The 113,098-nt window shown below is 41.6% G+C and overlaps 4 protein-coding genes and 1 long non-coding RNA gene across 12 annotated transcripts; 3 read left to right on the forward strand and 2 right to left on the reverse strand.

The window, feature by feature from the left end:
- Positions 1–16,508: 16,508 nt before the first annotated feature.
- Positions 16,509–48,573, reverse strand: CMC2 (C-X9-C motif containing 2). 2 transcript variants are annotated; one of them, XM_073226642.1, is made up of 5 exons: positions 48,419–48,573; positions 26,081–26,196; positions 22,027–22,098; positions 19,251–19,370; positions 16,509–16,612 (listed from the first exon to the last, which is right to left on the reverse strand). In XM_073226642.1, the coding sequence occupies exons 2-5, from the start codon at positions 26,159–26,161 to the stop codon at positions 16,526–16,528; spliced, it is 360 nt and encodes a 119-aa protein (XP_073082743.1). In that variant the 5' UTR covers positions 26,162–26,196; positions 48,419–48,573; the 3' UTR covers positions 16,509–16,525. The 2 variants fall into 2 exon arrangements, with proteins under 2 accessions (XP_073082743.1, XP_073082744.1); XM_073226643.1 differs by lacking the exon at positions 19,251–19,370 and having other exon boundaries at positions 48,419–48,570.
- A 158-nt stretch (positions 48,574–48,731) lies between these two features.
- CENPN (centromere protein N) lies at positions 48,732–68,067 on the forward strand. 4 transcript variants are annotated; one of them, XM_073226638.1, is made up of 11 exons: positions 48,732–48,876; positions 52,306–52,486; positions 53,753–53,798; positions 55,865–55,924; positions 56,222–56,298; positions 61,434–61,610; positions 63,097–63,198; positions 64,445–64,508; positions 65,532–65,644; positions 67,613–67,739; positions 67,966–68,067. In XM_073226638.1, the coding sequence occupies exons 2-11, from the start codon at positions 52,316–52,318 to the stop codon at positions 68,046–68,048; spliced, it is 1,020 nt and encodes a 339-aa protein (XP_073082739.1). In that variant the 5' UTR covers positions 48,732–48,876; positions 52,306–52,315; the 3' UTR covers positions 68,049–68,067. The 4 variants fall into 4 exon arrangements, with proteins under 4 accessions (XP_073082739.1, XP_073082740.1, XP_073082741.1 ...); XM_073226639.1 differs by having other exon boundaries at positions 48,745–48,876; positions 52,283–52,486; XM_073226640.1 differs by lacking the exon at positions 48,732–48,876 and adding an exon at positions 49,075–49,200.
- Positions 68,068–71,162: 3,095 nt separating this feature from the next.
- Positions 71,163–85,401, forward strand: ATMIN (ATM interactor). Of its 2 annotated transcripts, XM_036993772.2 has the most exons (5): positions 71,375–71,512; positions 74,249–75,888; positions 77,674–77,799; positions 78,581–78,780; positions 79,409–85,401. In XM_036993772.2, exons 4-5 carry the CDS (start codon positions 78,587–78,589, stop codon positions 81,219–81,221), a joined length of 2,007 nt encoding a protein of 668 aa, XP_036849667.2. In that variant the 5' UTR covers positions 71,375–71,512; positions 74,249–75,888; positions 77,674–77,799; positions 78,581–78,586; the 3' UTR covers positions 81,222–85,401. The 2 variants fall into 2 exon arrangements, with proteins under 2 accessions (XP_036849665.2, XP_036849667.2); XM_036993770.2 differs by lacking the exon at positions 74,249–75,888 and having other exon boundaries at positions 71,163–71,512.
- A 3,871-nt stretch (positions 85,402–89,272) lies between these two features.
- Positions 89,273–106,362, reverse strand: C17H16orf46 (chromosome 17 C16orf46 homolog). Of its 2 annotated transcripts, XM_036993746.2 has the most exons (5): positions 106,224–106,361; positions 97,325–97,394; positions 96,324–96,502; positions 95,741–95,988; positions 89,273–91,936 (listed from the first exon to the last, which is right to left on the reverse strand). In XM_036993746.2, the coding sequence occupies exons 4-5, from the start codon at positions 95,948–95,950 to the stop codon at positions 90,962–90,964; spliced, it is 1,185 nt and encodes a 394-aa protein (XP_036849641.2). In that variant the 5' UTR covers positions 95,951–95,988; positions 96,324–96,502; positions 97,325–97,394; positions 106,224–106,361; the 3' UTR covers positions 89,273–90,961. The 2 variants fall into 2 exon arrangements, with proteins under 2 accessions (XP_036849641.2, XP_017514829.3); XM_017659340.3 differs by lacking the exon at positions 97,325–97,394 and having other exon boundaries at positions 106,224–106,362.
- Positions 97,699–105,315, forward strand: LOC118967522 (uncharacterized). 2 transcript variants are annotated; one of them, XR_005054625.2, is made up of 4 exons: positions 97,699–98,562; positions 99,916–99,968; positions 101,059–101,247; positions 103,934–105,315. It is a non-coding gene; the product is annotated as an uncharacterized lncRNA (long non-coding RNA). The 2 variants fall into 2 exon arrangements; XR_012126530.1 differs by lacking the exon at positions 101,059–101,247.
- Positions 106,363–113,098: the final 6,736 nt, after the last annotated feature.

Consider the following 113,098-nt stretch of genomic DNA (forward strand, 5'->3'; position numbering starts at 1 on the left):
TATGACAGCTATGGAGGCGTAACGCAGAGGCTCCTTCCTACGCGCAGAGCACACTGGACCTGGCAGTGGAGGCAGGCGCTACAGCCAGGAAGCAGGAAAGAGCTCTTTCCATCCAGAGGTGCACGTGCCGCTTCCTTACACCACCACCATTGCTTCAGGTGTTCTGCAGCTCCAAAGAGTAGAGCTTCTAGGCACTAGAGGGCAAAACCCACACAAAGTTATTTTTCCATAGGAATCACTAGAAATATGAAACATCAAAAAAAATTTGTACAAACAAAAATTCAAACTCCAGAAAGAGGGCTAAGTGAAACTGAAATCACCTATCTTCAAGATAAAGATTTCAACATAAAAATCATAAATGTGCTTTCAGAGCTACAGAAACATATTCAAGATCTCAGGGAGGACTTCAACAAAGAGAGACAAACTTTAAAAAATGCAATATCTGAAATGAAACACAATGAAGGATTTAAAAGTAGATTAGATGAGGTAGAGGAAACGGTAAATGAAATAGAATTCAGAGAACAGGAAATCGAAGAAGTTGAGGAACAGAGAGAAAAAAGGATCTCTAGGAATGAAAGTAATAAAGGAACTGTGCAACCAATCCAAAAGGAATATTCACATTACAGGGGTACCAGAAGAAGAAGAAGAGAGAAAAAGGGATACAAAGTCTCTTTCAGGAAAGAAAATTGCTGAAAACTACCCCAGTCTGAGGAAGGAAACAGTCTCTCAGGTCATGGAAGTGCAGGGATCTCACAACACAAGGGACCCTAGGAAGACAACACCAAGACATAAATTAATTAAAATGGCAAAGATCAAGGACAAGGAGAGAGTATTAAAAGCCACCAGAAAGAAAAAGATCACGTATAAAGTATAAAGGAAAGCCCATTAGGCTATCATCAGACTTCTCAGCAGAAACCTTACAAGCCAGAAGGGAGTGGCATGATATATTCAATGCAATGAAACAGAAGGGTACCCAACCAAGAATACTCTGTCCGGCAAGATTATCATTTAAATGTGAAGCAGGGATTAAACAATTTCCAGATAAGCAAAAGTTGAGGGAATTTACCACCCACGAACCATCTCTACAGTGTATCTTAAAGGGATTGCTCTAGATAGAAGAGCTTCTAAGGCTAAATAGCTGTCACCAGAGAAAACAAAACCAAAGTAAAGGAAGCAGACCTATTAATTACTAAGCAAATGCAAAATTAAATCAACTACCCAAGAAGTCAGTCAAGGGATACACGAAGTGTACAGAATATGACACCTAATGTATAAAAAGTGGAGGAGGAAGAAAAAGAAAAAGGGAAGGGAAAAAAGAACCTTTAGATTGTGTTTGAAATAGCATAATAAGGGAGTTAAGTTAGACTGTTAGACAGTGAAGAAGCTGCCCTTAAACCTTTGGTAAACAAAAATCTAAAGCCTACAATGGCAATAAGTACATATCTATCGATAATCACCCTAAATGTAAACAGACTGAAGGCACCAATCAAAAGACATAGAGTCACTGAATGAATAAAAAAACAAGACCCATGTATATGCTGCCTACAAGAGACTCACCTCAAACCCAAAGACATGCACAGACTAAAAATGAAGGGATGGAAAAAGAGATTTCATGCAAAGAATAGGGAGAGAAAAGCAGGAGTAGCAGGACTTACATCAGACAAAATAGACTTCAAGACAAAGAAAGTAACAAGAGACAAAGAAGGACATTACATATGATAAAGGGCTCAGTCCAACAAGAGGACATAACCATTATAAACATCTATGCACCCAACATAGGAGCACCTACATATGTGAAACAAATACTAACAGAATTAAAGGGGAAAATACAATGCATTGCATGCATTTTAGGAGACTTCAACACACCACTCACTCCTAAGGACAGATCAACCAGACAGAAAATAAGTAAGGAGTCAGAGGCCCTGAACAATGCATTAGAACAGATGGACCTAACAGACATTGACAGAACACTCCACCCAAAAGCAGCAGAGTGCACATTCTTCTCAGGTGTACACGGAACATTTTCCAGAATAGATCACATACTAGCCCACAAAGAGACCCTCAATAAATTAAAAAGCTTGAAATTGTGCCAACCAGCTTCTCAGACCACAAACGTATGAAACTAGAAATAAATTATGCCAAGAAAACAAAAATCTCACAAATACATGGAGGCTTAACAACATGCTCCTAAATAATCAATGGATATATGTCCAAATAAAAACAGAGATCGAGCAATATATTGAGACAAATGAAAACAACAACTCAATACCACCAAACCTGTGGGATGCTGCGAAGGCAGTTCTAAGCAGAAAGTATATTGTAATACAGGCTTACCTCAAGAAAGAAGAACAATCCCAAATGAACAGTCTATATTCACAATTAATGAAACTAGAAAAAGAACAGTGAGGCCCAAAGTCAGTAGAAGGTAGGACATAATAAAGATCAGAGCAGAAATAAATACAATTGAGAATAATAAAATAATAGAAAGAATCAATGAAACCAGGAGCTGGTTCTTCAAGAAAATAAACAAAATAGATAAGCCCCTAGCCAGACTCATCAAGAAAAAATGACAGTGTACACACATAAACAGAATCAGAAGTGAGAAAGGAAAAATCATTATGGACAGCACAGATACTCAAAGAGTTATTAGAGAATACTATGAAAAATTATATGCTAACAAATTGGATAACCTATTAGAAATGGACTATTTTCTAGAAAAATACAACCTTCCAAGACTGACCCAGGAAGAAACGGACAATCTGAACAGACCAATTACCAGCAATGAAATTGAACTGGTAATCAAAAAACTACCTAAGAACAAAAGCCCTGGAACAGATGGCTCCATCACTGAATTTTATCAAACATTTAGAGAAGACCTAATACCCATCTTCCTTAAAGTTTTCCAAAAAGTAGAAGAGGAGGGAATACTTCCAAACTCATTCTATGAGGCCAGCATCACTGTAATATCAAAACCAGACAAAGAAACCACAAAAGAAGAAAATTGCAGACCAATATCCCTGATGAACATAGATGCAAATATCCTCAACAAAATGTTAGCAAACTGAATACAAAAATACATCAAAAAGATCATCCATCATGACCATCCATCCATCACATCATCCATCACATCAACAAAAAGGACAAAAATTACATGATCATCTCAACAGATACTAAGAAAGCATCTGACAAACTTCAATATCCAATCATGATAAAAACTTTCAAAAAAATGGGTACAGAGGGCAAATACCTCAACATAATAAAGGCCATATATGACAAACCCAAAGCCAGCATCATACATGATAGCAAAAAGCTGAAAGCTTTTCCTCTAAGATCAGGAACAAGACAAGGATGCCCACTCTCCCCACTTTTATTCAACATAGTACTGGAAATCCTAGACACAGCAATCAGACAACACAAAGAGAGAAAAGATGTCCAAATTGGTAAGGAAGAAGTCAAACTCTCACTATTTGCAGATGAAATGATGTTGTACATAAAAACACTAAAGAATCCACCAAAAACTACTAAAACTAATAACTGAACTCAGCAAAGTTGCAGGATATAAAATCAACACACAGAAATCTGTTGCATTCCCATATACTAATGATGAACAAGCAGAAAGAGAAATCAGGAAAACAATGCCATTTACAATTGCATCAAAAAGAAAAAAATACCTAAGAATAAACCTAACCACGGAGGTGAAAGAACTATACCCTGAAAACTACGAGACACTCGTGAGAGAAATTAAAGAAGACACCAATAATGGAAATACCTCCCATGCTCATGGATAGGAAGAATTACTATTGTCAAAATGACCATCCTAAAGTAATCTACAGATTCAATGCAATCCCTATCAAAATACCAACAGCATTCTACAATGAAATAGAATAGTTCTAAAATTCATATGGAAACAGAAAAGAATAGCCAAAGCAATCCTGAGAAAGAACGACAAAGCTGGGTCATTATGCTCCCTGACTTCAAGCTCTACTACAAAGCCACGGTAATCAAAACTATTTGGTACTGGCACAAGAACAGACCCATAGATCAATGGAATAGAATAGAGAGCTGAGATAAAGCCCACACATATGTGGCCAATTAATATATGATAAAGGAGCCATGGTTTTACAATGGTGTGAAATGACAGTCTCTTCAACAATTGGTGTTGGTAAAACTGGAGGGCTACCTGTAAGACAATGAACATGGATTATTGTCTAATTCCCTACACAAAAGTAAACTTGAAATGGATCAAAGACCTGAATTTAAGTCATGAAACCATAAAACTCATAGAAGAAAACACAGGCAAAAAACTCTTTAATATTAACACAAGCAGTTTTTTTCTGAACACATCTCCTCGGGCAAGGGAAACAAAAGCAAAAATGAATGAATCAGACTACATCAAACTAAAAAGCTTCTGTACAGCAAAGGACACCATCAGCAGAACAAAAAGGATTCCTACAATATGGAAGAATATATTCGTAAACAACTTATCCGATTAACATCCAAAATACATAAAGAGCTCACACACCCAAAAAACAAATAATCCAATTAAAAAATAGGGGGAGGATCTGAACAGACACTTATCCAAAGAAGAAATTCAGATGGCCAACAGGCACATGAAAAGATGCTCCACCTCGCTAATCATCAGGGAAATGCAAATTAAACCACAATGAGATATTCCTCACACCAGTTAGGATGGCCAACATCCAAAAGACAAGAAACAACAAATGCTGGAGAGGATGCAGAGAAAAGAGAACCCTCTTACACTGTTGGTGGGAATGTAAATTAGTTCAACCATTGTGGAAAGCAATATGGAGGTTCCTCAAAAACTAAAAATAGAAAACCCATTTGACCCAGTAATCCCACTCCTAGGAACTTACCCGAAGAAAACAAGATCCCTCATTCAAAAAGACACATGCACCCGTGTTTATCGTGCACTATTTACAATAGTTGAGATATGGAAACAATCTAAATGTCCATCAGTAGATGAATGAATAAAGAAGATGTGGAACATATATACAATGTAATATTATTCAGTAATAAGAAGAAAACAAATCCTACCATTTGCAGCAACAGGGCTGGAGCTAGAGGGTATTATGCTCAGTGAAATAAGCCAGACAGAGAAAGACAACTACATGATTTCACTCATTTGTGGAGTATAACAAAACAAAACTGAAGGAACAAAACAGCAGCAGCCTCACAGTCTCCCAGAAGGGACTAGCAGTTACCAAAGGGAAGGGGTCGGGGAGCGTGCATGCATGGGGAGGGAGGGAGACGGGGATTATGAGGCATTATAATTAGCACACACAATTAGGTAGCCACAGGCAAGGCAGTACAGCATGGAGAAGACAAGTAATGATTCTGTAGCATCTTACTACACTGATAGGCAGTGACTGCAATGGGGGGTGGGGGGCTTGATAACATGGGTGAATGTTGAAACCATAATGTTGGTCATGTAAAACCTTCATAAGAATGTATATCAATAGTAACTAAAAAAAGATACAGGAGAACATATTTCAAACTAATGTTTGAAGGTACAATTGAGCTCATAAAAATACTAAAGAAAATCCTTGGGGGTTGAAAACAAAAAATGAGCGCATCAGCAGACACTGTGCATCCTGAGTAACCTAGAAACTGAGGTTTTCATTCACACACTGTTAAAGGATGGAAACCCCTGGGTCTTTATGAGGAGTGGTATGGAAAATAAGAACACCACATGGTGCCAGGATTACCCAAAGAGTATCCTCTCTAAGGAAAGGTAACCAGAAACTTCATTCATCAGCAGGAGACAGGAGTAAGAAGCCTGACTCATCTTGGGCTGTGAACAGGAAAAAAAAAAAAAACTTTCACCTAGAATTCATAACTATAAGTCTTCCCTAACCTAAACTTGAGCAATTTTCATTACTCAAGAGGTCCAGGAATTTTCAAACCACAAAATTAGCACAAAAGGTAACTCTAAGTCAGAAATACCTCTGGGGTGCCCAGCAGAGGCGAACAGAGGACCCCTCAGTAGATATACCCTCAAGTTATACTGCCCAAAGCCCAATTAAATAAACGTACTAAATACATGCCAACAATAAAGAAATTAAAAACACCCAAGGAAACAATCTACAAGGAGGAAGAGACAGAAAACAAACAAGTATTAGATAGCAAAAACTCTGAATAATAGAACTATTAGATAAAAACAATTAAAAGGAACTTTAAAAACAAAACATAAAAGAAAAATTGAAAATATTAAAAAATATATTTATGAATATTGTATGAATATAAAAATACAGAATGGGTCAATTTGAAAATGAACCAAATAGAAATTCTAGAAAGGGAAATTTATAGTCACTGAAATTAAAAACTTGATGGCTTGCTTAACATCAGAGAAGACACAGCAGAAGAGACACTGAATTGGAAAATAGATTTCAGAAAATTACCAAGAAGGAGGTGCAGAGAGGTAAAGTGACTGATAGCAAATTTGAGAAAGTTTAAGAGATGTAGAAGAGAATAAGAAAGCCCACCACATGGCTCTAAAAGTAGAAAATAATGATAATGAAGAAAACAATTTAAAAAATGGCAATTGAGAATTTTTCAAAGAAAAACATGAATCATCATATTCAGGAAACAGCCAAAATCTGAAACAAGATCTTAAAAATCCACATCAAAACAAATCATAGTGAAATTATGGAGTATCAAAGACGAAGAGATCTTAAAGTTACCAAAGAAAAGACGGATAAACCTTCAAAGGAGCAACAACTAGGCTACAAATGTCTCAACAATAAGCCAGAAGACAAGAAAATTTCTTTGAAATGATGAGAAAATGATTACCTAGAATTCTATAGCAGCTCAAATATCATACAAAGGGAGGACAAAATTAAGAGATTCTCCAACAAACCCCGAAAGAGTTTACAATTAATGCACCTTGACTAAAGAACTTCTAAGTTAATTTTTCAGAAACAAAATAATTAAACCAAGAAGTGAGATACAAGATGGAACGATGCGCAACTTGCAGCGAACCTGAACACATATTGAATTTATAGACAATCACTACTCTAAGGGGTTAAAATTTAAAAATAAAGATTCTCTGAAATAGAAAATAACAATAAGGCTTAAGAAGGGACTGAAAAGTACATTCTACTCAGGAGGATGACTGAGATAGTGATTCCGGCCTCTGTTAAATCAAGTATGCACATCAAAAAGTTAATGATGGGAGGAAGTTCTGTTAAGATGATTGTGGCTATGGAACCAAGTATTTTGGATCTTCCCAAACCCCCACATAAGAACAGAGAAACTAGACAACATAACAAAAAATGTGAAGAATACAGCAAAACTAGGTAGAAAGGTAACATACAAACCCCAAAATACAAGTGAAGACAAATCAAGAGCTACAAGACCTGTGAGGTCCGGCATCTCCGTGGAAGCAAGCAGAGGAGCAATGGGACATCTGGAACACCCCGTACTGGAGACACCAACAGATACTCACTAAGAAGCCTGACAGCCTGAGACCAGCAGTTGAAATGGGGAGTTTTGCCCACTTCAATAGTGGGTGAGGAAAAGGGGCCCACGGGTGTAAAAAAGCTGGAACCTCTATGAACTCGAAAAACCCACGCCGTAAGGTTCATCAGAGCTCACCTCAGATACCCTCCTGGGGAGGAACTGGGGGAAACAATATAAGTTGGTCAGAATAAGGAGAGCAGAGACTAAGAAAAATGATGGTCCAGGTAAAAGAAGAGGAAAACAAAGCCAAGAAATCTCAGGAAGTAAGCAGCTCTATTCTTTTTAATATAACACAAAAGCAATAGAAAAGGGAGCTCTGTAAAGTCAGAAAAATGATCTGAATCGACACTCCTAGCTCCAAGATCTGAAACTATAAGGGCACAAACTGTTATTGACATGCACAACCCCAGGGAATGCCGTTTGCATGAGACTTTCCTGAAGAATCTGGAGAACGAGCTTCAGACAACTAAAATGACTAGAGATATTAATGTAAGACTAGTGATGAGCATTAAAGATATGATTCACACAAAGTAAATGAAAAAGGAAAGAATGTAGCATGTAATGGCAGAAAGGCATTTACTACATGGTACTAAAAAAACCTACACACCTATTGGGAGGGATGAAGAAACTTTAAGGACAAAGCTTCTCAAAGCCACAGTACAGAGTGGGTAACAAAAATGTGTTCTCTAAACGACAATCAGCAGGAAAATGCACAAACTGTGCTATAGTCATACCATGGAATAGTAGCTAAATGATTAAGGAAAAAACTTCAGCACAATATTTTGTGTAAAAAGTAAGCTAACGAAAGCTACACACATGACAACATCTAAGGAAAATGTTTAGACATACAAAATAATACAGTTTATGGATACATATATATCAAAGTCAAGAGTCACTACCTCTGATAATTAGGAAGCTACCTGCAAGAAAAGAGGAAAACTGCAACAAAAATTGCAGGCCCGATAGCCGCCGTGTGTCTGCTTATGATCCACACCAGCAAAATGGACACCTTATACCCTGCCTCTCTCCCAATTTAAATCAATTCAGATTCAAGCTGCACTGATTAATGGATACTAATTCATATCTGAAAGCCTAACTATGAAGTTATCTGAGAAAATACTGTGTTTAGTTTTCCGATTTCAGCAGTATGGGGAGGCATGTGGAACTGAGGTTGAGCAAGTCTATCTACCACAAAAGGAACTTCTTAGCCAGGCATAGGTGTCTTCCAAAAACCTACTGCAAACATGTTATTTATTAGTGAAATGTTAGGGTTTAATGTCAGTAACAAGAAAAGTCTAATTACTTCTATTGAAGACTGTACGAGATGCCCTAACTGCAATTTAAAAAAAAAAAGTAAGCCACTGAACTAATAGGAAACTTCAGCAAGCTTTCTGGGTATAAGATCAATATAAGGAAATAAATTGCATTCCTATATACCAGTAAAATAGGATATGTAATTTTTAAAGTACCACTTAGGAACAAATCTAGCAAAAGATGCATAAGATTGTTATTTTCCAATTATTCAAAAAATTTTTTTAAATATGTCAGAATAAATTGAGAGATACACTATGTTCATAGACAGAAAAACTTAGTATCATTAAGACATGTTAATTAAATGTCTTTTAACTATTTGAGTTATAATTTAGAAACTTCTGGTAAAGTTGAAGGTGCTTAACATACAGCTCAACAATTAAAATCCCAGGTTTATACCCAAGAGACACTCTGACAGATTGCACAAGACTAATTAAAGCATTTTAATAATAGCAAAAATGTGTTATCTAAATGACAATCAGCAGGAAAATGCATAAACAAACCGTGCCTATAATCATACCATGGAATAGTAGCTAAATGATTAAGGAAAAAACTTCAGCACAATATTTTGTGTAAAAAGTAAGCTAACGAAAGCTACACACATGACAACATCTAAGGAAAATGTTTAGACATACAAAATAATACAGTTTATGGATACGTATATATCAAAGTCAAGAGTCACTACCTCTGATAAAGGAAAAAGGGAACGGGACTGGGAAAGATGCACAGTAGGTTTCACTTACATTTGTAATATATTATTTCAAAACAACCTGAAACAAATATGGCAAAATATTAAAATTAATAAAGCTAAATAGTGGTTACAGGTGTGTTCATATAGCCTGTATACTTTTCTGTAAACCCAAAATATTTCCTTGACAAAAAGAATGGCAATATTGGCATAATAAAGGTCATTCCTGGGGATGTGGCACTCTCGCTGTCATGTCAGAGGTGGCACATACTGAGCTGCTTTCTTCCATTAGTGAGAAGAGCTCAACCGACTCACTCTCCCACCCTCCCTCTCTCTACTATCAGTCCTGTTCTCAGCCTCCTGTCTTCCTGTGGGACCAGCTGCCAGCAACGTCGGACTTGAACTTAGAGAAAAGAAACCGCCGACGGGCCTCCAGCCTGGGCTGCCTGCGCCATCTCTAATGCCCGAAAGGCAGGACACTGGTAATGACCAAGCATCCCTTTGCCTTCCCTTGCACTCCCCACTACGGTCACCTCTCCCTCAGGGACCTCACTGGGGGCATAGGCATGACTACGGATTGGGGAGGGATAGGTAGATCTGAAGTCCTGAATATGATACTTAAAGGGCATCAATTTCCACCTCAGAGTGTAGTGGAAAAAGGCAGCTCACTTGGGGATTGGACACTTGCTCTATTGCTAAGCACAGAATGAGCTCTAGTATGTCCACCTGGCAGGCCCCATTAGTTCTTATTCAGTCTCAGAAAGCTAACTCTGTGCTTTGAGCTAAAAACTCCATGGAGATTAACATGATTTTAAACTCCATTTACAAAGGGTCAGAAATAGCTCAACTTTCTACCCTGACTCAAGTAAAATCGTGTAGTGCTTCTTGCAGTAAAGCATTAATAAATTTGTCATGACCACAGCATGAAGGCTCACAGCACTCTGCAAAATTACATTTCCCAGGAACACTTTGGCCTGAGCTCTTCAACATCAAGACAGTCCTTTGTGGCCTAAAGGCACTGGAATTTGATACTGAATGAGATAAACCTATTACTTCGTGTCCTGCACAGACCCTACAATGTCTTCCCAGTGCACTCAAAAGGAAAGTCAAACTCCTTACCAGGACATAGGTGGTCCTTCCTGACATGAGCCCTTACCTGTCCATGTCTGGCTTGTTCCTCACTTATCACCAGTATTCAGTGCAGCACCAGGGGCTTGATAAAGACAAGAGGACATAGGACCTCTGCTCGTTCCCACCCCATCTCCCTCCAGCCTCTCAGGCTTCTACTTCAAGTGGCAATAAAACAAACTAAAAAACAAAAACAAAAACAAACAAAAAAGAAACCACAGAAATCTCCAGGAGCAAAGTGTGATTGCTCTAGGGAGGAGAAAACTCTTTTAAGATTTCCCCAGAGGGCTCGGGAAGACTGGGGAAGTCGGTAAGACTGGAGACCTGAACCAAGTCACGATGTGAGAACACAGAGATGCAGACAGCCAAGCGCAGGGGCGCGCATCAGGCCATCATAGCACAGGTGGGTCTCATTCCCTTCCCAATCCACCTGGCATATGGTTATGACTGTCTACAAAATTACTTGCCTCTAGAGACTGAACCTAGGGGTTCTGGACTACGCTGCTCTGTTAAGAAGACACAACAGTCCTGATTTAGTGTGCACCTTAGGTTACACGCACTTTCAAGTGACAAGATGCTCAAGGTGTGAAAAGTGACAATCATTGGGCAATCAATGGACTCGCTTATTTTGTTTTTGGAATGTAGTTGATATACAGTATTATTTTGGTTTCTGACGTGCTTCATAGTCACTTGATAATTATGTCCATTACTATATGCTCAGCACAGTAAGTGCAGTTATCCTGTCACTATATGAAGACATTACAATATTATTGGCTATATTCCCTATGGTGTACTTCCATTCCTGTGACTAATCTATTCTCTAATTTTAAGTTTGTATGACCTTATTTCCCCTTCACCTGTTTTACCCATCCCCCACTCTTATGGTAACCAAGTCTGGTATCAGTATGTATGGGCCCATTTCTTTTTTGTTTTTATGATTCCACATATAAGTGAAATCTCATGGTATTTATCTTTCTCTGATTTATACCCTCTAGGTCCACCCATGTTGTTGCAAATGACAAGATTTCCTTTTTTTATGGCTGAGTGATATTCCTTATATACATATGCACACCTTATTTCTCCATTCATCTACTGATCGGCGCTTGGGTTGCTTCCATACCTTGGCTATTGTAAATAATGCTGCAATAAACACAGGTATGTATGTATCTTTTCAAATTAGTGATTTTGCTTTCTTTGGGTAAATTCTCAGAAGTGGAATTGCTGGGTCATATGGTATTTCTATTTTTAGTTTTTTGAGGAACCTCCATATTGTTTGCCACAGTGGCTGCACCAATCAGCTCCCTGATTTCAAGCTATACTACAGAGCTCAGTGATTAAAACTGTATGGCACTAGCACAAGAACAGACACACAGACCAATAGAACAGAAGAGAGAGCCCAGAAATAAACCCACGCATATATAGTTGATTATATAGGACAAAGGAGCTATGAATATACAAGGGGAAAAAGACAGCCTCTTCAATAATTGTGTTGGGAAAACTGGACAGCTACATGTACGAGAATGAATCTAGATCACTGTCTGACACCACACACACAAGTAAACTCTAAATGGGCTGAAGACCTAAATGTAAGATAAGAAACCATAAAACTCTGGGAGGAAAACTCAGGCAAGAATTTCATGGACATCAGCATGAGTAATTTTTTTCTGGATACACGTCCTTAGGCAAGGGAGAGAGAAGCAAAAACAAGTGGGGCTACATCCAAACAGCGAACAAACCATCAACAAAAGAAAAGGCAACCTACTCCATGGGAGACTCTATTTGCAAATGATATTGAGGAGCTAATATCCAAAATATAAAGAACTCATACAGCTCAACACCAAGACTGATTCCTTGGGGTTCCTTCTGCAAAGCAGCAGTGTGCTTTGGGGGGCTGAAGTGAGCTGGTACCAGCTTGGGAGAGTCTACTGTGTGCACTTCTTCCCAACTCCACCTTCAGCAATGTCAGCTTGGGAGCTTGAAATCTGCCACGGCAGGTGTATTTATAGCACAGAAAATGGCAAATGCTACAGAGCAGTGTGTTTTATTTATTTACTTATTTCTTCTGAGAGCCAGTTACTAAACATTTACCTGCATATCACTGGATATTGGTGACCATGTCGTTGTGTGTCTAAGATTTTGGTCCTCAGAGAGCAGAAATAGAGCCTGTGTTCTTAATTCTTCGTAGGGCAAACAGCAGTGCATCCTGCACAAACAGGCATTTATGGCTCTCTGAAAGGCATATTTTACATTTTCTATAGTGCTTCAAGTTTTGTTTCTAATTCGTTTTCTAGGAAAAAAAACTATCACTGCCAGCATGGGCCCATTTCTGCATCCTACAAGATTTCACTCCATAAACGCATTCCTCCCTCTTTTCTGGCATTCTTTTCAACATATACCCATTCTAAAGTATCACTCACATCTTCTTTTGACTTTATAAGACCCTCTCTTGACCCTACCCTGTCCTTCCCTCCAGAGCCAAACTTTTTCAAATGTGCTTACATACTCGGTTCAACCCCCTCTACCACGCCAAAGGCTAAGGTCACAGAGGACACAGGAACTAAACCAACTGGCCCTTCAGGCCTTACTCTGATCCCACGACACTCCCTCCTCTAGGACCCCCAGGCACCCGTGGCACCATCCTCTACAGTCTGCTCTCTCGCTCTATGCCCACTCCTTCTCCATATATGGGGCTGCCTCTCCTGTCCCGAAATATTGATGTGAATACATAGAAGGCCCATCCAACTGTCAGCTCTAGGGAGTCAAGTGGCACTAGGGTGTACAGAAAGATGACTTTTATTGTAAAACTTCTAAATTGTTTGAATGCTCCATAAAAAAAAAATATGCTTATATAATTCAAAATATCAAGTGACCCCAAAGTTTCATTCTGCTCTAAAACACAACTCTCTTGCTCCACGATCAACATCGGCCCACAGAGCATCAGCTACTGTCCGCATGCTACTGTCTCCCAATTCTGTGCTAGAGCAGGTGACTAACAGGCTCCAGATCTGAACACTCAGAAACCTAAAAGCCGCCTCCACCCAGGCTCTGCCATACTCACCCCAAACTCCGCCCTTCACACCACACCCCTCCTGGGCTCCCTGCCCTTGCCCTAGGGCACCGTCAGCACCAGACTCCATTCAAATGTCTGAGACCTCCTAGGCTCTCCTTAACCCCACACCGCATCAGTGATGCCAATTCCACGCCCAAATTCCTCTCAGATCTTCACCCCTCTTCACCTCCATGCCACTTCTCGAATTCAGCTCATGTGTCACCTAAGTTAGGGCAAAAACGGAACTGGCACCTCTGGGTATAATCTCTCTTCCCCTCCAATTTACCTCCCAACTATAACCAGAAAAATCTCACTGAAATACAAATGTAAACATATCACCCTTCCAACTAAGGCCCCTCCACAAATTCCTTGTCACCGTATTAAAATCTCCAACTGATTCCTACAGCATTGAAGAAAAAATCCCAACAGAATTCAGAGCTGTTTCTGAGCTTCTGCCGTCAATAGTTCTCATATTCTAGTCATGCTCAACTTGAAGCTCTCCAAAATATATTCCTTTTTCACTCCATTTGTCAAAGGTCCCCTTCACTAAGTAGCCTTCTTGGGATAGCTCCTTCCTGAAGGCTGGGCATGGATGCCCCTACTATGTTTTCTCTAACAACTTCCTAATTGTGGCACTACTACACTATTATAATATCCACCTGTCAGTTTACTACAAGCTCCCAATGCCAAATTTTTCATTTCTGTACCTGTACTGCCTGACACTTGGGGAGAGGGGAGAGGGACTGAATAAATATTCATGAATCTCCATCTTGAACGAGACCTCAGAATTAATTGCTTCTTCCTCCACCCTTTCGTCAGTTGTTATCCTCTGTAACCACCTTGCTAAATGAATGTCCAGCCTCTTCAACACCTACGGCGATGGGGAAATCACTTACAGAACGCTGACACCACCAAGCCTCAGGCCGGGTATGTACACAGAACTCACTAGAAGGAGCTCACAGCACAGCCAGTTGACATGTTATCTGACAAGGTCTCGGCTGTGACCCTGGCTGGCACCTGCTGACTTCCAGATTGTCGTCACAGGTCTCAAAAACACCCAGCAGAAAGAGCACTGGCGGAATGACTGCTAGAAATGAGTCTGGGAACAAAATCTCTGTACCAGCAGAGGACATGCTGCCCTAAGGCTAATGCCCAGGAGGTAGCTGGCACCCAGGGGGGTGGGGGGGCACATTCAACCACATGGGGAAGCAAAGTCAGCAAAGACTCATATCTTAACCAGATGCAATTTTATCGATGTTAAACATTATGTTTAAACTTTTAGAAAGCAGCTCTTTAAAAACAATTACGTTGAACATTTTCATATAGGGAACACAGCTGGGACTTCCCCAAACTCTTTTTGCCCTAGCTTGTGTCTCCAATGTTTCAGCTCCAGAACCACCACAAAGGAAAGTCTTTTGGGACCATTTTGCCTTGATTCCAGGAGCGTTCTTTTATTGCGAGAGGTAAGTCACCTGACTGTTAACGGGTTGTAGGCAAAGGGAAGAAACATGTTAGAAGTCAGGTGTGTTGGTAGAGGAGAGGGTACTACTAAAAAAGCTCTGCCCAGCAAATGTTCAGAATCCAGGGTTTTTCCATATTTCTCCATGTCTCATTTTCTCATGGGTGACTTTCCATTCAAGGGATTCCAGAGACCAAAGGAGATATGATTCTTTCAGTTGTCAACCAAGAGTCTTGAGGTCTTCTCTGGGCCAAGGCATCCAGTGACAATAGGCAGGCATCCCTGGGAGATACTGTGGGCTCAGTTCCAAACCACCATAGTAAGGCGAATACTGCAATAAAGCAAGTCACATCAATCTTTTGGTTTCCCAGTACATATGAAAGTTATTGTTTACACTGCAGTTTATTCAGTGTGCCATGCATATCTAAAAAACAGTGTACACACCTTAATTTAAGAACACTTTATTGCTAAAAAATGCTAACCATCAACTGAGCTTTCAGTGAGTTATAATCTGCTGGTGGAAGGTCTTGCCTCCATGTTGCTGCAGCCTCTCCATCAGCACTGCTGCTTCACCTTGCACTTGAATGTTATGGAAACGGCTTCTTTCCTCAACTCTCAGGAACCAACCTCTGCTAGCTTCCAACTTCTCTTCAGTAGCTTCCTCACCTCTCTCAGCCTCCACAGAATTGAAGAAAGTTAGGGCCTTACTCTGGTTTCAAGGGAATGCTGTGGCTATCTAGCCCATTAAAGGCTTCTCCATATTGGCAATAAGGCTGTTTCATTTTCTTCACACATCCATGTGCTCACTGGGACAGCACTTTTAATTTCCTTCAAGAACTTTTCCTCTGCATTAACTTGGCAAATGGTTTGGCATAAGAAACTTAGCTTTTGGCCTATCTTGGCTTTCAGCATGCCTTTCCTCACTAAGTTTAATCATTTCTAGCTTTTGATTTAAAGTGAGAGACGTGTGACTCTTCCTTTCACCCGGACACTTAGAGGATATTGAAGGGCTTTTAACTGGACTAATTTTGGTATTATTATGTCTCAGAAATTAGGACGGCCAGAGAAGAAGGAGAGAGAAGGGGAAAGGCTGGTCAGTGGAACAGACACAAACATTTATCAGTTAAAATCACTGTTTTATATCGGCACAGTTCCTGGCACCCCAAAACAATTACGACAGTGACATCAAAGATCACTAATAAGAGATCGCCTTAACAAGTATAATATAAAGAAAAGGTTTAAATAATGCAAGAATTACCAAAATGTGGCACAAACATGAACAAATGCTGCTGGGAAAATGGCACCAATGGACTTGCTTGCACAAGGTTGCCACAAACCTTCAGTTTGTAAAGAACACGGTATCTGCAAAGCACAATAAACAAAATGCAACAAAACGAGGTATGTCTTTAATTTATTTTTCAGATTCCTCTGCAGGATTAAAAAGTCTCTTTCTCATCGCACTGCCATGCTCCCTGCTCTTGGTCCTCTTTTCAATGTACTGGAAGAAAAAAGGAAGGGGAGAGAAAAGAGACAGCAGGTTATTTCATCATTTATACCAGTTAGGTTAAAGTTGGGTTTTTTTTATTTGAAAAATAAAAATGTTTTTGCCAACAAAATTCTTATTTGTCTTTTATTTCGTGGAATCTAAGAGGAACAATGCTATCTAGCACAATTTCATTCACACAACATAGCACCTATACCCTAACCTGTACACAGGTATTTACTGAATTTATTTCCTCCCAATATCTGAACTCAGAAAATATTTAAAAGGGTCGAGTTTTGTGCCTATTCTCCAGGAGCTCACAATCTATCAAGTCCTCCAACTTCTGCTTGAACACTTCTAGATATGAGGTGCTCATTACCTTAAGAGGTGGCCTACTTAATAATTGGACACTTCTACTTGCCCTTAAGTTTTTTATGTTGAATTCAGTGTTTCCCTACAAATTCTCCTACTGCCCTCTATTTCTTCTTGCGTACTATAATTTTCCAATTACCTGATTACAGAAAACCCACTTTTTCAGGCTGAATATCATTGGTTTCTACAACTGTTCACAGAACATGGCTTCTGCTTTCTAATATACTATAAATCGCTTTTTATAAAGCACTTCAATGCTTTATATCACAAAATCAATGACCCTCACAAAAAAATATCACAATCAGAATCACAGTGCTCCTGACATGGTCTCACAGATGCGGACCACAAGGGGCATATGAGTTCTTATGACCTAGACACACTCATTTCCGTAAATACTTTTAAAAGAGTAACTGGCTCTTAGCAACCATATTATCCTATTCATTCATATGGAAACTTAGTCAGCTGAATTTCCGGGATGTTTTCATCATGAACAGTCACCAAACCTGACTCTCCCCAAATCCTGTATGTCTGTAGTCAGTAGGATCTAAATGCAGTCTTCACCTTGGAGGTTTTCAGCCTAGTATTCTGATCTGGCCAGTAGATTACAAGTAACAGGAAATACAGAACCTGGCACTTAGAAAAAGCACTTGTTTAAAACAGAGAAACTTGACTGTGTCTTTATATGTATGTGTTTACAGACTTATATACACAAATACAGATACTTAAAGGTGAATCAAGGATTCCCAGGCAAAGGGGAAAGAAAAAGTAAAAGTGAATTGAAGCTGAAAAAACAGTGTATGTGAACAGGTGAACATCAACACTGTTTAGAAGCCAGAGATACGCAAGGCGGCCACAGAAACGAAAGAGGGGTGGTAGAGAGCTAACCAGGGACTTCACAGGATCCCCTGAGACAATGGTGTGGAGATTCATGACTTTGAGTCACTTTATCTTCTGGTCCAATAAGCTCAAATAGGAAGAGCTGGGTCAGAGAGTCCTCAAAAAGTTTTCTAGGTTTAAAGTTTTGAGTGAAGGGTTCTAATGCATATTCCGGAATAGCAGTTGCTCAGCTTTTCTTTCCTTCTTCATCAAAGGTCCACTTCAAATTGCAGATGAAACACCAGATCCCTTTAACAAAAATCATCCCTTTTATCTGTCATACATTAATTTTCCTCTTAAAATTGTTGGGGGAAAGGGTATTTCATTGCCTTAAAAATTATTCAAAAGAAACAAAAAGCCACCATTCCAGAATATGGAGAGATACCTGCTCTGAGAAAAATATTTGATTTTATTTTCAATAAAAATATTGAACTGATCCTTAATCATATAAATTGCACTACCTCCAGCAATCTGGGCAGCAGAGGGTCTGAGGGTAAGTCTTCAGAAGATAATACTTTATAGGAGACCAAAAATACAGGCCACAGAGTAAATTAAGACATAGTCTCCATTAAAATATCTGTTAAGATATCACCAAAGGGAATCAAGATGGCCCCTAAATTAAAAAAAAGGAAAAAAAAGGATGACTATGTTGTTATTCCCCAAACTTCACCAACAATGCAGATGGAATGGAAGGTCAATTAACCAAAAGCCAAACCAAACAAAACAATTAAAAGGGATAAAAGAGGATGCTGCAAAAACAGTATTAGTGATTATTTCAATAAAAAGAACAAAAACAGAAAGGCAGCAGCAAAAGAGGCCCCATAGAATTGGTGAGACCCTTCGTATAGTTAAAAGCTTCAAGCAATGAAGTACTTCTTATAGTTAAAAGCTTCAAGGAATGAAATACTCATATGACACTGGGAGGAAATGGCAGAGATGACAGCATTAGAAGCAAGAAATGGTAAACTAGAAAGCATTAAAAGCAGAGAGGAAATAAATGAGCACAGTTCAGAAGATTGAGGATGAAAGAACAAACAGAAGCATCTCTAAATCAGTTAATGAAGCAACATAAAACCACAGAGAGATAAAACTAACTGTAAATCAATGATTAATGCATGCTTTAAATATCCTTAATTTTGATCACTTAAAGGGTGTCAGATGATTGGCTATGGATGTACACTTTTCTGATAATATTCCTTTCTCTTAAAAAAAAAAAAAGCAGTTCCTGTGTAGTGACCTCCAATGAGTTCTACACAATGGTATAAAGGGCATATCAAAGTGTGGGCAAAGGGTCTGTTTGTGTTTTTTACAGAGGATCAAAGCCTAATTTGGCTACCCAGAAAATGAACTAAGATACGATATGAAGAAGAACTTCCAACATCAGCACTCTCTGGAAGAGTCATACCGGAAGATGATCATCAAAAAACCTCAACAAAGATCCAGGCGATGCTGCAGTTGTAGCTGCATTCATCCCACCGGTTCCTGGACTTGCCATTGGAATGAAGAAGGAGATATCTAAGCTGGCCTGTGCATACAGTAAAACAACAAGTTTGACTGGATCTATACTGTTGGAACTCAACCAAGAATTAGGAGAAGTGCAAGTTGTAGCGCTCCAAAATCTTACAAATACAGACTATCTACTGTTAAAAGAACATATGGGATGTGAACAGTTCCCAGGAATGGGGTGTTTTAATTTGTCTGATTTCTCTCAGACTGTTCAAGTACAGTTGGACAATATCCATTATATCATAGACAAATTTTCACAAATGAGTAGGGTGCCTAACTGGTTTTCTTGGCTTCACTGGAGATGGCTGGTAATTATAGATCTGCTTTGGTTATGTAACTGCATTCCTATTATGTTAATGTGTGGCACAATTTAATTAGTAGTTTAAAACCTATACATGCTTAAGTTACTCTACAAGAAGATATGTCAAAGAAATAACCAATCTTCCCATGTTTTCCTCCGTCTGCTATCTCTATAGCTTTTCTTCTTCCTTCTTAATCACAACCCTTAAATAGAATTCATGCCTCATATCGAATTCACCGAGTATCATAATTCCTCCAAGTGGTAAAGATACCTCGAGACAAGTGCTGGGCATAGAAGCCACAGGGCATAAATCTGCAAAGAAGTAAAAAGCTAACCTTTTCAAACAATATTGCTTCTCTCTCACTTACCAACTGTACATTTCCCTGTATGGCCCCGGAAGATGACTGGTTAGCCAGAGACGGGTAAGATTCCTCAAGGGAGGAACAACCTAAGACAGGCACAGTTGCAGGGGGGCCATCAGGTGAGAAATTGGGGATCAACAGAGGTGAGGCTTAGAACCTCACCCCCCCCTGTTTTGAGAGAAATCTTCTGCATCTGTGGATGTTTTATTGCCCTTATCTAGCTTGGATTAACACATAGTCTACAGGCACACACCTGATCATCTACATTTGCTCTCTTACAACACTAAACTATGTTTTCTACCTTTATCTTGCATCTACCTACCACTTCAGCATTTTATTAAAAAAAAAAAAAATAATAATAATAATAATAAAGGGAGAAACGTGGGATTCACATATAAATCAAGTATAAAAATCAAACAAATATTCATATTTGACCTGATTATTTATAGTTCATAATGAATGATCAAAACCGAAAGTTTTTGTGATGACTGCCCTGTACTATTCACCATGTAAGAACTTATTCACTATGTAAGAATTCGTTCACCATGTAAGAACTTGTTCGTTATGCTTCAGAAGATTGGAGACTGTTGAGAATTAGGCTGGGGGTGGATTAATGATTGTGCATTGAGCACTGAGTCCCCTATACAGAATTTTATTGTTGTTAACAACCATTTGATCAATAAATATGAGAGATGCCCTCTCAAAAAAAAAAAAAAAAAAACTACAGAGAGGACTTAGAAATAAGTCAAGGAGAAAATGTGAAATTTATATGAAAATAAACTCAGACAAAATAAGAAAAACATCTACAATATTCTGCCAAATAGTCACTAACAGCTCAGGAACACGTGGGAAGAAAATTTCATGACAATCTAATCACCAAACCAATGGCACAATTATTGAACTATAAAGAGAAAAAAATCTAAACCTAGGAAAAAAGCTATCTCACACAACCAAAAGCTTGTGAGAAATAAACAGCTATGCCAAATAATATCATACGGGTTTTTCTTTCCCATAGTCTTATGAAAACAGGACCAAAGCCCCAGGTTTAGTTTCCATATAAACTAGCCTTATCTCATGAAGGAAAAACTCTCTTCAAAAATCAGTTTAAAACCCTTACACACATACACGCTTGTGCTCACAAAGAAAATTATCTTCCTTAAGTCAAAACCACAGAAAGTTCTTCAAACAGTAAAGACATTGGAAAGGGTTTCTAGGAAGACAAAAAAAAAACCCTAAGTGAAAAATACAAAAAAGGACAGATTCAAATATTGTACCTAATACCTTTCAATATGAAGCTGAAAGGGAAAAAATGTTCAAAAGTACAGAAAGAGAAAGAAAACTGGAAAACAGATTCTTAGTAGCTATCTATTTTTAATGGTTCTGGACATAAAACTTCTGATGTAGAGAACAGAAATGGAATTTTCTTTTCAAAATTTAAAATGCTCTCTGCTTGATAAGCAGTATCTGTAAAAAAGACAATAGAGTAGTAGGTACTTTGGCTATTTGCCCAAGTCGAAGTCATACCTAAACCTGGGCTCAGGAAATGAGTCTTCCCAAATAAGTCAAACTAGATCCCTATGGCTTGAACATACCATAGTTATAAAGAAATTCGAAATTTTAAAGCTGGTAAGAGCCTAAGCGTAGCTTCCCCAGGTTATGTAAGGAAAACTGAGGCCAACAGTTTTAGGTACCTGCTACAGCTAATAGCTGACTGACATTAATCTTTCTACTGAACAGAGATTCAATTTCTCATCAAAGTTCAACCAGAGGAGTTACAGTGATTATAATAAGGAAGTTGTTTCATTTTATGTGCATGCAAAATAATGGTAATGTCTGAAACTGTCCCCAGAAGAAGCTTTCATTTCTCCTCTTGGTTTTAGGGGAGGACATATAAATATAACATCATTTTTCTCTGTCATACTAAAATCTGGGAAAAAATCTAATAATATATAATATTGTTCCAAAATATTTTGTTCTTTTGTTCAACCATTTCAGCTAACATTTTTTCTTACCTCATTCTTCAAGCATTTTCTCATCTCCCGATCTAGATCATTGCAATGACCAAAAAATTTCAGAAAGCTGTGCTAAAAGGAAGAAAAGAGGTAAAATATTTCATCCCATAATATGCTAAGGTCTCTGGCACATAGAGGTACTTATTCCTATAGAACTGGGTTTAATGTGTTACCTTATTAATAGGCAAATAATTTAATCACAAGTTTAAAACATAAAAATAAACAGGCTTCTCCAAGCCTTCCTACAAAGGAGGGATGAATGTTCTGTAAGTAGAAATGGAAAATAAAAAAACTTGTTTGGTAATAGGGAAGCCATTTAACCTGCCAAAAGCCCACAATGAAAGAGTGCAAACAATTTTATTTCCAAAATACCCCTTTCTTTGAGGGCATGTTAAAGTCACAGCACAGCCCATCCTCTATCACAGGAAGTGATATCAAAGTGCAGGACAACCACACTAGCATGGCCAGTAACTTCCTTCAAGAGCACTCTGTCCCGTAGAAGAGTTACTTAATAAATGGGTGTCAAAGCCATTTTCTCATTTGCCTCCATTCAAAATGTCATCAAAATACATCAGAAACACATTAACACTATTATTAGATAGTCTATATGGGCCATATAAATAAGCCACTAATTCACAATATCAGGAGATCTATTTCTGAAGTTCAAAGTCTGCTTTGTTTGAAAAGCAAAAATTAAAGTGTCTTAAGTGGTTTCAAGTCCTATGACTATTCTCATGGCAAAAACTGTGTGTGCTCCAAAGCAGATAAGATGAAGACCGAAGTCAAGAATGCGAATCTTGGTAGGGCTTCATTAGTGCATTTGCACACCCTGATTTTTAAGGGTGGTCAGAAAGCACGTCTTATAATGACATGCCATAAACGCTGAACTTGTACTTGTAATAATAAGCACATCTCTTCTTTTTCTAATTAAGGCTTTCATGGAAACCAGACAACACATAATTAGTAAGCTATGCCTCATGCTATTTCTTTTTTTTTCTGCCACTTTATATGTACTTTTCTGGCCACATCAAATAAATTGTCAGTTTTTCTGGCAAGCATTTCAGGTAGACTAAAATCTCCTACTGGTTACCCAATGACCTTTTCAGGATAAATATTTCCTGGGTATTTTTCTTAAACTACACCCTTGACAACAAACAAACAGGGACCATGAGTTTTCACACATGTTCTCGTCAAGGGAAATTAACAGAAAGGATTAAACTTTTAGAATACAAGGTGGCATTTCATAGTTTAGTTTATACTTATTTATATCATCCCATATACATATATATTTTTAAATCCAAGATAAAAACTAATTTGTATTTTGCTTTCACCTCAACATTAGGCACAAATGAGAATTACACTCTTGTGACTTTATATGCAAACAGACCCAAAATGCCCCAGTGAAACTGATAAAAGAAATGCCAGTGGACTGCAATTCTCCTGCATAAGCCTCTAGTGCCTGATGTCTGTTTCTTGAGAACCAAATTGGCTGACAATTGAGTGAAAAAATGAATCAACTAATCCAAGTCTTGACGGCAATGTCCCAGGCACGAAGGATACAGTAGCAAGCAAGATGGACCTGGGCCCTACTCTCACAGAGGGAATAGTGAAGTGGTTATTATAAAGCAGTGATTCTCAAAGTGTAGTCCAGGGACACCCAGGAGCTCCCAAGACCTTCCCTGGGTACACACAAAGTAAAAACTATTTCCCCAATAATCTAAGATCTCATTTGTTTCGCTCACTTTCATCCCTTCACAGGGATACAGTAAAATTTTCCAAAGTATAATCTCACCACAGATTGAAAATGGAGACAGATATGAGAACCCAGTATATTCTATGAAGCCGGACATTAAAAAGACTGTCAAAAATGCAAAAGCAATGTCACTCTTCACCTGTAATGGGCTTATTATTGTATTTTTAAGTAATTTAATACTTAAAAATTTCTCAGTTTTAAATTCTAATTCAGTAAATACTGGCAGATATAGCCCACAGGAACAAAAGCTCTTGGGGTCCTCAATAATTGTTGAGGATAAAGGATCCCTGAGACCAAAAAGGGGTGAGAACAGCGGCCATAAGGTAGGAAATGTTTTATGTATGATATTATTGGAGTACAGAGTGACTATACCAAGAGAATCCAGGTCAGGAAAGGAGAAAAGGAAGATGACATGACATATTAGGCTGAATAAAACCTGCAGGGTAAAACCTGGGCTAGCAGCTCGAAGTGGAGACAGCGAAGAAGGTTCTAAGTTAAGCAAAGGAACCAGCAAGTACAAAGGATTAGAAGGGAGAAAAATGCTCCAGTACAACTGAAGAAAAGAACATGCAGGAACAGGCGGGAGGAGGACGGAGCTGAAGGAGAGTGGTAAGCCCCAGAGGTAAGAAGAAGACATGACGGCCTTGAAACACAAAGTAAAAAATGTCTATTTTATTCTCTAGACAAAAGGAGCCATTAAAAGGGAACAACTATTAAACTTATGTTTAGAGATCACTCTAGATGCAATATGGGAAGTAAATAAGGACAGAGAGGAAGACAAACTGGTCATGGGACTAGGTTGGCCCCGGTAAGATAACACTGGAATTAACTGGAAAATTGAGAACAGACATATAAATCGGTAGGACAGAGTAGAGAGTCCAGAATTAGAACCCATCACACCTGGTCCAACTGTGACAAAGGCATCCAGGTCACTTAGTGGGGAAAGGATAGCCTCTTGAACAAATGGTGTTGGCATAACCGAGTATCCAGAGGCAAAGTAAGAAACCTTGACTCACACCTCACACCATACACAAAAATTCAATGAAATGAATCACAGGCCTAAATGCTAGAAAACTTCAGAAGAAAAAACAGGAGAAAATCTTTGCAACCAAGAAATACACAAAGACCCTTAGACCATGAAAAACACAAACAGTAAAAGAAAAAACTGGTATATTAGACTTCATCAAACCTACAAACTGCTCTTTGAAACACATCCTTAGGAAAATGAAGAAGGATGCCACAGACTAGGAGAAAACATTCACAATACACTTATCAGAAAAAGACTTGTTATGCCAAATAATAAAAAGAATCCTTATAACGAGTAAGACAAACAACCCAACTTTTAAATACAGGCAAAAAACTTTATGTGAATGGCCAAGAAGTACATGAAAAGATGCTCAAAATCACTCACCATCAGGGAAATATAATTCAAAATCAAATAAGACACTGCTACACACTCATAAAATGGCTAAAGTTAAAAAGACTTAACATTAATTCTTGATCTACATGTACGGTAAAAACAGTTTGCCTAAAGTATATTGTCATCAATACCTGACTTCACAGGCCATGGTTATTACTACCTTACTTTAAGTCTTAAAATTTTACTCATTTAAATGATATTTACTATTACTGTAATTTGATATATCTATAGTTTATGAATATTATGAAGAAAGTAATATATCATGCAAAGTTAAAAACAAATACTCCTTATAACTGTATCATGAATCAAATATAAAAAAAAGGTAAATATTTGATATCTGTAAAAATATCAGCTTAATTTAATAAATTCCCAAAATGGGTTTCTTTTCTATTTTGATTTTAACCATGGAATTTATTTCCATTCCACAGTATTAAATAAACCTGTCAAATTAGGCCCATCATAATTTAAATCTATTTAATATCTAATTATAAAAATGTTTCAATTTCCTTTAAACACAGAATTGCAAACAGCAAGAAAGAGAAAATTCTTAGAATAATTCCATTATGATTGGAAGAGTCAGAGCAGAACATAATTTTGTTCTAGCAACCCCATAGTTAGAAAAGGGAAAGTATTTTATTTAAGAACATGGATTCTAACCTTTATATATTATTTCAGAAGTTCCCTAACAAATGATTATTCTCGATTTTTACTAATCATGAAAGGAGATGGTTTCTGAAAAATCACAAGCATCACGTGCAAGATTAGCTTAGACCCATTACTGAGATACTACTATTCCCTTCCATTAATGGAGAGAACACTTAACATCAGTGTGTGGTGCTAAGGGTTGTTGTTGCTTTATGGTCATTTTTCTGAACTCTTACATTTTTGTGACATTCCTTAAGCAAGTTAATCAAGACGTTGCATTCTTCAGTGTGCAAGTGTGGAGATAAGTCAGGATGCATCTTTAGGAGAAGGAGATGGAGCACAGCAGAGCAACCTGTGGATACAAGAGTGTCTTGAATATGTGTGACTACATATTTGTTAATGCAACCTAAAACAGTTTTAAGTAAGAACCTGCATTGACCTTTATCAGAAAAGGTTGAATTTATTAGGCAGACTATTAAACTTGAGCCTCTGCTTCCTTATCCTATGATTTAACAGATTTAACAAGTTACGAGGAGTTGTTTAGAGAACCTGAACTTCCAGAAAAAAGCAGGACCCCTCAAAAGACCCAATCCTGGAAATAGGGCTCAAGCAGAAACAGCATGTCTATATATTAATAAGCCTAACCTCAGTTATTTTCCCCACATTACAACAAATTTTGTTCAGGTGAAGTTCTACCAGTTAAGAGAATTAGCTTATGAATCCTTTTAAAATGTATATCCCCCTCTGAGAGGGTTAAGAGCCATTAGCCAGGCTCGCATTAGTATGAATATGGACTGCCTTTTTCCTAACATCTTACAGAAAATCTAACTAAACAATGAAGATAAACAAAAAACAGATGTGAAAATTATTTTCAAACTTAACAGATACACCCCGTAGGGTAAATGGCAGTTTTCACCCAGAAATTCCAGAATTTCCCACCTGGCCTTAGTCCATTACATCCCAATGGATGTTTACCATGGCACAGCCTCCCGTCCACCCAGAGCAAGGGACAGAGAGAAAACGGGCATTTCCTCCTTCCCTCTGCTCCTGGTATGTAATCAGTCTGGTGTTTGCCAGTCACTAGGGACCCGCCCATCGAGTTCCTCCTGGAAGGGGCAGGCAGGGAAAGGGAGCAGGCACCGTGGCTGGAGGGGATGGACAGTTTCAGGCCTGGCCAGCAAACCCGAGCAAGCTGTAAGAAAGAAACCCCTTTAACCCAACCTGCCTTTCCCCTTGCCTTACTTCATTTTCACCAGATTCATGAGGAACTTGTCCCAGGCCATGAACCCTCTTCCTCCCAGAGCTACATACCCCAAAATGCAAGTATTACAATGAAAAGAAGGAGCTGAAATCCCTAAAATTAAGTTTAAGGTTAATTCACAGTAGAAAATTATCATCCAAGGTCAAAGGAAAAACATTATTTTGAAGTGTCTGCTACTGTTATGTAGCACCATTCACCTACTTTTTTTTAACCTATTCTTTTTAAACTCAGAAAAGATTAACAAAGGAAAGAACCAATTTATTGCTTTAATCTTTTAAAAGTTTCAAGGAAGAAAACAGGAGAAAATAATGAACTTTGGTGGCATAGAGTTCTCAGATACATCAAAAGCACAACCCATAAAAGAAAAAATTGGTAAAATATCATCAAAATTAAGAACTTTCCCACTTCAGAAAACATCACTAAGAAAATGAAAAGATAAGCCACATTTTGGGTGATAATTATGTGCTAATGTAGCTTTATCAATTGTAATAAGCCTATCAATCTGGTGGGGGATGTCGACAGTGGGGGAAGCTGTGCATGTGTGGGGACAGGGGACATACTATCTGCTGTTTTGCTCTGAACCCAAAACTATCCTAAAAAATAAAATCTACTGCAAGCTACAGATCAGAAAAAAATTTTTGCAACTCATACATGGTAAAGGACTTTTATATACAATATAAAGAATGCTTACAAACAATCCAATGTTTAAAATGGACCCCCAAAATGGGCAAAAGATTTGAATAGATATTTCACTGGAAATGATATAGGAATGGTTAATTACGCACATGAAAAAATGCTGAACACCATTAGTAATTAGGGAAATGCAAATTAAAAAAACAATGAGCTACTGCTGCATATCTGTTAGAATAGCTATAATCAAAAAGTCAGACAATACCAAGCATTGGTTACAATGTGGAGAAAAATGGAGCTCATGGGTTGCTACTGGGAATGTAAAATAGTACAGACATTTAGGAAAACAACTTGGCACTGTCTTAAGTTAACACAAACTTACCATATGATCTGGAAATTGCACTCCTAAGAACCTACCCAAAAGAAATGAAAACACATCCACGCAAGCTATGTCTGATAACGTTTATAGCATTATTCATAACAGCCAATACAGGAAACAATACAAATGACCAATAACCAGGTAACTAGATAAACACGTGGCATATCTGTACAATGGAGTAAGACTCAGCAATTTGAAGGAATGAACTGATAAATGCACCAACATGGATGAACCTCAAAAGCACTAAGGAAAATGAAAGAAGCAGATTCAAAAGACTACAGTGTATGATTCCATTTATATACAATGTCTAGAAATGGCAAATTTGTAGAGACAGAAAGCTGATAGTTTATTGCCTAGGCCTGAAGGTGAGAGTGAGGATAAATTTGCAAATTTTGGGTGATGAAAATTTTCTAAAATAGGATTGTGGTAATGGTTGCACAATTATGGAAGTTTACCAAAATCATCCACTTACAATGGCTAAATTTTATGGTATGTAAATTATAGCTCAATAAAGTTGTTTAAGGGGATTAATGGATTAAAGATGGTGGCACAGGAAGGCAAGATGGAAACCTCCTCCTAAAAACACATAAGAGGAAAATACAGCAAATGCAACTAGACCTGAAAACACCTGAGGACTGTAGAACAGACCCCCCTACACCTAAGGAACAAGAGAGGACCACACAGGAAAGGACCAGAAAGCACAGCAGAGACATCTAATACAAAGGAAGAAACACAGAATTCCTGACAAAATGAGCAGGCAGAAGAATTTGATCCAAACAAAACTACAAGACAGAACCCCAGAAAGAGGGCTAAATGCAAGAGATCACCAATCTTGTTGATAAAGATTTCCAAATAAAAGTCAAATATGCTCACGGATTTACAGAAAAGTATTCAAGATCTCAGGCAAGACTTCAACAGAGATAGGAAACCTGAGAAAGAGCCACTCAGAACTGAAGAATACAGTATCTGAAATGAAAAATACAATGGAGGGATTTAAAAGTAGATTAGATCATGTAAAGGAGACAGAAATGAAACAGAAATTAGAGAACAGAAAAACAAAGAAGCTGAGGAACAGAGAGAAAAAAAGGATCTCTAGGAATGAAAGAATGATGAGAGCTATGTGACCAATCCAAGTAAAACAATAGTCACATAATAGGGGTAATAGAAGAAGAGAGAAAAAGGGATGGAAAGCCTCTTTAAGGAAATAACTGTTGAAAACTTCCCCAATATGGGGAAAGAAAAAGACACTCAGGTCATGGAAGCATAGAGATCTCCTAACAAAAGGAACCCAAGGAAGACAACATCAAGACATATAATAATTAAAATGGCAAAGATCAAAGACAAGGAGAATGTGTTGAAAGCAGCCAGAAAGAGAAAAAAAGATTACTTATAAAGGAATTCCCATCAGGCTACCAGCTGACTTCTTAACAGAAACTCTACAGGCCAGAAGGAGTGGCATGATGTATTTAATGTACTGAAACAGAAGGACCTCCACAAAGAATCCTCTACCTGGCAAGATTATCATTTAAATTTGAAGCAGGTATTAAACAATTTACAGATAAACAACAGTTGGAAGAATTCACCACCACTAAGCCAGTCTTACAAGATACGTTACAGGAACTGCTATAGATGGAAATGACCCTAAGGCTAAACCACCAGTGAAAACAAACCACAGCAAAGGTAGCAGACCAATTAATTACCAAGTAAGTACAAAATTAAAACAAAACAAAAGAAGCAATAACAACTATATAGAAAATTAGTCAAGGGATACACAAAAAGTGCAGATTATGACACCCCATATGAAAAATGTGGAGGAGGAGGAGGAAGAAGAAAAAAAAAGATTGTGTTTGAAATAGAGTAATCAGAAATTTGAGATAGATTATTGTATTGTATAGTAAAGAAGCTATCCTTGAACTTGTGGTAACCACAAAACTAAAGCCTACAACAAATACACACACACAAAAATAAATATATTAGAAAAAGAGAAATCCAATTTCAACACTAAAGAAAACCACCAACAACAAGAGTATAAGGAAGAAGGAAAGGAACAGAGAGGAGATATGAAAAACAGCCAGAAAACAATAAAATGGCAATAAGTACATATCTATTAATAATCACCTTAAATGTAAATGGACTGGATGCACCAATCAAAAGACACAGAGTGGCATAATGGATAAAAAAATAAAGACCCATCTATAAGCTACCTACAAGAGACTCATTTCTGACCCAAACACATACACAGACTAAAAGTAAAAGGATGGAAAAATATCTTTCATGCAAATAACAAGGAGAAAAAAGCAGGAACAGCAGTACTTATATCAAACAAAATAGATTTCAAAACAAAATAACAAGAGACAAAGAAAGACATTACGTAATGATAAAGGGGTCAGTCCAACAAGAGGATATCACAATTATAAAAATCTATGAACCCAATATAGGAGCACCTAAATATGTAAAACAAAGTAACAGAATTAAAACAGGAAATAGACTCCAACACATTCATCTTAGGAGACTTTTAACGCACAACTCACACCGACAGATCAACCAGACAGAAAGTAAGTAAGGAAACAGAGGCACTGAACAATACATTAGGTCAAATGGACTTAACAGATGTCTGTAGAACACTCCAACCAAAAGCAGAAGGATATACATTTTCTCAAGTGTATACGGAATGTTCTCCAGAATAATAGATCACCTACTATGCCAAAGAAAAGCACCAATAAATTCAGAAAGATTGAAATTATATCAAGCAGCTTCTCAGACCACACAGTATGACACTAGAAATAAAATATGCAAAGAAAACAAAGACTTACAAACACATGGAGGCTAAACAACATGCTTCTAAATAATTAATGGATCAATGAACAAATTAAAGCAGAAATCAAGCACTACATGGAGACAAATGAAAACAAAAACACAACAGCCCAAAATCTGTGGGATGCAGCAAAGGCAGTTCTAAGAGCAAAGTATATAGCAATACAGGCTTACCTCAAGAAACAAAAACAATCTCAAATTAACAGTCTAAAGTCACAATTAAAGAAACTAGAAAAAGAACAAATGAAACCCCAAAGTTAGTAGAAAGAGGGACATAATAAAGATCGGAGCAGAAATAAATAAAATAGAGAAGAATAAAACAATAGAAAAAAAATCAATGAAACCAGGAGTTGGTTCTTTGAGAAAATAAACAAAATAGATAAACCCTTAGCCAGACCTATCAAGAAAAAAAAAGAGAGTGTACACACATAAACAGGATCAGAAACAAAGAAGGAAAAGTCACAACAGATGCCATAGAAATACAAAGAATCATTAGAGAATATCTGTGAAAAATTATATGCCAGTAAATTGGACAACTTGGAAGAAATGGACAGTTTCCTAGAAAAATACAATCTTCCAAGACTGACCCAGAAAGAAACAGTAAATCTGGAGCAGACCAATTACCAGAAATGAAATCATACTGGTAATCAAAAAACAAAATTCACAGTCCAGACAGCTTCACAGCTGAACTCTACTCAACATTTAAAGAAGAGCTAATACCCATCCTTCTAAAAGCATTCAAAAAAGTAGAAGAGGGAGTACTTCCAAAATTCTATGAGGCCAGCATCACTCTAATACCAAAACCAGACAAAGATACCATAAAAAAATGAAAATTACAGACCAATATCCCTAATGAACAAAGATGTAAAAATACTCAACAAAATATTAGCAAACCGTATTCAAAAGTACATGAAAAAGATCATCCATCATGACCAAGAGGGATTTATTCCAGCAATGCAAGGATGGTAACATATTAGTAAACCAATCAATATCACATACCATATTAACAAAAAGAAGGATAAGAACCACATGATCATCTCAATTCAACATCTATTCATGATAAAAACTTTTAACAAAATGGGTAGAGGGAGGGTATATACTTCAACACAATAAAGGCCATATACAATAAACCCACAGCCAACATCATAATAGGGAAAAGCTGAAAGCTTTTCCTCTAAGATTGGGAACAAGACAAGGATACCAACTCTTACCACATTCATTCAACATAACATAGTACTGAAGATCCTACCCACAGCAATCGGTCAACACAAAGAGATAAAAGGTGTCCAAATTGGTAAGAAAGAAGTTAAACTCTATTTGCAGATAACATATTATACACAAAAAACCCTAAAGAATCCACCAAAAAACTATTGAAACTAATACCTGAATTCAGGAAAGTTGCAGGATTCAAAAGTAATAATACAGAAATCTGTTGCATTCCTATATACTAACAACAAACGAACAGAAAGAGAAATCAGGAAAACAACTCCACTTACAATTGCAGTGAAAAGAATAAAATACCCAGGAATAAACCTAACCAAGGAGGTGAAAGACCTGAAAACTACAAGACACTCAAGAGAGAAATTAAAGAAGACACCAAAAAATGGAAATCTATCTAGTGCTTATGTATAGGAAGGATTAATATTGTGAAAATGGCCATCCTGCCCAATGGAATTTACAGATTCAGTGCAATCCCTATCAAAATACCAACAGCATTCTTCAACAAACTAGAACAAATAGTTCTAAAATTCATATGGAACTACAAAAGAATATAGCCAAAGCAATGATGAGAAGGAAGAACAAAGCTGGGGGGATTATGCTCCCCAACTTCAAGCTCTACTACAAAGCCACAATAACCAAAACAATTTAGCACTGGTACAAGAACAGACCCATAGATCAATGGAACAGAACAGAGGGCCCAAATATAAACCCAGACATATATGGTCAATTACTATATGATAAAGGAGCCATGAATATACACTGGGGAAAAGACAGCCTGTTCAACAACTGATATTGGCAAAACTGGACAGCTACATGCAAGAGAATGAAACTGAATTATTGTCTAACTCCACACATAAAAGTAAACTTGAAATGGATCAAAGACCTGAATGTAAGTCATGAAACCATGAAACTCTGAGAAGAAAACATAGGCAAAAATCTCTTGAACATAAGCAAGTTTTTCGTGGACACATCTCCTTAGGCAAGGGAAACAGGAGAAATAAAAAATGAACAAGTGGAACTACTGTACAGCGAAGGACACCATCAGTAGAATAAAGAGGCATCCTACAGTATGGGAGAATATATTCATACATGACTCATTCGATAAGGGGTTAACAACCAAAATATATGAAGAATTCATATACCTCAACACCCAATAAACAAATAACCCAATCAAAAAATGTGCAGAGGATTGAAACAGACACTTCTCCAAAGAAGAATTACAAATGGCCAACAGGCTCATGAAAAGATGCCCATATCACTAGTCATCAGGGAAATGCAAATTAAACCACAATGAGGTATTACCTCATACCAGTTAGAATGGCCACTATACAAAAGACAGGAAACAACAAATGGTGGCAAGGATGTGGAGAAATAGGAACCTTCCTACACTGCTGGTGGGAATGTAAATTAGTTCAACCACTGTGGAAAGCAATTTGGAGGTTCCTCAAAAAACTAAAAATAGAAATACATTTGACCCAGTAATTCTACTCCTAGGAATTTACCCAAAGAAAAGAAAATCCCTGATTCGAAAAGGCATATGCGCCCCTATGTTTACTGCCACATTATTTGCAATAGTCAAAATATGGAAGCAACCTAAGTGTCCATCAATGGATGAATGGATATAGAAGATGTGGTACATATACACAATGGAATATTATTCAGTCATAAAAAGAAAAGAAATCCTGCCATTTGCAACAACATGGATGGATCTAGAAGGTATTATGGTCAGTGAAATAAGCCACACAGAGAAAGACAAATATTATATGATTTCCCTTATTGGTGGAATATAAAAACAAAGCAAAACAATTTTACTACAGTGATTCGCAGTGACTATAACCAGTATTGGGGGGGACTTGATAATAAGGGTGAATGTAGTAACCACATTGTTTTTCTTGTGAAACCTTCATAAGCGTGTATATCAATGATACCTTAATAAAAAAAGAAAGAAAAACAGAAGGAACAAAACAGCATTAGACTCATAGACACTGAGAAGTGACTAGTGGTTACCAAGAGAGAGGGAAGTGCGTGGGGTTGGGGGTAGGGGGACTGTGATGTACATATGATAGTAGAAAGTTTTTTAAAAATAGAAATAAAGCTGTTTAAAAAAGAAGTTCTGAGAAATTCAAACAGCCCATCCACCTATTCCCAATAAATAAAATACTCAAAACTGTCTAAATAATTAATTCCAGAAAATTATAGTATACCTAGTGTTTCAGATTTCAATTATTAAATACCAGTAGATCAATGTTCTACTGACTACTAAACATACACACACACACACACACACACACACACACACACATACATACCACAGCTGAAGCTCACAAATCATGCTGTCTGCCATTGTGCCCAGCTAAGTATTTGAAACTGGAACTGGAAATCCAGCAAAGTTGAAGTTTTGTTTGCCTGCCTCCAACTACAAAGTCTTTTTGATGATATAAACTTTTTGGCTCAGACAATGAAGTCTCACACAGTCCAGTAACTTAAGTCATCGGATAGTGTACCAATATCACATACCGACATCTATGTGTAGCACTGGTTACCTGGTTTCTGCCTCACATATTTTTACTGATGGAAGATGTACACTGGTTCAGTCACCTAGAAAATTTCTTTAACATTTTCTTTTATAAATATATTTAACAAAATGTTTTTGCATTTTTCTATCAAGCAGCCCTCAGATTTGTGCTTGCATAGTTCAGAATCAAGCTTATGATGTACTGAAAGGACCTCTTTAATTGGGAAAATAAATACCTGAGAAGACACTTGACTGCTGAGATAAATACCTATATGCACACTGTGTATATAAACATAAATGCAATCATGATATAGATTTTTCCTCCCTATGTAACAAAAGTGTACTTCAAATATGAGTGTTACTGTAGATCCCCGAGCAAGGTACTAGTAAGTCTTCTCTTCTATTTACTTATCCTAGATGACTAAGCCAACATAGAAAATGGTTTCATATAGTTTCCTTTTTTTATTCTTCTGGATTAAAAAAGGCTTCCACTTAACCTAAAGCTCTAAACACTTACCTATCGTTCATCTAACAAACTCCTTGCTGTACCAATCATTCCCCTTTCCTCTGCCCTATCTTTTCAGTTAGGTACACACCCTCTGCCTATGCTCGCTGTCACACACCCTGCGTCATCTGGCTTTGCCTAACTGTTGGTGCACACACAGAGGTACTGCTCTACTCACACAAAACCTAACTATAAAACAATGGCACCGTTCTTAGAACACATTTTAACAAGTGCTGATACTTTCCAGTAGTCACCTTTAAAAGCCAATTCTAACAACATTATTATAACTCAAAGTAATTTTTTATGAGTGTAATAAAAGCTATATATTGCATATTCCTATTTTTTAAATTTCTTCAAAGTCAGAAGAATATATCTACATTATTAGTGTAGAAAATCTGTTGAGCACTTACCATGTGCTAAACACAAGTCTTAACAATCCTCCCAGTAACTGAAGGACATAGGTTCTTTTTAAAATTTAGTTGAACCACAAAAAATTGCCTTTTTATAGTTCAAAACGTGCATTACTCACATTTTCATAGCTAAACTAAGCCCCAGGTCACAGAGTTAAGTGGCAGAGTTAATACCCAACGTAATCTCTCACTATGACAGATTCTTCTCATGCGCAAAAAAAGACATGCCTTCCCAGTAGTTTGTGAACGATATAAATTCATATACAACTATTTCTCTGGTTGGCTACAAGTTCAATAAGCACTAATTCTAGGCCTAGGTTCCAAAAATTTAGTGTAATATTATCCTGTGTTACTGGAAATAGGGGGTCTGCCTACATGAGGAAAAAGAACAGTACTGTGTCCCCGATCACCGATCAGGTCCAAGAATATGGACAATCTGCATACTCCTGGGGGGAGCACTCCGGACCGAGATGGCCTTGACTCTCTGTTTAAACAAGAAGCCATTAATGAAACTGGGAATACTTACCAAGGCACGGAAGCCTGCAACAGAAGAGACTGATAAAAGGAACTACATAGTTAAGTAGGATGAGCAATGGATTTGAAGGGAACAGATGTGGATCTGGAGGGAAAAGTTGTGGACTCATCTATTCACAAGTTGTTATCACTTTGGTTACTTAATCTGAGAAACAGTTAGCCCTTGACCCGTATCTCTGTGTTGTCCTGAGGTTTAAAATAACTTACGCGAGAGTGTCTGCAGATGTCATCCTCACCACTCACTGTGCCCAAGTATTATTTGTATGTTTGAAATGCTCTGCCACATGAAGGAAAAGACTGAACTGATTTTACTCTGAGTTGCTTCTGAGGACAGGACTGGAAACCAATGGGTGGAAGTTGGAGGCAGAAGGCATCTCCATGGAGTCGTCCGACAATGAGAGGCTGCTACGTCAAGTTCTCTGCTAACTGTCCTAATGTGCCCAAAAGAGACTGCTTACATCAGTTCAGGTTGTCACAGAGGACATTCTTGCACTGCATCTTCTCAAATATTAGGTCACAATGAAATGACTTTAATTTCCAAAAATAAAATCCACACTCAAAAGATAAACTTGCAGGAAACAATTTAAAAAGGGTAGTGCCAAGGTAATTATGAACATGAGCCACACTGTTAAAACAGAAGTGAAGGAAAAGTGTGTTTGTGATTAAGACTTTGTGCATGGGTGTTTGCAGCAAAAAAGGGATAAATTCTATTCCAACTGTTATTGTTTAGGTAAATGCAAAGCTTCAGTCCCACCTTTATACTGGCATTTAGAAAACATCAAAAGGGTCACAATTACAACACTTCCCTCCCCATGCCTAACCCAGCTGCTTCTTTAAGTATGCACACATTGTTACCAACACAGTCCACCGAAGCTCTTCAAAATGTTCAGCTGTGTTGCAACACCATACATGTTGCTAGAGGGTAGTATGCTCAGTGAAATAAGTCCGCTGCAGAAAAAGACAAGTACCAAATGATTTCACTCATTTGTGAAGTGTAACAACAAAGCAAAACTGAAGGAACAAAACAGCAGCAGACTCACAGCCTCCAAGAAAGGACTAGCGGTTACCAAAGGAAAGGGGGTGGGGAGGGGTTTGGGAAGGGAGGGTGAAGGGGATTAAGGGGCGTTATGATTAGCTCACAGAATGTAGGGGGGTCACGGGGAAGGCAGTAGGGCACAGAGAAGGCAAGTAATGACTCTATAGCATCTTACTATGCTGATGGACAGTCAGTGACTGCAATGGGGTTGGGGGTAGGACTTGATAATATGGGTGAATGTTGAAACCATAATGTTGCTCATGTGAAACCTTCATAAGATTGTATATCAATGATGCCTTAATTTAAAAAAAAATGTTCAGCTGTGACAACCTGATGTATTGATAATTGGTTAACAGGTCCCAGAAGAGCAATTTTAACTTCACTTGGGGGCAAGCTGGGAGGGTAGAAGCAATAGGGTGCTCTAGTTAAAGATATAAACATTATTGCCTTATTTTTTTTACTCCTTCACCTCACTCTACCAAGGCTCTGAGATGCAATTTTCCTAATGAGTATTTTGATAGATTTCAACCACCAGGTGGCGCAGTTTTGGAAAATAAATAAACCAAGAGTAAGTAATAGATTAACTCTAGTAAAGAAAAGGGAATAAGTATTCTAATAACACACTTCAGCAAATCTGTCATCACAAGGAGGAAACCCTTTATTTTAATGCCACTTGGATATTCTGGATAAAGGCTGTGCTGTTGTGTGGCTGCACCAGAAAGAAATTTATACTACAGCTGCAATTTTTAATGTCATTTTAAAGCAAACAAAAAACACGTTGGGAAAAGTCTCTTGTTCAGAGTGTGAAAAAAAATATGTAAATATTTAATGCTTTGTAAAACATATGTCTTATTTTAAAAGCCCACATTTCAGAAAGCATTGGAATTTGTTAAATTAACATTTCCCCCTCTATTTCAGACTATGCACTACATTCAGCAGAGGTTACTGACCTAGCAGGGGACCACCTGCCCTTTTCATTTCTACTTATCATAGTTGCAAAGTGACCAAACCTCAACAGATGCCACTGAGAGAGTGACTACTGCTCCCAGAGTAGAGATCACACCCCACAGCTGGGAGAAGGATTAACTGTAGGACTCTTACTTCCAACACAGTCTCTGAAGGAATGCACCAAGTTTTCCCTGAACGTTTATCACCACTTACTAGGTGCTGAGCATTCTGCCAATCACATGAATTTCAGAGCAAAAAAACTACACCTCAAAGAACGCACAGGCTAGTGAGGGAGTGTTCTTGTATATAAATGCACATAGTAAATGCTCAATAAATGTTTGCCGAGTGTCAAATTTAGGATTATCACAGACTTGAGAATCGGTTCAGACCCCAACATAGTTTTAAAAAGGATGAAATGCAGCTCATTTTAAATCAACTAAAAAAAAGCACAAGTCTGTGTTATAGAAGATACAAAGGACTGTATCTGATACACAACAGAATTACTTTGCCAGAGCAAATTTTCCTATGCATTTAAGTTTTTAATGAAACATTACAGGACTCGAATTTAATGAACACTCTTCGTAACGCACCTACTATGAAACTACAAGCACGGTAAGTTTTCAAAACAATAAAAGGGGTCTGAATGTCTTACTTTCCTTGAGAAATGTACTGAGGCAGATTATACTGGATCCGCAGATCACATGATGAATTGTTAACAAACTTTCCCTGCACCTGAGATGCACCCTAACAGGCCCCCATCTTCTACGTGCAAATTCTAAACTCCATATAACTATATAAACAATAACAACCAGACAATTTAATGAGTTTTCACTGTGTGAAACACCGTGTTAAAGGCTTCCCTTTTCACAATCGATGAAATGGGTTATACCCACTTCACAGGCTTGAGGAAGCCGAGGCTCCGCGCAGGTAAGAGCCCGGCTCGCCCAAGGTCACAAGGCCCGTGAGCAGCGGCACAGATGGTGGCGGAGAGTAAAAGGTCTAAGCCAAACCCTGCTATCAGCCACCAGCACGTCCTCAGCAAATGCCAGGGGATGAGGGGCTAGGACGCACCTCCAGCCACCCCGGAAATATCCCCGGCAGGGTGGGCAGCCACTGGGGCCGGAGCCGCAAGAGTCGCTGGGAGGACCGGCTGAAAGGGCAAGCTCCTGGATACTACCTCAGCCAATCAGGAACCAGACCCTATTTGAGCCAATCAGGACCCGGATCCTATTTGAGCCAATCAGGACCTGGATCCTATTTTGGCCAATCGGGACCCGGATCCTATTTTCAGTCAATCAGAGCTTGGTCTCTCTCTCTCCCCTCCAGTTAGCAAGAAGTATACCCACCTCCCCTAGACCCTGCCAATTGACCAGAGCCAGGACCTATCACCCTACCAACTACTCCCAAGCCCAGCCAATCAGCCAGAGCCACGACCCTCACCCCACAAACTGCCCTAGAAACCCATAAAACCTTTGTGTTTCCTGAAACTGGCTCTCTCTCTGGCACCTGGCCACTGCTTTGGCGAGTGTGAGATTGAGCTCGAGCTGGCTCGAATAAAGGCTCTTTGCTTTTGCATCCGTGTTGGCTCCCTGGTGGTCTCCTGGGATTTGCGACTTTGGGCATAACATTTTGGGGGCTCATCTGGGATCCCAGAGACCCCCAGGACTCCCAACCTGGAGGGCCCAGTGCCAGCTGGTGAGTGCACTCAGTTATTTGTCTGTCCTTGTCTACCTGTGTCCCACTCTGTCTTTATCTGTGTCTCACTGTTTTTGTTCGAACAAGCCTGTATAAGCCTGTAGGAGCTCCAATCTGTATCTGGGTCGGCATTGACTTGGGCGGACGCGCTGGCGGGTTGCCAACCAGGGGTCTTGGGAGATGTCCCTTGCCCCCGTCTGGAGGACGAGGTCCTCATCTGTGAGGAAAGTCAGCTGCCGCTGCAGTCCAACAGTCCCTCAACTTACTTTCAGTTTTGCCTCCGCGGCCATAGCAGATTCTTCTCTGTAGGCGCCTGTTTGTTGGCTACTGTGTTTATCTTCGTCTTGTTGTTGACGGAAGAAATGGGACAGACGCAGACGACTCCTTTATCTCTCATGACAGACCATTTTTCAGATGTTAGGGAGAGAGCTCACAATTTGAGCATGGATGTTAGGAAAGGAAAATTTCGTGTTTTCTGCACCTCTGAGTGGCCGTCCTTTAACTTTGGATGGCCGCCGGAGGGAACTTTTAATCTAACCACTCTTTTACAGATGAAAGGTGTTATCTTCAGGAAAGGAGCCCAGGGCCACCGTCCAGGCCAAATTCCCTACATCTTAGTCTGGCAGGACCTAATTGAAAACCCTCCCTCATGGCTTAAACCTTTCCTTCCATCCAGGGCAGACCCCACGCCCAAAGTCTTGGCCCTACAAAGTCCGGTCCCAAAGTCTCGGAGAGACTCAGGACCTAAAGAAACCAAACCATCCCTCTACCCAGTCCTGCAGGACACCAGCTCAGAGGAGCTGATCTTTCCACCAACCTATCAGCCCCTCCCAACTGCCCCCCGGTGGAGCCAGCAGAACCAGATGGAGGGGAACCAGTTCCAGAAGAACCGGTTCCTGTTCCTGAAGGAGGAGCGCCTGCACACAGGCCTGCGGCAGGGACGCAGGGCCGGGTCCATCAAGCGGCCCTCAGTCAGGGACCCGCTGACTCAACTGTCCTTCCCTGTGTGCCGCAGGGCCCCCTGATGAAATAGGAGAACGGCCAATGCACTATTGGCCGTTCTCCACTAGCGACCTCTATAACTGGAGAACTCAGTATGCTAAGTTCTCAGAAAACCCCAAATATCTTATTAACCTCTTAGACACTGTTCTTTTTACCCATCAGCCCACTTGAGATGATTGTCAACAGCTCTTACAGGTTCTTTTTACCACTGAAGAGAGAGAAAGGATCCAGGTAGAAGCCCAGAAGTCAGTTCTGGGTGACAATAGACAGCCCACCCAGAACCCGGACCTCATAAATGCTGCCTTTCCCCTCTCTCGTCCAAACTGGGACTACAATTCAGCAGAAGGTAAGGAGAGACTCCGGGTCTATCGCCAGACTCTGTTGGCAGGTCTGCATGAAAGCCCACCAATTTGGCTAAGGTATATAATGTTCAACAAGGCAGGGACGAAAGCCCAGCGGCATTTCTAGAGAAGATCATAGAGGCCTTTAGACAGTACACCCCCATGGATCCTGAAGTTCCAGAGAATAGAGCCACTACAGTTATGGCTTTCGTCAACCAAGCCACTCCAGACATAAAGAAAAATTTACAGAGAGTAGAGAGATTAGGAGAAAGGAGTCTGCAGGACCTGGTAGTAGTGGCAGAAAGAGTTTTTAATAATCGAGAGAGCCCGGAAGAACTACAGACAAGAATAAGCGACTGCCAAACTCGAAACTTGGCCAAAATACTGCTGGACAACTGCAGATAGCCCTCAGGAGCGACAGAGACACCTTAAGAAACTGGCCACGGGACAAGGTAAGGAAGACCTCACTCGAGGGAACCGCCCCAAGTTAAATAAGAACCATTGTGCATATTGCAAAGAAGAAGGCCACTGGGTCAAAGACTGTCCCAACAAAAGACCCAAAAAAGCCCCCATTACTATCCTAAGTACTGAAGGCAATGATGACTAGGGGCGATGGGGTTCGGCACACCTCCCCGAGCCCAAGGTAACCCTAAAAGTGGAGGGGCAACCTATAGAATTCCTTGTGGACACCGGAGCTCAGCACTCCATCCTATTACAACCCCAGGGAAAATTGGCAGATAAAACCTCATGGTTACAGGGAGCTACTGGGATGAAACAATATTCATGGACTACCCGAAGGACAGTGGACCTCGGCGTGGGCCAGGTATCCCACTCGTTCATGGTCATCCCAGAATGCCCCTGCCCCTTATTAGGCCGAGACTTGCTCACCAAGGTGGGAGCACAAATCAGCTTCCACCCAGAAGGGACAAAAATTCTGAATAAAGAAAGACATCCAATACAGGTACTCACTATAAGCCTCAAAGATGAGTACCGCCTGCACCAGACACCCTTATCACCAATGTATGACTTACAATATTGGTTACAGACATTTCCCCAAGCCTGGGCTGAGACAGGGAGAGTAGGATTAGCTCGACATAGACTGGAAATATTTATAGAACTAAAATCGGGCACGGACCCAGTCAGGGTCCGGCAATACCCGATGCCACTCGAAGCAAGAGCTGGAATCACTCCACACATTAGAAGGTTACTCGAGTTAAGCATACTGAGACCTTGCCAGTCAGCATGGAATACCCCCCTATTACCAGTCCGAAAGCCAAATTCAACTGACTATCGACCAGTCCAAGACTTGCGGGAGGTAAACAAGCGGGTGACGGATGTACACCCAACGGTCCCAAATCCGTACACCTCCTCAGTTCATTGCCTCCTACCCGAACCTGGTATACAGTCCTAGATTTAAAAGATGCCTTTTTCAGCTTGCCCCTAGCACCTAAAAGCCAGAACATCTTTGCCTTTGAGTGGATGGACCCGGAAAAAGGAATTAGCGGCCAGCTCACCTGGACCAGGCTCCCCCAAGGATTCAAGAACTGGCCCACCATCTTCAATGAGGCCCTACATGAAGATCTGAGTGAGTTCCGATCTAAACACCCAGAATTAACTCTTTTACAGTATGTAGATGATATCCTGGTAGCCACTGAAGACCAGGAGACATGCCTGCAAGGCACCAAGGACCTGCTTTCTATACTAGGAGCCTTGGGTTACTGAGCCTCGGCCAAAAAGGCCCAAATATGCAAGACAGAGGTAAGCTACTTAGGCTATAAATTAAAAGGGGGACAGAGATGGCTCACGGAAGCAAGAAAAGAGACTGTCTTAAGAATACCATGCCCATAAAATGTCCGCCAAATGCGTGAATTCCTAAGACCAGCAGGATACTGCCGATTGTGGATCCCAGGTTTTGCGGAAATAGCTAGACCCCTTTATGAAGCCACCAAAGAAAAACAGGAGTTTACATGGACAGAGACTATAGAGAACTCATTCAGTAGACTGAAGCAGGCCTTACTCTCTGCACCTGCACTGGGGCTCCCTGATTTAACCAAACCTTTTTACCTATACATAGATGAAAGTAAAGGAGTAGCTAAAGGAGTGCTGATACAGTACATTGGCCCTTGGAAAAGGCCCATAGCTTATTTCTCCAAGCGGCTAGACACTGTCGCCGCTGGATGGACCCCCTGTCTGCGAATCATTGCTGCGGTGGCTACCATGGTCAAAATGCAGACAAACTAACACTAAGACAAGAATTAAATATCACTACCCCACATGCAATCGAAGGGGTGCTCAAACAGCCACCAGACAGATAGATAATACCCGACTAATGCATTACCAAGGACTGCTTTTAAATCCTGCTAGAATTCTGTTCCAGACACCTGCTTCACTGAATCCAGCCACCCTCCTCCCTGACCCAGACTGGGAGGCACCACTCCATGACTGTGGAGAAATCCTGGCTCATGTTCACGGAGTCAGAACCAACCTGTGAGATCAGCCATTGGCAGAAGCAGATGCCACATGGCACACCGATGGAAGCAGCTTCATGCAAGATGGAGTAAGGTATGCAGGGGCAGCTGTAACAACTGAGACAGAAGCTGTCTGGGCTGAGCCACTGGCTCCAGGGACTTCAGCCCAGTGGGCAGAGCTGATCGCGCTGATAAAGCATTGACTATGGCCAAAGGCAAACGCCTTAATGTCTATACGGACAGTAGGTATGCATTTGCCACTGCCCACATACATGGAGCCATCTATAGAGAGAGGGGGCTGTTAACTGCAGAGGGAAAAACCATCAAAAATAAAGAAGAAATTCTTGGCCTCCTACAGAGCCCTGGCTATAATTCATTGCCCGGGCCATCAAAAATCTGACACCCCAATTGCCAAAGGAAACAGATTAGCAGACCAATGCACCAGACTGGCAGCCCTTTCAGTAGACCATACCCTACTGACCACATTGCCAGACCCTGGGGCCCCTAACCTTCCAGACACCCCCTCCTACACTGATGAAGACACAAAATAGATCAAGCAGCTACCCATGACCAACTACCTAAATGGGTGGTAGAGAGCTGTCGACTGCATCATTCTACCGGAAGAGTTAGGACGTCGCGTCCTGATCAAAATGTATCGGGCTACACACATGGGGACGAGAAAAATGGAAGACTTGGTGCGACATGCTCACATCACTATCAGAGACTATCAAAAATTGGGCAAATTCCTCTTATAGCACTAAATTATTTTTTCTACCTTTATCTTGCATCTACCTACCACTTCAGTATTTTATTTAAAAAATAATAATAATAATAAGGGAGAAATGTGGGATTCACATATAAATCAAGTATAAAAATCAAACGAATAATCATACCTGACTTGATTGTTTATAGTTCATGATGCGTGATCAAAACCGTAAGTTTCTGTGATATGACTGCCCTTGCACTGCTCACCATGTAAGAACTTATTCATTACGTAAGAACTTGTTCACTATGTAAGAACCTGTTTGTTATGCTTCAGAAGATTGGAGACTGTTGAGAAATAGGCTTGGGGTTGATTAATGACTGTGCATTGAGTCCCCTATACAGAATCTTATTGTTGTTAACAACCATTTGATCAATAAATATGAGAGATGCCCTCTCAAAAAAAAGTGTTCCTAAGTTAATTTACATAATTTATATGGCTCATTTAATGACAAATCTAAATTTTCTCCTCAAAAAAAAAAAATTGGGCAAATCGTAGCAAGCTGCAAGGCTTGCCAACTGACAAATGCGACTGCGCAGGCGCCCAACCCTGGTACCAGACTCCGAGGAAACAGACCAGGCGCCTATTGGAAAGTGGATTTTATGGAAGTAAAGCCCAGAAAATACGGGTACAGGTATTTGCTAGTGTTTGTAGACACTTTTTCAAGTTGGATTGAGGCATTTCCCAACAAACATGAGACCGCGCAGACCGTGGCCAAGAAATTGTTATAAGACATCCTGCCAAGGTATGGTTTTCCTGCCAGGATAAGCTCAGACAATGGACCAGGATTTGCTTCCAAGGTAACTCAGGGAGTAGCACAGATTCTTGGGGCAGACTGGAAATTACATTGTGCATATAGACCCCAAAGTTCAGGACAGGTAGAAAGAATGAACAGAACTTTAAAAGAAACCTTGACTAAATTAGCCCTAGAGACTGGCGGAGACTGGATAACTCTCCTTCCCTTTGCCCTTTATTGGGTGCATAACTCCCATATAAGATAGGACTTACTCCCTTTGAAATCATGTATGGCTTCCCTCCACCTATTATTCCCACCCTCAAACCCGAAGTACTTGCTGAATTTGATGATCACCAACTCCTTTTCACCCTCCAAGTGTTGCAACGAACAAATGAGCAGATCTGGCCTAAGCTGAAAGCTCTTTATGAGACTGGACCCCCTCCAGAACCGCACCGCTATCGTCCAGGCAACTGAGTGTACATCCAGAGACACCAACACCAGACACTTCAACCACGCTGGAAGGGACCCTACATCATGATCCTGACCACTCCCACTGCTCTCAAGGTCGACAGGATTACTCCTTAGGTCCACTGCACCCACGTCTGACCAGCTGACCCACACACCATTCTCAAAGACTTTGTTCCAGAATGGAGAAGTCAGCCGGACAAAGACAATCCTCTAAAGCTAAGACTGCACCGTTCTCACTTAACCCCACTAATGTTGCTTATACTATGCCTTCCTCATGTCAAATCAAATGACCCTAACCCCCATCAACCTTATAGGCAGACATAGATCCTGACAGATGGACAAACTGGTAAAACCCTCAACGAAACTGCACACACAGCCCCACTAAACACATGGTGGCCAGATTTATATTTCGATCTCAGGGAGCTTTTCGGACTTATGCGGGGAAGGGAACACAATTATCATGTCCTGCAAAAACGGGCATTTATTGACACTGCTCAAGGATGAGCACAAGGGTTCTGGGCCTGCCCTGGCAACCGAAGAAATAACTGGAAGACCTGTGGGGGCCTAGAAAGTGCTTACTGCAAAAGCTGGAGTTGTGTAACGTCTAATGATGGGCCCCGGAAGTAGGCAGTTGGGAATCGGGATTTAGTTGAATTCACCCTCAGAGACCCTGACAATAGGGTACCCCAAGTGCATGTACAGTTTAACCAAGAATGAGCTAAAAATGAGAAATCCTGGATATCTGGAATAACTTGGGGTTTTCAGCTTGATATGGGCCAGTTCGCCTGGGTCGGCCCTTACCCAAGTGGACTTTTAACCATTAAACTAATTATCCATAAGCCTCAGACAAAAACAGCCCGTATGGGTCCAAACCAGGTATTAGCTCCTCCCGCCCCTACTAAAAACCCAAATAACAAGAAAACCTTGAAAGAAATGACAGAACCTCAGATTACTACCTCTATGAACCCCCCAGCACCTGCTGCACAGGCCAGTGAAGACCCCCTATGGAAACTGATGCATGCTATGTATGAGACCCTTAATGCTACCAGCCCTGGCCTCACAGTCTCATGCTGGCTATGTTATGATATAAAACCTCCATTTTATGAAGCCATAGACCTGAATGCCACCTATAATTTATCAACTAGTGAAAACTCCTCTCAGTGTTCATGGGGAGACCGTAAAATAGGCTTGACACTACAACATGTAAGTGGTAAAAGAACCTGCCAAGGAAAGGTGCCACAATATAAACAAAGTTTATGTACTTCCGTAGATGCCACCCCTAGTTGAGATGACATAAAGTGGCTAATTTCAGGAAGTAATAGATGGTGGATATGTTCCAAGACTGGCCTCACCCGGTGCCTCTCAACCTCCATCTTTAACGCCTCTAGAGAATTCTGTATCCTAGTGACTGTGATACCCCATATCCTCTACCACCCCGAGGAAAGCATGTATTCTCACTGGAGCAAAGGCACAAGCCAAGAAAGAAATAAGAGGGAACCCATCACTTCCCTAACCATTGCCACCCTATTCACTTTAAGAGTGGCTGGGGCCGGAACCGGCATAACCTCCCTGGCCACTCAACAAGCAAGTATGACATCCCTGAGAACGGCCATAGATGAAGATATAGAAAGAACAGAGGCCTCCATTAGTCATTTAGAAAAATCTCTCACCTCTCTATCCAAAGTTGTCCTCCAAAATAGAAGGGGGCTTGATTTATTGTTCCTCCAACAAGGGGGACTATGTGCTGCACTAGGAGAAGAGTGCTGTTTTTACGCTGATCATTCAGGAGTAGTAAAAGAATCTATGGCCAAAGTCCGGGTAGGCTTAGCCAAACGCGAAAGAGATGGTTTGAATCTTTATTTAACACTTCCCTGTGGTTAACCACCTTAGTCTCCACCCTAATAAGCCCTCTAATAATTCTGTTGCTGCTACTTACTTTTGGACCATGTATCCTCAATAGACTGATCTCTTTTGTCAAAAATAGGATGGATACAGTCCAGCTAACGGTGCTAAAACAGTATCAGCCTTTATCTCCTTACAACTGTGAAACCTCATTAGACCCATGATTGGGTCCCTTTGTTAAGATCCAAAGAGAGGGGGGAATGAAAGGGCAAGCTCCTGGATACTACCTCAGCCAATCAGGACCCGGATCCTATTTGGGACAATCAGGACCCAGATCCTATTTGAGCCAATCAGGATCCGGATCCTATTTGGGACAATCAGGACCCAGATCCTATTTGAGCCAATCAGGATCCGGATCCTATTTGAGCCAATAAGGACCCGGATCCTATTTGAGCCAATCGGGACCTGGATCCTATTTTGGCCAATTGATCCTATTTTCAGCCAATCAGAGCTTGGTCTCTCTCTCCCCTCCAGTTAGCAAGAAGTATACCCACCTCCCCTAGACCCTGCCAATTGACCAGAGCCATGACCCTCACCCTCACCCCACAAACCACCCTAGAAACCCATAAAACCTTTGTTTCCTGAATCTCTCTCTCTCTCTCTCTCTCTCTCTCTCTCTCTCTCCTCTCTCTCTCTCTCTCTCTCTCCCCTCTCTCTCGCCACTGCGTTGGCGTGACTGTGACACTGAGCTCGAACTGGCTCGAATAAAGGCTGTTTCCTTTTGCACCCGTGTTGGCTCCCTGATGGTCTCCTGGGATTTGCGACTTCGCCCATAACACCGGCCACCGGACCTTCCAGGTCCCAAACGACGAGGGTGGCAGTAAGTCCCAGCAGGACGGGACACAGGCAGCGGGGTGCGCGCGAGCGGGGACGCGAGGAGGGGCAGGCGGGTGCCCCGAACGCCGCGAACAGGAAGAGAGCACCCCTCAAAACATTCCGGACTCACCCTACTCGCGACCACACCAGCGAAGACTTCCCACTCGAAGGCCGGGGGCTGCGCGCCAGAACCCGGCCCGCGCTAGGGCGCGAGGCCACCGCGCTCTCTGCAGCTCACCCCGCTCGGCCAGTCCCCGCCGCTGACGGCTCCTGAGGCGCATGCGCCACCCGGCCCGGACGGGCCCATTATCGGATTCCATGGGGGGAGGGAGAGCGATCCCACGGAGGCACGCACAACCTACACAGCAGGCCGAACCAACAGGCCGGACTCGTAGCTGACATTAGCTGCATTTAAACAGTGCTCTCTGCTGACGAGTCCCACTTCAGACGCCCCCTGTGCCAAGGGTACAGCCCAAGTTGGAGCCGGCGGGCGGGGCTCGAGAGCGCCGGGAATTCCAATTGGTGGTTTTGAAGGCGCAGTGGGCGGAAACAGCTGCAGAGCCCAGACACGGCTGGCGATGTCGGAGGGTAAGAGAGCCCCTCGCGGCGTGGGGTCGGGCCCCTGAGTGTGGCGGGAACCTTGAGGAAGCGGCATCTCAGGCCTGTGGGGCGGCTTTTTCGCGACTACCGCGCGTCCCAGGGTGAAAGATCGGAGCCTTGTCTCGGGTGTACGCGGGGGATTGCCGTTGAGGTTGAGGTGATTGAGGGCAAGGAAGCTTGACAGTGGCGTCACATCCGCCCGCAGTGGGGCGGACCCGTTCGTAGGGCGTGCGTCAGCGCGGGAACCGCCTCGAGGTGTCTTGTGCCTGGCCGCTGGACTCTCCCAGCTTCGGTTCCCGCTTTGCAAGAGTTGTGAGTTTTTAGTTAATGTGTCCTTTTCGCCTGTGCAGCCCCGCGCATTACTCCTTATGCTCCTCTGGCAGCTCTTCTGCGGTGTGGATCTACGGGAAAGTTACCTAAAAGGGCTCTTTTTTGTCATGACTTCATTCAGCAAGTACATCTTGAGCGCTACTGTATGCCCGGCCCAATCCTACAAAGCGCTAGGAAGAAAAATTATATCACAGGGAATCGCAAGAGTTTACCAAAAGGTTTTCCAGCTTAACTGGGAAGACTGAGTGTGCTCTTTCTACCAGAATTCTTTAGCATTCTGCAAACATTACCCAGAATGAGGCATCTTCTGAGGCTCTCTAAAAATGCAAAATCTCAAGCCCCACTCGGTTTCTCCCTACTCCCCGGTGTAAATTATAGGGCCCAGGAGTCTTCATTTTTACAAGCCCACCTCCAGTGTTTTCGGGTAGGAGACGTTGGTTTGATAACATCGCTGACTGTTGGACCCTAATCTTTCCCAGGTTTTCTATCTCGCCAGGCACACTGCTTAAATAGTATCTAATACTTCATCCCACAGGTATTTATCATCTAGGAATATAGCTGTAAATAAGACAAACGTGATTCCTACCCTAGTGGCTCACAATATTGTAAAGCAATAAAGTAATCAATAAGCAAGTAATTCAGATAGTTCTGTAAACACAATAAGTAGTGGAGGGGGAAGGTGGGAAAATAACTTGAGAATGGGTAGTCAGACTGAGTCTGTCTAAGTAGAAACCGCCTGAGACTTGAATTACACCAGGAGCCACCCATGTGGATATGTGCAGAAAGAACCTTCTAGGCGGGGGCATAGTGGCCCTTCCCCAGAGGAATCATCTTGTATTAGAGGAGCTAAAAAAAAGCAAGGTACCTGGACAAGGAAACAAATCAGGCTCTGTTTTCATGATCCTGATTCTGTTATGTTCTTATTTGTGTTTTTTTCTAAACAACTCCTAATAGTTCTTTATTTTTAACTATTATTTTCAGTATCCTTTTAATATACAGTCTACCATCCATATCTTTTTAGAAGTGGATAATGATAATAAGTTACATGCACTGTTAAAAACACTCCAATGGCAGAAATGAGTCACAGCCAGGATTCTTGTAGAGAGAATACAACAAAGGTGTACACCATTGACTTCGTTTGTGCTTAGTTATGTTGGTCAGTATAGGAGGATATATTTTATGTTCATCTTTCTTGAATATTGGTTTTAAGTAAAGAAAGTTAAATGCTTCATTAATCTGCTAACCTGTGGACTATAAACACATTCTGTTAAAAAGGGGGCCCCTCTTTTTTTGGAAATCCTGTAGTCATGGTGGGAGCAGGTGAGATTGATTGACTTCTACCTCCTGGCTTAAACACGAACACCAAGGTGTGTATGCTCTTTCCTGGAAGACAGGCCATTAAGGGAATTTAAAGGCTGTAGCTATCCCACTGAATCTTTGATTAAAAATCATGCTTGCTTGCTTTTTATGTTCTATATTTTAAAGAACAGAGACAGAGAAAAATGCCCATCAGTCTCCCCAAATCAGGTAGCAGAGCTGAGATCTGCCATCATGCTTGGCCCATGGCTTCTGCCCTGAGGAAAGTAATAAAAGGGCTCAGAGGCCCCTTTCCTACTGCCAAAACTGTAAGACAACCACCAAGTTACGCTCCAGAAATCATTGCCCTTGTTTGTCCTGAAGGAGTCACACCAGACTTAGAGCCCAAGACCTTTTGGACAGTTGAAGCATGGGCCCAGAAAAGTGATATGTAATAGCTCTGTGTTAACTGGAGACACCCTAAAGGAGAAGGAGACTACAATCCTGTCACCACCCAGCTCTTAACTATGTCCTCTAGACCCATATATCCAGCTGTTTACACAGTATCTGCAGTTGGAGTCTAACAACCTTAAAACTTACATGTGCAAAGCAGTATTCTCTAGTTTTCCTCTGCCCTCCCAGCCCCCACTGCTGTCTCGTACATCCCAGGTAATAGCAACTCTGTTCTTTCAGTTGCCTGGACAAAACCTTGGTGTCATCTTTGATTCCTCCTTCTCTCCCACCCCCACATCTAATCCTTTAGGAAATCCCATGGGCTCTGTCTTAGAAGTGTTCCAGAACCTGTCCTCTTCCCACCATCTCCAACTTGGTCCCCCAGCATCTCTTTCTGACATTAGCAGAATAACCTCCTAGCTGGCCCCCTACTTCCACCCTTCCTTCTAGACCAGTAGCAAGATTGATAATGATAGAAAACCTACATGAGAGCAAATCCTGCCTCTTTTCAAGACCCTCTAATGCAAGTTTCTGGCAGAGTAAAAGCCATAATCCTTGCAGTGAACCTCTGTGCCCTCCATGATCTCTGACCTCATTTCCTCTAACATGCCTCCTCCTGTCTCTCCACTCTAGCCTGCCAGGAAGCCTTCTCCTCCCTGTTCCTTGAAGGCCTCGGGGCTTTTGCACTTGCTGTTCCCTCTCCCTGGAAAGCTCTTCCATGCGGCTCAGTTTCCCTCCTCCAAGAATTGGCTACCATGTCACCTTCTCTATAGGCCTCCTCTGCCCTCCCCCACCATCCCCATCTCACACCCAACCTACTCCATTCTCGCTACTACTAGTTCCCTAACACTACTCCATTTTCTGTGCAGCCCTTATCACATTTGACACATTCTGTCATTTTCCCGTTGCCTCTCTCTTCCTGCTAGAATGGTTGCTCATACTGGCAAGGATTTTTGTCTTTTTGGCTAAAGAAGTATCTCTCCAGTGCCTAGAAAAGTGCTGGGCAGGCACCGGTGCTCAGATTTTGTTACATGAATTAGTAAATGAATGAATGACTTATATATCATTGCCATCAAAAGATCAAAATACTCTAGCCAAGAAAGGAGAGTACTGATTTTTAAAAACTCTAAACCATATTTAAATATGTAGCTTAAGGAGAAAATAATTAAGTCCTCCTGTTCACGTGCTCTGCAGAGTGCCTGAAGAATGATGAGCATTTAGATATTTGACCCACAAATCAAAATCCTGGCTAAGAATGTGATGCTGAAAATATCACAGTTAAGTTAAACTTTTGCATTTGGTTACTGTTTTGTAGTGCTGGTTTTGTTTTTATTTAAGTGCCAAAGAGATGGATGAAACCCTTGCTGAATTTATCAAGAGGACCATCTTGAAAATCCCAATGACTAAAATGATGACAATCCTCAAAGCCTGGGATTTTTTGTCTCAAAATCAACTGCAGACCATAAACTTCCGGCAGAGAAAGGAATCTGTTGTTCGGGACTTGGTTGTTCTTTGTGAGGTAACTGTTCAAAATAACTGAACATCATGCTACCCCTTTGGTGTTTTCTTTCTTCCTTAATCCAGAAGAAATTTAAGGCACTGCTCAGCTGTGAAGTGATATGGACCATGTACTATACTATAGCTCAGAAGAAACCAATTTTTAATTGCCTTTTTTCCAACTGACGAAGAATGCTCAAATCAATAAAGAAAAAAGTGAACACCACGGGAGAAAAAAACAATCAATTCAAGTTAAAATAATGATCACTATTCTTTTTTTACCTATGAGATTATCAAAGAAGAAAAGATAATTCTAGTCAAATATGTTGGTAAAGTTGTGTGTACTCTTTCACGTGTATTTATTTACTTGCTTTTTGTTTTAAAATGATTTCAGACTTTCAGAAAAGTTGCAAGTGTAGTACAAAAAATTCCCATACTCCTGTTCCCTTTAAATAGATATAATGTATGATCCAGCAATTCCACTTCTGGACATTTATGTGTAAAATAATAAAGAATGAGGTATATATAAATATAATAATTGATAAACATTTATATATTTAGTTGTAAATATATATTTATATATAATTCAAATGTATTTGTATATAAATAAATTACACATAAAACATAAATATATAAATAAAAACATTCACATATAAAGGCGTTAACTAGCATTGCTTAGAAAACAAAATTGGGAACAACTACATAGATTAGATGATAATACAGCCACATAAAATGTTCTTCAGCCATTAAAATGAGTAAAATATATCTTTATATACAACATTGGAAGGAATTACATAATACACATATGTATGCATGTGTGTGTGGAGCAGGGTTCTCAACTGGGACAATTTTGATTCCCAGAGGACACACTGTCTGGAGACATTTTTGATGGGCACCACTGTGGAAGTGGTTTACAGTGGGTAGAGGGCAGTTCTGCCCTCAACATCCTAGGACAGCCCTGCACAGCACACAAATACCTGACTTGAAATGTCAGTTCTGTGCAGTTGAGAAACCCTGGTATAGAGGAGGTCTGGAAGGATGCAGCTGATGAAAACACAAAAAGTTTAAAGTTAGGAATAGATTGTGGGAGAACATTTGTTGAGTATCTGTAGGAGACATGGGTCAGAAGGTGTATGTTACTTAATAGGAGAGCAGAGATCAGACAGGTTGCCAGCAGAGTACTCAGAAGGCACTCATACTCTGTTGAAAGAGGTCCTAAAATGTGCTCTAAATGGGCTGAAACCACACCTATTACCATGCTTACTAAGTACCTTATCTTCTTTTTCAGGAGAAGCATGCAAGTCTCAACGATGCAGCCGTTTTAGATATCATTTGTAAGTTTTGGTGACTTGTATTTACACTTAACCAATCTACTTTCATCAGAGAGCCAATTTTGTATGTAAGGGCTCCGATTCTAGAGTTAGGTTGACCTGGGTTCAAATCCCAGTTTCATCACTTAAGAGTCTTGGGTCCTTTGCCATGTCATATCATCTCTCCAAGCCTTGGGCTTCTCCTGAGTAAAATGGAAATGTTAGCACCTACACCACAGGATTGCTGTGGCAATTAAATAAGATAATGCTTCAAAAGATCTTAGCACAGTAACTGGCATACGATAAACACATAATAAATGTCTGTTAGGTGTTTTATTGACACTTTGGAATTATATTTCTGAGAATTTGTTCTTACTGCAGTGCAGCTTGTCACCTCTCATCCCTTCCATTTCTGTAATTTTTTCCCTTTGTATAGCCTGGTTTTCCTCTGTATGTAAGATGTCTATTTTCCTCATTAGGAAGCAACATAACATAGGGGCCAAGAGCACAGTTTTTGATACGCGAGTCATGGCTCTGTCATTGCCTCCCTGTGAGTCCTGGGGGGAGGCAGTTAGCATCTCTATGCCTCAGTGTTATCATTTGACCAATCTGTATAATAATGATAATGTCACATAAGGTTATGGTGAGGATTAAATAAGAGTGCACATCAGGTTCTTAGGACAAAGCCTGGAGTTTATTAATTAACTGTTAACAGTCTATATTAACTGGCTGTATATTAAATGTCCTGGAGTATAACAAAAGTCATCTTTATTTATACTGTGCTCCAGGTATAAAATTGCTGAACTCACCTAATTTTCAGTGATTGGATTCTCTCTAGACCATAAAAGGTAGATCCACATAGTTCCCATTTCTCATGCATTTGTTCAGATGGTCATTAAGCACATACTTTGTGCCAGGCTATATGGTAGGCACTGATGAGCCAAAAGAGGTTGAGTCATGGGCCGTAAGAGGTCAGTCTTACCAAGGAGACAGAGTAGTTGGTCACCCAGATGCGTTCATGCAGATCGTATTAAGGGTTATGGGGAAGAGGGCCTCTGAGAGAGCCAAGCAAACCTGCTGTGCTGACAGGAGGAAAGACTTCCTTGAGGAGATGACACCTGACCTGGGAACGAAAGGATGAGGTGGCACTGGTGAGGCCCAGGGGAGACGGGAGGGCACAGCTCTGGGGAGTCTTGGCGGAGGAGGGAGGACAGCCAGGAGCAGGGAGAAGGCGGTGAGGGCAGCGCAGCGATGGAGGAGGGGGGCAAACTAACTGAGGCTTAGGTGGGGGCAATACAGAGACTTAGAGGCCATTTGAAGAATTTCTTTATTCTAAGAATAAGGCAAAGCCTTTCAAAGATTATGAGCAAGAAAGAATGAGGTTCTTGTTTTCTTCAAAGATCGCTCTGGTTGTAGTGCAGAGAGAGAGGCCAGGGAGGATGGGGAGAGGCCCACCAGAGTGGGAGTAGTCCAAGCAAGAGAGGATGGTTGTCTGGGGGAGATGGAGAGAAGAGCGTGGGGCCAAGAAACATAAAGGATTCAAACTGACTGGACTTGCACTTGGGTGGCCAAGGGGGGAGTGTGGGAGGAGCACACACGGTTCCAGTGGAGTGACAGGTGCTAGGAAGGAAACTCAAGCAGGGCAGGATGGAGGGTGGGTTCGGGTAGGACGGTCAGGACAGGCCACTCTGCGTAGGTAGCATTTCAGCAGAGGCCAGAGGCAGGTGTGCAGCGAGCAGGAGAGCGCTCCAGACAAAGGCTGCCGCCGCGAGCACACCAGTCGGGAGCACGTCATTCCTGTGCTGCTGGAGAAACGCGGCATTCTGTGGAGCAGACCTGGGTGGACGTGGAGCAAGGGTCTGACTGAGTCAGTGCTGAATCGCCACTATGTTGAGCCCTTCCTCAGGATTCGTTCTAGTGTCTGGAGTATATTTAATCCATACTACAAAACTTATTTTGAATAAAAATCTAGATCTTAAGTTATACATTTCTGTTTTTTCTGAGTCATATTATTGAAAATACGTATTTGTAAGCACAAGGCTTGAATGTTCTCTGGTACAGTAGTAATAACCTCTTCTTCCCTCTCTCAGATACTCAGTTTCATCAGCACCAGAAAGTTTGGGATGTTTTTCAGATGCATAAAGGACCAGGTAATGTTTCCATTTTAAACTGAACATTTGTTGTTATTTTGGCAATTTTAAAATGAGTAGCAACATGTTCCTTTTAGATCTCTTTTCTTTCAAAATGAGTAATTTCAAAGTTACTCATTTGTGGGAAGATGAGAGATCTATTTGGTGTTGCTGTGCGGGAAGCACCAGCAGCGTTTGATCTGATCATTAGGTCCTGAGGCTGCGGAAAACGGTGACCTTGGAGGTCTTTGAAGATGTGCTTACTGAACACTGCAGTTCCTTTGATTTTTTTCTTGATTTTTCTTTTCACTTTGACAGGTGAAGACACTGACCTTTTTGATATGGGACAATTCAAAGGTTCATTTAAGAAAATTCTTCAGAGAGCATTAAAAAATGTAAGAAAATGTATCTGAATTCCCATGAAATTCAATTTCATGGCATCTCTGCACTTAAAATTTGCTACTACCTTGTTTTTGGTTTTGTGTTCAGTAAGAATTTCCATTAGTAATATTGCATACTATTCTGGTCCATATCAAAGATAAATGCTACTTACTATAAAAACCTCCTCTCACCTCTCAATTCAGAGCCAAGTGCTTCTCTTTCCAGAGCAGTGCCAGCCAGCAGGACCCTGGGGTACTGGAAAGGGTCTGCAAGGGCTCTCAGGCAGCACACTAGCTTGTAGCCATGTGTTCTAACAATTCTCTGGTAGGTCACCCCCGGGGGTCAGTGGGTGCGGTGCTGGTCAGGGCAGCTCTGGAGCACTCCCAGAATCGTCAGCTACAGTTTGGTTTCTGCCAGCACCACCTACTATCTGACCTTCAGTTGAGAAGAACCTTTTTTTTTTATCAGCCTCCCCCTCCTTCATTCTCTTTCCACCTTCATGTGTCTTAGTCGTTGCATATAAAAAAACATGACCAAAATATCCGTCACATGTGACAGCTGTGACTGTCCCCCTAGGACAGTGGCGTTCCCTCTCCATCTACCTTTTCCTCTGTAACTTCTGTCACAATGCCTACTTACCCGCTTGTCACTGAATATGCTCTCTTGTCTCCTTTCCAATGATGACCCTTGTATTTGCGCTTTAAGTCCACCTCCTACATCCTCAGAGAGCATGCCTGCTCTGTGTTTCTCTCTGTTCTCTTTCACGTTCTCATCTCTCGCTGTACTGATTCCTGCTCTGCTGCTTAGGCACATGCTCAGGTGCCAGTACAGGTGCATCCACTCCCCTGCTCCACCTCGTGCTCTGTCCTTTCCCCCGCACACTCATGGCGGGAATACTTCTTGCTCCTGTTGTGTCCTTTGTCTGTTCTGGTCTGTTCCTCTGTCTCTACCCCTGCGAGCGAGGCCACCCAGAGTGGTTCTGCCAGTGACCATGTAGGCAACTCTGCCTGACCCTGGATTTTGTTATCCTGAAGCCCACCTGCCTAAAGAGAGGAGCCAGTCACTAGTTTCTTGGTCATCCAAGTTATATTTTGACCTCCATCTGCCCACTCTTTTACCTTATTTCTCCATTGGTCCAGAAAAACGGTGCTATTTATTGGTCTTCAAGTCTGAAAAGGTAATATATCCTGCCAGCATCGCGCCTACACCGCCTGCATTCTGACTGTTGCTCTCACCAGCATACAGATGCTGTTCTGAAAGGCAGTGTCCCTGACAGTGGGGTCCTCAGACCAGAAGCGTCAGCACTACGTGAGCAGGGGTGCCCTCTTGTCCCAGAATCTCTGTCCTCTCCTGTTCCTCTCCCCCCGTCCTGAACTCCTTTCTAGCTTCCATGACTGCCCACCTCCTTCCCTTCAGTTCTGCCCTTTGCTGGAGCATCCCTCAGGGCTCTGCACTCAGCCCTCGCCTGCTGGGGCTAAGCCATGGGAATCACACTCTTAGGGGAAAAGAGGAGGTAGGGATACAGTAATTTATCATTTCTGTTTCAAAAGCTAATGAGTTGTCCCAACACCATTTGCTGACTAATTTAACCTTTTCTTTCTTTTTTTTTTTTATTGAAGTATAGTTGATAGGCAATATATTATTAGTTTCAAGTATACCACGTAGTTAGCTTTTTCTACTGCTTTATTACCTTTGGGTTCTGTAGATTCAGTCTCAGTCATAGAGTCTGTATTCTGCTCCTTGATCTGTTTCTCCTCGTGCCCTCCTGGACCCTCTGCCAGCCTCTCAGGTGCCATCCCCAGTACTCTGCGCTCCAGTCAGACCACTCTGATCCCTGAGTGCTTGAACTTCCCCCTCCCTGGAACAGCCTCTGCCATCTGCCTTTGCACAGTTCACTCCTCCCTGTCCTTCTGACTTCCTCCTAAACAGGGCTCCCTCCTAGAGGCCTTCCCGAGCCCCTGGACTAGATGCCCCACGCCCCCGTATTATCCCCCAGTCACCACACTCTCCGTTTTCTGGTTTAACGGCCGGCTTTCCTCCCAGCCCATAGGTTCCCGGAGAGCCGCCCCTGACCAGCCTGCTCCCTGCTGACCCAGGCAAGGCCTTAAAGAGCAGAGCGCTGGGGATAAGCGCATTGGGCACATTCTTTGCAAACTCCTTATTTCTTTAATTGCTGTAGTTTCTAAATATGCCAGTAATTGTTAAGGCAAGTCAACCCTGCCCCTACCTCCAGTTCCTCCTCTTTATCAAAAATATTCTTCAAGATGATCCTTAGAGTCATTATCAAATGATACAACAAAACAACATCTTCAAACTTTTGAGTCAGGGTCCATTTAATTTGTAAAGTAATGCAAGAATAACCATGAGCCAAGAGAAGGTATGTCTCTCCATTTTTATTATCTTTCTTTTGTGAATAAGCACATTACCTTGTTCCTAAGTTGTCGTTTTTCATTATACTTTCATGGTAAAGATATTTTTCAAATAATACCAGAGTTTAAAGGAGACTCCCATCTGGACTGTGAGTTTGGCACATGCACCTGTTGTTGTTTTTTAAACACAGTCCCACTGGCACAGAATCCCTGCATAACTTTCCATAAATGCTGTGGTTATGTGGTCTGGACCCTTCTGGAACCAGCCTTTTTATGCAGCTGAACATGACTGGCTGACAGGTCTTGAAAAACGCTTGGAGCAGTGTCTCCACCCCACTTCCCTCACAACCAGAAACCTCCCCGTGAGCTGCCCTCGGCTGCAGCTCAGGATTCATCTGCGTCCTTCCTTTTCCATGTCTGCTTCCCATCTGATGATCTCCTGTCCCTCTCTGGGCACCAGCAACTTCTTTTCTCTGTACCCCATGCCTCCTGCCCCATCATTCAAGGAGGAAAAAGTCTGAAATGCTCATATTTACTCCTACTTCAATTTAATGCCCATATAGATTAGTTGTTAGATTTCTTTTTATCACTAGCACGTTCCAAAAAGCTTTCACCTCCTGAGAGAGTTACAGGGGACTAGCAGGGGATGCAGGGGAACAAAGCTTTTTCATTGGTCAAATCAAAGGCCAGCTAGAGGGCGTGTGCTGGGTGTGCTGGAGGCTGTAGACGATGACGATAAAGCAGAGGTAAAGCCCCAGTGTCTTCTCGGTCTCCCCTGGCCCCCTACTCTGACTGGCCCACATGCCCTAACCCCTTTCCTTAATTGACTGAGGGCGCCCAACTCTTCTTCGCTTTCCTCCCCATAACATTACTAGCAGCTGGGTGACCCTGCTTTCCCAAGGCCAAGGATGGTGACGTCATGCCAAGTAGAGTCCTGGTGTCTGGGAGCAAAGAGTAACTCACCTGCGGCTCTAGGACAGGCATCTTAATCTTTCTGTGTCAAGGACCCCTGTGGCTGTTAATGCAGCTTCTGGACCACTTCTTGGAAGATTGTTTTTAAATGCTATAAGAGAAAATACATAGAATTTTAAGGGAAACCAGTTATATTAAAATAGTTATTAATGTATTAAAATGCTAAGTTGTGATATAAATGTATGTGCTTCTTTATTAGCACAATAAATAATCTCACAGTGGGTCTAAAAACTAGTGTCAAAGCAGCGAGGGGTATAAAGGATATTTTTGAGACATATGCAAGAATTGTGCCATGATAAGAGAATATGTGGGGTTTCTGTGACCAACAAAGCAGCAGATCCTAACTGCTACTGTCTTGCTGCCTGTCTTCACATTGAAGGAGATGCTGAATTTCAGTTAGTATAGATACCTTGAATTCTAACCATGGACCTGAGGTTAAGAACTCCTACCCTTGAACCAGTCAGGCAGAGAAGCTGGTGTGCGAGGAGCAGGGAGCCTGTGTTAGTAATGATAATCTGTATTAAATATAGTTAAGTATATGCAGTCTATGTGTTCTAAGCTTCATTTGATTCCCCCGCTAAACGTTTTTCTGTATGTTCAGTAGTTTGTGGGTCTTGGACAGTTATTGACAATTTGTGCCTATTAGGAGGCACCATGGCCAGCAGTACAGACCTAGGTTAGCCAAACCACTCAGGACCCGTGGCTGGACTAGTCACCTAGTTAAGCTTAAGCAATGTTAATCCAAGCTATCTTCTGAAAAATGCTAATCCCGGCTATTACAGGATGATATCTATTGAGGTAGTTTCTTGGGAAAACAATAAAGGTCTCCATTTGGGCCCTACCTCTTCAGGTATCTGCGTATCTTCTTTACTGTAAGAATATGAAATGGAACATCTGAAAGCCATCTGGGCCAGGATTGTTCTGACTTTGTGGGCATCCTTTTCTCTTAGCCCATTGATTTTTAACCTTTTCTGGATCATATATCCTTATGGAAATTTTGATCACTATTACGGCTCCTCTCCAGAAAAGCATAGGCCTAAGCATGTCCACCTGACTGCGTCCAGTTCAGGGAGGCTACCGACCTCTGCAAGCACCCCCGGATCCCTCAAATTAATGGCATTCTAGACTAGAGAGGCCACTATATACAGCACTACCAATTTTTTTCCTTGTAGTAAAAGTGTGTCCTCCATATATTGCATTCAATCTGGATTTTACAGGTGTTTTTCGCTTCTGTAATGTGACCCAGGCTATTCAGAATAAGACCCCATCCTCTTCTATTCAGGTCAGCAGAGGTCTCTGCATGCCTCTGGGCACCAAGCACTGTGCTGTTCACTCAGGGCAAGGTCAGACAGCTGTGCAACCTCCACGCCCCAGACTGCAGAGTTCCTTGTCTGATCACTGAGGCAATTTGGGGAAGCAGCCAGATAAAGAGTGGGCAGGGCTAGAGTAACTGCCATCTTTGCCATGTTATAGCCTGCTTTCCCTGGAGTGAGATACAAGAGGGAGGAAATAAAGAGACATGGGCAAGCTGAGGGCACCTGTCTCAAAACCTCCTTCCAGGGTCTAAACTCCAATGGGAGCTGAATCAAGGGGAGCCTTAATAATCTAGGAGTGAGCTATTAAATTCCAGAGCTACTGGCAATCATATTTAAAAGATCTGTGTTTTATCCATGAAATAGAAACCAAGTCAAGTTTCCTATATCAGTCAGCCTGTGGGCAGGACCACAGTAACGTCTTTTACCCCTAAAAAGCACCTTTTGTTGATGCCACAAGATTTTAATTAGGAAACAAATCATTTTTTTAATAAGGTCACAGTCAGCTTCAGAGATGCCGAGGAGAATGCAGTGTGGATCCGGATTGCATGGGGAACCCAGTACAGAAAGCCAAACCAGTACAAGCCTACCTACGTGGTGTACCACTCCCAGACTCCATATGCCTTCGTTTCTTCCTCCCAGCTCAAGACCAGTGTTTCCCTTCTGGGTCAGGTATGGAACCAATTACTACAAGATCTAATATTTTCTTACTCTTATCCCAGAGGTCTGTGTAGGTTTAAACGGTTCAATAAGCATTTCACATAAAATATCCCGTGTAATTCTTGATTTCCTAAAATAAGGAGCAGAAAGTGGTGTTGGACTCCAAGTGGAAGCGTGGCAAGAGCACTGGTTTGGAGCTCTTCCTTATTGTCTTTTAATCTAGAAGTACATGCTTTGTATAAAAATTCATGAAGTCTCTACAGAGAACGTCCATTAAGACTTCATACCCCTTCCCAATCCCATTCATCCAAAATAGCCACTGTTAACAGTGTCATTTCCTTACAGAATGTTTTCCTCCAGAAAACAGGGTAGCACATAGCATCTATAAGTTGCTTTTTTCACATTTCCATGTAGTTACATATAAATCTCACTACTTTTTCAGGACTGCATGATTTGCCATTAATGAACATTATTTTCACTTGTAACTATTTTCCCCACGTTCTGTGCACAAGAAAACTTTAACACAAAAGGCCACCTTTTCTTAATGGTTCTTGGGGTCCCAGGCCTCCTAGCTTCTTTCCCCAGAGTAAGCTGTCCCTGAATTGGCCTGGCGACTGCTGCGGCTCCCACTCTCTAGTAGCACCCCCAGCTACAGTAGCACCCCTTCAGCTGGCTCGAGGTAAGCAGCCCCACCACCCTGGCCGCCTCGGCTCTAGTGCCGAGCGGAGCGCTGTCGGGTAGTGGACTGAACCACAGCCGTAGGATCCTACCAGGCAAAGTTTCTTGTCATTTAAACTCCCTTTGCTGTTACTGAAATGACAGATTTCTACTGCCCTTTAATACTTAACTCTACTTTTTACATTTGCCGTCTCTTCCTTCATAAATACACAGTGGTCATTCATCCACTGACAGCCAAGTGAGTCCACCCCACCACAGCTAATGTGAACATTACCCCAAAAGCCAATGTTCATTTCCATTATGTATCCTAAGGCAAACTTATCTCCACTCTAGTCCCAGATAAATATCTTATTCTATTAATTCTGTTTCAGTCTTCTAACTTGTTTCCCCAGATGATGGGAGGCTTTTCTAAACTGCAATTAATATGTGCTTTTTTCTAAAAAATATTAGTCCTAAAGCATACATATTTACATTTTCATGTGGCAGTATCATTCGTAATATTAGATGACTGATACTATAAAACAGTAGCATTTGAGTATTCATTGTTTATTCCTAAGGTTGAACTTACTTTATTGTATTTCCTAATTATAATAGGATCATTTTTCAAAAATGATCTACATTTGTGAGACTCTTAATGCCATTAGCAACTTTTTGTTTTTTAAAGCTGGTTAACAAGTCATGAGATTAAATTTTTCTGAACTTGCTTTTACTTCAGTGGAAAATATTAAGTGACCGCAGCTCCTACATTTTCTTTTAACGGGTATTAAAAGAACAGGGACAAAACAGTAATCCTAACAGTCTTGTTAATTTTCACTTCAAGGCACTGACAATTGCTAGCAAACATCATCAGATTGTGAAAATGGACCTCAGAAGCCGGTATCTGGACTCTCTGAAGGCTATTGTCTTTAAACAGTATAATCAGGTGAGCCCATCAGCGACTCTCCTTAAAGTTATGTCTCATTTTCCCTTTTCACAGGTGACCTAGAAGCCATTGAACAGGTGGGAAAGTTCACCTCCAACAAAAGGAGCCCACTTCAGGTGTCACTGAAGTGGAGAAAGCTTTCAGTTAGTTAATGTGAAAGGAAACAAAATAATAGCTCCCTGTAATCTTTTTTGTAACTATATTGTGTTTTACACTGATGTTAAGTCAGTTACAGATCCCAGTTTCCAAATCAGCTGTTCCAGTTAGAATTCATTTTCTCTTTGGAGTAACATGACACTGTCTTTTATCGATACAATATAATTATATTATTCTTATAGTGCAAGAGAGAAGTAAAATTAACTTTTTGTCCCATCAATCAGGCAGGTGATACTGGGGTTGGAAAAAAAGGAGAAAGCATTGGTTCACTAAGTCCCACAATTTATTTGTTAAAATTATTTGAGTGCATTCTTTCCCTGGCCTTGCTTATAGGCCCAGGGTTATTTTTTCCTCTGCGTGGCATCTGTGTGCTTATATGTTCAGACTCCTGTGGGTGGATTGTTAATCCTCTGTGTGTATCTTTAAGCCCTTAGATATGTCATACTTGAGTATTTTCATCTGTTCTAAGTGGAAAGCAGTGGTGGTTCTCCGCAAACCCCTCTTTAAGGGAAAAAGCTAACATTAAGAAGTTAGATACTGATTTCTCCCATAGCAGCAGCCCCTTTACCCACCACCGTCTCACCAAACTGATAGCTGCTATTCTGTTGGGACAGTTGCATTTCAGTGAAAATTCACGTTTTCAAATACTTAATTACAAACAACAGGCAGTGGGGAAAGTGAGAGAAGTGGTTTGAGAGATTCAGACTTACAGTAGGAAAGTTATTTCTCCAAAAGGAATCACAGTGAGTTTTTTATGCTTACAAAGACACAGCTTTAAGCACATTGCAGATACTGCCTTTGATTCCTCTGGCTTCTGGACTCACCACCTATATGTCTTTCAGATCCATTTTTATGTTAACAAAGTATAGAACTTCTCAATCAAAACAGCCATGTTGCTGACCCAGCAGTCTGTGCTCTAGGAGAAATGTTCAGCTCAACCTAGTATGGCTCAAATCTCTTTTTGTTGGAAAAAAATGAAGATAAGATGTGACATACTTTTATGTACTAAAGCCAATTCATATCAATACTTTTAAGATGTTAAAATTAGGAAAATAATCACTTTTTTCTCTTTTTTTTTTTTTTTTTTTAGACTATTGAAACTCACAACTCTACTACACCTCTACAGGAAAGAAGCCTTGGGCTAGATATAAATAGTATGTGTGTTTTGAAACTGAAATTTGGAAGTGCGTCATTCCTTTTTAGATTTCTGTCACTCAGTAAAACATTTATCTACTAGGAGCCTGATTCAAAACTATTTACTACTTTCAGAAAAATTGAAAATTAAATTTCTGTTGAAGAGAAGCTAAGCTGCCACAGATTTCCTTTTAGAATTTACCAGGATGGCCCCTAATAGTAACAAAAACTAAAATTAACCAATAGTCAAGCATTTCTTCTGTGACAAGTACCATACTAAGATGTTTAGATGTATTACTTCTCTAACGACCATTGCAGTCCCATGAACAAGCTCCATTCGTCAGGGAACTGGGTTCAGAGAGACTTGGTAACTTGCTAGGTGAAGTCGTACAGCCAGGAATTGTCAAAACCAGGCATGAAATCCAAATCTGAGTCTGGAGCCCAGGCCCTTGATGCACTGGATAAACTATTTCTTGAATCATCAGAATTGTGATCATATCACTACTCACAAATGACCTGAATCTCTCCCTAGAAAACCCAGGAGTAAGAAACTAATGCGGATCAGAAAGTTCAGAAAAATGGTGGGGTATGATATAAATGTATAAAAATAAAAAATGTCCTACCTTAGCAGCGACTTGGCAATAAAATGGTACAGCCATTATGAACTACATTTTAATGACTTAACAATGGCATAGGGATTGCCATTGACTTCATGTTAAATAAAGAAAGCAGGACACAAAATTGTGTTTATATTATAATCCCAGCTTAAAAAATATGCATATCTTTTATTCACTAAAACAAGGGTTAGATAGAAATGTATTAAAATGTTAATAGTGCTTTTCTCTGAGTGGTAGAATTTTGGGTGATTTTTTTCTTTATCAGGCTGTATATTCCAACTTTTCTACAGTAAGAAATTTTATAATCAAGACAAGAAACAGTAAGCATTATGACTTATACAAGCAAGTTGAAAGTTTAGGAATGAAAGGATATTTTATGGATGAAATGTATTCCTAACAAGTACTTTTAAAATCTTTCATCTATAGCGGATTCAAGGATCATTCATGAAAACAGAATAGAAAAAGAGAGAGTCCAGAGAGTGACTCAGGAAACTTTTGGAGACTATCCTCAGCCAAGATTAGAATTTGCACAGTATAAGGTAGGCCATTGCTATAAACAGGAACTATAGTCATCAATAATTTTTAAAAGAGCAAAAATTTTAAGTGGAAAGCAGTTCTAAGAAACTTTCTTGTTCATTTATCACATTAATTTTGTGTAATAAATTTATGAGTAAAAATAGGCTTCTGTATCATATTTAGTAAGTTCTGTTGACAAAGGAGACTTCTGAAAATTCTGAATTTGCCCTTTTCACCTTACATATTAGTTCAGTATGTGTAACTGACTGTGATCTGTAACTTTGAGAAAAAAGAAATTGTACCCCATCCACACCAAGAACAATACTTACATGTAGTTGGTGCCCATAAATACTTGTGGAATTAAAGAAAGTAAGCAAGTCATTACATAGCCCAGTTGGTGTCACATGGAGAAAAACCAGTAGCTTAGTCAGTACTGCAAACCTAGCTCATTCCAGAAGTGTGTCACTGCCCACCGGGAGGGCCAGGTCAGAGGCAAGCCCCTTGCCACCATGAGAGGAATTTGGGGTTAATATGTGATCACCCTAATCTAATACTCATGCTCACCCGCCTCCCTGAAAATCCTCCAATAAAATTCTTGATGCTTAGCACAGTTATAGCTACAGGCCACATTTTAAATGTGCCATTGATCTGCTCACTAAGACCCAACACCTGTTTGGTTTGGTTTGTTTTTAGTGGGAAAAGCTGATGGACACCTTTCAAGTTATGTTCCCCAAATGGCAGTTTTAGCCCAGTTCCTTTATAAACAGCTCATACTCCAGGACTCTGCTTGACAAAGCGTGGTCCCTGGACCACCGGTATCAGCATCATCTGGGAGTGGGTCAGAGATGTAGATCCTTGGCCCCACCCTAATCCTGCTAGGTCAGGACTATGGAAGTGGGACCCAGCCAGCCATCTGTTTTAACAAGCCCCCTAGCTGATTCTGCACACTGAAGTTAAAGAACCGCTGATCGAAGTAAGAGTTAATCCACAAAACTGCCCTTATACACATTTTAGAGTAGAGTCAAGGTGCACCTTAATACCTAGCTGCTACTAACTTTTCCCTACCTTTTCTATTTTGAAAAACATCAAATCTTCAGAAAACTTGCAAGACCATTACAAAGAGCATCCATTTCTCCTCTTTCAGTTCACCATTTGTTAACATTTCACCCATTTGCTTGCTTTTTCTGTCTTAATTCTGCACCATTTGAGTCACCTGCAGACATTACTCACCCTCTGAATATTTAATCATACTGCCTCAAAATTTTAAGGATCATTGTAAGTAAAAAATTTTGAAATTAGAACCTAAGATTCAAGTACCTATTAAAATAGTATTTGGATATTTGATGATATTAAGAATTGTTCCTAATCATTCTGGTATAGTAATGTTCTTTGGGTGAAGTTTTTGAAGTCTTTTAGATACATACTAAAATATTTAGTGATGGAATACTGTCTTGGATATGCTCCAGAATATTCCAGTGGAGTGTGGGCAGCAGGGAAATGGGAGGTGGGGCAACAGATGAAACAACACCAGCCACAAGCTGATCATTGTTTCAGCTGGGTGATGTACACACGGGGACTCGTTATACTGTGCCTCTTAATTTTGCATATTTCTAAAAATCTTCCATAATAAGAACGTGAAAGGAAATCACGGTAGCGACAAAAGACGTCATTTTTACATTGAAATGACAGATTACAAAAGGTAGTGCTAATTTTCCATTAAGAATGCAAACTAAATACTCAGGTAAATGTCACCTGGGAGAGGAGCTGACATCCAGGGCCTCCTGTTTGTCAGGCACCGTGTAAGCCTGGCAGTTATTGTTCAAGATACGGGCTGCCTTTTACATTTGCAATTAGCAAATTAAATGGTTCCCACCCCCATTAATCCCTATATTTGTTGGCGAGAATTAATAAAATGCATGATCTGATTTCATTATAATTTGCCATTCAAACTGATTTATTTAATAGTCATTTATAAATATATTTGTTGACAGCTTGAAACAAAATTCAAAAGTGAATTAAATGGGGGCATCTTGGCTGAGAGAGAAGAACCACTCCGGTGTCTAATAAAGTTCTCTAGCCCACATCTTCTGGAAGCGTTGAAGTCCTTAGCACCAGCCGGTAAGAGTCTACATTACGAGCTAGGAGAAGTAACTGCTCTTTGCTGACTGCTTTCCTCTGAGCTTTCTCATGGCTCCAGGCTGCTATCCCATCACGCCGTGGTCTGCATATTCTGTTCTGCAGAATGGGGGGTCCATGATCCACCCTCTAATCTTCACCATTTTTAAACTGACTCTTGTCCCTCTGATTATTTTCATTTTCTTCTTTTTTTTTTTTTTAATTTCAGGTCTTGCAGATGCCCCACTTTCTCCACTGCTCACCTGCATACCCAACAAAGGAATGAATTATTTTAAAATTAGAGATAAATAAAATGTATGTGGTTTTGTAAGCACAGCATCTCCTTGACCATACTGCATAAGCATTTCAGTTAACAGCTAGCTGAATAGCTTCTGATAGGTAAACTTGTGTTAAGAAATTAATCCTTGATATTGACAGTTTAGAAATGTTCATTGTAATTATTGGGACCAATCCTTTCCTCCACTGTTGTTTCCCCTTTCCCCATATTGGACAGAGCATAGCAGTTGTGGGCCTTTAACATGTGGTAGGATGTCCTTTTTGTCACTCCTGTCTCCCCTCTATCTTAAAGAGGCCTGGTTCTAATCGCTGGTTTCCAAGGATTTTCTCTTAAACCTTGGATCATGGCAACAAGCACCATGAAACTATACACCGCTCAAAACTTTCTAGGAGAATCATAAAATTGGTTCATTCAAAGGGTAGAGTTGAGTCCATTAAGTTACTATTTCAGGAGGTAGCATATCAGATGATTCAGTTATAAAAAAATAATGGTTTCATTGTAAAACTTTTCACATTTGATCAGTTCATGTATTCATATCAGTTTTATCGTACATTACGTACGGCATTCAAATTGACCAATATTACACTGATTTGTGAAGAAAGATATTTAAAAGCTGGTATACATCAGTTAGTATTGATGAAAAGCCTTCTGTGATCATCACTAAATTTCAGCATGTTCCTTTATAATATTTTAAAATCTAGTACATATCTTGTTCTACAAAGGATCTGGGGTCATAAAAATATGTTACAATTATAATAAAATTAAAAGGTGAGGCAATCTGAGCAAATGGGAGGCCAAAAAGAATAGGAGGATAGAATAAACCTAAGGATAGGATTACCATGTAAGAACATACAAGTGTCTCTCCAGTTGTCAGAATATTGAAAAATTTGGAGCGGTAATTTAACCAGTGGCCAGAGCAGAGAAAACGCCAGTTTGTGAATAAAGATTTTTAAAAATTGGTACATCAGTTACCTTTGATAAAGTCAGAAAGGGGCTTAATACACAGGTAGATAAATACAGTCAGAAAAACAGGGCTGAACAATGCTTTATAATGCCATGGTATTGTCTACAGATAATAGGTATCTTATGTGAAAAATGTTTTTAGATTTAATTAGCAAATGACATAGGCACTTATCTCAGAGTAAGGCCCTGAGTCTGTAGGGGCTTAATAATGCTAGTTTCCCTGTAGACTATAGTCATGGTTTAGAGCATCTCTCCGTTTGTGCACATACATGGTAGGCACTTCTGCTAGGTGCAGAATGCCTGTATTAGGTCTGCACAGAGGCCCTGCTGCATCCCATGGTGGTTTCTCACAGGCTCACAGCCCTCTCTGGTGCTTGGCAGGGAGGTGCAACTGGAGCCTGAACGATAAAGATGCTAATCATGGCCTGTGGATAGTGGAATCCCTTGAGACTATACTCTGCTGCCCTCCCAGACGGGCTTAGAGAATGAAACTACATAGAACTCCTACTCATTACGAACTTGATGGTCTAGAGATACATGCTGCAATCACATGTAGTCTTGGCAACAGATGGAGCAGAAAAGGCAAATCCAATGACATCTCTGGCCAAAGGAATTTACTGCACATTAGATACGGTCTCCAGAAATGAATAGTAGCTAACATTTGTTGTGCACTTACTATGTGGGAGGATAGTGCAATTTTATGTGCACTATCTTCATAACAATTGTACAAGGCAGGCAGCATTGCTAGTCTTGTTCTACTTAAGTGAATACCAAAGCTTAGGCTAGAAGTGGCTGAGCCCACATAACCCCAGGCAGTCAGACTCCAGAGTCTGTACTCTTAGACACCATGTCTAAAAAAAATTAATAGCCAATGGATGCTATCCCACACATAGATGTAGGGTTTTTTTTGGCTCATAATACTTTAAATCAGAATTAGTACCTGTGGTGGGCAGAATAACATCCCCTTCCTCAAAGACCTCCACGTCCTAATCCCTGGAATCTGTAAATATGTTACCTTACAAAAGGAATTTGCACATGGGATTATCCTGCATTTCCTGGATGGAACTCACAAGGGGCCTCAAAAGTGGAAGAGGAAAAGAAGAGAGCAGAGAAGAGAGAAGAGATGTGACTAGTGAAGAAAATCAGAGTGAGGTGGTGAAGATTCGACTCACCCTTAATGACTGGGAGGCTGGAAAAGGCAAGCAAGCAGGTTATTCAGATCTCCAGAAGAAATCCAGCCTGCTGAAACCTTGATTTTAGCCTAGTAGACATTTCAAACTTGTGGCTTCCAGAATTGTAAGATAAATCTGTTGTTTTAAGCCCACTAGGATTGTAGTAATTCTTTAGTGCAACTATAAAAACTAACACGGCTGCTAATACATGAAAGTTGGAAGTTTTCACATAAAAATCTTGGAAGATCTAAAGATTCCAAAGGTGAGTAGCAGATGCCCCCTTTAGACAAAGGATGTATTTCCCATTTCACTAAAGTCCTCACTCCTTGTCTACACCTGTCCTCCTATGTTCATTTATATGACCTATTTAGCTCCTCAAGGTACCTAGGTTTTGGAACCCTGCCCTGACCTACACCGTCTCCCAAAGAGTAATCCATTTCAGTAGTTAAAATACAGGCGAGTAAATCCAACCTCTCTAAAGTGATTAGCTCTTGACATTTAAGACAAGCATTCGTTTGCATAACGTGATCTAGGGCAAGTTACTTAACTGCAAGATGGAGGAAAACAGTACATGTCTGCTACGGCTGTTTTGAGGATAAAATGTGATACTGATGAAAAGTGCATTCCTCATTGTCTGGCACAGGGTTACCCCTCAATAAACAAAAGCTGTAGTTAACGTACTATTGCCTCTCCTGCCTTTGAGCTTTCCGGTTTCTGAACGACCTTGCTTTTTCCTCTATCCACTTACTGGCCGAGGTCGTTTCTGGGAAGGTGAGGAACGCATCAGCGGGGCCAACATGCCAACACTTTCTGCCCTTCTCAGACCGCAGTGAGGTTTTTCAACCCTCCCTCTCACCTGGCGGCCACCCCAAGAGACTCGCCCCACCCCACCCCCCGCAGTGGCCGGCAGGGGGCGCTGCTGCAGTCCCTGCCCCGCCGGATGCTAATGAGCCGAGAGGCTCTGCCCTCTGCCGGAAGTAGCGGCCGGGGGCGGGACCTGCTGCCTTGGGGGAAACATGGCGGCATCTGAGGCGGCGGCGGCGGTGTCCGCGGCTTTGGCCTCGGGCGCCCCGGCTGTCCCGGCGGCCGCGAGGGGAGCCGCCGCCGCCTCGGGCCCGTGGGTGCCGCCCGGACGGCTGAGAGGCAGCCGGCCGCGGCCTGCGACGGCGAGGCAGCAGCCTGCGGGTCCGGCCCCTCCGGCCCGGGAGCTGATCCAGCCGTCGGTAAGCGAGCTGTCCCGGGCGGTGCGGACCAACATCCTGTGCACCGTGCGCGGCTGCGGCAAGATCCTGCCCAACAGCCCCGCGCTCAACATGCACCTGGTCAAGAGCCACCGCCTGCAGGTGAGCCCGCCGCGGTCGGCGCCGCGCGGGGGGGGCGCGCTGGGCGCCCAGCTTGCGCCCCGGCGGCCTCGGGGCCTCCGTGCGCGCCCCGGCGGGGCGCGGGGCCGGACGCGGGGACGCGTGATAATCGGAAAACACTGTGTCATGCCGCTAGGCTATCGGGCTCGGACGAGCCGCCAATGGCCTCGGACCTCGCGGCCCGGCGTTTTACGCGTTTGTGTCGTTAGTTCTCACAGCACCTTCGTGAGGGCCGCGTCACCCTCGGTCTGTGGATGAGCAGGTCACGCGAGCCGACTAGTGCTGGGCTTTAAAGCCGGTCTGGTTCCCAAGCCCGTGTCCCTAACACCACGCCCACAAGGCTCCCCGGGCCTTTAGGTCCTGCTGGTTGTTGAAAAGGAGCTGTCTGGCTCCGAGCACCGCCAGGTACAAGTTTCACAGTTGGTAACATCAGCTGTGCTCCGGAATGAGACCTAAGAAATCCCTCTGTGGCTCTTTAAGATGGGACACAGCATATAGGGCAGAAACAGGGCAATAGCCTGAACATCATTCCACTTTAAGTAAAACGTGGGGTGGGGGGCTGTCTTCAACCTATACGACATCTGTGGAAGGCCCCCAAAAATCCAGATGTGTAGCCCCGCCCCAGCCCTGTTAAATTCTAATTCTCAGGCATTACAGTTGGAAGTTCCTTCCGCCGCTTCTCAGAGTTTTTCTCTGCCCACGGTGGCATGATTCCAAAGCATGTCGCTAAGCAGTTTTGTAGCTTTTGATGGTGTGCATTGATTCAGGAGTAAGCATGAATACCTAGTGTATTGCATGTTCTGTTCGTCCTCCGTGGAAACTTGCTTAGAATCAGACTTCTGACAGGAGTTTAACAGCAAAAGGTTTGAGGTTATAGCCTCCAGTAGGGCAGATGTGTTGCCCATGAAAGGTACGCCCCTTCTGGCACCCAGCTGAATGGAGATGCCACCCCCGTCTCATTTGAAGATTAGGGACCCCGGTCAGGAAATGGACCTGGCGGCGTGCTGAAGACGGCGCTGCAGGTGCGGCTGCCCTTTTCTTCAGAACTATTGTGGGATTCTTCCAGGATACAAAGTGCAGTAACTGGGAATGGTGTCCAATCTCCTGTTTTTTCTTTCATACTAACCTTTAACTAAATCCTTCCTTTTCTTAACCATATTTTAACTTGAGTCGATGAACTCTATTTTGTAGGATATCTACAGCTAGTCCCTTGGTTCTCTTTCGCCCACCTGTGGTACTGTCCCCTCCCTGAAAGACAGCAAAGGCAGGCATTACTGTCCGAGCACCAACGAGGCTGCCAGTCAGAGCAGGCCCCTCCTTGCGACGGCCGAAACCTCACTCCAACACACAGCTCCTAACAGTTTCATTATTCTTTTCTCTGGATTGCTGTCTGGAGCTCTAGTAAGACTTTGTGAAGATTCTGTTAAGCGTCAAGACCAGAAGGTTTATTTTGAATTATGCTTTTAAGAGACGTAAAGTTCAAGAATTCCAAAAATACCAATACCCAAAATAAGCCTAAGAAGAAGGAATATGTTTGAGGCACACAGATTTTGACAGTCAAACCTTTACTTGGACTTCAGTATTTCAGAGTATCGGTGTGTCCCTTGCTTAGAACCTACAGGAAGTTGTCCTTCCATGTCTAGTTATTTTTCAGATTTCTCCTGTGTAAAGACAGCACAGTGCCCTCAGGATCCCTTTCTGAACTGAAAACACTGAACAATGAGAAACTCAGCTCTGCTGAGTCTCCTCCCCAGGTTATGGGGAGGTCTGTTTCAGCAGGAATTCAAGAAACCTCCCCCAGAACCATCACTGTTTTTCTCTTGTCAAAGAGGCTCATTTGACTGTCTTGCTCTGCCATTCTAACCACGGCCCCCAGGCAGCCCCAGAGCATCCTCTGTGGCGGTGGCAAGGGCGTTAAGTCGTCTTTAATGTAGGTAGCCAATGCGACAAAAGTAGCCAAAGCTGAATGGTGGTGCCCCGCTGCTTTGAATTGTATCCCCGGCCTGCATCCCAGGAGGAGGCTCTTGAGTTCAGACATTACTCTTAACACAGTGTTTCCAAGTAGTGGAAGGAGGGAGGGAGCAGGGCGACTGGGACCAAGAGCTGACTGGGAGCTCCCTGTGGTTTCTAAAGCGTCTCTGTTTGGACCCCAGACTCTGCCACCAGTTGAATAGGCAACTACTTTCTTCCCTGAAGCTAGTCTGAGTATATCTGTTTGGCAAATTTGCTTAATATTCAGTGGAAATTGTCCCTTTTGTTCTCTTGGTTACACCTACGTGCATGATTCTAGTTTCTTCCCTGGTTTTTCTTTGATTCATGCAGTCCTTTTCGCCTTTCTTCTTCACTGGGTCCTTCCTCCTGCTTCTCTCTTCTGTAAGTTTACTTTCTTCCGTCTTGTTTTTTGATTGTGTGCTCTCAGGGGTTCCTTTTCTAATCCTTTAACTTGAAACATTTTATGAAATATTTTCTACCTTAAAGTGGTTTGTAAACAGGTACTGAAAGGGTACACAAAACATGAACTGTTTTTTAGTTATGTTTTTTGCAGTTAGGCACACCAGAGATGAAGAACAAAAAGTCTGGTAAATTTTGTTCTTGAAGTAGAACTTGAGAACAAAAGCATCACCTTCTCAGTGCAATTTGTGTTTAATGCGCCATCTCCATCTCTGATCTCCCCCATTCTCCTCTCAGCTGAACTACCCTTTGGGTTTATTGTCTCAGGCCCAGAATGGGAAGAAGGCCCAGGAGCTCGGCAGGAGAGACGGTGACTGGGCGGCCGAGGAGCTGGCCCTCAGAAACCAGGGGCGTGAGCAGAGCCCGGTTGCTGCTGTGTCTGTAGCAACTGCAGCGAGGAGATTGCTGATGTCAGGGATGGCTGTCTTTAATGTCTGGTTCATGATACAATTTTGAACGTAATTCAGTGTAATACCACAAGGGTGTTTTTGTCCATATACTCTGTTTAAAACATTATCAAATGCAACAGAAGATACAAATATATTCCTCCTGTTGAAAAGGTTTGGGGAATTTTAAATAGTTCCATTCAATATAACAGAGAAATGACAGAAGAGAAAGGTGGTTTGAAGCTATATGGTAAGGGACTTCGAATGTCCCAGGCTGAAGAAATTTGGACTTGGGTAGTATTGGAGTGGTTTTGAAAATGTTTAAGTGAGGTAGTGATACCATCAGAGCTATGCTTCAGGAAAAGGAATCTGGCAAAGCATGAATGAAAAAGATGGAAGGTCTAGAAATGAGTTAAAAGGTTAATGACAAAGTTCAAACAGGATGACTCGAGCTAAAGATGGTAGCAGTGAGAGAGGAAAGCAAGGAGGTGGTAGAAGCCTTTTAGGAGAAGTGCATAATTGCCATAACTTGGAAGCAGCCAAGATGTCCTTCAGCAGGTGAATGGATAAATAAAGGGTGGCACCTCCGACAATAGAATACTATTCAGTGCTAGAAAGAAATGAGCTAGCAGGCCATGAAAAGACGAAGAAACTTAAAATCATGTTACTAAGTGGAAGAAGCCACTCTGAGAAGGCTGCAGGCTGTATGATTTTAGCTGTATGACACTCTGGAAAAGGCAAAGCTCTGGTGACAGTAAAAAGGCTGCTGGGTGCCAGGGTTTAAGGAGAAGGGTGTGATGACTAGGTGGTGCTTGTCACTTGTCACGGAAGCTAGCAGATGCCAGCATTTTAGCAAAAGCGTCATTCCAATCATACTTTTCACAAGGACAGTATTGACTGTAAAGTACTAGTTTAGGTGGCTTACTGGCCATGAGTTGATTGGCAAAAAGCAAAAGAAGAAACAAATCTCCACAGCCAATAACTAATAGCTATGATGATTAATTGAGTAATTATATATGATGAGCACTGTTTTCAGACCCTGCACATTATTGACTGCACCCTTACAACAAACCTATCAATATGCCCACTTTACAGAAAAGACAGTTGATTTTCTCAAAGTCACAGAAAATGGCAAGATAAGAGAACTCAAACTATGGCAGTCCATATTCCAGAACCATGGCTTTAACCACTATGCCAGTGGTTCTGGGGAGATTTTAAAACTAAGTGTGGATCCCTAATCCCAACCCAAAACTTGTTATTTGTCAGAATACCTGGGATTGGGACCAGGCATGGGTAATTTTTTTTTAAGTGCCTCAAGTGATTCTTCACAGGCCACCACCGTTGAGAAACACTTCCCTGCACTAGACTGCCTTTCTCAAACACTCTGTATTTTAGCATGCAATTACTCCCTTCAAGCATGAAGACAATATCAAGAGGTGATAAAATAGTTTCCATCCTTAAGAAATTCATTTGGAAGACAAGAACTCTAGAAGAAAATGATGGTATTTAACACGGCCTAAGGTAGGTGCTATCTTCGAATTCAGACAAAGATCAAGTCTTTTGACTTGGGTGGTAAGCAGAACAAGGGAGTGCTGTTGGTTGAGAATGTGAGGCCCTATGCTTATCCAGTACCAGATAATCCTGAGTTAGCTAGTCTCTCCATTTTAGAAATGAGTAAGCTGGCCAGAGAGGCCACACCCCTAATCAGTGGTGGATACTGGACCTACAGGTCTCTCCGTGCCACGCGCTCATTCCTCCATTTTGTTATGCCCCAAGGGAGACAGGAGGATTCGCAACAGATGGGGCCTTCAACGGACAGTCATCTAAGAATGGAGATAGAATGTGGAAGAGTAAAGGCCAAGTAGGGTGGTATGAGAAAGAAGAACAGAAAAAGATACGGTTATAATTCTAGATCAGAGGCTTCATGAGGAGTTGGGATTTTACTTTACACACCCTTTTTTAAAAACAGCATTACATGATATATACAAATAATTTTTTGGAATGTCAAATTTGTTATACTGAAGAGGAAGGAAAATTATTTAGACCATTTACCATTTAAATAAGCCATATGAGTATCTAAACAGTGTAGTGCAGTAGGATTATAAAAGGAAAGACCAGTGTGGAAGACATGTAGAATTAAGGGACTGAATTTGATATCATTGAGACATTTTTTTGTTGTTTAAAAATAAAACAAGAATAGCTTCTTTCCCCTCTAAATGAGTGGAAACAAACTCAGTGCAGTCCACGTACTCCTCTTGAGATCCAGTGGGAAAGAAAGGGAAGGAGTCTTTGCCGCATGGTTATAATCTCTCACTTCGCTAGATCCACACTGATGGTGGAGGAGGCAGGCATGTTCCCAGAGTAGTGAACCCTTTCTCATCAGAGCACCGGAGGACCAAGTATCTCCACGCTGCAACACAGCAAAAGCCGGAACACTTGTTGCGTTGTTTCTGTTGACCTCTAGAGAAGTCTGTCACCACCACCCCCAAACCTTCCTTTAGGGCCAGCAGGGAGTGGCCAGAGGAGAACTATGCAGGAGGTCATGGGTGTCTCACGCCTGAGGCATGCGGGCTCATCCAGGGCAAGGAGACAGAGCACTTCAAGCTAAATTAACTCGCCAGTTATTTTAAAATTCCCCACAAGAGACTATCACATTCTTATTAACAAAGGGTTATTAGGATTCCATGAGTATTAAGTGCTCAGAACAGTGCCTGACCCAGTAGTAAAAGCTATGGTAGTATTAGCCATTTTAATGATTATTAAATTTTCAGTGTAGCTTAGTACCTGTATTTAAGCTGCTATGGCCACTTCAGGGGGCAGTGTGAAGATCAGAGAAAATCACAGTGCTGTTTATCAAGAAGGCCTAAATGATGGTCAAAGGAGGTTTTTCAGGGGCTCACTGGAAATAGGACAAAAGGAAGAGAAGACTTGAGGATGATACCAAAACCTTGAGCCCAGGACACTGTAAATATACTAGTTACCTACAGAGAAGCCGGCCTCAAGGACAGAGAGTTTATGTTTAGAAAGAGGAATTTTAAAGGAATTGATACAAGGTTTTTTAAAATTTGAACAGACTTATTGAGCTATATAGCCTATACAACACAATGTTTACCCATTTTAAGTGAATAATTCAATTCAAGTATTTTTAGAAGATTTACATAATTGTGGGACCATCATCACAATCCAATTTTAGAACATTTTCATCACCCTATAAAGATCTGGGCCCATATTTAGCCATTCCTTGTTTCTACTCCCAGCCTGTTCTATTGGGGTTTTTTAAGTAATTATTTAGTTTTTCTTTTACAGGATGGCATAATAAATCCAACAGTAAGAAAAGATTTGAAAACTGTACCGAAGTTCTACTGTTGTCCAATTGAAGGATGCCCTAGAGGCCCTGACAGACCATTTTCTCAATTTTCTCTCGTCAAACAGGTATTTTACCTAAGTATACTTCTCTGAAGATAAAATGCAAATGGTATAAACGTAATGTGGATTCTGATTACTTACCAAACATAACCGCAGCATTGAGCAGTATTCGGTTTGTGAGGAGAGCCCCCCAGGAGACCCCCAGTAGGGAAAAAGTGAGTAGGATGTAATGCAGGTGAAGGAGACATGGCTTTTCTGGAGGGGCAGATGTCCAGAAGTGGATCCGGAGAGAAAGAAAAGACCAGTTCAGCAAAGAACGAGAACATGTGCACTTACTTCCAGATCTCTAGTGCGAATCCGTGTGCCTCCAGGGTCAGACGAGCAAGGGCACAAAGGAAATGTTCTTCCAAGGGAGCAAGAAACTGCAGAATTGGGGAAAGAATTCCCGGAACAGCTGTCTTAAAAGGAGGGAGGGGCCAAGTGACTGGGGGAAGAGGTGATTGGCGCCTGGGAGAGATTGGCGGTTGACAGACATCCCTGCGGGGGTTGGGGGGCAGGCAGTGCCTCCAACAAGCACTGTAGACCTTCTCCCTGCCTGCCCCACCTTTTCATAGATCAGAACCTAAGTGGTGGGGGTCGTGGATTGTTTCCTGAACAGTCTCCTCACTTGTCAGAAAGCAAAGCGATGGGGAGAAGAGGCCCGTAATAAACTGTGATTTGCCTGCTTTCTCGTTCTTCGAGTTTGGACTGTTCTGTTCTGCCATGTAAAGTCATGGCTAGTGTGGATGTGTGAAATGTCTTGAGCAGGTGCACTTTTTCACCTTCGTGCCTTTTGTGTCATTCCTAGCACTTTATGAAAATGCATGCGGAAAAGAAGCACAAATGCAGTAAGTGCAGCAACTCGTACGGCACGAAGTGGGACTTGAAGAGGCACGCAGAGGACTGCGGCAAGACCTTCCAGTGCACGTGCGGCTGCCCCTACGCCAGCAGGACGGCACTGCAGTCCCACGTCTACCGCACTGGCCATGAGATCCCCGCAGAGCACAGGTAAGGGGAGCAGTGGAGGCCGGAGTAGGAACTGTGGGCACGTTCAGGGGGAACTTGCTGGATCGCTGATGGCATGGGGACAAAGGAGGACTAATGGGGAAAAAACATGACTGGAAGAAGGAACTTTCAGAGGTGACAGCTGCAGTAGCAAAAGGCCCATGTCTGCCCAACCAAGTTCTTCCTTATTCTTCCACTAACTCCTTTTGAGGGTCCCTTGTTATTCCCAATTGGAAATCTCAGCCTTCAGCATTTTCTGTAAGAAGGATGTCAGATTGTTGAGGAGTTAAGTTCTGTCATGAAACTGTACTTCATTTTAAAGGTCAAATTTATATTTGGAGCGATAGCTTCCTATTCCAGAAATGATAAAAGTTGCTTTGAATAATTTTTTATCTACCTTCTGATCTCAGTTGAGTTCTAGTACTTAGGACTTCACCCAAAAACACACACACTTCCTCCTTCCCTGGTTGCATGTTTCTGAACTTCTCCCTGCCATCTGAAGAAGGGTTACTCTGACCTCTGCTGTAAATGTGGGAAACAGCATTTGTACTAAGTGAAGATACAGTGCCAGAGTTGTGGAAAACTGCAGTTTAAAATTGTTTTTCTCTCTTTACTCTGTCGTTGTTCTCAGGGACCCACCCAGTAAGAAAAGGAAGATGGAGAACTGCCTGCACAACCAGAAGTTGTCCAGTAAGACCACTGAGTCACTGTGTACCCAGCCAACCCCCAAACCAGACACTCAAGACCTGGAAACTTCAGAAATTAAGCTAGTTACTTCTTTTGAAGACTCTTGCAGCTCTAATGCCAGAAAGCAGACCCTTACAGCACCTTCAAGACACCCTCAGAAGTTGCTGTTACCAAAGCCCAAGGCGGCCTTGGTGAAACTCCCGGTGATGCAGCTGTCCTCCATGCCTGTCTTTGTGCCCACGGCCGACTCCTCCGCCCCACCTGTGGTGTTCGGGGTTGACCACCAGGGCTCCACTCCGTGGGCTGTGCACTTACTGCCCTTGTCAGTAGGAACTCTGATCCTTGGCCTAGATTCAGAGGCTTGCTCTCTTAAGGAGACCCTCCCTCTTTCAATAATTGTAAGTCCTGTTGCTGTTGAGCCGATTAGTACAGATATTCAAGTGAACTTGGGGAAAAGTCTGTCTAATCCTTTACAAGAACTTGGGAACACATGTCAAAAGAGCAGCCTTTCTTCAGTCAACGTGCAGACCGATCTGTCTCATGCCGCACCACACTTTATACCTTCTGCACCATGGGATAGCCCGGATTCCTCTGTATCATCTTGTTCTCAAACTGATCTGACGTTTGGTTCTCAAATTTCCCTTCCCATAAGTGTTCATACTCAAACATTTTTGCCCAGTTCTAAAGTAACCTCATCAACAGCTGCTCAGACTGATGCGTACCTGGATCCCTGTTTCCAGTCAGGTGGGATCTCCAGAGAAACTCAAACCAGTGGGGTGCAGGGTCTGACGGATGACCGAGTACAGATGGACCAAGCTGTAATGTGTGGGGACATTTTTGAGAGTGTCCATTCATCATATGGTGTTTCTACAGACAGTATGATAAGCAGCAGTTTAGTAGCAGAGACTGTAACTCACAGTTTATTACCTCAGAACCACCCTAAGACTTTAGATCAAGAAATTGAGAAATCTGCACCAGTGATGAACTTCAGTGCCCCGAATAGTATGCTTCCTTCACAGAACATGACAGATAATCAGACCCAAACCATAGACTTACTAAGTGATTTAGAAAATATCTTGTCAAGTAATCTTCCTGGTCAGACTCTGGACAGTCGGAGTCTTTTGTCGGATACACATCCTGGACCTGACACCCAGCTCCCATCTGGCCCAGCCCAGAATCCCGCAATCGATTTTGATATTGAAGAGTTCTTTTCAGCCTCAAATATCCAGACTCAAACTGAAGAGAGTGAGCTTAACACCATGACCGCAGAGCCAGTCTTGGAATCACTGGACATAGAGACTCAAACCGACTTCCTCCTTGCAGACACCTCTTCCCAGTCCTACAGTTGTAGGGGAAATTCTAACTTCTTAGGCCTTGAAATGTTTGACACGCAGACACAGACAGACTTAAACTTCTTTTTAGACAGTAGCCCTCATCTGCCTCTGGGAAGTATTCTGAAACACTCCAGCTTTTCCATGAGTACTGATTCTTCTGACACAGAGACCCAAACTGAAGGACTCTGCACTGCTAAAAACATGCCTGCCGTGGAGAGCAAAGTTCAGTTGAACAGTACGGAAACACAGACCATGAACTCTGGCTTTGAAACCCTGGGGAGCTTGTTCCTCACCAGCAATGAAACTCAAACAGCAATAGATGACTTTCTTCTGGCCGATTTGGCCTGGAACACGATGGAATCTCAGTTCAGCTCTGTAGAAACCCAGACGTGTGCGGAACTACACACAGTCTCCAACTTCTAGAAGCAGAGGCCACGCGGGGGGGCAGCATTGACACCTTCCTCCTGGCGTTAGGAAATGGAGAGTGGAGACAAGTGCATTCACTCTGTCGAATTTAGTTGGTGTTGCCGTTACTTCGATTCTTTGAGGGTCTTTGCCTTTTGTGTGTAAACATGAAATCTGTGTTTAAATGTGAGTGTATTATAAAGTGTAAGATGTTGACCTAAAAACAGTTGTTTTTGTGTTGCCTACATTTGCCCTTTCACAGCTAGTCTTCCCATCAAAAAAAAGAGAAAAAGTATTCCATACCTTTAAAACCCATCCAGCCATTTAGCTGAAGCCAAGCTTACCAGGTACTAGGTATAACTTTTCAAGTATTCAAAACATTTTAGTGGAAGTGTGACTTGCTGAACTTAAATTGCACCTAAAATATTTTTGATAGTGCTTGTTAGAAATTCCTGTTTCCTGATAACATCTAAAGAGACCCGTTGCTGTACCGTCAGGTCTCAACGCCATGCCTTGCAGCTCATGCCTGTGCTCCACCAGCTTTGACATCTTTTCTGATGTGAAGACGCAAAGGAAAACGACAGCTGACTTTCGCTTTTGAAACAATTTTTATGTAATCAATGCCATCCCTTCTCTATGTGAACTGTTGCTGTTGGTAACCAATGTACCTGTGCAGTGCTTTCCTCACAAGCCCCATGTTGCTGTAAAATTAACTAGCAGAGTAGCGGCAAGCACTTGATGTAAACCATGACCCTTCGAGGCTAAATAAGGATGAATCACCCCAACTGTTGTAATGCTGGGTTGTGGAATCGCATTGTGTCTGTTAGCTCATACCGGAGTCCCGGAGTGTGCCCTACAAATCTCCTTGCTGCTCACTACCGCAGGCCGGGGTGGAGCTCCAGAGCTGTGTCTGGAAGTGCACCCACAAGCTGGATATGAGTTTTGTCTCCTTGAATGTTAAAAAAAATAGAAAAGGCTATTCCCCCTATATTCCGATACTTTCCATGAGACTGATACGGCAAGAGTGCAATCAGTAATTTCAAGTGGGTCGTCTTTTCATCCCCCTCTCATCTTTTCTTTGAATAAGGGAAGACATTGGTCTAACAAGGATACTGTTTGTGCCTTGAAGATAGCAATTATAGAATAGATACATCTAAAGTACTGTACTTTGCATTTATTGGTTGCTTTATTTGTTTAGCGGAAGTAATACTAGTCTTCAAAGAAAAGGTGAAGACAGGTTGGTTCAGTAATTAAGAACATCTATGTTTTGACCTGGGAGCATGGACAATTACACTTTCGGGTTTCCTGTACTTAGGAGATCCTGAAGTCTTAATTGTTGGCCAACTTTCAGACCAGTAAAAATCAGTGCAGCCCGTAAGTTTTCTAAGTTTATATATATATATATACTCTGTTCCATCTGTAGCACATGTTTGTGCTGCTAAAGGCAAAATCTTCAATATAAGACCTAGGAGGGAATTAATTTATCATCAAAGTAAATCGATGGTATTACTACGAATTCCTGTCCCAAGAAGAACTGTTGGTAATGGGCAAACAACCTGGGCAGATGAACTCAACCTGGTACATAAACATTTGCTTTGGTCACAGTTTAGTATGAATGTGGGTTTCAAAACAAAGCCTTAACTTAGAATTCATTATGTTGTAGGATTGTCACTGCCTTAATGTTCAAACATCTAAGTCCTCCGAATAAAGGAGAAATGCATGTTTGTTTATGGCTTTTTGTAAATATAAATGCAGTGATCTATGGCTTTAAAAAAAAGTTTCGTTGCTGGAACAGTGATTGTCAATCCAGCTAATAGACTTATTTACAGAGAAATGGAGCATGTCATAGTTCTTCAAGTATAAGTAAGAACTGGTTTGCCCCCAAAACCTTAGTTACCTGAGTTGTTCTAAGAGTATTTGTAAAAACTGAGATTCAGTAATTAAAGTGAGAAGTATACCTTCTTTGTGAGTTTTTCGAGACACACAATGTGACTTACTTTATTGCCTTAGTTTTTTGCAAAATCATCTGAAAGTTGTGTGATGAAATGATTGTGCCTAGTTATTTTCATTACTATTTTACCTTTGTTCATGAAAATATACTAAAAATTTTCCTAATAGAAAATGAAAAGACACTCCATAGTCAAAGTTTCTATTTTGAAATACAGGTTTTGTTTTGATAAAAAGTATATACCTTAAGGTTTAAATTTCTGGAAAATTTATTCCAGAGAAATTACTCCATACATTTGCCAAATGTGACCATTTTATAATGGGAGGGCCTTTATCTTTGTAAATAATGTGGCTCTGGCTTAACAGCAAAAATAAGAGGGTTAAAATATGAGTCATTTTTTGCTCAGTCACTAGTTTGCTGGAAAGCCAAATCAGTGTGTTTCTGAAACCCTTGAGATAAGGAAAATAAAAGCAGGAAAGTTTTGTAGATGTGCCTGAAAGATGCTCAGTAAGGTTTGAAGCTACCTTGGAGCAGAAGAAAATATATCAGTATCAGTCCAGTTGTGACATTAAGTTGATTTATTAATAGAAAAGGGTGATTTTTTTTTTCATGTAATCCTTTGTGGCCTCAATTTTAGAATGTTTATTAATTCCAGGCCAACATGTCCTCAGAAAGCTCTTAAGAGGAGGAACATGTAACTTTGGGGGATTTAGAGATGAAGTCTTTGAAGTGTCAAGTATTGTGCAGGTTTATTTTCCTCATGTCTCAGAATATATGTGTGTGTTCTCGCTTGAAGTATGTTAAAGTGCCACTGATTAGATTTGACACTAGGAGAGGACATGTCAATCTTCTGGCTTCATCCTCACTCCCAACATGTAAATGACATGAATTTTAATCTAATTTCTTCAACAAGATGTTGGCTACCACAGTGTTATGACCAAGAAGATAGTCAACTAAATGCCATTGTTTTGCAAAGTTTAAATCCAAAGTTTTCTCTCAGTTACATGAACTGTATTTGTCAGCAGATGCACTGATACGTTGGTTTATATGTCAGGAAAGGCTAAACAGCAAATGGAGAGAATTCTCTGGTGGTCCATGTTCTCAAACATTAACAAATGTGGGCACAGACATTTAAAAATAGACATTTGAAAGGAGCAAATGACCAAACTATGTGAATGAAATAATCAGCATTATCTAATACTGGAACTGGAAAAGTACTAATATTCAGTCAGTTCTTTCAACAAATTTCAGAAAAAAACAATTTTATATTGCCTTACTAATGAATAGCAAACACATTTGTTAGCTTTGTTCTAAATCTGCAAATTCAAAAATAGTGAAGGTCGGCATAGGAGAAACTTACTGCCCAGGCCCTTCCATTAACTTTTGGTCCCTTATGCTCAGGCAAGTTACTATACTACAGGACTTGAGGCTGCAGAAAAGAAAACAAAATTGAAACAAATGATACTCTTTTTTTAATCAGCGAATCAGCCAACATTTCAAGAAATGAAAAAAAGATTTTTTAAAACTATATCTCTGTGGCAATTTTGTTACTCTCAAAAAGTGCATAGGTTACCTCAAGGTGAATAAAGACCATTTTATTTGGCCTAAAGAAGTGAGTTTATTAGCATGGTATGTGGCAGTAAGACCTTGTTCCAAGTGTGACACCGTAACTGCTTCTGCTGGCAGCTTTTTACTCTGCTTTCCAGTGATCCACTGCTTTTTCCATGCCATGGGTGAAATATTTGGTTTTATGATTGCATCTCAAAAATGTTGCTGCTTAAGACTGAATATGAAACTGATCCCTCTCTTACCTTTTTTCCTGCACTGTTATGAAAAGTTTAGTGGTTTCAGAAAATGTAGAACTTGTGCTGCAATAAAAAATTGGCAGAAGTCAATGCATCTGAATGAATGAACTCACAGAAGGATATTTAAAGGGCTTCTCAATAGCTTTACCTATTTAAAAAGTCAGCCTTCAAAAATTAAGATTTTCTAGAACACTTTTGAGAGACCATCCAAACTTTGGCTGATTATGTTTTAGGAATTGTTTATGTTTTAGGAATTGTTTACTCCCTATTGTCTTACCTCAGTTCATGGAAACAATTTTTCACTTTTTCGTTAGCTGTATTTGAGAGTCTAGCACTATTAATGAATTGTAAGCTGGTGTTGGTTTTTTTTTCTTTTCCACCTTCTTGTTTCCTAAGACATATATTTTAAAACCATTAAAACCACTATTCTCTGAGGAGGTATGTACCTACGTAGTAAGTCTTCAGATTTAAAGTTCTGTAAATAACTACCATATCTCTCTGACATTCCATTTTCTGAAATTAGAGAAATCAGTCATAAGGATTTGGGCAAAACTGGCACAGAAACTAAGCTGTGGCAGAGTCATTAGCAGCATCAGAACCATTGCTATTTATCCCAAATGAAATGTGGATTTCTAGTTTTCTTCAGAATCTGCAGGTGCTCTGAAGAAACTAGACATGCAGATTAAAACAAATGAATTTGCTAACAGTTCTTTCACATTTAGACGCTTAGTCAGAACCTTCCTGTGGGGCTGAAGATAAGGCTAGTTTGTGGTGTTTTCAAGTTAGCAGTCCTTGAATTTTAATAAGCAGAGAAGCTTTCATTTTAAAAGATAACAGGGAACAAAGTTTTGAAGTTTGAGCTGAGAGGGGAAAAGAAACATTTTCATATAACATGTGAAGTATCAATTTGTCAGGGTTACCAAGGAGTGTCATACATACATAAGAAGTGTTGGCTGCCTCTTAATAGTCACACTGATTTAGCACAAGTAGTGAATGTAAAGAGAGTATTGCTTAAACAGTAGAGAATTTTGAATAATGGCATTATATGTAAATATATTAACATCTTGGAATTTTCCTGAAAACCTTGCCAAAACAATAATTCTCCTGAAAGAGAATGCCAGCAGCTCTTCCAGGCACTGGCTGAAGGGCCTGACTGTTACTATGAGAGAGACTGTCTCAGAAAAGCAAGCTCTGGTCACTTCCTTCTGGAGGATCTGGGCAACTGCTTCCAGAAGACTGAAGAACCAGGACAAAACTGAGAACCATAGGGCTTTCTATCCGGGACATCTATGCTTTCCAGGATAACGCAAGCAAGCCATCTCCCACATTTCCTTTGCCCCTGTGCCAAGGTTCTTCTTGCTCAAAAGCAGGTAAAGCTGTCGGAGAAGCTGCAAACAAAGGCATTTTAGATTATAGAGTTACTAATTCCCTAAAGCAGTGACTCTCCAGCTGGGCTGATATGGCCCTCGGCTCTTGGCAATGTCTGCATTCTTGATTGTCACAAACTTGGAGGTACTACTGGCATCTAGTGGCTAGACGTCAGGAATGCTGCTAAACTTCCTCGTACACACAGAACAGCCCCCACAACACAGAATTACCTAACCCCAAATGGGGTCAGTGCCAGGGGCTGAGAAACCCTGCTTCAGGGATTGAGCTGGTTGGTTGGGTGGAGCTTTATGTATTGCTGTAAATGCAGTATTAGGCTAGGCCACCAGATCCTTTAAGAAGTATGTATGTTGTTTAGAAAGTATGTGTTGGAGAAGGTTGGGTCCTCATAGTCTTATGTAGAAAAAAAATTAATGATTTTTACTATAGCAGCTTTTGAAATGTACAAATTGAAATTCACTTAGTTTTTGTTTTTTATACCACAAAGGTCAAGATCCAGAGCAAATCTGATGGGATATCTGTGATAAAACTGTTTACCATATTGAGTCTCTAATAACCTTTGCAGGCAACCGACCTGCACTAAAATGACAGGAAGGACCTTAGGTATTAATCCCCTCATTTCATAGGGCAAAGGCTGCAATGTCCAGTGACAAAGAGGGTATTAAAAGAAGGCTCCAAATGCCTACTTCTCAGATTCTAGGAAAAAGACGGATCCCGTTCTACTTGCAGCACTGGATGCAAGAGTGAAACTAACACTATGTTCCAGAAGATATATGGTAGCTTTGATCTGGGAGATTAAACTTGAAAAGTAAACGTTTTGCTGCAGTACCTCAGAATGACACAAAATCAGTATAAAAGGCAATGGTATTAATCTGCCGAGCAGTGGTGCTTAGACTAGTGCAGTGGAAATTCAGGCAAAACAGGATGAGGAGAAAGGCCAGGGCATGAAGCTAGCCCACGGACTGATTGACAGGGGTCCCAAGCCACAGGTTACAAAACAGTTTTGAAAACAAAGAGTGAAGACCCACCAGTCACCAAATGACTACTCACCATGCCCACAGGATTTCTATACAGTTTTGAACAGTCCATCATTAAAGAGAATTGACCCAGGCTATTTCATTTGATCTGATCATTACATTCAGGAAAACCACGCATCTCTGCTGGCATTTTACATGCCTTACCTCCTCATCTTCACCACATCCTGTATCTGTAATTGTTCCCATCTTTCAGGTAGGAATGATATGCTCAAGCTCTCCTTACCGCCTTATAGGTGATGTTTTCCACCCAGTTGTCCACCTGTCCCTCACCTGGGTGATACATTGGAGCCTTTGGACACCCAGACTACAGACCCTACCCTGGCCTGATGGAGCACAGTTACCCTGTTGATCAGATTCTCCTTGGGTCTCAGGAGAAAACGATCCCTGACCCTCATGCATTTGCTCAGTATAGAGAGAATACCCAGAAAGGGCTTTAAGCTCTTAGAAAGAACAGCTTCTGGTAAGTTCAAGTGAAATTACTGGCAGTGGAACTCAGGGCAGAGTTCAGCCCAGGCATCGGGGAACACGGCTTTGTATCCCTCCTGGCTGCAGGGTCCCAATGGAGCCTGGCAGACAGTGGGAGAGAGTTGCCTGTGGCACCAGTGATACCCTTGGTATCTGCTCTTGGTCAGGCCACAGGGGCCCCTTTTGTTTCTTTGCCACCATGCTTCTCAGTAGCTCCTAAACTGTGGCACCAAGGTTGTGCAGGACCCAAGCCCAGACACCCCCAAAAAGCCCCAGATATGAGGCCTCCAGACTTGCAGCTTGGCCCGCTTAGCCAGAGGCGCCCGCAGAGAAATAGGCTGGGCTTCTGTGGTCTCTCTGGGTAGTGAGTCTCCTCAACTTGCAGGGAGAGTGAAAGCAAATTTGGTTCTGGGTTCAAATCATTTAGCATGGTCTTTGAAGTACAGGTATATTTCACAATAGGGGACAAAGTCCAGAATTTAAAAAATAAAGTTAAAAATTAGGAAAAGTCTCCCTGAGCAGACGAAATCCTACATACATGTTCCAAACGTAGCCAGGCCTTACTCTGATTTAAAGTCTTCCTCTTGTCCTTCAAAAGTGCCACCCCCTCATCTCTCTGTTGGGTAGGCATTCTCTCCAAAGTTTCCCACCCTCCAGGCCCTCCCTTACCTCACCCAGACCCTCAGTACCACCTCCAGGCCTCCGCCTGGCCCCACCCAGTAGGTGACCTCAGGCCCTGCAGGAGCCTTGGGTCACATGCTACCACGGTTCCACTTGGTGATTTTTAGAGTCTAAGGAAACACAGGACTTTGGCAAGTTTTACTAATGAGATGTCTAAAAATGAGAGAATGAAGGAGGAAACACAGAGCCCCCCATGCTCGGTTTGGAGAGGCCTGAGAGAACCAGCACCTACCTGAGGTGCAACATGCTTACCTCCGTGAAAGGGCAGGCTCTCCTTGGAAGTCCTGTCAGTGACCTAGAACGCTAATGGAGAGCGCCTTCTAGCAAACATTTAGCCTCTGCCTAGACTGGACATCTAAGACCAGTTTGGACATCCTCATTCAATATGAATGGAAATTGGACAAGGCCTAGAGTGACTCTCCATAAAGAACAAGCCAAACCTGGACTAATGCAAAGAAGATCCCAGAGGGACTTGAACAGGTACTTGCATAATTACCTAAATAAAGAGAACTCAATGCAAAACATTCTTACCTATTCACAGAAGAATCTTCTAGCAAATTATTTGCTCAAAAAAGGATACTACAGATCTTTAAATTTTTGGTCCCTTGCTTTGTTCAGACTGGCCATCCTCTTAATTCTAAGTTGTTGTTATGTTTATCCCCAAATCTTACAGAATTTATAAACTTTATCTCAAAAAAAAAGAGATTTTCTTAAGAAAAAAAAAACTCTGTTGTAACTTATATCAGTGTTCTCAAATTGCCTCAAGACCTGGAAAGGAAAGTACCTCTGGGCTGAGTAGGTAGGCCCTGTACACATCACTGCTACATACCCTTCACTCCCAATCGCTACTGACTGCTTTACGTATTGAGCTTTTCATTATTCTGCTGTTTAGAGAGCAAGCTTGGAAAACCAGATTTATAGGCAGACTGCCAGAGCGGAAGGGTCCTCAAATAGTACTGGGTCCAACACCCCCACTGTCTAGACACAATGGGAAATGAGGGCCTCTTCTTGGAGATGGAATTAAGATGGTTTCTTCATTCAGAGAAGAAGGGGCCTAAATATTGCTTCTAGACTGTAAAGAAGGGTCCAACCTCAGTAGGTGAAATATACCTTTTAATGACAGCTGTACTATAATCATTCCTGTGTTTTTGGTGTTTCATAAAAAGAAACCTACAAAACAAAAAACTGAAATTAACAGACATTACAAAGACCAATTGTGGAAAGCAGATGTTTACACATGCAGTCATATATTCCATCTGCCCATCATTTAGGGAATGGAAAACCCAGAGTTCAAGTGCAGCCCACCTACCTTAAACAAATGCAAACTGCAATTATAGAGTAGCTAACTGGCTGCTCATACTACAAAATTTTTTGGAGCATTTCTCTACATAGCATTGTCACTTGGCATTAAGATATAACTCATTTACAAATGTTTAATTTATATACAACTTAAGGAAATATGCATGGGAGAAAATTGAGGGAGAAGGGGAATAGGAAAAGAGAGAAAGAACCACCCCATCCCATATGTGTCTGTCTGGAGTGCAGAATTTCCAAATATTAGATGCAAGGTAAGGCTGGAGGAAGCATGTGTGGTGACAATAATCAGTGGGGTTTTTTTTCAAATAATTATTCCTAACCTGCTTTGCTCAGGATGGATTTTGTAGAGCTGTGGCTGAACTTCCCCAACACAGAAACTAGCATGAGACTACAATGTTAAGTATATGAAATCTTGGACACATAAGATACAATGGGTATGGTATATCTATGGATATAAGGATATGTCTCCTTGGACACAGGATACAATGGGTATGGTACATCCAGGCGTATAAGTGTAGGTCACCTTGGACATAAGGATACTCATTTGGACACAATGAGTTTTCTATTAAAGCAATCTCTGTTGCAATCAGATTTTTGTTACAAGAGAAATGAGACAACAGGTAGGTATCTGCCTGGTTTAAAAGGAAATAATGTGGTCTAAATAAGCCCAGTTCACTTAGCTTAAGGCACTAGAGTGGGGCAGAAAGAGCCCACGCACGTAGGCTCAAGGCTGACCTGGGACAGGGGAGAGGGGGCCAGGGGAGCTCACCCAGGGGGGCCCTTCGGATTCCCCACCATTAGTTGGCTTAGTGGGAGTGGAGAGTGCCACGCTAAGACTGGCACTACCAGTCTGTATTTTGTAAATGGCAAAGTAACAGAACCAGGTACAAATAACTATGGGGGTTTTGAGAATAAATCAAAGCCCATACAATGATATGATTTCCTGTCTTTGTACTACCAAAAAGGGACAGAGAGAGGGAGGGAAGGAAGAGGGGATGGGAGGGAGGGGAAGGGAGGAGAGGGGAGAGGACAGGATGTGGTGGGGGCAAGAGAGAAAGAGGGGAGAGGATGAATGAATTTCAAACAGTGCTTATTCCCAGGGAATCACACTGCAGCAACTCAGAGGAGTCTGTGCCTGGGGCCGGGGATAACTCTGCTCACTGTGAGGGGCGGCAGGTGAGGCTTTGGGAACACTTTGGTATCCAATGTGTGGGGCCCGTTTTCCTGCTTGGCCTCACGCTTTCGGATGTTCATGGGAGGTCTTGGCAGCCTATCTTTGAATTTGGCTCTGTAGCTTTGCACTTCCCGTTTCTGCAAAAGCTGCAGGGCGGCAAGGTAGCGAACGTTGCTGTGGCTGGGACGGCCCCCTAGGTTTCTCCCCGGCAGGGGCGCCCAGGGCAGGCAGCACAACTGTGGATCAGCCGTCAGTGTCTTCGTGGGGAAAGGCGGCACGGCGTGGATCTTCAGGGGCTTGGCCAGCCCAACCAGTCTCTTTTCATCTTTCCCCTCAACTGTTTTCAACCCATTGGCACAAGCCACACTCCCACCCTTTTCCATACTCAGCACCTTCTCTTCTGGCTGCAAGAAAATGTTCTTATTCTTCTTACCCAGAATATCCAAGGTATTTTGGGGTGAAGGCTTCAGGGGAGGTAGATTTAAAAGGGCCTTTGAAATCCAGGAGTCCGAAATGGAGGGACCTCTGTCAGCACCTGTGCTGGGGTCCTTGCCCCTGTCAGTCTCAGGAGTGGCCCAGTCTTCCGTGCACCAAATAAACTCCTTTATTTGCAGACTTTTTTTCTCTACCTGACTGGAGGTGGGAAAGCAGATCTTGCTGATCTCCCTGGAGGTGGTGAGAGGGCCTTGGCGGATGGCCTGAGCCTGGGAAGGGCCATCTTGCTCCTTCTCTGGGCCCACCTCAGCCAAAGCCCCCAATTCCAACTTCCCTGCCTCCAACTGAGGCCTGGCCTGGGGGGTCCTTTGGGAGAGACTGAAGCAGAGTAAGCAGCGGCTGGCACTTTCTCCCACCCACGTCTTCTTAAACTTCTTCGTAGGCCAGATGCAGGCAGTGGGGGAAGTCCGTCCCCAGCCTCGGACCTGCAAATAGAGGGGCATGTTACTCTGGGCTGAGCTGCCCCAACTTCGGCCACATCCCCATTCAGACTGTCCTATTTGAACTGATTTTTTTTTTCAACTGACTCACCTTTGTTTTGTTTTTTTTTAACTTATAATACCTATTTTCTCCTCAAACTAAGCAATAGTATTTGTAACAGAATGTTTATTTGAAATTCTAGAAGCAGGATTTGTTAATGCTAAAATATTAAGCAATAGTATCTGTAAACAGTCACCTTGATGTGTTTATTTCTTCAGATGCACATTAAAATAAAGTCAGAACTATTAAAATAAAATAAAAACTGCTCGTACTTGTCCCCCTATCAGGCTTTGCTGTACTGCCAGGCTCTTGGTTCCCACGCCCTAGCGGCTGCCGCCTGGAGAGGTTGGGGGGGGGGAATGGACCAGCAGGGCAGGCCCTGGGTCCACCCAGCCCAGGCACGGTGCCGCTCCATCCATGCCCAGAGTCTCCTGGCTGGGCTCGCCACGAAGGGCACCATTAGCCAGAGCTGCCAGATCCAGGACCACATTTGGGACATACTTAAACTAAACAAATTAGGTGCTGTTTACCAAAATTCAGGTTTAACAGGGCATCTCTTTGTTTCCATTCGCTAAATCCGGCAACTTTGCTTTTATTGCATTCCAGGCACCGAGCTGAAGATCTACTGACATCCGTTTGCTTAATCCTCATTGAAGCACTATGATTAGGCATGCTGACGCCCAAGTTACAAAGGTGGAAACTGAGGCTCAAAATGTTATTAAATCCAATGACAAGTTCTGGCACATTCAGAAGTTCTGTGCATTTCCACACAGGGGATGAGGAGAGGCTGTGAGGGGTGGCAGTGTCTCCCAGACCCAAGCAGGGACCCAGCCTCTGGTCACCCTGCACAAAAAGCAGCCCTTTACCTGGTTTCCTCCTCTCCCTCCACACCCCCTCACCTCATCTGCTCGGCTCCCCAAACTCCTCTAGTGTTAAGCATAACATTTTTTAAAAAGTCTACTAAGTGCTTGCCACTGAAGTAGGCATGGTGTCCTTCTCACTGCGCTTACCCAAGGCTGGAGGCCATGGGTGGGAACGGGGGGCTCAGGGATGGGTGCTCTCCCCAAGGTTACTGCAGGAACACAGCAGCCTGGAATCTGGACCTTTCTTATTCTAAAATTCCTTGATTATATTCAAACCAAAAAAACCCACATTTTCTTTCGCACAGTTCAGTCCCAGTTCTTGGATTTATGCAATTATACACAGGGGCCGCAAGGCCGCTGCCCTGCCCTGCACACTGAGTTGGCCGACAGACACCTTCCCCAGCCTCCAACTCCCTTTGCATCCATTCCTGTCCCTTCATGAGCTGCCGATGGCCACTGGGTGCTTACTCAAACATCATCCCTCTGGACCCTAGCTTCCCGGGTGCTTTTCCAACTTTTGTAGAAAAGCGAAGGTCCCAGCCTGTTCGCTAACAGGTCTGCAGCTAGGATGAGACAAGTCGCCTGATCCCCACCTCTGTCCAAAGGGATTTGCCTCCAGGCTGTACTTGTGTAGCAAGTCAACTTTTACTTAATTGCATATTTGTTAAGGAGAATCTAAATTCTGAAGCAACTCCTGAACTTTTGTCTTTCTCAATCTATTAAACATACCCATCTGATGAATCAGCACACTCTCTCCACTTGCCTGACCCTAAGAGTCACCTGAGCTGCTATTTAAAATTCCAGACTTCTGGGTTCCACTAGCCTACTCAGCCAGTACTTGGGAGAGGGGCTTGGGAAGATGGACTTTAAAAAGCACCCCACGTGAGCCCTGGGTCAAGGCTGGTACAGAGGATCTGTATCTCGGCCATACTCAGGTGGCCTGGCAGGGGATCCAAGCACCAAGGAGGGGGGTCAGTAACACCTGGCTCTTTGGGTCCTTACAGGTGGGCTGTCACAGGTGAGTGCTTCCAAAAAGGTCAGGTATCTGCCGGGACCAAGGGCCAAGCTGCAATGCGATGTGACTGTGCCTCCTTCCTGAAGGAGCCCCCACATAGCCACCAAGTGGGGTGGGTCTCCACAGGGCTACAAGGGGGAAGAACAAAGGTAGCCATAGGAAAGGCCCCTTGGGCCATTCTGGGTCAAAAATGCACAGCCCTGAGGCATCCAATCATCTGTTTCCTGTGAGGTCCGTTTGCTCTGCAAGCATAGGAAATCCTCACAGATCCATGCCAGCGAAGTTCTCTGTCCTTTAAATTCTGGTCCAGGGGTCCCTGGCACCAGTACAGAAACCATCAAAGGGCAGTGAGGTAGTGCAGGAAGCTGGCTTTGATGGGATGAGCCCCTGTTACCCGTCCTGTGGCAAGGCCGCCTGAGCAGCCAGTCAGGGCTGGTGGGGTGGGGCGAGCTAGGGGTAGCAGGCAGCAGGCAGCCCCAGTGGTGTGGCACCATCGTCCTAGACAGAGTGTGACAGCAAGCATGCTCTAAGCATGGTGCTCATGGGGGACTTTTTCCAATTAAAAGAAAATGCTTTCCCAAAGTAGTTACCTTCAATAGTAAACTGAGTCTTCTAAACTTGGAGCATTTTGAATTCTTAAATAGAACGGCCTAGGACCCTGACTTATCTGGCATGAGTGTGTGTATCTGGAAGGTCGCAAACACTTAAGGAGGCGGTGAGCAGCACAGTGAGTTCTGAGGAGGCTTCGCAAGGCAGGATTCCTCCAGCCGCCCAGTGGATGTGGGTGACTTGCTCTGCCTTGTCTGGGCTTCACTTCCCATATTAGATCAGGGTTTCCCAACCTCAGCACTACCAATATTTGGGGCTTGGTATGGACTATACGATTGTGTCCCCCAACAAATTCCTTTGTTGAAACTAACCCCCCACAAGTGATAGTATTTGGAGGTGGGGACTTGGGTAGGTAATTAGGGTCGGACGAGGGCAAGAGGGTGGGGCCCCCTATGGGACTAGCACCCTTGTAAGAAGAGGAGACAATAAAGAATCTCTCAGCTTGCATGCACCAAGGGAGGCCCCGTGAGGGCATAACCAGGAAGAGGGCCCTCACCAAGAACCTGAGCGTACGGGCACCCTGAGCTCAGACTTCCATCCTTCGGAACCGTGAGCAGTAACTGTCTGCGGCATCCTGTTCCAGCAGCCGGAACTAAGACGGGGCTGGCTCCTCCCTTGAGGTGGGGCCGACCTGCGCACTGTAGGGTGTGAGGCAGTATTCCTGGCTCTGCCCAGCGGATGCCAGCAGCTTCCCCTCCCTCACACCCCCAGTGGGGACATTGCCAGGTGTCCTCTGAGAATCACTTAGCCAAATGTCCCTACAGTTCTCAATTTAGGATTCTACTCTTGATTCTAAGAATAGTTTAAGAATAAACCCACAGGGCTCCGGGACACACATCTCAGGTCTCATGGGGAGTCTCGCACAACAGTTAAGGAGCTCAGGTTCTGGAGTCCAGAATTGCTGATTCAAGCCCTGCCTTGGCCGCTGGCTGGGTGATCTTCAGCACACTTTTTCACCTTTCAGATGCCTCAGTATCCTTGTCCAAATAGTGAGGCCCTTCATAATACCTGCCTGGTAGGGCTGCTGGGAGGATGAATAACGGGTGGACATGAAGCGTTCAGGACTGTGTTTGCAAAGCCTAGCAGCCATAAATACTCAAAGGACTGTTACTTTCATCATTAATATTTGACCTCTGTCCCTGAGGTTTCTACATTTCATTGCTTATGCATTTTTTGGTAATAGTAACTCTTTTTGAAAAGAATAAAAGAAAAAGCTGGCATGAAAGCAGTGACATGCAAGAGACAGAGTTCGCGATACTCACCGCCTCGTCCCACCCGGTTCCGATGGCAAACTCATGGGCTTCTTCATCTTGTTCACGTGTAATGTCACTGATATTGAGAAGACAAAAAACATGATTCTTTTCACTTCTTTCATCTGGACAAGTATAGGTTAATTCTGTTTCTTCTGTACTTTGGATTTCATTATTTTCACTATTTTCTAACTCAGTCTCGTTTTTCTGACACAGATCCATTACTGTGATGGTTGCTTAAAGTTTTTAACACCTTCTTCCTGAAACATGAAATACAGAGTGAACTTAGTTCTCAATTTTGATTTTTTAAAAAACAATTCAGTAACTCAGGTGGAATATCTTCAGGACACATTCAAGAGTAGACTGAGGAGAAATATTACAAAACCATCCATTGTTGACTATTGATGTTAGAAAAGATAAGGCCAATTTTAAAGACTAATGGGTTTAATTAAAGGTCAAAATTGGAATTGAAGAAAAGAGAATAGGAAGATACTAACCCAGGCTCTACCCCTTGTAAGGAGGTAAGAGGGTGGGAAGGAATGTAGGTTTCAGCATCCATAACCCTCCCTCCACAAGTGTCCAAGTGATATCGCACCAGTGTCAAGAGGACTGCTGTGGATATGTATGACGCAGGCAGCCCAGCCTCCTCCTTTTTCCTTCCCAGCCACTCTGGGTATCAGCTTCAGGATCCGTCGGCCTCTGAGGAAGCTGGTAGAGCACGTGGTCCAGGCTAAGTCAACCAGGTCACCCTCATCCACTCTATACGACTCGTGTCTATGTAAGAAGGGGAAATTTGGACAAAGATACACATACAGGGAAAAGGATGTGAAGAGGCCCAGGGAGAAGAAGGCCACCTACAAGCCAAGGAGAGAAGCCTGGACCAGACCCTTCCCTCCCAGCCCTCAGGAGGCTCCAGCCCAGCAGAGACGCGGACTTCGAGCCTCCAGAGGCATAACCCCTGTTGTTTAAGCTGCCCGGCCTGTGGTCTTCCGTTACAGCAGCCCTAGCACACTGATGACTAGGTGGTGGGGATGCTGCTGCTGCTGCTGATACTCTACCCTTGGTTGATGTTTTTCTGGCTTGAAAAATGGGGCTTGGCAGTAATGATCCATCCAAAGGGTTAAGAAAATTATAATCCTGACCAGGGTCACAGATCTGGGTGCCCAACAGCCAGGCTCCAATCCTATCACTAGCTGTATGACCTTGGGCAAGTTGCTTCTCTGGGTCTGTTTGCTCATCTATAAATTGGGTATGATTATGATACCTTCCCACAGATGGGGGCTTCTCCTGGGGACCCCATAAGCTGCATAGATGAGCTCTTAATGTCTAAACAGTGGCCTCCAATGTTCCAGCTGAATGCTGATGAAAAGCCAGTACATTCTTGAGGATTCCTTACTGGGAATGAGACAGAGGCCACTGGGACCACACACTTTGCTTTCTCTTAACACAACATGATCCCTGCCAGAAACCCGGATTTTTCATTTTCTGTTGAGATAGAGGTCAGTAATTTCTCATAACAGGATCTGTTTAATTATCGCTTTGGCTTTATCACATAAGTTTAAAGTGACATTTTGATGGTATTAAGGTTCCATTTACCTATGGAAGGTCAAATGTCTTTAGACATCCTAATCTTTTCCCATATGATATCAGAGGAAATGAATGAAATCTGAAAGGAAAAAAATTATAAGTGACTAAAAACTAGGAATGCTGTTCTGTTTGCAAACAAGCATGAGTAGGACCAGACAGACTGTGTAAACCAGCCCGACCCTTTCATACTGTGAAATTTCACGTCAGTCAGTGCCCAGGCCAAAGGAGCTCCTGTAAGTACACTCAGTCCTGTTCTCTTCTGAATTACAAATACATTTGTACCACAGAACCCCAGACTTAATAAGTGTACAACAGTTCAAAAGGAAAAAAGCAGAGAATCAAAAACAGAGACATTTATTAAATAATACAAGTAAAATGAGGTTTAATATAGCAAAGAAATAAATACTGTTCAGGAGAGACCAAGTAGAGCTAGAATGTTCAAATCAGTAAGAAAAAAGCTCTGTGCTTGAAGAAGCTCCACGGACTAGGTGCTCACTACTTCGGCGAGCCTGTTCCAATGGCAAAGGACCCCGATTTAGCTTCTCAAACTTGGCTGTGCCTTGGGATCAGCTTTATAAAAAATACTGATGCACATGCCCTATACACAGAAATTCTGATTCTAAGTGGTCAGGGCACAGGCTGGCCATCACGATTTAAAACTCATCCTCAGTGATTCTTCAGTCCAGCAAAGCTGGAGAATTGCCTGCTCCGTTACCACCTTCCTTACACTGAACCCCCGACGCTGTCCCCATGCCATCAGCATCTCCCACCTGGTCCTCGCTGTGCCCCCCAGAGCAAGGCTCCGCGATGGGACATCTTCCCACCTGCGCAGGGGCTTCAGGAGATCTGACACCTCTGCAAATGCTCAAGCTTTCTTGTGGGAAAGGGCTGGCAGAGTCACTGAGCAGTCTGTCACTACGAAAGGTTGAAGGGTCATTGACCCAGAAATTGGCCATGGCCCCAGCCTCCCAACAGCCCTGTGAAAACGTTCCATGAACTTTTCTCTCTTTCAGGTTAACTATCTCCAGCCCTTCAACAATTTCTCACATGTCATGAGACTCTGTGACATCCATGGGGAAGACTATATATCGCTCACTCTGGCTGTATATCTAGAGAGAGAAACGGCAGAGGCCAAAGATGCAGTACTGGATGAGCCCCTAATTTGGAGTCGGTAGAAGATGGACCCAAGGAAGGCACCAGAAGAAGTTCCAGTCACATTCTATGACAAAGTACCAAAAGAAACCCAGGTAACTTTAATAAACCCAGGTAACACTTTAATAATAGTAAGAGCTGTTGTGTAGCTCTTACTATGTGCTAGGCATTGTTATAAGCACTTTACCTATTTGTTATAAATACTGCATTTTGTTAGTACTTTATTCATTTAATGGGGGATCATGGGAACTATATTGACTCCTTACAAACCCAAAATAAGAATCACTCCTAAGTGGGGTAAGGGCAGTATTCTTAGTCAGATGGTCACATTCCTGCGTACCAGATTGCCAGGACTCCCCGGAACACTGTGTTCCTCAAGCTGGATCAAGACGCTCCACTGCTCAAGCAGAATATCGGTGGTCTTTTACTGATCAGAAAAAAAATTCAGCTAGTGGAAAGAACAGTCTTAATTTTAAGTTTTCCTCCTATAAATGTGCCTTCAAGTTTTATTGCCCACTCCTGTCTTCCAGCTCATGTAAGAGATGACAAAAAGCAGTCAAAGATCAACTACAAGAGTGGATATGTGATTTCTTAAAAATGGTATGCAGTTTTACCTTTATGCTGGAATGCAGAAATCTGCACTATATAATAGTCATATTTTCTTACCTAGTTTAAGGATTTGAAGTAAATAACTAGTTCATGCTATTCTACTTCTATGGAGTTTTACAACCTGGTTTAGGTTGAGAATCACTTATATAAAGCATACATTAAAATCTATACTAATGTTTTCCAAGACCGTCACATCAAGAAAACATAAAGATCACTGAAAATGTTGCTGTGGGAAAATGCATTTTCAGATGCAACTAGAAATTTGTATTTAGAGGACAAAGCAGGAAGGCACAGCAATGTAGGCCAGAAGGTTTTAAACTACATGGCATAAACTATTGAAGTGCCAGAACTGAAATATCTAAAGAAGAAATTGTTGACTAAGTTCCAAGCCCCCAAAGTACGTTTGAATAAACAAGAATAAACCCAAAGAAAAACTGATCAAGGAATGTAGGATATTTGGAAATGAAATAAAGAAGATGGATGAGAGTCTAAGAAACATAGCCTATTGATATTCGCTATGACCCAGAAAACAATAGTGGAATATTATTAAATAAAAAAGAATTGACTTAAGTAATAACATTAAATAAAAATGGAAAGGAAGTGATCAGCCAAAAAACTTTAAAATAGCTTATTTCATTTTACCAATTAAACATAAACCATTATGATTTGCAATATAATCCTGCAAAGGGATGTCAGGTGGAGAGAGTTTAAGAGAAAAGGATGAAACAAAAGTGGCCACAAATTCTGCTCCTAGATGGGTATGAGGACGTGGAGACTTACTGTTCTAGTCTCTCTACTTTTACGTAAGTGTGAACATTTCCATAATGAATGTTTTTCAGGCCATCATGTTATCAGAATGTTTGAAGAAAAGGAATGTGGGGTAATGGTAGAGGTAAGAGAACCATGAATTTTGTCCTTAAGCAAAGTAAAATAAATGTATCAAGAGTGGCTAACATGGTGTGTAGAATTTTAGGTTGGAGTAAAGACTGCAACAAGGACTTGTTAAAAAGAAGAGATGTCGAACAAAGGCATAAAAAGCCACATAATCGAGTTTGTGAAGATTATTTAGAGAAACTCCATAAATAATTGTTCAATTACTCTTAAGTCAAAGTATGCAAGGTCTTCTCACTGAATTTACTAACTGCAAAAAAAAGGGTTAGCAATGCAGGCAAAGAACAGATATTAACCTTTTGGATCCTTGACACTGTATTGCAATCCTGCAGTTTGTTAATGAACTGAGCAGGATACAGAGACTAGCACATGCCTCTTTTTTATACATTTGTCAAAATCAATGTACCTAACACCCTAACCAACTAGGATACAAAGTGTCTTGTTCCTGAAATGAACAAAGACTTCTATTAGGCCACCACTAGTCAATATTAAAGGCACACAAATAACTCAACTGAGTGGAGCAAAAGAGCACATTTTCTTTTGCTGCTCATGCATGTGTTGCACAGAAGTTAAAATGGTGCAGAAAGGGGTTGAAATCAATGTAAACTGAGAATAATGAACATATTAAGTAATGTTGCCCAAAGAAAAGAGATCACCTGACCAAGAACATAAAGAAATTTCCAAAAGGCAAGTAGCCGAAGAGAAACTAAGAAAAGTGATAGCAGAAGAAACAAGAAGTGACAGACAGAAATATGCCATACAGTATAGAAGGGGCCGTTCTGTTTCTCTGTATTCTTTATATTTCTTTGATCAAGGTGAAAATGTGGTTATCATTTCAATGGAAGTGAAGTTAGAAATGGATCTCCTAAAAAATCCCCATAAAACTGAATGTTTGTTTTTTTGTTCTTTCTTTGTTTGCCCCAGGTATGACTCAAGCAGCCAGGTCCTTTTCGAAAAAGGTTGCCCTGGCAGCCTTGCCAGGGTACACATTAGTTTGGCATGGTTACTGTTTGTTAGCCTCAGCTATAGAGTGTTAGTCAAGACAGGCAAAGTTATGCTGTAATAACAAGTAAAACTAATTTTCTCCCCAGGGGTAAAAAACAAGAAAAGTTTCTGATGCAGGCTACATGTCTGTGGTGTCGGGACTCTGCTCCACATTATCCTCGCTCTGGGACTTGAACTGATGGAGGCACCATCGTGGGAAACCATAGCCAGATGTGATGGCAAACAAGGGGAGAATCACACACTGGCTCTCAGATGCTTCTGCCTGGAAGTAGCTTGTATGACTTCGATCCCCATGTCATTATCTGAACAAATCACAAGGCATTGCCTAACTTTAGAAGAAGTAGAGATAATACTTCCTCTTCTATCTCCAGAAAGAAAAGGAAGCCAGATTTTGGTGACCAGAAGTAGTCTTGGTACCACACTAGCTTGTTATCGTAAGAGGTGATATATAAAGCAAGTGGCCTTTATGTACTACAAGTGTCACTACCTAAAATGTGGAAACACATGATCCTTGAAAATAAGAGTCCAGGACCACTGGGAATAGAAAGTGTTAGATTTGGGGAAGATAAAATTATGTGCCCATAACATTATAATTCTGTACTTAAAATTTTTTTCAATGTTTTAGGTTCTAAAATGTATGTGAAAATACAAAGGCCCATGAATATATAGACAATCTTAAGAAGAAATTGGAGGAATACACTGCTGAATATTAAGATATGAATCTAGACAGGATTTTTTTATACATACTGACAGGCTGGTTTTAAAATTTGTTGGGAAAGGCAAAGGAACTATAATAACTAAAACAATTTTGAAAAGGAATAATAAAGTGGAGGAATTATACTATCCAATTTTAAAAGCTATAGGAATCAAAACAGCATGGCATCAGTGAAAGGAGAGAGATACAGATCAATGGGGTAGAACAGGAGTCCAGAAAATATACCCACACAAACACGGCAAATGGATTTTTGACAAAGATGCAAAAATAATTAAAAGCAGAAAGAATAGTCTTTTCACTATGGTGTTACAACAATTGATTATCCATATGCAAAAAAAACCCTCAAAATGGATCATAATTCTAAATATAAATCATAAAACTATGTATTTTTTAAAAGAAAACATGAGAAAATCTTCACAACCTAGGGTTAGGAAAAGTGTTCTTAAACATGGCACCAAACATGGTGACAGATTGGTATCTATACATGTTAAAATTCATAGAACTTTACAGCAACTGTAAGTTAATTTTACAGTGTGATAATTTTTTAAAAAATTATAATGAGATAGCACAACATGCCCAACATATTGGTAAAGGTTTAAAAGCCTGTCAATACATCTAAATGCTGCTTGTAGTAGAGTTAAATGGGTATACTTTGGAAAAGAGTTTAGCTTTAAAGATGAAAATTTAATATTGCTGACCTTAAGCTCAGTGTTACTCAAGATTAGGATATAGCTTTTTTTTTTTTGTTAAGGTATCACTGATATACACTTTTATGAAGGTTTCGCATGAAAAAACAATGTGGTTACTACATTCACCCACGTTATCGTGTCCCCCCCATATCCCACTGCAGTCACTGCACAGAGTCACTATTTGCCTTCTCTGTGCGACACTGTCTTCCCCATAATCCCCCACACACCATGTGTGCCAATCATAATACCCCTCAGTCCCCTTTTCCCTCCCTCCCCACCTGCCCTCCCCTACCCCTCCCTTTTGGTGACCGCTAGTCCCTTCTTGGAGTCGGTGAATCTGTTGCTGTTTTGTTCCTTCAGTTTTGCTTCATTGTTATACTCCACAAATGAGGGAAATCATTTGGTACTTGTCTTTCTCTGCCTGGCTTATTTCACTGAGCATTTGCCATTATACCTAAAGCAAAAGAAAGAAACCAGCTATAGCTTTTTAAATAACTGGATGGAGAATTAGATAAAGGGAACTATAGCGCTAGTTAGTCCTCTAAATTGTAGCTACTGTATATGAAGCTATGTGATGATAGCAAAAGAGAACCAACTTCAGGTAAGGAAGGAAAAGAAATGTATAGTTCTGCTATGGGAAAAATATAAAAAATAAAAATATTTTAGCACTATAGAAAGGAACAGATTGTAGATATTCTGTGCAAAGTCAGGTTAGTATGTATCAGAGCAAAATATGAACATAACAGATCGAAAGTATCAGGAATACAGCTCCATGTCTTTGAAAGACCAGGAGTATGACTGAATTATTTCAAAGACAAAACTCTGATTAGAGGTGGAGTTAATAGTATACAAGTTTAATTTATGTTAATAGAGAAAAAATGGGTAAAAATACCTTGTTGCAATAGCTTTTCTATAATATTCCTGAAAAATAATGTAAAGTGGATTCTGTAAATCCTCCTTCCACAAGTTTTCCCATCGTAATCCCTGAGACTATAAATATAAGATATAACATCCAAGAATATATTATATTACATGGCAAAAGGGACTTTGCAGATGTACTTATGGCTACTAATCAGTTGACCTAAAGAGAGGAAAACTATCTTAGCTCATCTGGTTGGGCCTTATCTAATGATATGAACTTTTTAAAAGCAAGGGCGTTTTCTCTGGCTTGCAGCAGAGCAGTGAGAGATTTGAAGCATCAGAGGAATTCCAGGCAAGTTGCTGGCTTTGAAGGAGATGATGTGTCAAGGCATGTAGAAAGCATTTAGGAACTGAGAGCAGTCTCTGACTGACAGTCAGGAATTAAATGGAGACCTCAGTCCTACAACCACAGAAACTGAATCTCTAGCCAATAAACTGAATAATCTTGTAAGTGGATCTTCCCTAGACTCTCCAGATAAAAGAGCTTAGCCTGTCTGACACCTTGATTTCAACCTGAGATCCTAAACAGAGAACATGGCAGCAATGGAAAATCAAGATGATAATTCAGCGTAAAAACTTATGCTTAAGTATTTTTAGTATCTGAGAATTCATTATTTTTTTTTCATTCCTTTGCAGGTTCTGAAAATTAGAATGTTTTCAAATCAAGACATTTGCAAGACTAAAAATTTTGCTCCTCAGTTCTTGGTGTTCCTCCCAAAGCAACACAGGATAATCCCGAAAATACCTGAAGACAGCTATCATTTCTTCAGACACTCCCTTATCTTAAGAATGTACGATTGATTGCTTGTAAATGTCTTTAAAACGTAGTACCTAGAAATGAGGGCAATACTTCAAATGTGCTCTGGCTAGAAATGTCTGTTTTGAAATCTGACTCCCTTTGATATGAAATCTACATCTGTTAATTGAACAAAGACTGCTGTGTTTTTAAAAAGCTATATCCTGATTGGTTAACACTGAGCTTAAAGTCAACTACTAATTTTTTCACATGAATTGTTAACAATCCCTGCCTTCTTCATTCCAACATCATTCACTCCACGCCACTGATTTTTTTAAAATTTTTTGCTTTTCTTCTTTTAAGCTAGACCTCCAAATGTATCAGATCCTTCTATAGTTTCCTCTTTTTGGATCATCCCAACCTGCTTAGATAATTCTGAATCTAACTCTGAAATGCTACAGTTTGGCCTGTTCCTTCCTATTTTAAGACTCCATTAATTCAACAAGCATACCTCCTGTAATAAGACACTGTCCTGTGGATATCCCTTGTGCTTGGGTGTTTACTAATGACCCAACCAGCTCCAAGTTCACCTCACTATACAATTGTCTGGCCTACATGTCTAAATATCATCTACAGGATTCTCAATCCATCAATTTAGGTAATCCTAATTCTTAAAAATTATCAATTATAGAAACTTACATTTACAGTGATGTCTATTAATTTTTAAAATATTTATTGTCTATATTAGATATGAAGAATAGGTCCCAAAATATCAGTTCCAAATAGTTCCAACACAACTAGAGTGTTGTGTTGAGAGGATTTTAAGACTTGGTTACTACAGGAAAGAGGCCTATAATTGACTAATGATGTCTGCCAAAGAATAAAGAAGGCAGAGCGGATGCAAATGTGCCACTATTTACCCTGCCTATCTATCCAAACTACAAATACAAATGCCTTGCCCTAGATTTCTACACCTTGTTAATACATTCTTAATCAATTAACTTGGGGAGAATATTGATGGGCTGTGACAGGAGAAAAGCTCTGGGTGTTTCAGTCAACAACAGGCTGCCTATGTCAAAACCAAGGCTGTTTATCCCTCAAAACTCCTTGCTACCTCTGACTCTACACCATGCCGTCACACCTACAGTCATCTTCCTAAAATTTTCACGTTTAAAAGAATCTTGAAGCAATGTCAGAATTTCGGCCAGGGAAAGATGGTTTTCTGGCAGCCTCACTTGAAATTCTGAATGGATGTTTCTGTAGATCCTTATCAATGTGTTGAATAAAGAAATCAATAAAATAGAAACAGCCATAGTAGAAGTTACATTTCTTAATACAGAGCTAAGTTTTCACACATAGGAAGTGGTTAAATTAGGGCTTGAAGATTGGCCTTTGGCATGCTGATCACTGGTGATATAGTTTCTAAGAAAATGATACTTCAATCTTTACAGTTTTGAAACACAACTCCGCAGGGAGTTCGAACTTTGTCTCAAAGTTACACACACATGTACAACTGAACTTGCATAATTTTCACATTTTCAACAGTATGAATCTCCCCGTGTTATTTGTGTCTTAGGCTTACTCTGTGGTCACAGAGCACAGCAGCTTTGATTAGTTACAGAATAATTCCTAGGAGTTCATTGTATACAACTATCCTTTCCTATCAGACCATCTGTACTCCAATCCCAGTCTCCAACTCTCCCGCTTTTTCCACCCACATTTGTTCATTCACCAATTAAATGCCTAGCACTGGGAATAAAACAGTAGAGCAACGCCTCTCCTCCAGGGTGTCACACCCCTGACAGTCTACACAAAGGAGCAAGTCATCAAACACGCACTGCACGTGTGGCTCCTGGGGCAGGCACTTGACGCCTGGCTCCTGCTTTCCTACAATAGGCCGCCCCTTCCCCGAAGGCTCCTCCCCTTCTCCCATGATCCCTCTTTCGTCTTCATCTCGCTCCCTCCCTTTCTCCAGCGGCTCCTACCTTGCCGCAAAAGACGTCTCCCTTCTTTGAAGAGCTAGCCTCTCCAGCAAAACGTCCCTACTCTCCCGCCAGGCCCCTCCACGCCTCCCAGTGGCTCCTCCCTCACAGGGCTCCGCCCTCCTAACGGCCCTTCCCACAGCCCCACCCCCTCCGCGCCGCTCCCCCTCAGGCCCCGCCCAGTCGTCGCCTCCCAGGCACGGTCTACCTCTTGTTTTTGCCTCCGCGCCTTCGAGGGCTGCTCCCTTTCAACCGGGCAGGTACCTCTCGCTCTGCCGCCCGGGGAGTGGTCTAGGGTCTTGCCCCAGAGGCGGGGAAGCGGCCGCGGCCGCGCACACACTCACGGGCGCTAGCGGGTGTAAGGCCCCGGGACAGCTCAGTCCCGACCGGAGGGCTAGGGCGACAGTTGCCCTTGGTTACAGACTCGCGGGGGCGGAGCGGGGGACGAGATTCGTGGCGGAAGTGACGCAGGGCCCGCCTCGCGCAACAAAGCTGAGCGCGGGAGGCGACTCGTGCGGACGGCTGTGGCGCGTGCTCCCGACAGGCTCTGCGCGCCGCGTTTCGTCCGTCCGCGCTCCAGGCGTCGCCGGAGAGCTGTGAGCGCAGGAGGCTGGGTTGTGAGGTAAGGTGTAGCCCGAAGCGCGGGCGGGGAACTGGCCGGAGGGGCCGGCCGCTCGCCGGAGTTAGAAAGCTGGGGCCTGTGAGGCCGGCTTCCCTCGGAGACCCAGGGCGGGATGTTGTGAGGGGCCGTCCTGCGCGTTGGAGGGCTGTTGGTTAGCAGCATCCCTGGCCTCCACCCACTAGATGCCAGATAACCGGAAACGTCCCCATTGCCAGCTGTCCGCAAGTCGCCCCTGTCCCATGAGAACGACTGTGACAGGGTGATGCAGGCCAGACGTCATAGTGGGCTCTCGTTGGCTTTAACTTCCAGGGCGTCCTTGCCCGGGCAGCACTGGTGCGATCCCGTTGGCAGTACCAGCTCTCGCACTTCCGGCCTGTGCAGTACCTGCGAAGTGGGCGTTGGGATCTTTCATGTTACTGAAGAAGAGTAGCATCTCATCCATAAATCAACCGAGGAACGAGAATGCAAGGCCAGCGCTCCTCCCTCCCCACCTTTGGTCCCCGTACTTTTGAGTCCCTGGAGAGGCAGCCGGGGCTGGGAACCTGTGCCCGAGGTCAGGCCCGAAGTGGTAGAGCCAGAACCTAAGGTCTGATTTCCAACACTGCCTGCTTTCTGGTTTTAAAAACGAGTGTTGCTGCTGTATAAAATAATTAGAATGTACATCTTAACCAGCACCGGTGATAAAAGGCGTTTGGACAATGTATTACTTCTTTTTTATAGAACAGAATCAGGAAGTCTGGAAAGTCTGCATATTTGGATGGTGTTGTATTTCAGTCTGAAAGTAATGATACACTTGCATACTTACAGAATTAATTGTACAAAACATCACCCTTTTTTGTCAGAACATAAAACTTAGATCGTCAATTTAAATAGCGAAGGACGTAACATCCACAATATAATAAATGTTGATATTTAAAAATGTGACTCATCAAAAAGTATTGAAATATAAATTTAAAGGCAATTTGATACCTATTAAAATATATGAATAAGGAAATTTTCTTCTGCTTTTTCTCCCAAATTCATAATTGTACATTAATTCTACTTCCTTCCCAGGATTTTATTCTAACGTATATTTATGGTCAAAGACTTATTGAATAGTCCATTTTTCTGTTAAAAATTATGTAATTTGGAAGTGAAATTTAAGTTTTTCATAAAACCCTAAGGAAATCGGTTAATTTTTTTCCAGATTGAGAATTACTTACATATCTATTCAGTTGGCAGACAATAGGAATATATTACATGTGTTGATAAAGATTAAACAAAATCAGAACAAATATGGATGGGACTGCATCTCTACTTCCAATTCTTGTGTCTAAGAATACATACATATTGCTAGAATGAGACCGGTTCAGCCGCAATTTTTTCATGGAAGCTGAAGATACTTGTTCATGCAAAGATGTGTATGAAAGGTGTTTTGTTATAGCAGTCTTTAACTACTCTCCGCACCAGAAATCACGTGATCACCAACAACAAAAATTTTTGATGGATTATTAGCCAGCAGTTTATTTAGGTCCTCCTTCAGTTCTATTGAAAACAAAAATTTGAAACTACCTGGTTAGCAAACGGATTTGTTACCCATTATTAAAACTACTTTCTGTTTCTGGGAAGTATGGTAGAAGTCTTACCTAAGATTTACTAAAGGACTATTAAACTTCTTGACTGAAAGCACATGCTGGTAAGTATGTGTGGAAGCTGGAAGATCTAGTAACTATTTTCCTTCACACTAATTATGTCTGTGTATCCTTTTGCAATGGGCTAGTAATCACTGTTGAGGCTTAGCAGGAAGCAGCCTGATAGCATGACTGAGTGGAAACGTTAAAGGACAAGTGTTTGGCTAGTCATGGTTTTAAAAAGCCAATATAGAGACTGAATCAAGATATTAGAAGCTCTAATAGAGTAAGATCCCAGAGTTGGTGAAGGGATGTTTCAAAGACAGAGGATGATGTGATGGGGCAGGAGGTATTATGAAAACTCTTTACTTTCTGGTCAGTTTTGTTGTGAGCCTAAATCTGCCCTTTAAAAAAGTCTATTTAAAAAGAAGAAAAAAAAGGAAAGATAAAATGCTGATGGGGGTAGGTGTTCAGTAGTCAAGCCATGTTGTAGACAAAGAATGTAATCTCTGTAAACTGAGGGCCCTCTCTGAGGAAGGCATAGATGTGTGATTAGGTCTGTAAAGAATGCAGTTGATTGTTGAGCAGAGGGCACAGTTACAGTTAGCATAATTTTTTAAACTGAAGGTGGTTGATTCTCTAGCATTTTAGCAGCTCCCACAAATTGTGGAAATTCAGAAAAATTCAGAATTTCTGATTTGCTGAGAGTTTATTGAAAATCCTGCCTTTGCATGCTAGCATACCCATGCAGAGAGCCCTCTAGTGGTTTATCAAAACTTCATGCTGTCAACTTCCTTAAACCTGGGGACCTGACACAAAAAGTTTTGAGGTGATATAAAAAAATTTTTAACACCTCCAGGGTAATCTGTTCCATTTCTTGAATATTAATTATTATAAAGCATTATTTGAAACGTTTATTAAGCTGCACTGATAAGATCAAAACCATTCAAAAGGAATGTGAGGGCAGAGAAATTCTGTTGATTTAGTGCATTTGGAAGGCCATTCAGCATGTTATTTTTGGCAGCACTATAATAGAAATGAGGGCTAAATTGGCTCTACATTCTAAATAGTGAAAGAGCAAGTTGTCTTAATGTTCTGCTTTTTGAAAAAACTCAAGGAGGTGTAACAGAGAAAGTGTGTGTTTATATTTGAGGAAGGGTAGAATCAAAAACTGCCCCTCTCTTTCAGACTACAGTCACTGATGTAGTTTTTTTCTGAAATATATTTTTTTAATTGAAGTATCATCGATACACAATTTTATGAAGGTTTCACATGAACAACATTGTGGTTTCAACATTAACCCATATTATCAATCCTCACCCACCCCACCATTGCAGTCACTATCTGTCAGTGTACTAAGATGCTATAGAGTCATTACTTGTCTTCTCTGCTGTACTACCTTCCCCATGGTCTACCTATATGGTGATTGCTAATTATAATACCCCTTAATCCCCTTCTTCCTCCCTCCCCACCCACCCTTCTCAAGCCTTTCCCTTTGGTAACTGTTAGTCCCTTCTTGGAGGCCCTGAGTCCGCTGCTATTTTGTTCCTTGATTTTGCTTTGTTGTTGTACTCCACAAATGAGTGAAATCATTTAGTACTGTCTTCCACCTGGCTTATTTCACTGAGCACAATACCTTCTAGCTTCAACCATGTTGTTGCAAATGGTGGGATTTCTTTTCTTTTTGTAGCTGAATATTATTTCATTGTGTATATGTACCACATCTTCTTTATCCATTCATCTGTTGATGGACACTTTGGTTGCTTCCATATCTTAGCTATTGTAAATAGTGCTGTTATTACATAGGGGTGCATTATGTCTTTTTGAATCAGGGATCTTGTTTTCTTCAGATAAATTCCTAGGAGTGGAATTACTGGGTCAAATGGTATTTCTAGTTTTAGTTTTCTGAGGAACTTCCATATTGCTTTCCACAATGGTTGAACTAGTTTCCATTCCCACCAATAGTGTAGGAAGGTTCCCATTTCTCCACCTCCTTACCAGCATTTGTTGTTTCCCATCTTTTGGATAGTGGCCATTCTAACTGATATGAGGTGATATTTCATTGTGGTTTAATTTGCATTTCCCTGATGACTAGTGATTTGGGCATCTTTTCATGAGCCTGTTGGCCATTTGTATTTCTTCTTTGGAGAAGTGTCTGTCTAGGTCCTCCGCCCATTTTTTGACCAGGTTATTTTCTGGATGTTGAGGTATATGAATCCTTTATATATTTGAGATATTAATACCTCATCAGAATAGTCATTTATTAATGTATTCTTCCATACTATAGGATGCCTTTTTGTTCTGCTGATAGTGTCCTTTACTGTACAGAAGAATTTTAGTTTTATGTAGTCCCATTTGTTCATTTTTTATTTTGTTTCCTTTGCCTGAGGAGATGTGTTCAGGAAAAAGTTGCTCATGCTTATATTCAAGAGATTTTTTTCCTAGGAGTTTTATGGTTTCATGATACACATTCAGTTCTTCAATCCATTTTGAGTTTACTTTTGTTTATGGAGTTAGACAATAATCTGGTTTCATTCCCTTACATGTAGCTGTCCAGTTTTGCCAACACTATTTGTTGAACAGGCTGTCATTTCTCCATTGTATATCCATGACTCCTTTATCATACATTAATTGGCCCTGTATGTGTGGGTGTATATCTGGGCTCTCTATTCTGTTCCATTGATCTATGGGTCTGTACTTGTGCCACTACCAAGTTGTTTTGATTACTGTGGCTTTGTAGTAGAGCTTGAAGTTAGAGAGCATAATCCTCCCAGCTTTGTTCTTCCTTCTCAGGATTGCTTTGGCTATTCAGGGTATTTCATGGTTCCAAATAAATTTTAGAACTATTCTAGTTCATTGAAGAAGGCTGTTGATATTTTGATAGGGATTGCATTAAATCTGTAGATTGCTTCAGGCAGGATGGCCATTTTGACAATATTAATTCTTCCATCCATGAGCACAGGACAGATTTTCATTTATTGGTGTCTTCTTTAATTTCTCTCATGAGTGTCTTGTAGTTTTCAGGGTATAAGTCTTTCACCTCCTTAGGTTTATTCCTACGTAGTTTATTCTTGCAATTGTAAATGGAGTTGTTTTCCTGGTTTCTCTTTCTGCTAGTTGGTTGTTAGTATATAGGAATGCCGCAGATTTCTGTGTATTAATTTTGTATCCTGCAACTTTACTGAATTCAGTTATTCTAGTAGTTTTTCTTTCTTATTTATTTGTTTATTTATTTTTTTGTCATTAATCTACAATTACATGAAGAATATTATGTTTACTAGGGTCCCCCCTTCACCAAATCCCCCCACACAAACCCCATTACAGTACTGTCCATCAGTGTAGTAAGATGCTGTAGAATCACTACTTGTCTTCTCTGTGTTGCACAGCCCTCCCCATGCCCCCCATATTATACATGCTAATCATAATGTCCCCTTTCTTTTTCCCCACCCTTATCCCTCCCTTCCCTCCCTTTCTCCCCAGTCCCTTTCCCTTTGGTAACTGTTAGTTCATTCTTAGGTTTTATGATTCTGCTGCTGTTTTGTTCCTTCAGTCTTTCTTTGTTCCTATAGTCTTTGGTTTTTTGAGGTGAGTCTCTTGTAAGCAGCATAGAGATGGGTCTTGCTTTTTTATCCATTCTATTATTCTGTGTCTTTTGATTGGTGCATTCAGTCCATTTACATTTAGGGTGATTATTGAAAGATACATACTTATTGCCATTGCAGGCTTTAGATTCATGGTTTCCAAAGGTTCAAGGTTAGCTTCTTTAGTATCTTACTGTCTAACTTAACTCATTTATTGAGCTATTTTAAACACTGTCTGGTCATTCTTTATTTTTCTCCCTTCTTATTCCTCCTCCTCCATTCTTTATATGTTGGTTGTTTTATTCTGTGCTCTTTTGTGCTTCCTTTAACTGCTTTTGTGGGTAGTTAATTTTATTTCTTGCCTTTAGTTAGTATTTGGTTGGTCTGCATTCTTTGCTGTGATTTTATTTTCTCTGGTGACATCTATTTAGTCTTAGAAATGCTCCCATCTAGAGCAGTCCCTCTGAAATACCCTGTAGAGGTGGTTTGTGGGAGACAAATTCCCTCAACTTTTGCTTGTCTGGGAATTATTTAATCCCTCCTTCATATTTAAAAGATAGTCATGCTGGATACAGTATTCTTGGTTCAAGGCCCTTCTCTTTCATTGCATTAAATATATCATGCCATTCTCGTCTGGCCTGTAAGGTTTCTGTTGAGAAGTCTGATGATAGCCTGATGGGTTTTCCTTTGTAGGTGACCTTTTTCCTCTCTCTAGCTGCCTTTAAAACTCTGTCCTTGTCCTTGATCTTTGCCATTTTAATTATTATGTGTCTTGATGTTGTCCTCCTTGGGTCCTTTCTGTTGGGAGTTCTGTACACTTCCATGATCTGATCGATTATTTCCTCCCCCAGTTTGGGGAAGTTTTCAGCAATTATTTCTTCAAATACTCTTTCTATCCCTTTCTCTCTCTCTTCTTCTTCTGGTACCCCTATAATGCAGATATTGTTCCTTTTGGATTGGTCACACAGTTCTCTTAATATTGTTTCATTCCTGGAGATCCTTTTATCTCTGCGTCAGCTTCTATGCGTTCCTGTTCTCTGGTTTCTATTCCATCAATGGCCTCTTGCATCTTATCCATTCTGTTTATAAATCCTTCCAGAGATTGTTTCACTTCTGTAATCTCCCTCCGGACATCTGTAATCTCCCTCTGGACATCTGTAATCTCCCTCCGGAGTTCATCCCTTAGCTCTTGCATATTTCTCTGCAGCTCCATCAGCATGGTTATGAGCTTTATTTTTAATTATTTTTCAGGAAGACTGGTTAGGTCTAT

Source organism: Manis javanica, chromosome 17 (assembly GCF_040802235.1).
Source record: "Manis javanica isolate MJ-LG chromosome 17, MJ_LKY, whole genome shotgun sequence".
Classification (NCBI taxonomy): Eukaryota; Metazoa; Chordata; class Mammalia; order Pholidota; family Manidae; genus Manis; species Manis javanica.

Bases quoted from the DNA above. Each gene is read 5' to 3' on its own strand.
- ATMIN (XM_036993770.2), top strand. From the start codon at position 71,186: ATGGCGGCATCTGAGGCGGCGGCGGCGGTGTCCGCGGCTTTGGCCTCG. The intron at 71,513-77,673 runs GTGAGCCCGCCG...TTTCTTTTACAG, and splicing joins TCAAGAGCCACCGCCTGCAG to GATGGCATAATAAATCCAAC. The intron at 77,800-78,580 runs GTATTTTACCTA...TGTCATTCCTAG, and splicing joins AATTTTCTCTCGTCAAACAG to CACTTTATGAAAATGCATGC.
- CMC2 (XM_073226642.1), bottom strand. From the start codon at position 26,161: ATGCATCCTGACTTATCTCCACACTTGCACACTGAAGAATGCAACGTC. The intron at 22,099-26,080 runs GTAAGAGTTCAG...TCTTCCTTTTAG, and splicing joins TTAAGGAATGTCACAAAAAT to CACAGCTTTCTGAAATTTTT. The intron at 16,613-19,250 runs GTATGACTCTTC...TTTTTCTTCCAG, and splicing joins TTTTTGATGATCATCTTCCG to TACATTGAAAAGAGGACCAA.
- CENPN (XM_073226638.1), top strand. From the start codon at position 52,316: ATGGATGAAACCCTTGCTGAATTTATCAAGAGGACCATCTTGAAAATC. The intron at 53,799-55,864 runs GTAAGTTTTGGT...TCCCTCTCTCAG, and splicing joins AGCCGTTTTAGATATCATTT to ATACTCAGTTTCATCAGCAC. The intron at 65,645-67,612 runs GTAGGCCATTGC...ATTTGTTGACAG, and splicing joins TAGAATTTGCACAGTATAAG to CTTGAAACAAAATTCAAAAG.
- C17H16orf46 (XM_017659340.3), bottom strand. From the start codon at position 95,950: ATGGATCTGTGTCAGAAAAACGAGACTGAGTTAGAAAATAGTGAAAAT. The intron at 91,937-95,740 runs GTGAGTATCGCG...CTCTATTTGCAG, and splicing joins GAACCGGGTGGGACGAGGCG to GTCCGAGGCTGGGGACGGAC.